General features: G+C 43.9%; 6 protein-coding genes across 13 annotated transcripts in view; 2 read left to right on the top strand and 4 right to left on the bottom strand.

The window, feature by feature from the left end:
• The window catches only part of rbfox2 (RNA binding fox-1 homolog 2), a 34,424-nt gene extending 8,569 nt beyond the window's left edge, over positions 1-25,855 (bottom strand). For 5 of the 6 annotated variants that reach the window (XR_013772374.1, XM_079278728.1, XM_079278729.1 and 2 more), the window contains exons 1-6: positions 24,844-25,855; positions 19,108-19,158; positions 5,169-5,375; positions 4,541-4,711; positions 3,941-3,994; positions 3,696-3,788 (exon numbers count right to left, since the gene is read on the bottom strand). Coding sequence is in view for 5 of the 6 variants with exons in the window: in XM_079278728.1 (XP_079134854.1) it covers positions 3,696-3,788; positions 3,941-3,994; positions 4,541-4,711; positions 5,169-5,375; positions 19,108-19,158; positions 24,844-25,095 (828 nt within the window). In the remaining variant the exon portion in view is untranslated. Of the gene's footprint in view, positions 1-3,695; positions 3,789-3,940; positions 3,995-4,540; positions 4,712-5,168; positions 5,376-16,363; positions 16,574-19,107; positions 19,159-24,843 lie in introns of those variants that run through there. The other variant, XM_079278732.1, reaches the window with a different exon arrangement.
• Positions 25,856-44,249: 18,394 nt separating this feature from the next.
• LOC306784674 (epithelial membrane protein 1) lies at positions 44,250-48,261 on the top strand. The gene is made up of 5 exons (XM_079278747.1): positions 44,250-44,380; positions 45,239-45,329; positions 45,759-45,858; positions 46,082-46,222; positions 46,731-48,261. The coding sequence occupies exons 2-5, from the start codon at positions 45,255-45,257 to the stop codon at positions 46,889-46,891; spliced, it is 477 nt and encodes a 158-aa protein (XP_079134873.1). The 5' UTR covers positions 44,250-44,380; positions 45,239-45,254; the 3' UTR covers positions 46,892-48,261.
• Positions 48,262-48,413: 152 nt separating this feature from the next.
• On the bottom strand, positions 48,414-52,293 carry f8a (coagulation factor VIII associated). Its single transcript, XM_079278735.1, has 12 exons — positions 52,206-52,293; positions 51,870-51,916; positions 51,537-51,609; positions 50,751-50,910; positions 50,477-50,545; positions 50,247-50,367; positions 50,042-50,134; positions 49,868-49,932; positions 49,386-49,467; positions 49,218-49,264; positions 48,810-48,865; positions 48,414-48,693 (listed from the first exon to the last, which is right to left on the bottom strand). Exons 1-12 carry the CDS (start codon positions 52,262-52,264, stop codon positions 48,612-48,614), a joined length of 954 nt encoding a protein of 317 aa, XP_079134861.1. The 5' UTR covers positions 52,265-52,293; the 3' UTR covers positions 48,414-48,611.
• A 923-nt stretch (positions 52,294-53,216) lies between these two features.
• Positions 53,217-56,383, bottom strand: nfam1 (NFAT activating protein with ITAM motif 1). The gene is made up of 6 exons (XM_079278736.1): positions 56,247-56,383; positions 55,565-55,831; positions 54,658-54,809; positions 54,076-54,192; positions 53,822-53,926; positions 53,217-53,724 (listed from the first exon to the last, which is right to left on the bottom strand). Exons 1-6 carry the CDS (start codon positions 56,338-56,340, stop codon positions 53,662-53,664), a joined length of 798 nt encoding a protein of 265 aa, XP_079134862.1. The 5' UTR covers positions 56,341-56,383; the 3' UTR covers positions 53,217-53,661.
• Positions 56,384-59,267: 2,884 nt separating this feature from the next.
• LOC306784671 (uncharacterized protein) lies at positions 59,268-62,513 on the top strand. 3 transcript variants are annotated; one of them, XM_079278742.1, is made up of 5 exons: positions 59,268-59,441; positions 59,866-59,910; positions 60,541-60,667; positions 60,938-61,067; positions 61,996-62,513. In XM_079278742.1, exons 3-5 carry the CDS (start codon positions 60,553-60,555, stop codon positions 62,291-62,293), a joined length of 543 nt encoding a protein of 180 aa, XP_079134868.1. In that variant the 5' UTR covers positions 59,268-59,441; positions 59,866-59,910; positions 60,541-60,552; the 3' UTR covers positions 62,294-62,513. The 3 variants fall into 3 exon arrangements, with proteins under 3 accessions (XP_079134868.1, XP_079134867.1, XP_079134866.1); XM_079278741.1 differs by lacking the exon at positions 59,866-59,910; XM_079278740.1 differs by lacking the exon at positions 59,268-59,441 and having other exon boundaries at positions 59,617-59,910.
• A 7,092-nt stretch (positions 62,514-69,605) lies between these two features.
• Positions 69,606-128,868, bottom strand: grin2bb (glutamate receptor, ionotropic, N-methyl D-aspartate 2B-b; the record flags this gene model as incomplete). The annotated part of the gene is made up of 14 exons (XM_079279215.1): positions 128,182-128,868; positions 102,688-102,831; positions 100,851-101,121; positions 99,590-99,782; positions 89,513-89,627; positions 89,028-89,221; positions 87,281-87,452; positions 85,658-85,811; positions 84,049-84,174; positions 82,559-82,788; positions 81,261-81,421; positions 79,860-80,047; positions 74,531-74,769; positions 69,606-71,987 (listed from the first exon to the last, which is right to left on the bottom strand). Exons 1-14 carry the CDS (start codon positions 128,848-128,850, stop codon positions 69,606-69,608), a joined length of 5,238 nt encoding a protein of 1,745 aa, XP_079135341.1. The 5' UTR covers positions 128,851-128,868.
• Between the last annotated feature and the right edge of the window lie 15,311 nt (positions 128,869-144,179).

Raw genomic sequence — 144,179 nt, 5'->3', positions numbered from 1 at the left:
TCTGTTGATGAGCAGCGATGGTATTTGATGCATGCGCTTCTTTTGTAGGAGAGAGACATTGAAAACCGAGCATCCTGGTGAGTAAGTCAGGCAGTGTCGCACACAAACAACGCAACCATTGGCACACAGAACAAAGAAAACGAAATGTTTCAGAACGAAAGCATTCAAAAAAGAAATCCAAGATCAGTTTATTGCTACCTTTTCCAAAAAAAGAAAAAAAAAAAAAAAAAGAGGGAAAAAGAAGGTGAATTAAGCGGCAGATTCATCAGTTGAACACAATGCAAAAAAACATCAATCAAGGAGTTCATACACAGATTACACGCAGCCAATCAAGAGCGCATCACATCACCAGAGGTGAGCAAAACTAGCCAATCAGCAAGCATCAGATGCAGCAAGAGACCAATCAAAAAAAGGTTGGGCAGCCCTCCCGATCCAAGACACACCATACAGAAAAAAGGGGCGGGAGGGAGAGGGAACGACAGAGAAAAGACAGAAATATAGAGGGATGCAGGAGGAGGAGCCAGTCCACATGAAAAGACACGGAAAAACACATACATGATGTGGAGGAGAGAGAGAGCGAGAGAGTGAACAATCCATTCAAATGTGCAATTCTTCTAATGACCAAACAGAAACGATAAGATGCGATACACACATACAAATATACATCTGACCGTTTGACTACATTGGATCTAACTGTACAGGAGCAACAATGGCGAAATGATGAATGGAGCGAGAACGACTACAGAGAGAGAGAGAGAGAATAAAGTCTAGATAAAGACAGAGAGGATGGGGGATGCAAATATCATTCCTCAAAAAAAAAAAATCAACAAAAAATAAATCAACCATGGTTGTGAAACACTGCCAGGCATTCCAGATCAGTGTCGCACACCAGAGAGACCTCGAAGCACACAAACCACCAACACACACACCATCCAGAACCAAACTGATCAAAAAGTAAAACAAGGACACCTCGTCACGGGAATCAGAACAAAGAAAAAGCTGCCGTTGCTTAATCAGTGGCACGAATTCTTAAGTTTGCTTTGCTGGGGTCTACGGATACATTCGTGGCAGCTTTTTGTTTTTCTTTAAAAGATGCTCAAATGCTAAAAGTGTGTATTGAAGTATGAAGAGTAGCTTTGCTCGAAGTAGAACAAGCTTCCTCTTTTCTATTCATCCACATTTATATCTTAAATTTGAATGTGAAGTCCAAAAACAGCCATACCTCTACAACGGTCTGCAGTCGACAGAGCGGCACAGGAAGTGATCATCAAGTACTGCAGTACACCGCGATACACAGACAACTAGTATCTTCTCTCCGGTAACGCTAACATAGCACTCATGCTTTCGACATGCTGTCCCACTAAAGGTGCAAAAAAGAATGCAGCTATTCAGCCGACACGACACGGCGAGATGACATAGTACTATATGGACGTCATACAGATGACGAGAAGAGAGTAAACCATGCAGGATACAGCTCTGGAATTAAATGCTGAATGCAGTTAGAGGTGATTGGAATGAATGCATAAGAAGTGGTAGTCATAGTTGTCGCACTTGCAGACAGATGCAGTACATTCAGTTATACAGGTGGCCGTTACACCGCCATGCGATCAATGGCTAATCTCGTAATCGTTGCATTCACCACCTCCCCAATCAATCACAGGATTAGCCAATCGGGTTCTGTCAATCACTCAATCAATCAGGCGGGCTCCCTTCAGTAAAGGAGTCCCTGTCATTTGGGTGTTGGGTGCATTTTATTTCACTATTTTGACGGATGGGGTAGGGGTGGGGGGGTGGGGGGGGGGGTCATTCAAAGATGATGCCAGGTGTACACAACTTACCGTTGCCAGGGAAACGGCGTGAGGACACGCGAGCAGTTACCGTGGAGACTGACAACAACAACAACATACAAAAATCATCAGGGAAATAGAGAAAATATATGTAAGAAAGAAATGATGAACCAAATAACTAAACAAAAAAAGAAAAAAGAAAACAAACAAAACGAGGTAATGAAAAGCAAACCCCCCACCATGTGGTCGAGAGGAAGTGACGCAACAGGTCACGCGTCTGTCAGCTACACGTATCAGCCATTTGACAACACTCTCGCCGCTACTGGTTAAAAACAAACCCCGCTACAAACACAGATCATAAAAGTTGAGAAAGGGGCAAACAAATGGAAACAGAGAATGGGAGGAATATAAATCTGCCTCGGGAGGAGAACTACCCGTTATTATTGCCCAAAAATATTCACTCAAAATCAAACTTAACCTCCAATGTTTATGCTACTCGGCTACGTGACGGGACAGGGAAATGGAGAGAGATGGGAGGTTCGGGGTGTGGACAGCAGAAATGCAGGTGCATATGGGGGACACACGAACTGGGAGAGACAGACAGACAGACAGACTGGCCTGGTGAAAAAAGAGTGAAGAGAGATGGAGGAGAACCAATAAATAATAAGAAAGGAAGGAGAGGGAGCGGCAGCTATCGATTGCATACTCTTCTTCACGTGTTCATTCTCTCGCCGCCCTCCATATTTTTAGTCCTGCACACCCACACACAGAGACAGAGAGGAGTGCAAGACATTCGAGACCGTGCATGCAGAAGAGCTTTAGTAGCGAGTAAAAAGAAAGCGTGATTGTTTTTTTAGTTTTTTTTTTTAATCAAGAGACAGAGCAAATGGCGAAAGCATGGTGTATCTGATCTCCAAAGGCCATTTGCAACTGAAAACCGAGCTCATGCTGACAAATAAATAAAAAATAAGAAAAGATGCCACAACAAAATGCACTTCTGTGAGATCTGGTTTTTTTTTTTCTCAGGAGTGGTGGATGCAACTGCGTGTGTGTAAACAAAACGTTTTGTTTCTTTAACCATTCATCTTGCACGCCTGAATTTAAACACTTTCATGAAGCATCAGAAATGACACCACACGTCTCACAGCAGACTCATTTCAAGACTCAAACTGCCCCCTGAAAATGCTCCCCCATCATGCATCAGTCTGTTAACACATCACACCTGCTACCCAGAGTCACCCGTGTAAAATCTCCATGACGATATCTGACCTTATGATCCATCCATGCAACATACAGTAGCCTCTCACAGACACCAGCAAGCACTTTTGGATGTTTTTTTCACAGGAAAAAAGGCTATTAACTGCCCTTCCAGTCATTAACACAACCATTAACCAAAGATGGCCACTCATCATGATCGTGGAAGAAGTGATGATGGTCATGAAAAAAGGTGCAGGAGAACCAAAAATATAATAAATCATAAAAAGAAGAGATAAGATCCTCCATGCTGTGACGGAAGCGGATATCGTCAGCGACCGCGTCGTGTGGCGACGTCTCGCCGGCCATGCCTGTTGCGTAGCCACTCCACACAGCATGCTTTGCAAACCACACAGCTTTAAGATCAAGGTGCAATGGACAGCCCACAACAACGACGACAACAACAGCATAAACATGGACAGGAAGTGCCGTCAGAGGAGACGTCTGTGTGCGTGGCACCGCTGCACCATGCTGTAGTGAAGCCAGAGGGGTTAGAGTCGAACACATACATCCACCCGGAAAACCTTCGCCGGGGCAGAGACGACCAGAACAAACTCATTCTCATTGTCGGACATGGAAGGGGAAACAGAGGAGAAAATGGTCGCCATTTAAAAAAAAAAAAGGGGGTGGGGGGGCCAAGGCGTTGCGAGTTACCTCGATTTTACGTCCTTCCACCAGCGTGCCGTGAAGCTTCTCTCTGGCCCGCTCCGCATCCGCGCTCGTCTCGAATGTTACAAAACCGAAGCCCTGAGAGGAGACGGGGAGAATGGAAAAAAAGAAAAGGGGGGGGGGGGGGGGGGGGAGGCAAGAGAAGGTTGAAAAAGGATGTTGAGCTTTTGCTGAGCTCGTGTTCTGTTAACAATGATCCAAAATGACGGCTTGTTTTCTGTTCTTCATACCTTGGACCCCCTCTCGTTGAAGATGATCTCCACGTCGAGGATTTTGCCATATTGCTGCAAAATAAAATAGATAAATAAATAAAATGAAAAAAACATGCAAGTCTTGTGCTGCATCTTGCCACAGGGTGTCAGCACTGTTCAACCATGAAAAGCTGGCACCGAGCCAGTTCATCATGGGCTTTTCTTCCACCATGTCTTCCTTGCCTCTGCTTTTTTTCTCTGCACCACATTTGAGACGCATTCCTCTCGCAAAAAACAAAAAGAAGCTGATCGTGAAGCCAGAATTTTACACTTGGCTCTAAATCATCTAGTCGTCTTTCTACAAGGTGACATGCCAGGTCAAGGTTTTGTTTTTCAGTCAAATCTCACAGAAGATTCCTTTTAACGAATATGACAGAGCCTTATATTCTGTTATAATCTCACTCGAGGGCAGGAACAGTGAAAAAACATCCGAGGACACAGTGTGGACGTCACCGGAGCGTTCCTTGGATTATTTTAACAACGACATGCTTTTAATCCAAAACTACTTTTCTGGGTTGTTGTTATTTGATGATGCATAGCGGGAAAGGGGGGGGGGGGCTTGTACTGCAGTCTACATACCCCAAACATCTGCCGTAGGTCAGGGTCTCGGAAGCGGAAGGGGATGTTGGACACGTGGAGGCGTTTGGGGGTCCCCTTGGCGTCTGAGTCATCCCCAATGCTCCCTCCACCACCGACTCCTCCTGAGCCAACCACTGACGAACCGTCAATCTGGGAGGACCCATCTGACTGCTGGGACAGACAGACAGACAGACAGACAGACAGACAGACAGACAGACAGACAGACAGACAGACAGACAGACAGACAGACAGACAGACAGACAGACAGACAGACAGACAGGGAGACAGGGAGACAGACAGACAGGGAGACAGGGAGACAGACAGACAGGGAGACAGGGAGACAGGGAGACAGACAGTTTTTTTTATATACAAAATAATTATTTCTATATTTTCTAGATGTAACTATTTTCTAGATTCGTTGATCAAATCAAAAGGATCTGTAATTGGTACTGTTCAGTTCACTGATACTGGGTATCAGATGATGTATCATGAGAAGAAAAGTCAGATTGGTGCATCCCATTGATGAACTGTCATTTCTTAATCTGTAACGTGTATTGCTCCCGGCACTCTCTCGAGCCAAAGACCCGATGTGGGCCACGCACACATAGAGGAAGAGGCCGGCACTCACTTGGACACTGAGGCTGTTGACATTGTTTGCGGCACTGTTCACTGCTACGCCGGCTTCCACGGGGCCCTGGACGGCCCCCGCCGCGTACAGGCTGCCCCCGTAATCCAGGGCCAGGCCGTTCTGGGGGGGCGGCGGCGGAGGCGGCGGGAATGCGGAGAAAGGTGGAGGCACGAGTCCCTCCTGACCGCCAGCACTATCCTGAGAACCCTGTTGGAGGAAAGGGAGAGAGAGGGGTGAGGAAGGAGTGAAAGCTAAAGTAGCCTGCTGGCTAACTTCCACAGTATCCTTTACTGAGAGCATCGCCCGACCACACAGAGACCACTTCTCCAAGAGCTTTGGTCTAAAAAGTCATACAGGCGTGGATATCATATTTCCATTTCCGTGAAAATTTGCGTGCGTTTGTGCGACTAAATGTGTGCAAGTAGCCACACCCCCCCCCCCCCATTAAATATTCACTGCAGCTACATCTATTATTGAGGGTCAGATGCCTCCAAACTCAGTGTTGTACAATGGTGAGTGTCTAACGCCTGCACACACACTCACAAACGCCTCTGTGCACAAAACCACCTTTGACACGCAGACACCCACACACCTAAGCGCTCACACAAAGACCAACTGTTAGTGAGGAAGCATGCCCAAGTATATTGTGAACATTATTATTACCCCCCCCCCAAGAGAATAAAAAAAAAAAAAACAGCAGCACCGAGTGCGTAGGAGAACAATACAGGCACCCACAAACACACGGTGGGACGACACAAACACGACACAAGGCAAGAACCCAACACACATTCCTTGGTGTTGCCAGTGGGGCACGGATACCCTAAATGGTAAGAGCTAGAGAGCGGAGGGAGACAGAAGGGACGGCAGAGAAAAGGAGGGGGATGGGACGATAAAAAGGTGATGAGTGATAGAAGAAGCATGGCCCTGCCTCCCATCCATAGCTGCAGAAGATAAACCAAACAATCGCTGTCTTTCAGATCTTTTTATAACTGCACTGGATGCTCAATCAAATCAAGACTGTAACATCATGATGTATTTATAGCTACGACTACAGTCCACAGTCACGCTGCTCTGGTGCTTTGAGCTAAATGCTCACGTCAGCACGCTAACGTGCAGACAATTGCAATGCTAACATGCTAATGTTTAGCCGGTGTGATGTTAATCGTGTTCTCCATCTGACTTTAGCGCGCTGACATTTAATTTGCAAACTAAGCTAATCACCAAATGCAAAGTGGAGCTGAGGATGGTGAGGAATGTTCCTGAAACAACAGTGTGTTTTGTTACAATTGAGTGTTTGTATGACATTCCATGCTAATAAAAATGCATCAAATCTGACTTCGACAGGGACAGAATGATTAAGTCCTCGACTTGTTTCCATCGTTGTCCCTGGTGTTTGAACAGTTTGATTACTTTTATCAAGACGGAGACAGGCAGCCAATGTCTGTCATTAAGATCTATTTGAAAATAAGAACTTGAACTGAACTGATTGAGGTGAAAGAAGAACCAAACAGAAGATTATAATATAGAAGTTTCTTTCTTTTATTTTTTTAAAGAATATCTACGGTATATCTCTCCCTGATAACTAAATATGTGTTCATCAATAATTAATACACATATACATACATATATATATATGCTGTATACATATATGGCTGAACAATGGCTGCTGCATCTGGCTGCCTCTTGATCTTTTTCCGTATTCTTACTCTCCCTTTTCTTGTTCGTCTTCCTGTTCACCTCCTACTTTTTTATGATTATCATTATAATTTTCATTATTATCATCATAAGCAGTGGTGGTAATAGTCGTAGCAGCAGAGACAGGCAGTCATAAAAATAATAACTAATTAGTAAAAGTAATATTCTGTGTCTTGTTCTTCTGGGTATCAGAATAAATGGATATCACCACTTAAGACACTCCATGCTTGCTGGACATCTGCTTGTCTACATTGACTTATCTCGTGTGTGTGTGTGTGTGTGCGCATGTATGTGTGAGAGAGAGAGAGAGAGAGAGTGACAGGCTGCAGCGCTGCCCATCTGAGTTGCACAATAGATCTGTGTGCCTTTGGGAGTGTTAAAAGTGTGTGTGTGTGTGTGTGTGTGTGTGTGTGTGTGCCATCTGTCTCCCAGCTTTTGACCTTTCTCGGCGGCACACCTGTGACATGGTAGCCGGCCCCTCGCCTCAGTGACAAACCAGGGGATGCACGCGGTCGACACGGATCACATCGATATTGTGACATGAAAGCGGCGAAGACAGAGCGGCACCGAGTCAGCAGTGAGCGGGAAGAGTCCAATTCTAAATAAGTCACCGATTCAGCAGTAAGCTCGTTGCAGGTAAAGAGGTCAGACAAATATTAACATATATTGGGGGAGAGTACATGTGCGATAGACATCAACTTCATTATGTCTTTGATGCAAATGCACATCTACGTATTTATCCTGAATCTCTTGGTCTTCAGGTAAAAATAATGATTTACTAATTGACTTGAAAACAGGAACTACTTTTATAAATAAAGTGAAGTGAAGAAGTTGATAAATTTAGTCCGAAACCAATCGGAAAGCCTACAAAAGCGGCACTTATTTATTTAATTCAAGCTAGCATGGGGCTAAACAGGAAGTTAGCGGCTCTGTGGTGCACATGCCAGCCTCTGGTGTGCAAAGTTAGCGCACAGCAGTGAGATGGCCAACATGTCGTGTAGACGACTGGGTTTTTTAGATGCCGGAAATAAGGCCCGTGGTTAACGCAGGCTTATAGTTAGCTTAGTTTTGTTCGATATGAAATAAATCATTACTAGCTAGAGACTAGTCCGCAAGAAAAACAAAACAGAAAACTATCGTAAGAAAATACACAAAAAAATATATATATATATACACACACACCGGTATATATACGTACTATACATATTTCAATATTAATAGAATGGGTGGTGTCACGTTTGCAGAAACATAGTAAGGGATGACCAGGTGGAATGGTGTTTTGTTGTATATGATGGATGAGGTTAGATTTTCCATTGAAATATATTCTATCATTAAGCTCCTCCAGTGTGCGATGTGTGTGTTATTCCTTGATTTCCAGTTCATGAGGATAGTTTTCTTGCCGATAGTTCGGGCCACAAGGAGTGATTTGCGGTTTGTTTTACTCAGATGTATTGTTGAGATGTCTCCTAGTAAGCACAGTGACGGGGACAAAGGGACGAGGCAGCCCAGGAAGACAGACAGTGACTCACTTATTTCTTCCCAAAAGTGATGAACTGGTGTGCAGTGCCAGGTGGCGTGAACAAAGCTATCCGGGCTGTTTTGAGTGCAATGTGGACAGATATCTGACGTGAATCCCATTTGAAACATTTTTTGCCCGGTGTAATGAATTCTGTGAAGTATTTTATACTGTATTAGTTGTAAATTGGCATTTTTAGTCATGAAGTAGATTTGCAGATTTGGTTCCAGAAATCAGCATCAGGAGTGATGGATAGGTCTGATTCCCATTTTCTTGATGGTATGGATGATGTTTTGTCAGACTGTGATATTACTCTACATATTTTTGAGATTAACTTTTTTGAAGAGGGGATATTAATTAATTCTGAGGTTGAGGGGGGCAGTTCTAGGTTAGTGGCCTTAATGTTAAGTTTGGATTGAACGGATGATTTGAGTTGCAGATATTCCAAAAATGTATTGCTCCTGATGCCGTACTTCTGGACCAAGTGAGGGAATGAAACCATGGTGTTATTATTGAAGATGTGTTTCAGATGAGTGATGCCTTTAGCGGACCATGTGTGGAGATTTAGAGGTGTCTTGTGACTTAGAAAATCAGGATTGTTCCATATGGGAGTCAAATTTAAAGGTGCAAAATTGATGTTAGTGATTTTGTGGAATTTCCACCAGGCTGTCAGAGTTTCTGCTATTGTTAGTATATTGAAACAAGGATGGCGTTTGATAGATTGGCTTAAAAATGGTAAGTCAGAAATCTGAATGTCCTTACAAACTGATAAGTTCTCCATTTGACTTATCAGTTAAAAGAAAACTCCTCGTGCCATCAGAACACTACTTTAGCTTGGGGCTTTTTCCTGCCGAAGTCAGAGCGAAGGAAACCGCATCAAGACGCTTTGAACTCAACCTCTAATGACTAGCGATCCCGGTATCTCACTCCCTCCTCTCCCTGATAACATACAGTAAATATGTGTTCATCAATAATCACACGTCCTCGTTTCGTAACCTAAACTGCCGCTGCTCTCCTGCCAGGTGAAGAGTCTCCACCTCGGCCGGAATAGAAACCACGTTCTTCCATCTTCAGTGCCTCGCACTCGAGCCACAACTCTTTTTAAACTTCATTCACATTTGGAAATAGCAGCTGTGTCCGCTCCTCTAGAGACCCTGCAGCTGTATGAACCTCTTCCACTCTTGTCGACAAGCATCCAAATTAGGATTCTGAGAAGCGATAACATCCTTCACGTTGTTGCCTTCCTGTCCCGCCTCAGTTTCATGTAGCAGCGCGGCGGTCTCACCTTGGTTTTCAGAAAAACATTCACTCATTATTAGCACAGACTGTCATTATGCCCTGTGATCGTTTTGCTCACATTATAGGTATGAAGTAAATATAAATATAAATGTATATGCTACTATAATCTTCATTTAATAGCATTGTATTGGATAGATATGGATTTCAAGGTGTTTCTGTACATTACTCCATCCTTATTAATGTGTTTAATGTTAATAGCAGTTGTAATTTTGTGCTCCATTAATGAACAAAAGCTTAAAAAGAGACCAAGTGAGTTTTCTCTCTGTACCACTGTTACATCACTGATGGTAATAATGTCAACACAAGATGAAATCCTCTGATGAGACATCCTGAAGTCATTATATTTGAAAGAGAAAGGGGGAAAAAAAAAAAGGAGAGCAGAAATGAGAAACATTAGTCAGTTTAGATCTGGCTTTTAACTGCGGGAGACAAAACACATTATGTGCTAAGTGATAAACCGGTTGGCTTCGCCTTGCGTCAGCCCGTCCTAGAGCGACTGCATTTGCGGCGGTAAAGACCACAGCGGGTGGAGCCAGTCATTCCGGGTCACCAGGTAAAAGCTAACCTGGATGACAAACAGAAATAAGGAAACTGAACCAGCTCCTGTGTCGCCGCTAGAAAGGGAAAGTTAATCACCCAGGGTTGGGTCATGTGGTGAAATGGGAAAAGAAGAAAAAGTGGGCGATACATTGAGACTAAACCTACATAGAGAAGTTTTACCTCACTGCGGCAACATGCTGGCGAAGAGCTTATAATGGAAATAAAAACATTTTAGCCACACTAGCAGCATGGATGACAATATTGGTCCGACCACTTTGGTGCAGATTGAATTATCTCAACAACTATTCGACGAATTGTGACTACATTTGAAGACGTTCACGGTGTTTGCACTCGGTTGTTCTCATGTTACAGAAATAGCGGCGTAACAAATGAAAGGTACGATTTGGTGACACCTCAGCGCCATGTTGGCGTGAATGTCAGTTCCAGAGAGTTTGGGACACCGCTCTCCTTAATCCAGCGTCAGAAAGCTTTTTGATCATAATACCGATCAGCAGTTCACTGGCAGCTTCAGTGCAGTCTCACAAAAGCACTAACATGACTCTTAGTCCTCGTTTAAAATCTGCAGCTACTGTGTATTTTGTGTGTTACTTGCTGCAAAAGGGGACAAGAAGTCTGGAACTTGAACAATAAGCAAAAATGGAGGACGAAAAACAACAGAGGAAACTCCTCCCCCCCTGCAATAAAAGATTTTGAGAAACGTGTTTGGAAAACTACCCTCCTACTCTGCATTAAAATGTTCATCACGGCTCCCAGTGTCGCCGTACTCGAGTCCCAACATTGATGACTCACGGCACAACTCACTCTACTGATGAGTCAGGCTTGGACTTGACACGCTGTGATGCAACTCAGATCGAGTGATAGTGACTCGAATTTGAAATACCGCACGCTTAGGACTTGCTTACTTGTTTTGATATCTTGGCTGCAGCGCTATGTATCGTTTCCAAAGTCTACACCTCCGGTCAGATCCTATCCCGATCAATCACAGCATCCCTCTCTGCTGCTGTTGCTCATGCACAGAAACAGACTACAGCCTAGCAGGGGAATGGACAACCCCGGCTGTTGCTGCTCCTGTTCCTTTTTGCCAGACCGAAATAGAAGCGGCAACACGAGCCAAAAACAACCTTGTATTTGTGTTCCGACGACTGGCCTTTTCAGAGGAGATTCATTTTAGCCGCATCTCAACAGGCCCGCTCTCTACCTGATACACCATGTCAACAGCCCGGTATCTACAAGAATAGTGTGTTCCCGCATGCTGCTTGGGTTTTTTTTCTTTTTCTTTGAATTCGCTCTCTTAAAACCGTCAAGTTCTGGGGATTTTTTTTTTTTGCTGACTGCGAGTGGCCTTTGTGCTTCGCATGGGGATAAAAGCTTCCGCTGAATAAATGCACATGGATAGCGGGATGAGAGCTGGAACGAAGACGACAAAGAGGGGGGAGGGGGGGGGGGCATTCCTGGTCAATTTGAAGAAAAGTGCTGCCCTGTGGACAGACAAACTGTAAGCTGAGCATTTGGGCCAGCGCTCGCTTTTTTGTGAACGTTGCGTTTGTGTACATGTCGTGTGCATATCGGCGCGCACACGCGCGTGTGTGTGTGTGTGTGTGTGTGTGTGTGCTTCCGCTCCCCTGGAGTCGGTGCGTTAAGGCATCAAGGGTTGTGTAAGTGTGTGCCAGGCAGAGCCAGTGACTCAGAGCGGTAGCTGTGGCTGGCTTACTTTCGGGTCAGTTAGCATCAGCAAGTGTGTCTGAGGAGACATGTTATAAAATGCGCTCGTCTGCAGCAGTCTCACTACGCTACAGGAGGAGGAGGAAGGGGAGTAGGGAAGAGGAGAGTAGAGGAACATGGCTAAGAGCTAGCTGGGGCAACACCGGGTCATTTCACACAAATAATGACATTTCGGTATCTTACTTTCTCGGGGCCTCCGGCACATTGGTCTGTAGCCTAATTCGGCCAACTTGACGCTGGAAAATGTGATTCATGGAGTTAGCGGCAGCTCACATTTTGGCTCGATAAGCGCATTAAATGGGGAAGTTGTGCTCCGCTCAGATCTTGGCTTCCGACTCCGTGCTGATGCTACCCGAGCTGCGAACAGCTGGGGAAGCGTTTACGGCGTGCCTGTGGCATACCGATGAGCCAGGAGACACCCTCTTGTTAAATTATTCCATCCCACCTCAACACCCCCTCCCCCTCCATCATTTTTCCTCCTCCCCCCTCTTTGCTCTTCTCCTCTTGCTGTTGTTCTCCCTTTCCTCCCACTCTCTCTCTCTGCTATGCGCTTCACTTCTTTACGCTTCATAAAATCCAGACGGGACCCTCGCACACGTCCCGTCCCCGCCCCCGCCCGCCCCATGTCAATCAAGCCCATTTTTCATAGCAACAAGATATCGCCGATGCCATGGGCTCCTCCTCCCACACTCTCCTCCATCTCCTTATAGGGTAACATGTCTGCTTGTCAAACAAACCCCTCCCCATAAACCCCCCCCCCCCATCCCCCCTCCATCCTTTTCCTTCTAGGGCACATGTGTCAAACTCAAGGCCCGCGGGCCGAATCCGGCCCGCCACGTCATTTTACGTGGCCTGCGAATCCGCCAGCAAAAAATAAATAAAAAAATATATTTTATTTTTTGGAAAAATAATTCAAAGTTAGACTTGAAAATAAAAGTATCCCCATGGTCGAAATTATGAGATAGAAAGTTGAAATTATGAGACAGCATGTTGTCTGTGTACCGACATTAAAACTATCACAACAGGTGGACAGGAGAGGCAACAGCCCGAACAGCGGTTTTCCAAAGATTGAAAAAGATCGACAAATAATCCAAAAATGTCCACGAAGAGAAAAATTGATGCAGAGGGAAGAAAATGTAATGAAAGATGGGAAAGCGAATACATGTTTGTGCTTCAAGCAGAGAAACGGGTCTGTCTTCTGTCTTATGAGGCGTGTCGGTGATGAAGGATACAATTCAGGTCGGCATTATGACACCAAACACGGAGCTAAATTTAGCCTCCAAGAAAAACATCCAATTGTCCAAGAATTAAAAGGCAGACTGCAATCACAGCAGAATATATCTACACAAGCTACAGCCCAGTGCATGCTGAAGGTATGTGAGCAGAGCTCCGACCAGATACAGACTTTTACAAACGTCAGTTTGTGAAGAAACACCGTCGCAGACCGAGTTCATGAACTAGCAGCAATCTAACAACACAGCTCGCTAAGAGACGAGCAGGTACTCGTCTTCTTCATTATCTGTTGATGAAAGCACAGACAACACGGATACATCATCTATCCATGTTCATCAGACCTGACTCTCAGTGAGGAGCTCTTGGATGTAGCTGCCATGCACAGGACGACGACAGGGAGGAACATTAGTGATGCAGAGAGGTGACACAAACAGCTTTGAACAAAGTTAATGTCATAACTTGTGTTTGATATTTGTCTTTGTTATTTTCTTTAATAGTTTGATCTTTGATAGAGTCATGTGGGTTTCTTAACCCTCAATTAAAATGATTTATGTTATAATAACAGAAATGTGCTTAAATATATGTTTACTTTTATATAACTGCATGTACAATATTTGTACACTTGAATAAACAATAATCAAATGCAGAGAGAGTTATTTAACAATATGTTAGGGAGAAGTTAGTTACACAGTCTTAGTTACAACCGGCCCTTTGAGGGCGACCGTGATGCTGATGTGGCCCGGAGTGGAAATGAGTTTGACACCCCTGCTCTAGGGTGTCTCGTACGACTCCCCTTCCTCAGAAAGCATTTCTGGGGAGACTCCCCCCTTCAACATACATGTGCGTAGGGATTCGCGCTTTATCACCGGCTGTCCGTGTCATCCCTCCACACGCTGTGTTAGCGACTCCACCGCAGCATTTTTATGAAAGGTAAACACTCAAGAAACAAAAAAAGGATGATGACATTATTCGTCCGCATTTGTTCCCCGTCAAAAAAGAAGCCACACGCCGACCCAAACAAACATGTGCAGGTGAGCACACAAACTCAGGGACGGACGCGTGTTTACCCAACATGGACTGGCCTCTTTCAATACAATAGGTAAGGCCATGAAACGGGTTAGTCTCGTTCTGGAGCTTAAGTAGAACTCTCTGTGACAACAAAGCACTCGTGCGGCTGTCGAGCGCGGTTTTGAGAATGTACACAAGCGAAGTCGTAGAGCGGTGTTGTCACTGTCAACCGCGCCGTCCAAAGAGGCGGCGAGGGCAACCCCGATCCATTTCAAAGCGGCAGGTTCTTTTGAATTCCACGCAGACGCCTCACAGCAAGCGCTTTTTGGAGCGCCATTAGAGCTGCAAATGGCTGCGAAAGAAGGCACGGCTGTTGCAGCAGCTCCAAGGCTTTGGGAAATTTCATAAGCAGCATATATGTATTTTTCAGAAGGGTAGTGCAAAAGGTGTTTACCTCGCATGGCTCTCCCGACTGCATTTTCCTCGCTCCTCGAACCATTTAACAATCCGGTACAAAATGAGTGACTCATGCAAGTTGCCACGGCAACACGGCTCATTGGGATCATTTACCGACCATCATTGTTAAACCCAGTGAAAGAATCAATAACAAGATTTGTGGAGGGTGGGAGGTGGAGGAGGTTGGGCGAAGGGGGGGGGGGGGGGTTGAAGCCTCATGACCCGTTTACAGTTCATGAAGACGTGGCTGTGTGTGGCTGTGTGTGTGTCTGTGTGTAGTTTTGCAGCAGGTAGGCGTCTCTCCCTCGCCTTAGGGCACACACTTAGGTGGGGCTTGAGAAAATATTTCAGTCTTTTGCACTCGGCGTGAAGCTCCAACTCTCTTGCAGCAAGGGCCAAAATATATTAGCATGCAGCATCACTTTAAAAGAGCTAATAAATAACCGCCGTCAGAAGGCAGCACCCACTTAAACACACGCGTAACTGCAAAGTCAGCTCTACAGAAATTGCGTCAGAGCGCAAACTAGCTCTCTCCGGTTGACCTAACATTGTTGCTCTCCATCTCCTCCACCTGCTCTCGTTTGTCCATCTCCGCATAATTCCAGCTTCCTCATCCACAGGCTTCCCCGCCAACCGCCCGAACGGGTCTCCCGTCACCTTAAAAAGGAAAAATCGATTTCTCTATTTTCCCGCTCCCATTCTCTCACTCTTTTCCCGGCCCATCCCCCTCTTCCAGGGGGCTCTTAGAGGGAAAACATTGCGATAACAGCTGCCAGGGCCCCAGGGAGAGCGAGAGGAGGGAGAAAAGAGGTCAAACAGTAAAGGGAGCAGGAATCCAAGGTACAGAAAGAGAGGCGCACGCACGCGGAGGGACTGACTCACGCCGGACGGAACGGAACGATATGAGCGAGACACCAACTTTGCGGCCCACTGTGTGCTTCAGCTTCTGTGTGTGTGTGTGTGTGTGTGTGACACAGAAATTACAGTGGAGGTGGTGTTGCTTGCGGAATAGAAGAGATGCAGAAGGGAGAAAGAAAGAAAAGGACGGAGACAACTGTTCTGGTGGGGGGGGAGGGGACACCTGTCCTTATCGCTCACGGGGCTGGAGCGACATGCAGAGACAGCTGCAGAGGCAATAAAGGAGAAAGCGCGCCCCCCCCCCCCGCCCCTTCACTGCTTCCACTCCGAAAAGAGTTTACCGCAGAAACAGCATACTGCTACATCCAGCTGAGCACACCGACACGCTGTACTGAATGAATCTTCTGAGCATACATAATACATGGCAGAGCGACGTTTCTGGCAGTGGCAGAAGCTCTTGATGTTGCATGCGCTTCGAGCTCTGGGCAGGAGAATAACACATCAGCGCTCGCGCATTCCGCCGCGGCGAATCCTAATTGTATGGCGACACGATCTCCGAGCCTGCGTCTCGCTGTCATCTTACGCATACTACGCTTCTTTTCACTGTTTATCGCCCTCATAGCAACCGGGGGCTGCCGAGTCCCAACGGCGCTCTGTGAAATGCCCCCGACCACTCCGGCAAAGGGGGTCAAGAAGAGTCCTCATCTGTTAGCAGTTAATTAACATTTCATGCTCGGTGACGGGGCTGCCTGCTCTCCGTGTAGAGTGGAGCCCGAGCAAGAGCGACGCAGCGGACGCGCACACGGAGGACATTTAAAAAAAATGAAAGAGAGAGATAAACACTCACCGACAACACGGAAGGATAGTACAGCCCCATCATCGTATTCCGTGCTACAACTCGAGACAGTCGTCGCTCCTCTCTCTCCCTCTCCGATCCTGTGTCACCTCACCAGCTCAGTCTCTCTCGTTTGTCTCACGGATTCAAAATCTCCCTCTCTCTGCCCCCGCTCGCTCTCTTTCTGCCATGCCAATCCCCCCTCTCCTCCTCCTCCTCCTATGCTGGCCTCTGTCCCCGTCACTCTCCCTCGCTTGCTTGCTTACTTGCTTGCTTTCTTTTCCCCTCTCTCTCTCTGTGTCTCTCTCTCTCTCCCACTCACTCTTTTCTTTCCCTCTCCCACTCGCTCCTTCCTTTCCCTCTACCCCCAGCCTTCTGTTTTGCTGCTGTGCCCTTGCCTGCTCATCTCTTCTGTCTCTTCTCCAGTGCGCCTCCTCCTCCTCCTCTCTCACCCAGATAGCCTGACGCCTCCCCCCCCCTCCTACTTCTCTGCCTCTGTCACACCTGCAAACTTTCCCCTCCCCTCTGCTTCTCTCTTATGTCGCAGTCCCTCCCTCCACTCTCTCTCTTCTTCTGTTCTCTTTCTCCATGTAGGTGAGTTAACTGGGGCTGCTGGCACCACTGGGAGAAGAAGTGAATTCTCTCTCTCTCTCTCTCTCTCTCTCTCTCTCTCTCGCACCTTGTTACATAAATGTGTCTTAAAAGTGTCTTAAATATGCATTCTCTCTAATGGCCAGCAGGGGGCGTCATCTCTGGTTGCAAAAACAAGTCAGATTGTATAGAAGTCTATGAGAAAATGACTACTTCTCTCTTGATTTATTACCTCAGTAAACATTGTAAACATGAGGAAATGGTATAAATCTCTAGTTTCAAGTCTTTTTAAATACAGCATGATGTTTGTTTTGTACATTATGATCCATTTAGAGTCAAATAGACCATAAAGTGGAGTACGCTTTGGGGCGGGCTTACTGTGATTGCCAGGTTGCTGCTGCTGCTACCAGAGCCGTACACGGCGTCTCTTAAGTCACTCCTCCACAGTCCTAATTTGGTAACTTCCGTTCACTGGTTGCAAAAAGCAAAGATGGAGACGACTAAATCTCCGAACTAGAGGATTCAAAACCAACGGGTGACGTCACGATGGCTAAGTCCACTTCCTGTACAACAACCAATATTCTTTGTATTCAAAATGGGCTGTTGCCTTTCAGCATCTTTCAGCTCATCGTTTTGGTTTTACAGCCGGCAACTTCACGCTCCTCTCACCACACCTATCAACCGAAAAAACACACACTTCATACCACCTTCCCAGCACCAAGCCGCAGACAGACAGTAAAGCGTGTACGCTGGTGAACATGGTGTAGTGGAGCATTCAGCAGCTGAAGAGCCAGATATGTTTCTCAGACACATTTAATGACACGTGTATCGACCACTGGGGACAGGAAAACATGCCTCGAGCAGCTACTCTATGAGGAAGGCAACAGAGTGGAACACAACGAGAGGATTCATCGCGTCACATTGTTTTTTAAAAACACACAAAAAAAAGAAATAAGGTAATATTGAGCCCATTTGGACATTAAAGTATTCGTCTTCAGCAGATGCCAGCATCGTTTCCTCGGAAACGTTGGAAAATCTACAAGAGAGTAAATCATAGAATGTAAATAATCACATTTAAAAAACAGAAGTTGGCTATATTTGGGTTAGATACGAGGTTAAAAGCATATTATTTTTGCAAGTCACCGTTATATTTATATATCAAGCCCCAAAACATTACTTTAAGATGTATAAAAAGAAAGGTTTCATATCCCGTGTCTGAAAAGGGCTCGTCCCTCTCCTCGTATATTGCTGCTCTCCAGGCTCTTCCCTTTAAACACATCATTCTCACACTGCTGTTGACAGCTTAGCACTTCGGTGCTGGGGGAGCCTCCGCTGCCCAGCATTGTTTTCTTCCCTCTATGCCCTTAAAAAAAAAATAAAAAATCCTGGTCAGAGGCCGGTTTACACTTCTGAGTCCCTCAAGTAGCACTTGGCGGACTCCTTTACACCCAAACAAGAGATCGCTCGCACGAGGTGACACTTCAGCCTTCAGGATTAGTCTACGAACATCACCATTAGCAAGGAAACGGCTCAAAGTTCACCTCGTGGTGAAATAAATAAATAAAAAAACCTCAGACTGAAACAAATAAAGGCGTACAAGCGAAGGGTTAAGACAGATACAGTGCAGATAAGAAGCCAGAGGTTGCTGGCCAGCGCGGAGAGAGTGAGGCATGAGGGGATTATGGGCAGAGCACGAGAGGATGAGTGGATGAGCGGAGGATGATCGAAGGATTAACCACGTAAACTGAACAGTCTAATAACGCCATCAACAGGCTAATACAAACATGGGTAAACAGATTGCGGCCTTGCACAGTCTCTCACACAAAATACAGATGGTTCCTTTAATGTGTATTGGCGTTTGTTTGAGAGATAAATGTGAGAATCTTCATGTTCAACAGACAAAATAAGTTGGATTTAAAAGCTCACAGATGATTTATGCGACTGCTAATTGTCGAAAACAGAAAGAAAAGTGCTGGGAGGGCAAGACGGGAAGAGTGAAGGGTGTGGAGGCACGGCTTCTTCTCCACCACTGATACATTATAATCTACACCCCCACCTTGTGGTTCAGAGAGCCTCAGTGAGCCGTAAATAATGCTTTATGAATCAGAAAGAAATATCAGAGGAAAATGGGCGTTTGATTACTTGATTACCGTTTCAGTCCTTACCTGACTATGAGAGGGGTAGCCATGGTATCCAAGGGTCAAAGGGTCGTTGTTCTGGAAGAGAAGAGAGCAGACTTGTGAATACATGGTCATGTACAGGAATGCCCTTTCATTCACTCAATTGCACTCGTCGCTATTCTTTTCGTTTGACTTTACAGTTGCGTGGTGTTACTGTCTCCGAATCAAATCACCCCCCCCCCCCCGTGACACACTCCCGCGGATCTCCTCGGGAGCTTTTCCACCCAGCGGATCTTTTGTCTGCTCGTGAAGACGTGATAACGGCGGCGAGTCAGATCATGCGAGCGGGAGATGAAAGACAGAAATGTCATCCCCCTGCGCCCGAAAATAGTTTGTAACTCACTTTATTTGTAAATTGGATCATAACACCGCGTTCCCGCTTTTATGCTAATGTGTTCCATTACAAAAAAGGGAGCTTTACGCAGCAATTACAACACGCTTTGAAGGGGGGAAAGAGATTTGCTCGTCTCTGGCTACATACCGCTAGATTATAAAACAACTCGGCTCCTCCCTCCTCTCTCTGTCCCCCCACACACACATGATCTTTCTTTCATCTGGAACCAATGTCCCTCATCTGCTCTGTCCTCAGGGGGAACACTTTGCGCTGCGCGCTTTACGGCTTCAGTTCGCCTGATTAATACTGGAGCCATCTCTAGCTTTGGACCCCATTGGGCATTTCCGCCAAAACTAAGCCCAATGTTTCCAAGTGCAAGAGGCAAAAGAAGCATCCTCGCAATCAAAAAGAAAGAAAAGAAATGCAGTTTGTGCGAGTCTATCTCAGAGCCAAAAATGTACTTAGCGAACTGGCTTTGGGAGGCAGAAGCTCTAAATAATGAATCACCTCTTAGAGGCTTGAATAACATGAATAAAGTATAAATCCTACTTTCTAGCGAGGCCAAGCTCTAAACACAACGCATTGCGGGCATAAAGTCAAGATCAAAACAACCCCCCCCCACTCCAAAAAAGAAAAGGGGAAACAAAAAGAGATGCTACGTCAAAATGAGGGGTGGGGGGTGCATCTGTGAACATCTGGAATCCATATTAGAAGAGGCTGGCGGGGGGGCAGAGCTGGAAATACAACAGGAAATGGACAGCAAAGACGGGAGGATAAAAAAAAAAAAAGAGATGGAGGGAGCAGACAATGACTCATACATAAGCGGAGTCATGTGCTTAATTTCCTTAAGGAGCTGGGAGGAATGAGAGAGGGAGGCCGCCAGAGTCGAGTGTGTCTCACTCTCCCAATGCCACAGAACACGAGAAGCAAGGAGACTGTGTGCGATCGTTAATCATGCTTCAAACTCCTCTTCTTCTTTTGTTTGGTGATGACAAATGAAGCACAGCTGATTCTTGTCTGGGGGCGGCGGTGGCGGTGGTGTTTTGAGGTGGGGGGCAAAAACAAGAGACTGCAGGGGAATACCGAGTGAGCAATCAGGAGAAAGTAACAAAATGACTGGAAGTTAAGATGGCGAGGAGGGGAGGGAGGAAAGGCCTGGAGTAATAACATCTGAAAACATGGGAGGGATGAGAAGCTCAGCTGCCTCCAATGCCCTCCGTCACACGATCCTTTAACAAGGCCCTGCTACTTGCTCTCCAAAAACTACAGGCGGTGGCAAATGCCCGTCCGTCCGCGTGCGATTGTTTTGTGAGCGCGTGCGATGTCTAATTTCGTCACAAAGACCCGTGTCTCTTCCCATCGGAGCCTTTGGGACCGCTGCTGTTCTGATGGGGAGCTACGTCTCACTGCTCCGAGAGAGTCATCCTACCTGGCTGCAAAGCCGGAGCACTCCACGCACGCGGGAGGATGTGAATCCATTTCATCCACAGAGCACTTATGTGCTAAGCCTGCGGGCAGTCGGCCTGGCGATCTGAAGTTTGTTTTCCCCTCCATGTACTTCACGTCCCTCCGACTTTCCACGGTAAACCTACACGTGCTTTTGTCAGGAGGATGTGAGCTGCGGGCAAAGTGGGTTTTGGAAGCCGGCTCGACAGTTCTAGCATTAATAATCATAATAATAATAATAATAATAATAATCATCATCATCGTCTAGCGAATCACACGCAACATTATCAAACTTGTGTCCGCTGATCTGCAACTCAAGATAAAACTGTTATTTTTATCCCCCAATTTATTTCACATCTGATTGGAGAAGATTAGTATTTGCATGCAATTATTGACTGCACAACATAATTGCCCATCATGATTACGCTCCGTGATTATTTCACTGCAGCACCATTGCACTAAAACTAAAGCCTGATGCTGGACTCTTTGGGGCCACGCTGATGCCCATTTTTGGTGGAGAATTTTGCCAGCTGTAAATCTTTGACATCTGAGCGAGGTTTTATTAAATCTGATAAGCACCTGGCTGTGAAAACACCTGGTTAAACTGTGTGATAAATAACACATCTCTTAATAATCGGAAGCACTTTTATGTGAATTATGCGTACGGCTGCCGTTACACATTATTATCCATCTTGTTTTATTCGTCGATACACATACACAGTATACTGATAGTGTTATCCACACCAAATTTATATTGTTCTACATATAACTGGAAGATAAAAGACGAACTATTTCTGAGCCTGACGCATTCTCTTTTACATAAACTGAAATAAGTATACTTTTATAAACACTGTAAGAGTGACAACTCACTTAACGGCAGTTGACGCGTGAGGATAACAACACTTAAACGGACACTAAATCTGCCCCCGGAGCAGATCACCAAAACATGCAGGAGTCTCTCTCAAACGTAATTCAGTCCACAGACCTCCACTGGGAATTCATCACAGGAAAAAAAATTAACGAAATAAATGTTCACCGGCATTAATGTCCAAATCAAGTCATTTGTCCTCGTCGCTGTCACCCGCCGCCGGGGGGGGGGGGGGTGAGGGGGGGGGGGGGGGTGAGCCCTCATTAGGGGGCCCAGACCTCATTAGGTTAGGAGTGAGCCCCCGGTTCCTACGCAGAGTGACAATAAAACACGAGTCGCTGGGCAGCACGCCAGATGGATATTGAAGCAGACAACCACCTCGACATTTCCCCAAGTATGACAAGTATCCCCCCCCCCCCCCCCCCCACCGTCATACCAGGACTTCCCCAGTGCAGAGCTGTAATGCAAAATAGACTGATAAAAATGTTGAGTTATTTTTATTGGGAGCACTCTAGCTGGTGGTCTGTGCTGCGGATGACTTAATATGCATTTAAAATCCATACTATTGGACGAGCACAGTGCCGGCTGCAGGAGGTCAGCGGCTAATGTCTACGAGCAGCAACTCATACCGTTGAATGCATTCAGTTGGATCCATTTGCCCACGCTAGCCGAGTCGTATACATAGTGCAGGCTGCACTGATTTACATGTGCATTGCTGCTCTGCTAAAACTTCGCAGAGGTTCTGACTCGTCGACACGGAGCATTTCCACCCCTGCATCGGGATGACATCATGCACTAATGGGAAAAACAGCAGTGTCAATAGCCAAACGGGAAAGAATCCCATTAGCGAGCTGCAGTGGTACAAATGGATCGCTCTTCGCCACAACCGCACCCCACCGTGTTGGCTTCAGAGGCAGGTTGGAGTTAAACTCCTGCCGCGATCCCTGCAATAAATGCTTCACAAAAAAACAAAAAGGACAGAAGAAGTGAGACGCTGTGCTTCATGAGAGCCAGGACACGGTGTGATTTCATATTTTCCATCCTCTGAAGATCAGCTTTACAGAAGTGCTTGTGTGCCTTTTGAAAGCCAAGTGCTCCGAATTAAAAAGTAGGAAAACTGACCGTCACTGCCCCCAGTTTCTTTTTCGGAATATCGATGGCGTCACCGGGTTATAAAAATATGTCACAGTGTTTTACTGGAAATACACACACTGGTATATTGTATATACTGGTATAGTTTTAAACCCCATGGCTGAGCTATGCATAGGTTTTGGAGATATAAAGATATATATATATTTCATCTCAATTAATCATTTAGTCTATACAATGTCCATCAAAGTTTCTCAATGTCCACGTGGACATGTTCTTGACGAATCATCAATAATACATTATTAACAGTGAAAAAGGCTCGTCACGAATCCCTAAAGCCCACGGTGATGTCATAAAATGTCTTATTCTGTCCGACCAACTGTTCAGAAGTCAAACACATGCCATCTACAATGAAATAACAGAGAAAACAGGAAATCGTTCTATCTGAGAGGCTGTAAGCAGCATATATTTTCACTTGATAAAAAAGTGGTTTAGTTGAATTAGTCGACGATGAAAATAATCTCTGTGTGGATCACGGCAACGTATGTGTGTGCATCTGTGTGTAAACCCCTTTGCCTTAGAGAAGGATCTCAGGATCAGTGTGGTTTTAATGCCCCCTCCAGTATGAGCTGTGATCCCATTAGCTGGAAACAAAGCCTCTTTACTGCCAGTGATAGGGCAAATCTGTTCCTGCACCAACTGAGAGAGGGAGGGGGAGGGAGGGAGGCACCTCTCCCACTCTCATTTCCGGACTGACCAGCTAGCTCACATTCAATATGTTTTAGGGGCTGAAGCTATTGATCTCTCTCTCTCTCTCAGTGCATTACGTTCATAAGCCTGTCTGTCAGCACTCACCGATGGCATAACGATGTGGAGCCAGCCATTTACTTTTCCAAACAAGAACAAACAGGCCACTTCACCTCCATTACTGGCGCTTCCAATGGCGGACAAATTGCTTTTCCTTCCCCCCCCCCATTGGAGTGCCTCCCCCTACATAATACACCATAATGATGACCAGAACATCCTCCTGCCGTCCTGTGCTGCTCTATTAAGAAACATTTGACCATTTTGGGGTCACCAGGGGGGGGGGGGGTTCAAATTGATTTTACTGACATTGAAAGAAAATAGGTTAAGGGAGTCCAGCACATGTGCTGATTCAAGCAGAGAATGCGGGCCAAACTCTGCAGCGGTGGCACTGATAAAAGCAGGGGTCTGAAAATCAAGAGGTAATTGGTGTGATTAAACTGCCCCCTCCCCCAATAAAACCGGAGGCCTTTGTTTACCTCTGCCCCCCCTCCCCTTGAGTCCGCTCCCCTTCCTCAAAGATCACACAAGCAAACACTGACATCAATTTCCATTCTAAACCAAATACTGCCCACGCCATTTTTTTTTGCATAATAAAAAGGTCAGGTTTGTTTACATTCTCCAGCCTCAGTCGAGAACCTGTCTGGGCTTTACTGAACTTCATAAAACAAAAGCTCTTTTTAGAAGTGTTGATAGCTTGTTGCAATGTGACAACCCGGTGGATTGATGGCCACATATTGAACCAATGCAACTCCTCCACAGACCAAATGCCTGAGCTGCCATGTAGCAGCTGCAATGCTACATTGTAGCTGAAGCAGCCCAGTGGACACCGTGAAATGACACGCTTACTATTGCAACCCCCTTGTAAAACGTGAATTAACAGCGCGTAGTCATTAACAGCTGTGAAACGTGGTGGTATGTCCTGCAGTGCTGCTAATGGACTGAGCAGAGTCTATGGTGGAGCATTGGGGGCCTTTCTGCTGCGTCTGCAACTACGACATGTGAACGGATTACAAACGCAACAGAATACGGATTATTTATTAATACAGTCGTTTATTTAATAATGCCACCGTGCAACAAAAACAAAAAAAACACTCAGAGGTCCCTTGCACCACACTTGTTTAGCCCGAGCAGTCGTGCCTGCGTTGCTGTTTTTTGGACAAAAGAGTCGCCTCCTCACCTGGCCAATCTCACCGATCCCTCCTGAGCCGTCGATCCGGGGACGCTTGCACTCCGCCCCGGTCGAGTCCACCAGAACGGCCGCCGCCTGTCCGTCGGGCTCCGGGTCTCCGCGCTTCATGCCCCGGACGACCGCCGGAGCGCCGCTGTTGTTGGGGTGCACCCCGGCCATGGGGTCCAGCTCTCTATCCCGGTCCATGAGACCCCGGGACACAGGCAGCATGATGGATGCAACGTCGGTCGACATTAACATTTAAAAATCTTCTTTTGTCCCCTGTCTTGAGCTAAACTGGAGGAGGATAGACTACCTACTCGTGTGCACCTTTTGTGCTTAAAGCCAGCCTGTGGACGATTTTCCTCCGCAGTTAAAAATGATCTTTTGATGCCGCAAAGAAGCCTTTACTGTATATCCTGCTGGGCCTTTGTAAGAGTTGATCTACCTGGAAATGTGTTGGCTCTCTGGCTTAAGAAATAAACAAAAAACAAGTAGCTAACAGACACTGCTTTTACCTCACTACAAAACACAGTGGCCTTAAAAAAAAGCCCCCTTAAATCACAAGGGTGCTTTCCAGCTAATGTAGCCCCTGTTTGCTGACCGTGGATTTATTCAGCAGGTCTGCCAAAGAGGCCTACGCTATTTCAGATCATAACAAACCAATTAAATAAACACCGATCAAAACAACAGCTCCTGAGCACAACCTACCGCCAAATGTCCATTTGCCCTCGTTTTTTTCCCCTCTCCGCGAAGAACCGTCTGGTTTTGTGCGTTTCTTTATTGTATTTAGGAGCTCAACATCAACATCCTACCGCAACCTCAAGACGAAAAAAAACCCCTCAACATGTCTTCCCTTTCCCCCTCTATTAGCCTTGTGCCACGGAGCAGCGGTTCACTGAAAGTCAATCCGCGTCAGGAGCTCTCTCTTTCCCCCATGTTAGTCCCCGTTAAAAAGAAAACACGACTTCTCCCCCCCCCCCTTTTTTAAAAAACCGACACAACCAAACGCACCGATGGGCTGCGGTGTTTCCTTCTTCTCTCTCTCTCTCGCCTATAATTTTCTTTCCTCTCCCCGTTTTCCCGGTGCGATCTTGTGGCGTGTGCGTTACAGAAAGGAAACTGTCCTCCCTCCTCCTCTTCCTCTTCCTCCTCCTACCCTCTTGGCGTAGTCATTCCCCTCCTATCTTCCGCTCTCCCTTTGAACGCAGAGCCAGACAGCCACGCAGCCTGCAGAATACACGCAGTGTGCCGCAGTGCTCCCATACATTTCACCGAGGGGGGGTGTGTGTGTGTGTGTAGGGGGGGGGGGGGGGGGGGGGGGGGGGTCGTATGGCCCCAGAGAGACCACCTTACAGTACAAATCCAAACATTTAGATCAAGCGTTAGCATTTGATATCGAGGCGGTGCGCTATTTCAGAAAATATATCTTTTTAATAAAGCAGAGTTTCTGCCTGTACATCGATCGTGTTTCGTGGCGCTCACGTTACGCGACAGAGTTAGCAGAGGGTGGGCTTTGTCAAGTCCAGCTCGAGAAGATTTCATTCCTAACTCATTACACAACCGATAACACAGGCCAAGGTCTCCACACTAGCCCAGCTGTGTGAGTCATGCAGCATGTAGGACCTTATGTTCCTTTTGGCATTTTTATTGCTTGGATGACACCCAGTGGTCAAAGGCTAGCACGAGGGGGAAATACTTCAGAGGCTAATTTATGGAGAAACATAAGAGCTTTCAAACAAACGTGTTACTCTTACTTGCTGGAGCCTGAACATTTCTACTTTGATATGATCTTAAAAATTGCTCCTTTTTTTGGGGGGGGGGGGGGGGGGGGGGGTAATTGTTTTCTTGCTCAGTTATTTTAGAAGATCAAAACCACTAGGCCTATATAGTTACATATGAAGCTACAGCCAGGAGATGCTTAGCATAAATACTGGAAATGAGAGAAAGCAGCCTGGTTTTTCCTCCAAAGATGATACAATTACTTACCAGCACCCTTAACTATCTATTTCTTGTCCTGGAGCTGTGAACTTCCTGAAGGTTTCACTGTGAATCACATAAACCACAGCTCGTCATTTTTTACCCTTTGGTTTTTTTACTGACTGAAACAAATGAGATATGCATGTGGAATAGTGAGCTTCAGAGGTGTTGGTAGGCGGGTGTTTCCACCTTCAGACAAAGCCAGGACGACTGTTTATAGTCTTTATGCTAAGCTAACCAGCCTTAAGGGGCCAGTTTACTCCAGCTGTCGCAAACCCTCTCCCCCACCACACCTGTCCTACTTGGGGAGGGGCTGTGTTCGACCATTTTCCAAAACTATCAATCCCAAATAAACATCCACGTCACACTCTGGCCAGTTGTGTGGCGATGAGAAAGATGCCAGGGTTTGAACTAGTTTCTTTCCCCCATTGGCTTAAACAACCAAGAGCCTTCCAGCACAGACTGTGAAAATGAGCACAGTTATTCCCACATTTAAACCTGTACCGCCTCGCCCCTTCTTGAAGGCTGGCTTTTCAACAACCCTCTTCTACTATAAACATTACATTTCCAACAGGGTATGTCTCAAAATTGTTAACTATACCTTTAATTTGGTTGCTGTCGTATTAACATTTGTACCTGCATGTTCGGGTGTCTGCTTGTGTTTAGTCATACACGAGAGTTTCTTATAACTGATATTTGAAACATGCCAAATGTGCGGACACTGTCTGGGTGCACTATAAACAACCTACAGTTGAAGTTACTGTACCCGTGGTTGGATTACCAGCAAAGTGGGCACCAAAAGCCTCAGTTTTACTGCAAGTAGTTTGAGGTCATTTGATTTGGGAAAAATAAATAGTACCAACTGACATAACAGAAGCCTGTGTGGCGGGTCTTGCTTTATTACTTAGTCTTCAAGACGGCCCATCTCATTACATCTGCAAGTTTTCAGTTTGTCTGTTTGTCAGCAGGATTATGTAAAAACTACTACTGGCCTGATTCCATGAAGCTTGAGGAAGGGTGTAGTATGCCACACATTACAGTGGGTTTATAGGGACACAAGAGCTCATTTTTGTCTCAGGGCCCCCAACCAAGTTAATCCGGCAAACATGCGTCGCTGTAAACCTACGGTATGCTCCACATGAAGGGCGACACAGCGAGGCAGTCTGAGTCTCAATCACGCGCCGTCTACAAGCCTTCATGTAAACAATACCGCCTCCCACTTTATGGGCGAGTGCCACGTCCTGCTGTAAAACCAAGTGGCTGCAAGTTTAGGAACAAATAGACGCACTCAGTGTCCTTTAAGAGCTTTTATTGGTGGTTGAACAAGTGATGTCTGAAGGCCTGAGGGGGAGGAGAAGAGACGAGACATGTTCAGTATAGAAGAGCAAGCCGTGTATTTTGACATGAACACATTAGTAGGCTACTGCTTACCAGACCATCACAACCAACTTCTAACGTCTTCTGTGTCGTCAACTGAAAAAACAGGAAGTGGATCAGAGTTGATGAACAATTAAAAACTCATTAATAAATCATCGCCCTGCTGTCATACAGAGCTGCAGCTACTGCTGGCTCTTTGCAGTGAGGAGTGTTGTAACGGGGCTCGTTGGTGGCTGTATATAGTGCTCATTTTCCTCACCGTCACTGGCCGAAGCATCCTTCGACACAAGGCCCGTCATGCGGCGAGCAGATTTCGGTTGAGCACATGAAGTTGTTCTGAGAGGGACAAAAGTAGAGCAGGATTTGATGTAGCGGCCAGTCTCCAGAGTGTGCAGCGTACTATGACAAACAGCTGCTGCCAATTGAGATTTGGCCAGAGTTTGCAGTTTACAAAATGGCCTCGCCACATGTCCTTGTAATAAATGCTGACTTAAGAGATACAACTGCGAATGGTTTCATTTTCCACGGACTATATGCCCATGCTAAATAAAATGTGAAGAAAAAAAACGGACATATGCTTTTAAATTACATTGACTTACAAAAAAAAATGACAGGAAGTCTAACGAAATACGGTCCAATGCCAACAGCCGCTCTAAGATAAGGCTTCATTGATTCCCAGGGGGCAATTTCACAGGCACTCTAAGCAGACAGCTGCACGGTTTACAGCAAGACATTAAAAACTATACAGGAAGCATGCTTAAAGGGAGACGATTTGGGAACTAAGTCTTTCCATTCCCATACAAAACTTAGTTGAGTAGATAGATACCATAGATACATATACACATACATACATACACTATATACATAGATATCTATATCTCTATCTATCGATATATATATGTATCTATATATATGTAGAGAGGTACATAGATAGATATATATATATATTTTTTTGACACTCTTATATTTGTCCATTAAATATGAAGCTAGGGTCTACAGCAGTTCGGTTCCGTCTAAAAGTAAAAAAAGAAAGAAAATTCACCTTACCAGGACTTGATTTTTTTTTACAATTCAATTTTTGCATGGATTAAACAAACAAGATGTAACATAATAATTGATGAGCTTTCGAGGTAGATTTCCTTTTACATTTGGACGAACGGGCGTTTCCCCATTTCCAGTTATTATGCTAAGCTAACAGTCTTCTTGCTGTAGCTTCATATTTTCCTTAAATTACGAGGGTGGCCCCAATCCACTCATCTAACTCTCGGCAAGAAAGTACATTTCCCAAAATTTCCAACTCTTCCTTTAAATATGGCCACACACTATTTTAAATGCCATTTCCTGATAGAACACCTTTACCCGACTTAGAGTTCAGTTTGAACACTTGAAGGAAATGAATACTGTAAGAGGTCTCTAAATTAATCATGAAAACACAATACAGTTAAATGTTTGTGATGATTGCTAGACCTCAAGGGCCTCTTCTTATCCTTACCTCCTCGCTCAGGTCCCTGAACTCTCCATCAGGAAGGAACTGGAAGGTGCTGATGGTGAAGCGGCGGGTCTGAGCCTGAGGAGTGGGTGGCTGAGAATCAGACACCACACCTTGCTGCAGGGCTGGGTCATAGGGGTTGGGACATCTTGGGAGTAACGTTGAATCAGTGAGCCAATTAGATAACAGGACAATTGCAAAAATATACTTTCATCTCCTCTCAGGGAAACTACTACTTCCACAGTAACCCCCCCCCCCCCCCCCCAATATACTTTTTCTTTATAGAGACGTTATGACGTACCCGTTGTACAGCAGCAGCCACACAGCCTTTCCAGAGAGGGGGTAGGCCACACAGAAGTGTACCAGCAGCACCAAGCTGGGATCCGGGGAATTGAGCAGCCGCACTTCCAGGTAGAGGGGTTTCCCCAGCAGCATCTGCAGGGGCGGGTGATTCTGGGGGTAGTAGCTGCTGTACTGGGCATCTGGGGTGAGAGGAGGTGTGTTGGAATAGAAGTGGGAATATTTCTCACTAAATTCCACCCACTCAAAAGCTAGTTCTCCAACAGCTGATCAGGATGTGCTTGAAGCATTCACACGGTTCTAAAACACTGGATATTAAGTGTCATCAGTTTCCATGCCTCTTGATTGGCATTAACCTGCGTCCAACACTAAATCACAAGCGCCTAATGCAGAGCAGTTGTTTGTATTGAAATGAAGACAGTCTACCTTTGGCGATCCGGAGCTGGACCCCAAACACCCCCTGGGCCGGAACTTCAGGTCCCAGGGTGGGAGTTTTCACCAAGTAGCTCACACTCAGAGCAGTACCTGGCAGAAACCTGCACTCCACCAACAACCTGATCATGGAAAGATGCAGAACGCTTTCGTTTTGTTTGATTGAGGGGCATTTGTCTTTTTTTGACAGTTGACAAGGAAACCACCGCTAAACAACCAGAGGTGTCTCTCAGGAGTTGGGCGACTGAAACAAAACTAAGGCCATGTCCACACTACTACATTTCCATTTTAAAATGCATATCTTTTGTTACGTTTACACCAAGCGTCCACACTAGGCTGGACTTCCCTCCTAGTGTGGACAGGCCAAACCGCATAAGTTTGGAAACTATGACTTAGACACCCGTGCTCGCTACTTGATCGGGTCTTCGCAGTCACAAGGTGTCCTTCCCTGATTGGTCACGCACCAATCACATGACCCTTTTCAAGCAACAGCCTTGATTATCGATCGACTACCAGTGGTTACTATAACATGGATAACTTATTACAGGTGTCGCTGACTTTTTGTCTTTACTAGCAGCTGTTGTGCAGTTAAATTCTGCATTTTATAATTCTACTACTGCCGACATGCGGCGAAAGCAAGCAGTTATTGGACCGATTAGCGAGCAGCGTCATCAGCCCTACGGAGCGGATGTTTGAAGTCAGTTTGCGGTGGACACAAGCACACCGTGCAATATGTTCACAACTTCTTTCCACTTCCCAAGAGACCAAAGGAACAATCATTGCAGGTTTAAATAATCTGAAACCCTGAATCTGAACAGGTTTTTACTCTAAGAATAAAACTCAACATGCGCTGACCTGACAGAAGAATCCCTTGTGATGGTGCCGTAGTTGAGGCTGAGTGTCTGAACCATGTTGACGACCTCCACCATGTAGATCACTGCGTTCCCCACTGTCTGTCAGGACAGAAGTGGACATGAAATTTAGAATGTGGACACTAGAAATACTAATCACCAGACAAGGCCTTTCAATCAATAATCCATTTACTGAAACCCGTCCAGACAAGCAGTTATGACTCAAAGCCCTTCTGGCTTTTCAATATCATTCATTGAAGCCTACCACTCTGCGTGTCCCACAGCCGTCCATCGGGATCTTGAACAAGGCATAGTCGGAAGTCACCCTCTGCGGTTTGCAGGTGGAGTTGCCGGCAACGACCAGCAGGGCAGGGGAAAGAGAGGGCTCCGTGAGGGAGGCCGGCACGGAGAAGACAAAGTGGCGGTCAATAGTACACTCTGGAGGACACAAACACACGTCGTCATGTAAAGGTCAGATTAAAAGAAAAAGGTCAGACATCTCAGGAGGCGATTGATAATGAGACCCAAGGTATCTTCTACCCTTTTCTGGTTCTGAGTCACTGCCAGCATGACTCAAGCTACTGTTGGCCCTGAAAATAGCGATTCACACATCCAGCAGCTGGAGCATTTATATTGCCGCACCAGAATCAGCGCAACTGTACTCAGCTAAAGTGACGTGACAATGCCAGTGGGGGACGTAAAGAGCGGCTCACCGTCCATGGGGTAGTAGCAGGCAGGGGGGTGGCTGCCGAAGCAGCAGCCCATGGAGAGGCACTGTGGATGGGACACAGAGCCGTGTCCGCAGGGGAGACGCTGTTCACTGGGAAAGTTGCACTCTGAAGGACAGCGCGACAAATGTCAGCCGCATCAGTTAAAATAACTCTGAATGGCCGGGAGAAAACCACCCTTTGGCAAATTGAATAGCCTTTCTGGAGGCGTAAACATAAAATCCATTTACCTTGTCCAGACCCTGGGATGACAACTGGACAGGAGAACTGAGCCTCCTGTCTCCCATTTACTGCCATGTAGACGACAGTGATGATGAACATTTTACCCTTTTGGAGAAAAATGTTAATGCAACAGTTAATGGGCACAGCAAACAGTCACTGAAACAAAAAGGTCATGCGCTCAGTGTGACATCTGAGTCAATACTCGCCTGCATGCTCATGTGGCAGCGCGAGTGTAACTGGATAGTCAGACTTATTTTGCCATCTTTGCCTCTTCTTGCAGAATACCCACAGTGCTTTGGGGCATCCTGGAGGCTCATCTGGTTCCCTTTGCTGTCTGGAGATGTACATGTGGAAGCATACAAGTTATTTGAGTAGACTTTAAAATGGCAGAATGATAGCTCTCAGCATGGCAAGGGCACGGAGTTTAAGTGCAGCCCCAATCTAAACAAAAAAACAAGCCTCCCTTTTCCCTTCCCCCCATTCAACTGTACACCAGAGTGGCCCCTGTGAACCATGCTAAAATTCAACTCAAGCAGAGCTGATGGCAACCATATGCATCTGGAACAGACACATCGACACACACACACACACCTTTAAAAGCAATTCCAGAGAAAGGACCAGAGGGGAACTCCAGGGTCATCTGATGGGAGGAGCAGAAGACTTTACGCTTTGGAACATCAGGGCCGACCTTGTCCTTGGTGGTGCTGGGTGGGGTGGGAGATACTGGTACAGGAGTTTGAGGGGTAGTTTGATACGGGCACCGCAGGTCCAGACTTCTATACTGCGCCACGGAAAGGTCCCAAAACCTCAGAAGTAAGGAAACGGTCGTGGGAGTCTAAAGAGAAAGCAAAAATCAATAAAGTCAGCATGAACCACCACGCATGGTTTACAGCTACTGTCGTCAAAAATAGAGTCAAGCTCAAAGAAAAAGCATTTTTATCAGTTGGGTTGCATAGAACATAAAAACCGAGAACCGATTCATTCAGAGAAAAGTCTGCATACAGTCCATATGGGATTAATCGTAATTATGAGCTGCTGAAAAACTGCTCGCCTGTTCTATAGACACGCTAGACTGGTGTCATAAATCGCTGTAGCGACAACCCAAGTGATACAAACCACCAGCGTCCGCAATCCAAGATAATTGTTCTTCGTGGTGGCATTATATTGGACTGCATTGAGGCATGTAAAGTATTTCGTCTCCCTCTGTTCCAGTGTGCATATCCACAGCTAAATTACATCTATAATTGTCATTGTCTTTATGATAGTACAGATTAGTCTACAATTAGAGTCTACTGGTTTGGCAATGTGTACAATATTATTACTTGGCGGGAACTTCAGTAGTCAGACCTTCATCAAAAGGCCGTCACATTGTTAATAAAGTGAGTACAAGTGGCGGATAGTGTGTAGGATTTCCTCCCAAGTCAGCAGTTTTGATCACACACAGGTCACTAATGCTGTGTTCACACTAAGAGTGACTAAAGCTACAAAACGACCAAGCGCTCGTTGACGTAGTTATGTTGCTAAACAGCAAATGGTTATCAGCATTGTCTTTTGGACGGAATGGATCAGGTTGACGCTTCGCGGCATCATTGGAACACTGAAAAAAGACACTCAACTTTGATTTGCAGCGTGTCACAACGTGTCGGCTGTCAGTTAGTCGTTTCATGATACAGACTTCCATTGAAAATGATGTGCAGAATGTTGCTGTGTCACTCATAGTGTGAAGGCAGCATGAGACTTTATAGTTGCCAAGAACTTCCATGAAACTATGTTCTTCTCATTTGTCAACGTTTACTTAGCTGTATACCCGATTTAAAAAGGCTCACACAACCCCATTTCATTGAGACTGCAAATTTAAAGCTGTATGAGTTTTCATTCTGTAATCAAATAACTGACACTCTAAAGAAACAATCTTGCTGGGACGAGAATAAAGTAAAGCAATTATATAAAGACGACACATTAGTAGGCGGTGACGAGGCATTACGGAAGAGCTCACCAGTAACCGGCTGTGGCAGGCGGGCAGAGGAGAGTGAAGGATTACCCCATAGCCCTCAGCCGTCTGCAGCATGAACCCACACTGTGGAGACACACCGGCGACGAACAGCCATGTCTTCATTTGGTCTGTTAGAAACAAGGATTGTTTATTTTTTTCCAAGGACAATGCACACTAATCAACAGTTATACTGTAAGTGAGCCAGAGTGGCTAATTTCCATCTGCTGTCCCCGGCCAGATGTTTCAAGGCAAATGTTAGTTCTTTGATTTCTGAAACGGTTATTATACTTTCATTTTAGAAGTAAAAGCTGATCTAGTTACACTTGTCTCTGAGCAAGCTACCAAATTGTAGATACCTGTGTCGGTGCATATCTGACAACATATTGCATTAAGATAAACACACTTTCACGCCAAGTTTGGATGAAATAAAAACATTAGATCACTGTGTCCAGTCTCTATGAGACATAGCAGCGATTGGAGCTAAATGCTAACATCGGCATGCTAACATATTTACAGTGACAATGCAAACATGCAGAAGGCAAGCAGTTTTAATGTTTACCATGTCAACTATAATAGTTTAGTATGCTAGCAAGCTACCATTTCTTAATGCTCATAAAACAAAGACCTGAGGCTGAATGATTATCTAATCACTAACTAAAGCATTGAACAAAATGTCCTGATGGTAGTGCTAGAAGAGAAGCCAGAGAATCAACAAAGTCATAAGGATAAATCACCTACAAACCATGAATGCCTGTACAAAATTTTGGGCAAAATCTATCAAGTAGATGTACAAATAGTTTCCTTGAAAAACTGCTGGTGAGGCTAGAAAAGGCTGCCAGGTAAACATTAAAACCATTAGGATTCATCCTCTAGGGACCATGACCGTCTATAGATTATTTCATCATATTCCAACAGATAGTTCAAATATTTCAGTCTGGAACAAAGGGGAGGACCAACAAGCAGACTAACATTGCCTTTGCTACAGCCATGCAGCTAGCAGGGCTAAAAGATATTTACATGGGGCCTTCAGACAGACATATGGCTCCCTTTGAGAATGTAAAAAAGCCACACTTCTTACCAACACAAAGAGCTCTCATCTTTACACAAACACTGACCTCCGACCTGGATGGTGTCTGGGTGAGCAAAAGGCAGGAAGACAACCATTCTTCCAATCAGACACTGTAGTTGGGGGATATGCTGAGTGGGTCCAGCTGTGGTAGATGGTGTAGAACTTGTGCTGGGCGGCGTTGTAGCGGTGATGATTGGTGGTTGATTCCCTGGATACTGGGGCAAAGGCTGGTAAGGTGGATGGCAGATTGGCGGGGAGAGAGGATGGTAATAGGGATGAGGGTAGTAGCAATTGGGTGTTTGGGCGGGAAACTGGCCAAATGGATAGCTGGGACTGTCGGTTTGTGTGGTAGTGGTTGGAAGAGGGGAAGGTGGCGCGAAAGTAGGATGTGAAGCGGTAGCAGGCTGCACGTCAAGGCCCGGATAGGAAAAATGTCTATAATGATAGTAAGAGCTGGAAGAGGCAGGGGGATGAAATGCACCATGGACTGGGTGCTGTGGACCAACAGGTTTTGGTGGAGAGGGAGGAGGCGGTGGCAGGCTGGGAGTGGAAGAAGCAGGTGCTTGGGTCACTGGTGCTGCAGGATAGTAAGGCATCTGAAGATAATACTGACGGTAATTGGGACTTGCTGGTGGAACAGTAGTAGATGTTTTAGATGCAGCGGTTGGAGCTGGTGTTGCAGCAGGGTAGTAGAACGGCACATACCAACCAGGTGCATAGTCAGAAGAGCCAACAGGTAATTTGGAAAATGGTTGGGAAGCGCTTTCCTGCACCGGGTTAATGTTTGGTGAGGATGTAGCTTGTGCCATTGCAGGTACGTCAGGTTGTGGGCCAGGATGAAAGCCCTGGGACAGCGGAGGGTACTGGAATCCAGGATAGGGGTAGCGGGGGATGTTAGGAATCTGAGCAATTGGCTCCTGGGTTGGAGGAGGAGGCTGAGGAGAGGGGAACTGAGGCTTGACTGGACAGGAGAGGATGTATTTCTGATCATCTACCACGAGATGGAGATCATTCTGGGAAGAAAGCATTACATAAATGGTACAAGCCAGCCACAATAATCCATTCATGTCAACGTTACTAAAAAGGAGTTTTTAACTTGTTATGAAACACAATTTCATACTGATGCCTCTATATGACCAACATAAGCAGATGAGACAATTAACAAGATAGGCATTACAAATAATCAAATATTTGTCTTGTATGATTCCCCACAAAATGATGGGCGAGCTAAAAGCCTCAAAAAATAAAAATAAACTTCTACGTAGTTGCTTTAAATAACTTACTCCACGAGTGATACAAGGAGCTCTGTCAGGGATGAAGAAGGTAAGCTTTCCAGGATGGGCGGGGAAACGGGCCGCGCAGTCTTCTGACACGAACGGACCCAAACGGCCAGTCTCTGTAAAGCAGATTACACGTCACTCATTCCGTCAATAACGGGTCAGATTCAGTGATGCAGATACCACTGAAGTATTGATTATTGTGATAATCTTACAGGTCGAGTATATATAAATTTGACCAATCCTAATTATAGGACAACAAAATAAATGAAATTGATTAGTATATCGCCATTATTTCCTGGGAGTGGAGAGGACTTTAATACAGCATGTTGAAAGATCTTATATAATTAGAGGGAAAGATTTTAGTTAAATGTTCTTGTAAATTATATGATACTAAGCTATATAGTACCATGCACAAAGTGAGTTGCTCTCAAAAACAAATAATCAATCCGTCAAACCACTCTGCATTATTCCCCCCAATAAAAACAAAATACCTATGACCCCCAGTATGTGTATATCCTGCTCATTTATCTGCACTGCCATGCCGTAGGAGGAGCACACGACCGAGAGGGCAGCGTTGGAGACGGTGGGGGCAGGAGTGGACGTCTGCACTGGACAAGAGAGCTTCAGTGGGCTGCCCCACCACAACATGGGCAACACGTAACTGCCATTCTGACGGAGAGAAAGAAAAAACAAGAGGGTGGGGGCTATGAACACAGGACAAGGGAGTAACTGCTGGTGGAGATATGTGCTGGTGCTGCTGGTGGTACCTCCTGTATAATGTAACATGCATCATAAGGCACCATCATCTCAAGGTCACTCCATGACGTCTTCAACGAGTAACGGCAGTACGGCGGTAACTGGAACGGGGAGATGGGAGAGGCTTCCTCTGTGGCGAGAGAACGTTTAACTCATTTTAGTGCCGAAACGGTCACACGTTTAATCCATTAGTCGATCCAGTGTCAGCATCTATCAAGCTCAAATATCTGCAGGTTCCAGCATCTTAAAAGTGATGATTTGACGATTCTTTGTCTATGGTTAGAACTGTGGGCCGCACAAAACTAGCAATTTTAGGACTCTGCAAAATTGTGACAGCAACATCTAATCATTTGACATTTTACAGCATCAATGAATTATCAATTGAAAAAAAAAGCAGATTACTAGAAAATGAAAATAGGAGTTACTGTCAGCTTAAACACTATAGTACAGCATGGTTTTCACCACAAGTTCATCATGTCACGTACATTTAAATGACTTTTATAGAAAACATTCTGTTATAGTATATTTTCACCAGGCTCAAACGGGGGGCAAAACCGGTTGACAATTATTTGTATTTTCACGAGTTACATTCACTCTCTTTGCCATCTGAAATGTTGCCTCTTAGTTTCTGCACTAAAGCTGTGGGCCCCTTGAATACTTTACAAGATGTCCCCCACCCGCCATTAGCATAGTCCACCAACAGCACTGCCCCCTTACTACGTAGCATCATACGTCTCACCTCGGTCCACCAACAGGTGTCTCAGTTCTTTCCCAGAGGCAGTGAAGGTCATGACACTATCGTCACACTGCACCTCAGGCCTCATAGCCAGCCACTCAGAGAAATGGGAACCAGAGTCAAATGAGGGGCCCGAAACTTTCCCTTGGACTCCATGAAAACCTAAAAGGACACAAATCAGCATGTAAACAGAGATGAGACCAGGTCCATGCCAAAGCACCGCTGTGAAAGAAGTATGCAAATCATTATTAAGCAGTAAAAGTAGCAATACCATAGTTTAAAAATAATCCAGTCCAGAACTTAAAATGTTCGAGCACAGACATCGTATTAAGTACAATGTTGTAGTTGGTCAACGTGGAAAAAATTGTAATACTTTACGTTAAATCTGTAACAATGGACCATATTTTATAAAGTGGTGTTTTGTAAGTAATTAAAGCTCTTAAATATATGTAGTGAGGTAAAAAGTACAATAAGTCTCTGAAATGTGAGTAGACGTATAAAGTCGCATAAAATAGAGGGGAAAAAATAAAACTAAAAATGCTATGTTACAATGACACCGACTCAAATTACATCACCTGAGCCTGAGGCCACATTTCCACGCAGCTTTCTCTGGAGCCACGCGAGGCTAAACATATAATACTTATTTTTAAATTGCTGCGGTACGCTACTCAAACCCCCGGTATACGTTGATTTGTTGACTCTGTGGTGAGGCTTTTACCTGTAAAATCTGCTTGATATCCATCTTCAGAGTCGGAAGGCGAGGACCTCGGTTCCGTTCTGATATCACCAACAGTCCAAGACCAGCTGTCACTAAGTGTCGGTACGCTGTAACAAGAGTTTGGCTCCGCGGGGAACACGGCAGATTCAGGCCGAAGCTCCGTGCGACCCGGCTGGGAGGATTTGCGCGGACTCGGGCCCTGATTGATCCGTTCACTCCGGTACCGACCTCCCTGCTGGGCGTCGTTGTCTTGTTCAATCTCTTCCCACCTGGCCGCGGTTGACTTTTGAACTTTGTACGCAGTTGAACCGTCCCCACGCTGTCCTAAACTTACCGAATGACTTACTTGGAACATGTCCCAATAAACGGTTACAACTAATAAAAACGAAGCAAATCTATCTCTCCTCTGTTTGTACGACATCCCCGGATTGTCTAGGCTTTTTCCGCTCTCACGCGCACACACGCCTCAGCTGAATTTAAGGGCGATTAATTAAGACTCATTAACAATGGACCAATGAGAAGGCTGCACACACGGTACGGCGGAATCTGCTGAGTAAGACATATTGATAACTTGGCCCAAACGCTTGAGTACACTTTTTGGTGATCATAGTGACACTATATTCAATACCCATTACCACTCATTGCAGTATGAGCATGTTAACTTAATTGGAGTCATCAAAGTCATCTGATTGTCTGTACTGATGAGTTTTACTACAAAAACCTTTTAAAAAAAACCCTACTCATTTCGAGCATGACAGTAATTTCGGTTCCTAAAATCTCACACATGGTCACAGAAAGTGATAGAAAAGTATCAGTTATTTTCCCCAATGATCCAAATTGAATGCATATGAAAAACAAGATGAAAGTATGCCTAATTTAAAGTACTATTGTTTTTTTGTTTTTTGAAAGAACATGATTTGCCCCAGTTGCATTTGTAATAAAAACAAACTTCTGTATGTCAGTAAATCAGTACATCTGTAGACCACACCATGCTCTTTGTCTACTGCTGGTGGTCTCGTGACCACATTGTATCACATAATCTGATTACCAAGAACCCGAAGAAACAAACACACCAGCGATGTCTACCTATAAGAAAAGAGATACACGAACACTTAGATCTATGCAGTGAACGCTTTATTTGACTGCATCTAAGTGTGCGTGTATCTCTTTCATCAGTTTGGACTTTCTGATACCTGCAGCACCTTAGCTAAGATTAAGACGGACGGAGCGGTGGTCATCCTGCATTATTTAATAACCGTGTGAAATACTAAAGATGTCCTCTTTCATTCACAGACGAGAAGACTCCTGATCCTCGACACCTTGTGGGGTGAGTGGTTTTGTGCATAAGGGGTGGCTGCTTGGATTCAAAGTTTATTTTCAGAACACTTTTTCCAAACCTTTTTAGTGTCTACTTAAGACCCCTCATCACCAGTCACAGATGTTTACCAGTTGGTACCATTTCAACTAAAGAGTGACTCCTTTTTTTGGGTTCCTGATGAAATAAGATTAGTTCACACACACAAAAAAGATTAGAGGAAAATAAATAAATATCCATTTGTGTCGGAATTAGTTTTTTGTGAAGATGTGTGCTGCGTAACGACCTCAGCACATTGTTGCTGCATGTGGCCTCTGCTGGACATATTGTACATGCTAGTAGCTCTGTGAAGCGGTTCTTTGTGCAAAAATGCTATCATTAGCATGCTAACTTTCCTGCAATGGCAACGCTAACGGGACCGATACGAAGAACAGAGCAGGTGTCATGTTTACCGACAACGTTATCAGGATGAATCGTGGAAAAAAAGTACGGTAAATGTCTGCATAAAATGTTCCATCAATCAGGTAGCTGTTGGTAATTTAGTCTGGACAAAAGTCGTGCTCGGCCAAATGGCCAAAGTCTTTGATCCTGATATATGTAATTCCATATCTCAATAAAAATATGTCACAATATAACATGTTTTCTGGCAATTCATTCAGTTAATCGTCAACATAAAATAACCACATGTTTTGTATACTCTTGAGCGAATGAAAATACTTGACAAATGACGAGTATCTTCTCATTTAATTCAGTGCAAAATAATCAGATTTATGATTTCGTCACCATATGATTCCATTGAAAGTCAATAAGTCATGATATTGATTTTTCGTCCAGCCCTAGACCAAAGTGGTGGACCAACCGTCAGACGTAGCCATCCCTGGAGCCAGTCAAAGTTAGACATGAGATTATTGTCAGCATTTATTCCTGAAAGATCCCATCATTTCAGCAGCAGCTACTTCTCTATAATGTCTTTCCCCACTGCACAATGGATGATAGATTGTAGGCTACTTCCAAGCGGCCCACATGTTGTTACGGGAATAGAAAACTCCAGTGACTCAGATCAGGAGAAACCAGCGCTGCTGAGCACCCACTCACCGTTCACTGTGAGGATATGAAGAACCATCAGGGGTCAGATATAACGGTCTGCCTTCTATTCAGAGTTACTACGAGGAGAAAGTACTTCCCCGTGTCTGTTCCTACGCCCCGTGACAATGATACGGCCCTCGATGTGATTTTCATCCCAGCGATTACGTTAATAGAAACGGAGACCATACTCCAATGGCTCTGTCAGTGTTGCACAAAGTTATGTAACACACAACACGTGGGAAATGTGCTCGCTGTAAAAGAGATATTAGGTTTCAATAGGTCTGATCCGACTTCAACAAAACCTCGCCCCAGTTTAGGCCTCCGGTGTATTACAGCACCATTACATTCAAGTCACAAAGAAAAGCATCCAATTTTGTGGGAAATGACTACACGGCAATCTTTGAAACAACATATACTTCTGTCCTGAAGGTGTTTCCAAATTTCTCAAACAAAAATTTAGGTGACAAATATTCCTTTTTAAATAAAGTTGTCCTCAAATGGTGGAAAGTAGTGGATTTATTCAAGTACAGTACTTGAGGTACATGTACCTGACTTGTTATTTCCTTGAGTATTTCCATTCTATGTTATTTGTACAGCACATGAATCCATAATAAAAGTCATCATTAGTCGCAACCCTATAAAGCAGTTAAAACTGGTTCCACCTTGAGCAGCTGCAACAGTAAAATGCTTCTTACACATTGATGCATCTCTGTTAACAATCTAATAATGTCATAATATAATATATCATTCACAAGGGACGTTTTGCATTACAGGCATTAAGTACTTTTACATTGATACTTTAACTACATTTTGCTGTTGATACTTAGAAACGTTTAACAACATTTGACTGCAGGACTTTTACTCGTAGTGGAGTGTTTTCCCTGTAGTATGACTACTTTTACTTAAAGACAAAGTCCATCCTCCTTTCTTTGTTAACAAAGAGTTTAATCCTACGGTTGTTCAGTACATCGGTGCGGTTCAGTTCCTCGATTCATGGACGCCAGTGATGACAGTCGTGCCTCCCCAGCTCTATTTCTTGAATACGTTTCAATGCGTTTGAGGGCTGAAAATGTCTGCTCGACAGAGGCAGCAGATATTGGGATCGTCACCGCCAAACATGCCAAAACGCAAAAAAAATGATGTCTCGTAAAAATGTCTTACATATCTTTAAACTTTACTTTTCTCAACAGTCACGCTAGCCCACTGACCAATCAAGCCGCACGTTAATGCTGACGTACTTGTAGGCCAGCTAGAAGGCTCTGGCACGTCAAAGAATTCTGAAGGCCTCTTTTGAAAAAAAAGAGAAGAGACATTATGTTCTGGCTGCCTGGATTAGATAATACAGTAGAAACTTCAGGAAAAAAAAAGTTCAGGCGAGTCTTTGGGGATTCTGGGAATCCATTCAGAGCAGCAGTTGGTGTTAAAAAAACCTTTTGGGTTTTTTAGACATTGCCTCGAGTCTCTACAGATTGTTTGATCCATTGATGATGCTTAACAAACGACTGTAGCAGAGGGGAGCCTTCAGTGTGGCTCCATGCCAAACCACTGAGAATATGCATCCCACTTCCTGTTTTGCTTCCATCATAGTCTCTGTTGTACTCTCGCTCTGCTTTTCTGCAGCGAGCCGTGTAAACCTTGATTCCTGACTCCGTGTTTTTTCTACCGGCCACAGATGACCCGAGTGGGTTAGCGTCAGTGGGATTCCTAGTCTCCTGATATGTTTCCAGGTCACTGAGTGAATCGGTGCCGTCGACAAATGAGGGAGTGGTCGGTGAAAAGAGCAAAAGGAAGCAATTATGGTATCTATCTTCATCCCACCTCCGGGAGGACAAAGCCGCCATTGTAGCATTGGGATCGGGACTTCCTCAGTCCATGTGGTCTTCACTGAGGGACTGCACGACCTGAGGGGAGAAAAGACAGAGGCAGGCATGATCCGAGGCCTGTTAAGAGACATAAATGCTCTTTTACTTATTTTTTTGACATACTTTGTAGAAATAAGAAGACCCATAACTGCTCAAGCTTTCCCTCATCTGAGACCGGTGATAAAAGGCTTTACCAGATATGCACTGTCTGCCAAGTAATCCCCGAATAACATGTGATTTGGCTACAGCCAATAATAACACCTGACATTTAAAATACGACTGTTTGCAGTTAAAATGAGACCGTTTATCTGAAGAGTGTAGAATGTTAATTTACTTCGTCCTGTTTCTGGTGGCAACTGTTGCTAAAGTGAGTGAATTTTCCTTTTTACTCCGACCCTTTTGTGTTTTAAGTGTCCAGAGGAAAAACCCAAAAAATGTTTTATAGTCAAATGCAGTTTACAAATCCAGGAAAAGGTTGCTACGTGTATTTTATGAATGACATTTCAATGGAAGGTCAGGCCACATGTGTGATTGAACCACTTGAGAATATCCAGGATTTAAATGTCAATACATATATATATATACATATATGTATTTTTATATTTTGCCACAAAGTGTCACATCATTGGATTACTGAGTGCTTATGTGAGGAAAAATCATGTTCCTGCACATTCTTGTCATCTTGCTGCTGTCAACAAACTCAACATGTGTTTAATGTGATAAGAGCAGAATCACTGAATAATCGATTGAAGGCTTTTTTTATTGATTTTTTTATTTCACTCTCGCCAATCGAAACTGCGATCTACATGAGCCAGTGTTTCATTTCACTTTTCACTTGCTTCAAACACGTTGGTGTCAATGAAGGTGTCCCTGCTCACCTCTCAATGTCCCATCTTTGGAGAAGTAATTGTATGTGTTACTGTAAATGAACCGGTAAAGAGCGTGGAAGCACAAACAAAATACACGATTATGTGCTTTCCAAAATTATATTTCATATTCATAGGGGGGGAGGGGGATACAGTATACTGTAGCTGTACAAAGATGAGAAATGTCACTCAAATAAATCATCAAGCTGTGGGGATCTGAGGAATACAAAAGTCTGAATCATTTTTAAATGAGTGATCCTCTTTACGCACAGTTTGGAGCTGAAGGGACAACCTCGTCTGGACATTTCATTGAAAGGGGGAGAGAAAAAAAAAGAAACTTCATGGGTGGGGCTTGGTGAGAGGAAAGAGAGGGAATGGAGAGGGAAAACAGGGTGATGTGTGTGCTGTGAATTCAAAGCTGGGTGGGTCTACGCTGTTTCACATTCCCAAAATCACTCCCGGGGCCGTGCGTCAAAGCACTTTCAGGTAACTTTTAAACCACGTTGTTTACACTTTGTGAAGTTGTGTTTTACGCACCGTGCGCCGTGAAAACGCTCTCGCGCATCATTTGTGAAAGTCTTTGTTCTTTTTTTGTTGCGTAGAGTGCAGAAAAGTTAACTACAGATTTTCCAGCCAGCGCTTTGAAGAATTGTGCGGATGAGCGCAAAAGAAAAAAGAGTATTTTAAAGAACACGCAGCGCAATAACCTCTGCGGACGATCATTGAGTTGAACAGACAACAGTGTTTATAAGCGTGCAGATACGTTAGAGGTGTGTTTATTGTTGTTTTATGTCGTCGTGTTCTCGCGCTCTTTTCAAAGTTGTTGACTCTAGTACAGGCCCTGTGTGTGCGTGTGTAACGGAGCGCAGCCCGTTTGAGGAATGCCCGAACACCGTCTCAACAAGAGCGCCTTTCTTGTCGACGGAAACGGACTAAAGCCGAGAAAAAATAACGAGTCGTTAAGCAAACAGATAAGTGTTTCTGGGGCCTGCTAATGGAAATCAACCTTTTTTTTTTAAAGATGACAAACCGGTTGTGTGAGGTGTGTGTGTGTGTGCGTGTGTGAGAGATAGCAGATGTGCGTGATTAAAAAATGTGTCCGTCTGCGAGACTTCTGGGACGAGTTTGGGCTCGCATGCAACGGCTCTCCTCTCTGTCAGTGTTTCTTGTTTCATTTCGTTCTGTTTCGAGTGTCCCGTAATAATTTGGGACAGCTGTTTGAATTGAATTTCCCTCGTGCCTACACGCCTCCGTGCGCCTACACGCGCACGGACTAAGGTAAATCCGTGCGCTGGATAATAAATAGCCTAACGGCGTGCGTCCTTTTTTCCCACTCGTTATCAGTTTACAAAAGGCCACGATGTTGATGCTGGCTGGAATCGTTGTTCTGCACATCACCACCATCATCCTGCTCCTGGTGGCCGTCATTGATAACGTGAGTGGGTTATTGTTCTCTCTCTCTTCTTCCCCCCCCCCCCCCCCCCCACAGTGCTGAAAGGAAGAACAAAAGGGTTTTAAATTAGGTACTAAATACCGTCCAAAAGGCACTTGCAAGATCCTTCATACTCCTCAAGCAATATGTATTTCTGCATGGAAATACCCAGGCGTCAAATGACAAAATATATGCTTTTTTTCCTGTATTTTGCCACCCACAGTGTTAGACTGTCACCAGCTCTTATGGAATATTTAACCGTCCCATATTGTAAAAAGTGAGATTTTTTGTCTTTTTAAGATTATAAAGCGTCCAAGTGCTAGAAAACAAAGTTAGTAAGAGCTCACATAAGGGGGCACTAAAGGTTAAGCATTTCAACGAACCCTGATATGCTAGATAAGTGTTTATTCCCATCTTCCCGTATGTTTTCAGGCCTGGTGGATCACTGATACAGTGTCAACTGACTTGTGGGGCAGATGGGAGTTGACGAGCAGCGCCTGGCATTACACCAACCTGAAAAACTACCCTGAGGGTAAAGTTCACTTGTTGACGCGATCCGACTGGAGCTTCAATGTGTTGAGATGCTGATTAGGGGATTGGAACACAATGTGCTCAGAGGTTATCAGTGATTATTGTATGGATGCTAATAATAACAGAGCAGTTATAATGCATGACATTTAAACAGGGCTATTGCCTTGTTCCTGTGTTGATGTGGGCCTTTCACGAGTGTCTGTTTTGTCATCCTGCTGCTACAGAATATCTCCAGACGGTGCAGGCCACCACAGTGCTGGCCTGTATTTTCGCCATTCTGGCCTTGTTTGTGTTTGTGGCTCAGCTGTTCACCCTGCCCAAGGGCCAGAGGTTCACCTTCACCGGCATTTTACAGCTAATCGCCTGTAAGTAAACCCGGAAGCAAACGTCAAGAAGTATCGATTTATTTTTCTTGCTTCATGTACTGGAGATTTGTACTTTTCCATGGAGGATGTGTGCTAAACGCTTGACTTCAGAGTTGTTCTAGACATCTGTGTAGCTGTAAATCATTTCATTTGATAGGACCGAGCATAGAACGGCTTTAAAATGTATTCACTTCCTCTCAGAGGAAGCGAGGGAGAGCAGAGCTAAATATCTCATGAAGTTGAGATGGTTTTTTTTATTACGGGTGCAGTTTTGTGTTCCAAGTAGAAGTCCTGCATTCAGAACGTTAACTTAAGTAAAAGTAAGTAACATTTGAACATGTATTGTCGTAACTTTATCTAATTGGTAAATTAGCAAGGTGAGACAGTCATCTTTAGTTGCTACACCGTCCTTGTTCAGGAGCCTCATCTCGCAATATGAAAAATAATGACTTCTTAATTGCCTCGTCTGCGTCCACGTGACAACATTTCCCCCCTTTCTCTCCGGCAGGCCTGTGTATAATGATAGCGGCCTCAGTCTACACGGCCGAGTTGCACGCCAATGAGACGAAGGGAGGCTACGGACACTCCTATGTCCTGGCCTGGATCTCTTTTGTCCTCACCTTCATCTTAGCCATCACCTACCTCATCCTAAGGAAGAAGAGCGAGTGAGAGGATAAAGGGGCCGAGGTCAGGCCTGGGATCATGATCCCGGTTTGAATTTGGGAAATTAAAAGAATGGGATTTGCTTCATAAATTGGAGGGAAAAAAAAAAAAAAAAACTTTAAGATTGATGATCTACATCTGCAGCTAGGAAAACGGGGGAGGATAATGTCCGATTGCTTAAAAGAGCCATTTGTTTATATTTTGAATATTATAAATTGAAATGGAGCTCATGCTTATATTACATGAAGGGCTGAACTTGACAATTTTACTTCATAGATTTCTATTTGATTAAAGGGAGAGGAGGGAAGTGTGGGCTAAAACATGATGGTTGTGCTTATTTCACAGCAGTGTATCCATAAAATAATGAATGAATCAATAGTCTTTTAAAATGTAGTTACATATACAATTGGAGAATAGTCCATATCCATTAGTACTGTAAAGGAGTAGTTTGAAATATACAAGCTTTCTTGCAGAGAGGGTTGATGCCAGTATTATATCCCAGCAGAGGGATAGCTTAGCATAAAAACTGGAAACTGCTAGCTAAAAAGCAAATTGTAAAAATGACAAATTGTGGTTTGCGGGGGCGATGAGCTGCAGTGTTTGTTGGCCACGCGTCGACGGAAACAAACAAGAAAGTGAACTTTAGAAGGGGTGGTTTGCGGAGTTTTGACAGCCATGCTAGCTGTTCACCAGTCATTGTGCTAAGCTAAGCTAGCCTACTGCTGCAGATAGCTTCATGTTTACCAAACAGAAAAGAGAGGTATAATCCTTCTCATCCAACTCTGCAAGAAGGAAAGAGCAAATACTTCCACATGTCCAACTACTCCTTTAAGAATCTCACTAAGTTGGCCATGTGGGAGGAGAAAAGCCCTTTAGCGATTTAGTAGTTGAAAATACTCTGAGATGAAAGTGCTTATCATCCTGTATAATCACGTGGTGAGGCTGACAGCTACTGCAGCAGGTTCCCAGTGGAAGAAAATACTGCATCTGTGAAGGTACAGCATGTTGGCAAAGCTACAAGAGTCCCGTTGTAGTACTTGAACAATAAGGAAAGACCAGCCTCAATATACAGCACAAGTAGTTTTAATCATGTATCCTCGTTTTACAACTGAAGTATAGTGTATCCTTTTTTGAATCTATGTACATTGTAACCATTATATTTTTGTAACATTTTGTATGGAGTGTTTGATATTGTGTGCGTGTAGTTGGCTGCTATCATAAGAAAAGTGCATGCAATGTGTACAGGTGAACTTTAAGTGAACCAGGATGGAGGTCAATGTTTCATCTCACCATAATTCAAAACTATGCAATAGGTTTTGTTTGTAATTACATTGGAGTTGAAGCCATATCATTTAATAAAACAAATCATACCAAAAGCCTTCGTGTTTCATCTATTAAGCTGCTGCGAATGCAAGAAACGTCACTGTTGCACAAGAAATATGGATTCATTGGTCCAGTTCTGTGGCCTTCACTTGAGAACACACAAGATTTCATTGAAATTAATTTATATTTTAATTTAAAACTACAAAAACACAGTACTACAAAATCCCATCGGCTTTTCACGGATTTTGAAATCTGTGGGATTCTCTTTCTGAGGGGAAAGTTTGGTGTTACAACATTGAGGTTTTGAAAACAACACTTCTTCGGGCCTTACAACAGACCCAGTCAGACACAGGAATGTTCCATTATATTAAGTATCGTTCCCAGAGGAAGGCAGGAAAGCGGACTAAATGCCTTGTCCAGACGGCGTGATGCGCTCCTGAACCACCAGGTGGAGAAGATGATTCTGCTCTGCAGTCAGAAACGGCCTGAGGGGAGAGAAGAAACGACACATAATCAATACGGAAAACGCAGACAGAGAAGCAATAGAAACGCTGCTCGATCCCCATCACGTGACGGAAATTAACATTTTTTGAGTGCTCACCAAAGCTCGGTCTGGAGAGATTTGAGGGACTCTGTGTCTTTCTCCTGACACGCCATCTGCAAAACAGATTGGCTGTTAAACGCTGCACGAAATAATCCAGAACTGCAGAGTCAGATGATCTTGACAAGTTCTCAGCATCTTGTCAATGATTCTGCACATTTATAATGTGGATACAGTCTGTTCATCCCAAACAAGTAGCTTTAATCTTTTGATTTAAGTCAATAAACATCAATCAAGAACTTTGAATACTAGTGGCCTGGTATTAAAAGACTACACGCACTGACACCACTGCTAATGGAACAAAAATAATCATTCCATTGGCAAGGGAAGACAGACTCCATTATTTTCCCTGTATGAAGGATCAGGAAATCCTGTGAACTCTACAAGTATGTGGATGATAAAACTCACCACTACTGACTGCAGGAGCAGGAAAACATTCTCGGGCAAGAAGGTCACTGAAGGAGAGGACAAGACCCATGATTACACCACTTCAAGAATATGTGATTCACAGTGAAAAGCGCATATAATTCATGTGTTTTTTGCTTGAATAACAGATGCATATTGAGGTGCTTTTACCTTGGCTGTGAGGGTCAAAAGACTCCCATGCGTATCTCTCCAGGGTCTGGGCATGTTCTGGTAACAACTTCTGAGGTGGGGGCTGTGAGGGAAAACAAGCAACGTCGGACCAATTAAAGCGCTGCTGCACCAGGAAGTCATGTACAGATGTGGGATGGATCAGTACTGGGATACGATATCAATACTTGGTATCAGTCATGCAATATTTTGTGTTGCGTCGTTGTTGATGTGGAAGTGTTTTTTTATGTAACTGGTCTGCACAGTGTTCATGTTGCTGTGTATCAGTGGTAACAGTACTTTAAACAGGGGAACACTGTGCTTCATCACAACTAACTATTAAACAGCTTTGAAGTGAAGAGAACTGTTTGATACATTCTTCAAAAAAGGATTGTCCTTTATTGAGGCCATATTCTCCACTTCCCTGTGATAAAGATAGTTTTCTGGCAATGTCTTGTCTTTCTATATGAAATCAACATGCTTACCTCAAGTAACATCAGCAGTAGAACTCTGGAGATTTCACATTTTGCCACAATGTCCAAAAATGCCCCTTTTCCAGGAAAGTTAAGAAATCAAATCAAATCAAATAAAATGCAACACCGATATTAAATATGATTATTTTAAGCAGTTGGAGCTTGTAGATCAATGCAAAGCCTCACCAACAGGGGTGTTGATGCCCGGTAGCTGCAGTCCTCTCTCCTGGCACATCAGCTGCATCTCTGTGAACACCGACAGAGCACCGTCGTAGTCGCCTGCAAAAACCACAAGAGAAGTGTAAACTCTAGATAATTGAGTCAAATCACATGTGCACGTAAAGCACTCATCAGCTACGTATCCGATGTAAACACACAGCCCCGAACTCACGGGTGAGAATTTTACACGTGGCTATTTCTCCCATTGACAGCAGAGCTTCAATCGGCGTCTGTGTTTGCAGCTCTGCAGCCCTCTGGAAGTGAACGATGGCCTCTCCTGGTCTGTTCATCTCCTGTTGAGACCAGAGGAGGAGTTGAGATTAACTTGTCATTCGAATAGCAGTACATCAAGTCAAGATCAAGTTCATTTATCTTTCAGGACGGCTTGGAGCCGAGTTTTACCTTGAGAGCATTGCCAAGTTCTAGACACAGGCTGGCTGCCATCACAGGCTGGTTCATCTCAATGTGCACCTGTAAGCCATTTGCACATCAGCATTATCTTACGTCTCTTTAGAAATGTGGAAACAATACAGGCATGTACTCCATGATCTACTCTGAAACCCTTAATGAACTACAAAATGTACATAAAATGTACTACAACTTTAATTTCCCAGATATTTTCCGAGAAAAGCTGTTGCTTCAAGCACTTGAAATAAAACGAGGAGTCATCATGTACCTTGATGGCAAAACTGTAGCAGTTGAGAGCAGCTTGAAGGTGCTCATCAAAGCCCGGGGCTTGCAGCGCCCTGTTCTCCTTCTCAGATGAGAGAAAGAGGCGGGCAGCATCGGTCAACGCCAGAGCCTCTCCAGGAGCGTTGAAAAGAGTCTGCTCACACCTGCAGTCAGGATATTCAGGGTGTGCAACACACAATCCAATAGGTCAACAGTAAACATGTGATCGCAATTCGACCAATCAGCGTTTATTGGGCTGAAAACAGAGTAGCAAGAGTTTCAAATGTTTGTAACAAACACGATACGCTGTGCCCGACATGCTAGTGGGGAACTGACAAATTACTAAATGAATGCACAGACATTTTAGTAAATGTTTGATGGTTCCGGTCGAGCCCTTGAGTGGGATCGACGTGTCATAAATGACATTTACATGCTTTTTAAAGAAACAGCAGTTACTTGAGGGATCTTCTGTGATTTGAAGGTAGGCCTTTAAGTACAGTACATGGCTGAAACTATGTGAACACCTGTAAAACTTCAACCATATGTGAGTCTTGAACATCTCATCTAAAGTTGCTACAACAGCCTCCACATTTCTGGGAAAGCTTTCTGCAGAATTGGGAGCAACGCAAGTACACAAACACATGTGGACAAAGGTGGCTGAATGCTTTTGGCCACAGAATGTCTCCTGTATTGTGACTCTGAGATGATTCTAGGTCAATCTGGTGCAAAAGGTATGAGAATACATATATAAGTGTTCATAAGTGATACAAGAACATAGGTGTTCACTCACCGAGCCATGGCCAGGTTACAGAAGGCAGCATACTGAAGGCAGTCCTGCTGCTTCAGCTCCTTAGCTAACTGACCTAAAAACACAAAGTCAAAACAGTAAAATATATATTCTCATTGTCCCAATCTCCACACTCACGGACCTAGCACAGTGCTGTCCAATTCGTATTTGCCTCATTTTAAGCCCTTACGGTCTCTCACACTGAACCATTTACCAGGTGACAACAGTAAGTTTCTGAGGGTTCAGGGTTTAATGCCGTAGGGGGTACGCTGGGATTGGGCCTTTGTCAGTGTAAAGGTAGCGGTAGGGTGTGCAGTGACTGACAGAGACACTTACCAAACTGCTCACTCGCCTCCGCTACATTGGGCTTCCGGAGAAAACGTCTGCCACAAGGAAACACAAGACTTTAACATCTCTAAAACATCACAATTAGCAAGCCAGTAAATACGCTTCAGGTAACTGTATTTCCTTAGAAACTACATTACAAGCACTTAAAGGTAACGTTAAACAGCGTCATGTGATGCAGAGTCATGACAGGGACATGCTAACTATTAGCTTAACTTAGCTTATAAGCGCTAGCTGTGTATATTTGTAGCATTATTGTCAATAGATGTTACGCTAACGCTGATATTCAGTCCTCTTTCTATTTGAAGTGCTGTAATTCAACCTTACTTTTTTAGTTTATTTGAAACAGCACGGTATCTCGCCAGAAAATCGCCCTCTGCAGCCATGATCAATGTAGAAAAGCACAACAAACCAAACCAGGAAGTCCAACTGACAAGAGCGTTGTCATTGGCTCGTAGAATCGATGCCTTGCAATGTCTTCTTCTTCTTCTTTAAATTTGATTGGCGGGCCGCAACCAACTTGTATAGGTGCATACCGCCACCTACTGTACCGGAGTGTGCAGTTTCAGAGTAACCTTTTCTTCACTGTTTTCCAACTAAATCCAACGGTCTAATCCCGTTTCTTGAAGAAATCGCAACAGTGCTCTGCAGCACTCTCGCCATTCTCCGTCCACTGCCAGAACTCCCTCCAAACTCCACTTCCGTCCCAACTGACATATTTTTTGCTTCAAGATGTTCCTGTCTGAATTGTATCTTTGACATTTCAGGATAACATGCTCCACGTCTTCAGTAACATTACAAATAGTGCACTTATCTGAGTCCATTTTTGCCATTAAATACAGCGTTGAGTTAAGTCCTGTATGTCCGACCCTTAACCTTGATATTATGACTTCCTCTCTTCTGTACTTCCCTTTGTATGTCTTCACATTTATGGATTTCTGAATGTTATAATAATGTCTTCCTTTGTTATCGTTGTCCCACTTCTTCTGCCATCCCGTCCTGCCTCTCTTATTAATGCTTTAGCTTCCCCCTTTCCAAAAGGAATTTTCAACATCTCCTCTTATTTTAGTTTTAGTGCTCTCTTTGCAATCATATCTGCTCTCTCATTGCCCTCCACACCTACATGAGCAGGAACCCAGCAAAATTGAACATTAAGTCCCAGTCTTTGAAGTCTCAACATTATCAGAGATGCCTTGCAATGTCATTGGTCAGGGTGGTTCTTATCACACACGGAAATGCCCAAATAAGGTGATATGCTACAAAAACAAACATAATTCAGACTGACTGGTGGCAGATTTATTTATTTCAATTTCTGTAGTAAAACTCTGAGATACTTTACTTATACTATTTTATCTTTTACTATATTTCAGAGGGAAACATTGTGATTCTCATTTTATTGTACATTTTACTCCACTATATTGGTTTGACAGCTCGTTATTAACAATGCAGCATTGTTATGCAGTGGATTTTTATAGTAAAATAGTTATCAGCCTAGCTACACCTCAACCAAACAGAATGTTAATATATCCTTAGTAATAAAATAATACATTGCACAGCTTGCCTGCATAATGGAGTATCATTTGCTGATAATACGTTTGTGTTTTTACTTGACAAATTTACATGTGACATGAGTATTTTTTACATTGTGTTTTTTTCTAACTTTCACTTCAAATAATCTAAATACTTTCTGATAACATGTGACAATAAGTCAGCAAAGAAAACTGAGATCATCTCAGCCACTAATATAAATATCTCAATCTGTTGGAACAAGTTTATCTCTGATTCAGAAATTCTCATAGACAGACTCAAATACGCCTTCATGCTGGTCTTGTGTGGTCTCTGCCACCTGTGGACGAAGCAGAAGACAGGTCACCAACTGCATGTTGAATTACTTTCCGCTGATAACAGAGAAACATGACGAAGCACCTGAAGTCCACACTGACCGTTTCTTTGGGTTCCTTGGGTTTAGCTTGGCTTCGGTCTGGCTCTCTGCTGACAGCTGAGTGGTCCAGCACATCATAAATGGACCTGGGCCGAGTCTGTAGACCCTGTGAGAATTTTCCAAATCAGTTTACAAGAAATATAAAGACAAACATGTGAATGCAGGGAAGACGGTGGACAAAAATGACGTGGCACTGTTGAATTCAAGTGAAATATTGACACAAGTCTTTACACTGATGGGCAGAAAGATGCTTACGGCATAGAAAGACGTAGACGGAGCTGTTATCACATCCACGTTTTCTTCCTCCATCTCTTCTTCTTTCCTTTCTTCTATGTTCTGCTTCTGTTTTCTGCCACGGTTGCCACATTCTGTCTAAACGATGGCAATTTAATGCATTAAAAGAAACATTAATGACAAAAACTGGATAATAACGCACAAACTAGGCTAAAAGTCATTTTGATCTTCTTGTGATATAGCAGGATTCCAGCCCAGTTGTCCAGTGTGTCTATATATTTAATTCTTTATTAATGGATTGGTGAATCCTTTGAGTTTAGGAGGTGACTTAGTTACTGGTACACCAATGACCTTACTCACAAAGGGAAGGTTTGATTTGGGTTTGTGGTTGCTAGTCACAGAGGCTGCTCTATATTAAGAATTTGTTTAAGGACAACCACCAAATAGCTAATTTTGTATTGATTTACTCAATATAAATTGTACATTAAAAACACTCAACCTCATCTAGAGCTTCAGAAACTCATCTGTCATAACAAAGCAATATTGTGACATTCCAACATGCTGTTTCTTAATGTCTGAGGTCCTGAGCAGGACACATCTTACCCCATGTCCTCTGAAGACATACACTGAGCCGACCACACTGAAAACCAGCAGCACACCGGTGAGGACGGCGACTGCGATGAGTTCTGTGTAATTCGACATGTCGAGGTCCCCGCCCCCTGGAAAAACACCCTCCGAAGGGTCCCACCTTAAATCTGAAGGGACAAAAAAGAAATATTTCTGGCACAAAATTCTGTTTATTTTTTATTCGATTTTTTTTCTTGGTGGGCTCTTACTATTCTCCAAATTAAACCATCAGTTGGTTGAACTATTGAAATCCCATGTCCACTCAAACTTTACACCATAGGCCGCATACAAGAGGTGGAAGTCGTCACCGTGACGTCACCCATTGGTTTGTGGACTGACGTCTTGAAGCCGTTCGGCGTTTCGGCCGACGCCATCTTGTTTATTTGCAAACAGAAGTGACACCAGAGGGTGGAGCTAAGTACAAACGCTGAATCAGACATTTTCAGGTGACTAAAATGTTAGTTAATTTTCATGAACTGAAAACTCACTGTGAAAGGGTTAAAGTTGTGCCAACACTGACAACTCCCAGACTAGACAACGCCATGGTAACGACCTGTCAATCACATAGCCCCGCCCTAAAGCATACCCTAGTTAATGATCTATTTGACTCTAAATGGACCAACGTACTAAATGAACATCATGATGTATTGAAGAAGACTTGAAACTAAAGATTGAGATCATTAACTAAATACAAGTTTCAGCCACTTCAGCATTGGCTTCCTGTCCCACCACTACCTCACTTTTTCCTTGCTGGTTTCCCAAGAAATGAACACACATTATGTGTTCATGGATGTCATTCAATCGATCGTTGCCAACGAAACTCAAACAACTGTTCACTTCAACCTCATTTTTTTCATTCACATTCTCTCCTTTTCATACTCACTTCTCACTCGGAGGTACCAGTACACTTTGGCTGTTTTATATTGGCAACTGTATTCTCCTGAACTGGTCACGTTATTCAGCTCCAACATCAGATCGACTTTTTCCGGCTGGACGGTCTCGAGGATGGTACGTGTAAAGATCCGTTCGTCGAGCGGATTGGAGCACGTCAGGTCGTCGCTGCTTTGGTTTGCTGGCATCATCAGCTCACAGCTCAGGTTGAGCTTTTCGCCTGCAAAGGCCACAAAGACTGTGTTTTTCAGGCGAAGTTCTGTGAGGGGACATAGAGGTTCATATTAGAGCTGAAAAGATTTGTCGATTACTCGAGAAGTCTATCAGTTGTTAAGCAAAAACATCAAACGTTCTCAAATGTGTGAATTTGCTGTTTTTCTCCCTTTCACATCATTGTTATGAATCATTTTTGCGGGGTTTTGGTCGGACAAAAGAAGCAATTGGAACACTTTCCTTTTGTTACATTTATAGATAAGGTAGAATATATGATTCCTAAAAAAAAAGTACATTGGTCATGAAAATAATCGTTGATGTGATGCTAAAAAAACATATATCTAAACTTCCTTGACGGCAAACAATCGGAGAGTTACATTAGTGATCCACAAAGTTGTTTTTACCAAGTTTCAACCTTTATCCATAAGTACATTGTCAAAAATATAGTTTCGATGGCTTACTTGGTGACTCCAGTCCTGAGCACACAGCTAGGAAAAAAAAGACAAACATCCAGCTCCACATGAAAGAAAACTGCCAAACTTGTCGAGCCTCCATGTTGTGATCCTTGGGGTTTTTCTGGGGACGCTATGAGTCTACCTCGTTGAGGTTGTATCTATTCAGTGTTTCAGTTTGTCTTGGTACATAAAATGCAGTGCTGGGCTTCCTGTTTCTGGCAAAACCACTTCCTCAAAATGTTCTGTTTATTTTGAGACTTTTAGCAGCACTAATGAAGCTCTAGCGTAAGCCAGGAAGACTATACTCTCGCATGCCTAAACCCGTAGTTTATTTCCCATACATCTGCCGATCACTCCTCACGCATACACACTTATGATTTCATTGCTGTTATTGTTTGGGGCTGTTGATCATGTTGATCAGCTGTCTAGATCATCTGGTCTCTTCTATCCAATAGCACAACGACACAATTACATCGTCGGCCTATCATCTTGCTGCTGTCTCTTTTTAAATATGACTGCCTCTCTACCTTCGGTACGTTCTTGCTGCTGTTACGCAACCCTCCACCTCACCACCTCCGCACAATCTTCGCAGATCCATCAGCTTCATCAACTCATCATTCTATCAGCCTCATCAGCCACCATCACCACCAGTATCTTGACTCCACAGGGGGATTGATGTTGCTGCTGCTCAGGGCAGAGGCCCCTCGATTACAAATCTCCCTGTAGAGTCCTAGCGCCACAGACTCTGAAGACTTTATCGTCACATATCATTTGTTCACAGTAAACAATTATCTTTTCTTTATCTGACTTGTCTCTCCTGATTGAAATGAAAAGAACATTCAAAACTGACATTTAACATTAAAGCCTGAAAGCATTGCACACCACCAGGACACATCCACATCGAAATAAAATTCTACAAACGTTGGCCCCTATCTTGCTTTGTATTGTGTTAAGGGGGATTTTTTTTGTCTGGTTGCATTATTTCTGTTACGTCAGCCTCTGGTTGTGAAGGGAAGTGCAATGTTGGCTTTCCTCCACAGCGGGACAGTGTTGGAGAAACAAAAGTGTGAGCCATGAACGCACACCCCGTCATGTGATTTTTAAAAGACAGGGGAAGCAATGGACTCGAGCAGCGAGAGAGAAAGTATGTGGTGTGTGTGTGTGTGTGTGTGTGTGTGTGTGTGTGTGTGTGTGTGTGTGTGTGTGTGTGTGTGTGTGTGTGTGTGTGTGTGTGTGTTTGAGAGGCTGGAATCCAGCTGAAACTGCCTGGTGGTAATGTGAACCAGCTGTGGCTGACGGTTGTGACTTCTTCACAGCAGTAACTCAGCATGCAGATGTTGAGGTGCGGCGGTTGTGATTATCATTTTAACCTTCGGTTGTTTGTCTGTTTTTCTTCACCCCTCCTTCATCCCTCCTGTCTCCTCTCTCCTGTCTCCTCTCTCCTCTCTCGAGACTTCACTCTTTCACCATTTTCTCTCTTAGTGGCCAACTCTGACCTCACCTCAGCCACAGCATGAAAACAGACGCAGTGAGCTGGAACATCTGGATGCTAGTCAATGAAGAATAATTCATTCCATTTCATATCCCCTCTGCTTATCGGCCCTCTATTCTGGGGAGTACAAATCCTTAAAAACATTGATTCATTAGCACCTCGGATTGCAAGAAGCAACAACATAAAAGAACATATTGGATCTTTAAATTGATCTTTTTAACCATGAATCTGGTGTAGAAAACATGTTATGTGTTTGAAAACATTGTGGATTAAATGTCTAATATCCCCTGAAGTGTCCAGTGGTGAAAAACAATGTACTGTACTACAATTATGAGAAACTTCACTTTACTTGAGTTTTTCCATTTACTGCCACTTTCTACTTCACATTTTCTGAAGGAAATGTTGTACCTTTTGCTACATTTCTTTTACAGCGATGGTTTCTTGTTGCTTTTCAGAAAAAGAATACTTTATATCCATGCATTGATATCGATGAAACTATACCCGAAAGCATGTCATTCAAAGTAGCGTCACCTCGACCTGCTACAAGGGCTACAACTAACAATTACACAATGAGTCTGCTGATTATTATGCTGATTAATCAAACTGAATTTGGCTCATTTACAATGTTGCAAGACAAGATATTAGTCATTTTTGCTTGACTTTCATCAAAACAGTAAATGTCCGTGGCTCAACCAATGGATGGCAGCTTTTGCATTTAAGTTCAGCTTACTCATAATGCATCAATATAAATGATCCACTTAATAATACAATACAACACTGACTGATTACTTGTACTTCTGGCTCTGTGAATACACTGTGTTGTCAGTACTTCTGTACTTTCACGAACGTTTTGAATCCAGGACCTATACTTGAGTATTTTTTTACAAGGTGTTACAGTAAGTAAGAATAAGTAAGTATAGAGTGTAAACTCTATACTCCATAATAGTTTCTGATTCAAGCAGTATTTATTGCAGGTGGAAGTGGAGCCCACTACTTTATACACTGTGAAGTTGTCCAATCTATAGAAACGCATCATACGTCGGACACTGATTCTATGTTTGTGTATGAATCTCAATCAGAATAACGACATCCATCAGATACATGTAGTGGAGCTCATCAACACAGTCATATTTTCGGCTGCTCTTCAACACTTGTCCTTTAAATTTGAATTATTATCTTTCTGCATTCTCTAACCAGGCAGTTTTTCTTCTTCTTTTTAAAAAAAATATGGTGTGTTGAGGCTGAGAGCTGCGGTTGTGAGGGTCGGTGAGAAGCAGAGAAAGATGAAAAAGGTCTATAACTCAAGTATTGAGGAGAAACTGGATCCGGCAGCAGAGTGAAATTACACAGGACACATATACCTGTCTGTTCCGCACAGAAGAGCACACTAAATTATGAAACTGACCTGAAAGGAGAGCATGTGCCACACATCTGGCAGCAGCTGGGTGTCATAGCACGTGTCAGAGAGCGAGAGCAGGAGTTGGGCGTGTGTTGGGGGTCGAAAGATATGACAGACACTAATAAGGAGATTTTAAACTCAGCACTGGTTCTGCCACACTCTCCTCCTAATTATATTACAGCTGCGAGGCGAGGGTGAAGAGAGAGAGAGAGAAATAAGGAGAAAAGACCGGGGCAGTGGAGAGGAGCATCTGGTATTCAATAAGATCGGAGAGGGACTTCCTGCTGAGAGTTATCATCATTTCAAAGTTGTGAGTATTGGCTCATTTGCTCTTTTATTCCAGCCTGCGACGCTTCTTACCAGTGAACTCACAGTCTGCAAAGTTAAGAGATGCAGCTGTGTTTGTCCAGATGTGAATCAAGCTGCATCAGGTTATAGTCGGGCTAATTTGTAATGGCGCCTTTTGATCGGCCTCCAAATTCACATTCCCTGATAACATTTAAAAAATGTCTCAACAGTGAGTCAGTGGCTTTTTATTGACCTGCGTGATTCACAGACTTTGTCATGTGGAGGCAATTCTGCTCTTTCTTTCTTTTTTCGACGCCTCTTTTCTGGGTCGCCGGCTTTCTCCTTCGCTCTTGTTTTTCCTCACACACCTGGAGTCATGGGATTGGAGTCAAAACAAAAGTTGTGTTTGGTCAGATTGGAATGTGGTCATGCTCTTCTCATAACAGACACGCAGGGCGGACTGTCATCGGACAAAAAGTCTTTCAGTTAAAGTAAGTAATTTGTTAAGGATTTTTGTTAAAGATTAGTTGTAATCAGGAGGTATATTTTCTTTTAACTATTAATGGATGGTTTTAAAGTTCAAAGAATTAAAGGCACCTCTCAACCTGTGCAGTTTGTTGAGCAACAGTTCAAACCCTTAATATAAAAATGTAAAATATACATAAAAGAAAGGAAATAGTGTGGGTCGAGTTACAGTCTCAAAAGTAAAACAATCCATTGTGAAGAATTGCCCTTTGCAAAAATCCTAATCTACACATTGTTTTAAATGGTCACATAAATGGAGTAAAAAGAGTAAAAAGTATAAAGTAGCAGAAAATGGAAAAGTAGAAATATATCAAAATTGTATCTCAGCACTGTACTTAATTGTAATGACGTACGTTACTTTCCACCACTGGATACAGATGTATGTGCACATCTGCATGCTGCCGACTCTTTTCTGGCTGGTGCTCATGAAGCCTGTGTGTCATCACGTCTTTTATTTCTTTCTGTTTGTCTCTTCTGCATTTATAAAGGAAAACTAATTTCAAGAAATGTATCTTTTCATTTTCAACTGACAAAACATGAGTTTTGTTTTTGTCTTTTCTTCCTCTTCTCTATTTTGTTCGTCTTAAACGGGGAAGCATCCGCTCGTCATGGCCCCGCCTTCTCTGTTGATGCTACTGATGGTGGTTGCCATGGCAACTGGGGCCCGTTCAGGCGGCGAGGAGAATGAACTGGATTATGGGTTCTGGAACTACAGAGAGGGAGGTGATTCATGAGCCTCCCTTTGATCTCTTGACGTTTTGCAGATTGGAGGCCTGTAAATCATTTTGTGACAAAATGTTTGAAGTTGTGAAATAATTTATATAATTGATTGGTGAACTGAATGAAAAGCAGCAATTTAAGAAACTCTGCAGACATGAGATTAATGTTTGGATCCTAAAGTTATTATGACGCATGTCCCTGTAATGTTCATGATTCATTCAGGCTGTTTTTTTCTTGAAATCAAAGTCTGATGGTGTGATGTTTTGGTTTCAGCGGATAGTGTGAATGTGGCCTCAGTGCGCAGTGTGACCAGAGTTTTAGATGCCTGGGGAAAACGCATCTTCCGTGAGATCAAGTCTTTGCTACACTCTGAGCCCAGCGCACTGCTGCCTGACTACTCCCGGTAACTTTAACACCTCCATCACCTCCGAATACAAGAGTTTATATCTACAACTTGAAAGGTGCACTCGGTAGAGGGGAAATCTCTGTCAGGTGCGTCTGCAAAGACAACTACTTTATTGTGTGATTGAATGAACACAACCCACAATTGGCTAACCCCTTGTCTAGACCCCTGTGGGCTGTAAGGCGTTGTAAAACACACTTCATTCAAACTCAAAAACAAGGGGTGATGTATGCAGGCAATCGGCTGGAAGTCTTGCCGAAACAAAATGTAACTCACCAAGCTGTCTGTTCACATAACAGCGGCTGAGTTACAGCAATGTACTCAGCAGTGTGGTGGTTCCAATAGATGTTAGCGGTTAGCCAAATATACCATCCAAAACAGTAAAAGTGAACCGCACAGCAACTGGTATAATATAATATAATATAATATAAATTATACTGTATTATATTATATTACATTACATTACATTACATTACATTATATTATATTATATTATATTACATTACATAACATTATATTATATTACATTACATTACATTATATTATATTATATTACATTACATAACATTACATAACATTACATTACATTACATTATGTTATATTACATTACATTACATTACATTACATTATATTATATTACATTACATTACATTATATTATATTACATTACATTACATTACATTATATTATATGATATTATATTATATTATATTATATTACATTACATTACATTACATTATATTATAATACATTATATTATATAATATAATATTATATTATATTATATTATATTATATTATATTATATTATATTACATTACATTACATTACATTACATTATATTATATTATTTTATATTATTTTATATTATATTATATTATATTATATTATATTATATTAGAGTGAACATTCTCTCTTCGTCCTGTAGGGTGCGCCCTCTGTCCGAGTCCGTCAACGACCTGTTCAGGGAAGTCTCCCTGCTGCGCAAGCGCATCAACGAGCTCTCTCATCGCCTAGCAACCCTGGAACCGTTCCTCCGTCACCACGGCTACCGGGAGGTGGAGGCGGGAGGCGGCCGGGCTCTGACACCTCAAAGCCTGAGAGGAGAGGCAGCGAGCCTGGCCCGGTACGCCCCGAGGGCTCCGGGGGGGAGCCTGGTGGTGAGGAGGAGACGGGTGAGAGTCCTGAAGAAAGGGGGAGTGACGCTGGTTCAGAGAGAGAGATAGACACAGTGATGGAGCTGAAGAGAAAGTTGACAAAGATAGATCTTCTACAAATATGATGTAATGTAAGAAATACTTTTTAAAACTGTATAGATGTTCATTTGTTGTAAAAAATAACATATTCTAGACATACTAGACACTGCTTGTCCCGTGGGATCAGAGACAATACGGTTGTATTCGTCAACAAATAACTCATATCTTCAATAAAATCTTTTTTATGATTGTCAAGCTCATTGTCCAGCTCTAAATGTCAGATTTAGTTTAAAGTCAGGAAACATACGGAAACACAAACCTCCTTCTTTAACACACACACAAAGCGGGAGATAGTTTAGCTTGTCACATGATCTACCTTTTTTGCTTTTCATTTATTGGCACATAAACAAAAAGTGTTCAGCAATAATTGAATAAATATTTAGCTCTTTGACAGCCAGTCACATGGCTCTATACTTGTCATTATTGACAGTCTGGGAGTTGCTGATGAAAAGTGGCTGCATGAAATGAAATGGTCACATTAAATAAAGACAAATGGTGCAATGAAGCAGGAAAATAATGGGCTGATTAAAAAACGAGAAAACAATTAGACCTCTTGTATTATTTCACATTTCCATGGTTATATAAAATATGTCCCCTGTATTTATTATAATTGATTTAATTATGTTTCGTTTAGTATTGCACTGACGGTCTATGCAAACAACAATAAAAGCAGAACAAAAAAATATGAGAGATGTGAAGAAGCTAAAGGCAGGACTCCCCCTTAAAGGGACACTCCACCTGATATCTCCCCCCTAAGTTCAGTTCACTCGGAAGGTGCACCTGTGAGAAAAAAATAAAAATAAAAATATATTATTTCATCAGGGTTGTCACAGATTGGGTTAAATTTAACCTTAACTTAACTGTCTACAATTTTGTTTTGTTAAGCCTGCATTATAAACTGGAGCTGTGGAGTTTGAAAGACAGAGAGCCTCCAATAAAAGACTCCATCAAGTTGTATTGTGGGAAATGTAGGATCCGGTGTCTTAACTAAGTCAAGACATCTCGGCATCTACTGCCTCAAACCTTAAAAAAAAAAAATCTTGCCAAAAACGTCAGATTGTTGTCAGAACCCAAACTTAAAAAAATTGACAGTTTCTCTTCAAAACACGGTATAAAAACATCTGTTGAGAACAACGACGACCACAGAAACACCGAATGCATCCTAATAACCTACAGACGGACGGTACTCAGTGCGCATTTGGTTTTCCAGCAGCGTCTCTCCCCGCTGCGCTCTGTTACTTAAACTCCAGTGAATGAGATGTGCACCGTGGCCTAAATATCACCGGAGGATGGCATTGTTGCCACAAGGTGTCAGTGCTCTCCTGCTGCCGTAACCAGACGTGACATTACAACTGATTCATGCAGGCTTGATCTTCTTGCTCAGCTTAAGTCAGCAGAAAAGAGGGGGGGGGGCTATATCTGCTAACACACTTATACTGTTTGTTTGCGTATGGTGATCTCGTGTGTGTGTCTTTTGTGGGCACTGGCATTAAACTTTATGCCTTCATTAAAACTTTGCCAAGTGTTTCTACAGCAACCAGTTTCTCTCCTCTTCCTCTCCACAACTCCACTTGTCAAACCGCGCCGCACACACACACACACACACACACACACACACACACACACACACACACACACACACACACACACACACACACACACGCACACCCCCCCCACACACACACGCACACCCCCCACACACACACATATGCACACTCCTCACTTGTCTGCTCCTCGTTTGTTTCCCCCTTTTGCATGCGTGTTCATCCCTCCTTTTCTCTTTTCTTTTCTCCAAACAGTAATCTGTACATCAACCACCTCCCTCCTCCTCCTCCTCCTGCTCTCCCCCTCCTCCTCCTCCTCCTCCTCCTCCTCCTGCTCTCCCTCCTCCTCCTCCTCCTCCTTCTCCTCCTCCTTCTCCTCCTCCTCCTCCTCCTCCTCCTCCTCCTCCTCCTCCTCCTCCTCCTCCTGCTCTCCCCCTCCTCCTCCTCCTCCTCCTCCTGCTCTCCCTCCTCCTCCTCCTCCTTCTCCTCCTCCTCCTCCTTCCCCTCCTCCTCCTCCTCCTCCTCCTCCTCCTTCCCCTCCTCCTCCTGCTCTCCCTCCTCCTCCTGCTCTCCCTCCTCCTCCTCCTCCTCCTGCTCTCCCTCCTCCTCCTCCTCCTCCTGCTCTTCCTCCTCCTCCTCCTCCTGCTCTCCCTCCTCCTCCTCCTCCTTCTCCTCCTCCTCCTCCTCCTCCTCCTCCTCCTCCTCCTCCTCCTCCTCCTCCTCCTCCTCTCCTCTCCTCTCTACGCTGCTATGTGTGGGCGTCGGGCTCAGGCTGTACTTTCCATTTTGGTATTGTATTGTCAATGCATTGTTGCATCCGATCCAGTTAAGATGCTGTGGAAATACTGTATACATCTCTCTCTCTCTCCCTCTCTGTCTACGCCCCCCTCCTCTACCCCCCTCCCGATCTCTGAAAAAAAGAGCCAGTTGCTAGGTAACAGTTAATTGTCAAGAAGTAGTTACATGTGTTGCAATGCATCCTGAGCTTGTTGGGTTGGTGCAAGGAGCGAAACAAGTGAGCAAGAATAGAGAGAAAATAGTAACGATTTTTTTTTTTTTTGAGAAGCAGGAGATGAAAACTGATTTGAGGATTATTTCTACCGCCTCACATCCCTCCCTGTCGGCATCCGGGACTTCAGATGTTAAAATTCTCCCACCAAATCCGTACCCGCGAGGCATCGGTATACATTTCCAAATCTGCAGGTTTCTTTAAATAACTCCTGTTGCTGGACAAGGCTTTAGGAGTAAAGAGAGTCTGAGGAGTGAGGGGGAGTCAGGTTTTTTATTAGTTTTTTTTGGGGGGGGGGGGCTTTGATCTTTGATGCTCGTTCAGTTTACATCACTTCTTCCTTCCCTCAGTCTCTCTCTCTCTCTCTCTCTCTCTCTCTCTCTCTCGCTCTCTCGCGCCACCTTTTTTTTTCATTCTCAAGCATCTATATTTATTTTCTCTTTGGTCCGCAAGAACACTTATCCAACATAATCAATCTCGCACGATGAGAGCCTTGTTTATGAGAGCTGAAAGAGCAGCAGACGACACTCAGCCATTATCTCAGTCAGATCGCCCAGCACGAGACATAATGACACGGTCCGTTACAGCGTGAACACGCACATATCAACAGGACACGCGGGAGAGACGCCCTGTTGCTCGCGGACAGCTGAGGACACGACAGACGATAATAAATAAATAAAAGAACAAGACCAGCGAGCTTGAGATTTCTTATTTTTTTATTAATACGCAACACTTTTATTCCAAAGAGACAGAAGAATAATATTTCTCAGCACTTATTTTCACATTGACTGTGTTTAATCTCATTTTCAATATGACTAAATATTAAATCAAATTTCGAAATACTCTCTTCACACAAGTAATTTCTCTCCATACAAAAAAATGCAAGGGCGAACTAGATTTTTTTTAATGTTATATGTACATTTTTCACAATCTGTACAGCTCAGGGGGTGGAGTTGTTCGAGTGTTCTGCGGCAAAAAAAAATAAAAAATAAAAGAAGTTTAGTCGAAGAGGAGCGAAAAGAGACTTCCGGTGTAAAAAAGAAAATGAAACAGATAATCTATTGTGCTTTCAGTGTACCAATTAATGGTGGTGCTTTGAGAAAACGACCTTCTTTGATGGTCTTTGACCAAATAAATAAAAAAACAAGAAGGAACCATGACTCATTGAATGTGCACACTATCTGTGTAATAACAAACGATTGCACATATCCTGGCCTGAAATCGTTACAAAAGCAATTTCGCAAGGGGGCAACCTACGAATGAAAGATTTATCCCAAATAGATCTATTCTCTGCTATTTTTGTACAGTTTTTATTTTGTATTTTATCAAAAGTCCATGAGCGTGAGGTAAAGTATTTACATACAGTTGTAAAATACATGTACAAGAAAACAGTTATCTCTCACACATACACTCTGTCTCTCTCCCATATGAGCACACAGAGGTAATCAAGCGTATGTATTCAGACACGTACAATAAAAGAAATAAGGAAACGAGATGTTCAAAAGGGAAACAACAGGAAAGTAGTTGAAATGAAAAAAAGGCTTCTTTAGTGACGATGAATGTATTAATCAAGACCTCAACCTTGTTTAAAAGCATTAACACAAACTTATCAAGGAAACTTTTGTAGAAGATTAATAATAACAAAAAAACTGTTTTCTACCCTAGTGGAATTTTCAATCAATTTAGCCATATTCATGAAAGTATAACCAAAATTTAGATGTTAAGATTGGTGTTTTTTCCTGCACAAACGAGCACACGCACACACGCACGCACCCACAGTACTACATGGATCATCAGTACCAATGAAATTGATAAATATTCCAAATATTGTTCTGAAAAAACGGCCTTTTTTCTGGGCTAAACGTTAATATTAAAAAAGAGAAAGAAAGAAAAGTGTATACATGCAGGCCCTTACAAACACCAGAGACCCCCTAGTATCATACATACTGACTTGTCAACCAAGAAGAGGAAAGTCCTCCAAAGTTTAGACTGGGATGTACAATAAACTAAATATATTCGATCCATTCAGTCAGATTGTGCTTAAGTATTCAAATTTAGCTTGGACTAAAAGTCAGGTGACAGCATATAACTGGAAATGTGGAATAGATATTGTGACCAATATTTATTTTTTTGTGATTGAAACCAAACACAAGTTGTGTTTGTTGTCTCTGTGTGTTAAGAGCAGAGATGACCCGTGTGTCTGATGTAGTAACAAAGGCGATGCTTTCACTAAATGTACCACCTACTTGCTCCTGCCTTCCTCTTCCTTCTGTTTTCTCCTCAAACGTCTGCCGCTGACACAATCCACACAGGACCTTCGGAGGACTTGAGGGCATCATCAAAATCTCAGCATGTGAAACAGATTATGGTCCAGTGGGGGGTTAGAAATCATCTTGTTGAGATACCACTGTCAGATCTTAAATGGACCAGAGGCCAGTTAGCTTAGCTTAGCACAAAGACCGGAAACGGAGGGATAGCAGCTCGCCCGGCTGTGTCCAAAGATAAGAAACTCTGCCAACCAGCACTCTACAGCTCACTAATTAACAAGTTGTAGCTTGTTTTTTCTTTAATCTGTAAAAAGAAGTGACACATTGTGTGGACTATTTCTTGGCTGAACATCATGGCAACTACAAGACCAGCAGACAAGTCCAGCAGCTATCCCTCCTACATGTCATTTTCACACTTCTTGCATGGACTGAACAAACAATGCATACCGTGTTCATTTGTGAGCTTCAGAGATGCTGTTAGATGGTTTTGTTGGCGTTTGGACAGAGCCAGGCTTATTGTTTCCCAGATTTCAGTCTTTATGCTAAGCTAAGCTAACTCTTTCTCATATTTACCGCTGAGACGTGAGAGTGGTCTCAATCTCCTCATCTAATGCTCAACAAGGAAGCAAATATTTTCCCAAAAATGTAAAACTATTGCTGAGGAACACTGGTCGGTAGCTGTATAGTGAGCACAAACTGTTTGTAGTATTTCCCCCATTTTTTTAAAATAGAAACACACAAAGATGTAACTTTATCTAAAAGAAGAGATTATTTGGAACTCTGTACTTGAGCTCACTGTGGTCCTCTAAACCAGCAGAATGAATGTGTTCGACACTTTGTTCTCCTCCCCGCATCATTCAAATGTGACCACCAAGCGCAGCCGGCTGGGCTTATAGCCGTACTCGTGAAATACTCATCCCAGGAACGGATGCCTCAGTCTGTGAGTCCATTATGTGCCCTGTCCTGAATAGCACAACTGGCCAATTGAGCCGGACCCAGTGGAAACGCGATGAGGGCAACAGGCGGACATTAAATGTGATTTCCATGTATTTAATGGGTAGTTGGTTCCCGGGTCATCTCTCATGAACAGTGACGTTTGAGGAGGCGAGGAGGCTTGTTGAGCTTCTTCCTAAATTATTTCAAGGAGGTGCGGTTAGGATTAATTGTGGAGTTAAAAGTGGAAGGAGATCCTATAGTTTATGTCACGCTCGAATGTCAGCAGCATGGCTCTCCTGAGCTGACTTATCTTTTAGGGGGAGGGGGGGGGGACAGGAATGTGTGTTTATCATGGCACTGCGGTTTTAACCCTTGTAAACCTGCTATTGGTCGTTGGGGATCTACTTAAGAATTTCAGCTTCCTCTATGGCAAGCTTGTATTACAACGTCTGTCAAATGCCTAAAAGTCTGTCATGCTCATGAAACTCTGCCCTCGTCAGACTTCTTCAGTTGTGTTTTCACACTCTGATCAATTTGACTAGTTGTTTGCAGGTGGATCTGCCTGCCAACAGAGCAGATCCCGTGTGTAGACAATCTGTAACAATCCTTTAAGGCACATCCAGCTCAAAATGTGAGACCCATTTGGTACTGCCGAGCAGAGAAAAATGGAGGGGAAACGGCAAATCAGTATGATGATGTTGCTTCAGTAGCTGAAAAAAAGAGACCTTCTTTGCAAATGTATAAGTACATAGAATGTACTCAGCGTCATGCCTTTCACATACACTTCACAGCACTCAAGAGTAAGAAAAGTAAAAAAAAAAAAAAAAATCAAACCTGAAGAATTAATAGCAAAGAAGAGTCCAAAGTACAGGAACCCCCAAAAATAGATCGAACGACATGGTCTCCTGTTATATTGGTAAGCTAAGAAAGAATTAACATCATACAAATATGTAACATGAACTATTTAAATCAATAACATTAACATTGAAAGAAAGAAAAAAAACGAAACAATCCAAAACCGATCATCGTTAAACACTGGAATAATATTCAATAATATTATTAACATTATCAATACAATTATTATTAGTTTACCCTGTTACTTCAACAGAAGCGTTGATTTCTCATTCATGATTGTATTTCCGTTGTTAAACAAAATATTTGTTTTGGTGTTAAGGAACTGCAGGAGGGAGGGAAAGACGATGAGTGTGTGCAGAGAGCAGAGACTGGAGATTTGATTTCACTTCCCCCCCTCCTTCCTTCCCTCCCTCCCTATCTTTCTCTGAGCGTCGGAGCAGCACCAGAATCCTCTCTTCTCATTTAGAACTTGTCTCCCGCCAGACTTCACAGCTTAGCCTGCAGTGGCCTCTGTGCATCGTCCAAATTCGTCGAGAACGACACACACAGCATTGTGTCTCCTCGTTCTCGTCGCACTGAGAGGTCATCAACATCTGTATGTTTCTCTCGCCCATTTTCTTCGCCCACTTCATCTTCTCACTCTCTCTCTCTCTCTTCCTCCGTCTTCACCCTCAGACGTCTGACTCAATGCTGGAGAGCTTTTCATAAACGTGTCCATTGCTGGCACCGTTGAAGGATCTCTGTCCCGGCCCCAGACCTAACGTGTCCCTGCCCACCGGTAGTAGCTTGCTGGCCCCGTGGTGGTTCCCCATGGGCCCCCCAACCCCGCTCAGACACAGATCATTGGGGAACCTAGGGGCCACATTGGACATCACCCCAGCTGTGGCGGACACGGGCAAATAGGAAGTCGTTCCCATGGAGCCGTGGAAGTCCCCTCCTCCTCGGCTGTTGTTGAGAAGCTGCTGCTGCTGCTGCGTCTGTGGCTTTTTGACGTAGTACGGTTGGGCACCGTGTAATAGACACTGGTCATCGCCGAAGGTTGGGATGAAGGGGTTCTGGTTCACCTTATCTGGGTAGAGAGATTTAGACAAGGAGTAAGTCCCAGCCCCTCTGCTGCTACCACCACCGCCACCATCACCACCACCACCTCCCATCATAGCTCTATTTCTGTCTCTCTCCCCTACGGACCGCTGATGCAACCCACCTTCGCCTCCGCGGAACAAACTGAAGGAGGAGCCTCCCTTTGCCCTATCGCCGCCAACTCCGCCAAACATGGAAGACTCTCTTTCCCCTGCGTACCTCTCAAACATGTGAGCGTAAGGGCTGGGGCCCTCCATGAAGCGGTCTTTGTCTTTCAAGCTCACACTCCGCAACTTCCCCCCGCTGCCACCGCCGCCCCCTCCCACGCGGCCCGCCCCCTCCCGCTGCAGGTCCACAAACGTGTCATACGAGTGCTGCCTCCTTAACACCCTCCCGCCCGGCCCTAGTTTCCTGCGCTGCGCCTGTGCCTGAGTTTGTGCTTGGCTGGGTCCTACGCTACTCTTCACTCCGGCGAACACCATGTTATCCTCGCTGATGTTGTAAAGGTTGCTCGGCGGGATCTTACACGAGTCACAGCGCTTGCAGCTAGCGGAGCTGGGGCGACTGCTGCTACCGCCAACCCCGCTAGCCTGGGAAGCGCTGCCTCCTCCCACGCCTCCACCGTGGTGACACACATTGTGGGAGTTACGACACTCCCAGTCGCCCCCTGCTATGCCCCCACCTCCCAGCCCAGAAACTCCCTTCTCCCAGCAGGTGTGGGCCTGCTGCCCTGCCGACACTGAGCCGAGCCCACCTTTACACTCTGGCTTCTTGCCTTTACCTTTGAGGAAGTCTTCCACAGGTACTAAGCTTTTACAGATACCACCACCACTACCACCGCCCACGCCGCTTCCTCCACTTCCACCCTCTTGCTCCCACTTGGCCTTGCCCTCCTTGGAGCGGAACTGGTCCGCATAGAAATCCCTCAGGTTCTCTTTGTCTTTGCGGAACAAGTATGGTGAAGATTTACCCCCTCCGCCTCCCCTCTTCCGCTCCAGGGGAGGTGAGACCGTGCGGTGTGCCAGGGGCCCGTGGGGGAAGTGGTGGTGGACGGTGTGGTGGTGGGCTCTCCTCCTGAGGCCGCTCAGCTCTATCTCGTCCTGCTCCCGTCGGCACTTGGCCGAAGCTGGCCTCTTTTTCAGGCTGTCCCTGTACTGCTTACGCCGCTTGTTGTTGCCCTCCAGGTTGCCATACGTGACAGTGTGTGTGGAGATATCCGAGACATCCGAGCGAATGTTCCCATCGTCCCCCCCTGAGCCTCCCCCGCGCCCACCACAGTACCTGTCATGACCCCCGATGAGCCCCGTGCTGGATGCACCTCCTTTGAAAGAAAACCTGCCGTATACATTGTTTCCCTTGAACCCACCCTGGCTGGAATCCGCAGGGGTGTGGCCAGCAATCAGGTCAAACTTATTGGTATTCCTGTGAGTCATGGAGGGGCGGGGCTGGGTGGTGAAGATGGGCGCTACCCCTCCCCCTAAGCTGTCACAATCGAACATGCCCCCCTCCAACGAGCTAGTGCTGCCTAAGCTACGCGGCCTGTTAGGCGGGGGCCCGGACATACCCAGAGCCGAGGCCGGGCGGTGGTGCAGGTAATGGTCCTGGTACAGGTTGCTGTCCTTCAGGGGCAAGTTACCAAAAGTCCTCTCCACCTCGCTGATGTAGTCACTGAACATGTTGTCCTCTGGCAGGTAGGGAGGAGCTGACTTGCAGTCGACGGGGTGGCCCACCAAGCTGCGCCGGTGCTCCTGGATATCGTAGATGGCCGAGTCACGGCCGCTGTGGCTGTACTCCAGGGCGGCGTGCGGCGAGCCGTTAATGCCCGGGACGGCGGTCATGTCCTTGGCAGTGCGGAGCAAGCGCAGGATGTTGGAGTGGGTGTTGTTCATGTTCTTCTTCATGGTGGCCGAGGGCGAGTCTATGGTGGACTTGTTTTCCTCAATTTGTACCCCGTGGATGCAGCTCCAGATACCCTGGAGTGTGAAGATTAGAAGAAAAAAAAGGGAGGTGGAGAGAGGAAGAGAGGGTGAGACAGGCCATGGGAAGGAGAAAGAATAAGAGTGAGAGTGGTGAGGTACGATGCCCAAGGGAAAAGCAAAGACCAGTAAAATGTGAGGCGGTAGTAAGGAGTCGAGAACCAAAGGGGGTTTATGGTTAGAGAGAGGAAGTCAAACGGCAGACACATGAACAGAAAGAGAGAGAGAGAGAGAGAGAGAGAAAGAGAGAGAGGCAAACAGGGGCGGAGAGAGGTTAATGTATTGCCATGTTTTCTCTGACCACCCTTTTGTTTACACACTATTAAACAGTAATAGGGGCTGAGTTCATAAGTGACTTTTCTCGGGGGAACAGCGCGGACGTTCACAGCTGCTGCTCAGCCCTCCACCTCAGATTGAAGGGAACCGAGGGAGCAGATCAAAGCCCTGATTGATAACACAAGGGTTGCTGTAAGCTCATGGTTCTGACCACCGATCAATAGCTTTAATTCAGCTGACCCTGGTGCCAATGGCTTTTGGCGAGCGAAGTCAAACAAGCGTGTTTAAATGGGGGCCGAGGGGATCTGTGGTCGAGGCGACAGCCAAATCCGAAAGGTCGAGGACACACTACCCACCAGCCAGCACGCGGGCCAACATTCCTCAAAGGCGTCAACTTGTCAGAAACAGTTTCTGCCTGTCTCTTCGTCACTTTCCCCGTCGCCGAGCCACATTCATGAATGTGAATCGTCGTCCCTGCTCTTCTTTTCTGCCTCCGTTCTCTCTTTGTGTCTGTTTTATCTCCGTTTCCGGATGCTCCGGTGAGCGGCAGCCAATCCAATGGGATTGTCTGTCTTTATCTCTCTACATCTTTAGCTACTACAGCTGCCGTGAAAAGGTAATAGAGGTTCCTTGCACACCACTGTGTCTATCCTTTTCTACTCCGCCTTTGTCCCGCGACCCATTTTATTCTTTATCAGGACTCTGGCTGACTGATCTCTTTTTCCTCCTCTGTATTTTATTAGCCCTTTGTGCTCTCATCACTTGTCCGTCCTTACACTATCTATATACTGTATTAGAAAACAGTTTTCTTCAATGCCGCACTATCTTTCATGTTTTTTCTTCCTCGCACCCAACTCGAGTGTTAAACCAGGCGTGGGAATGCATAAAAGATATCAGGCTGTAGAAGCACCTCTTGAAACGGTGTATGCACTCAAAATGGATGTTGTAAAATCCGTTTCAAACATCTCGGAGCTGAGGGTGAATCGTAAAGCCACCATGCACAAAACAGTGCTTATGTTTTGCATTACCAAAGACAGTGGGAGATTCCTGCCAATTTAACAAAAAAGAAAAGGAAACGGCATGTTCCTGAAGTGCTCAAGGCCAGATCTATTTTTGAAGTGCTTTCAGGTTAGTCTGAGTAGGTGTTAACCAGACGACATTACAATTAGAAAACACCAAACACATAAACACTGGTGTCCTTTTCTCAGAAAAATAATAACTGAGACAATTTGCATGCAACAACAACACCCCCCTCCCCCCCCTCCTTAAAAGGCAACATTATGCAAATGAATTACACCTCAAGTGATTATTTATATGAACCCCAAGCAGCCTGCTTCAATAACTCTGTGAGGCACCTTATTAAGTGACTCATCTGAGCAGAGTCGTAACCGTGCTTGTTAACCCGATAAATAGTGGACTTTTCGCAAAGATTGCAGGCTTTGTTAACCCTTTCAGGGCCTGAGGATTCAGTGATGGAGGCTTGCTGATGCCGGTTGTCATCAGCTGTCTCGCTGTCATTCAGCAAATCAAAAGCCTTGGTCTTCATAACGCTGGTGGTAACCGCTTCGTGTGTGCTGTTGGCGATCTAGGCGACACATTTGTATTCCACTGTCCTTAATAAGTGAAGAGGCTAAATAGTTGCCTGTCATTTGTTAGTTTGGTAAATTATTCACAGGCTAAGTGTTCTCTCTTGAACTGAGTAGAAGTTGCCCATATGCTTGAACTGGATTCTTGTTGGACTTTCCGAAATCAACAAACCTGACAATCACGGCCGCTTCATGCAGCGATTGGCCAGGTGTGAGGAAAGTTACGACATCAAGGTTGGGTTCTCTTTTGTTTTTCATTTTGAGCCTAATTACCTTTCCTGTGTTAAAAAAACGATGCATTTGATGAGATTGAAAATGTGCGCTTATCATATCTCGTCCCCCTCTTTATCACGGCAGCCTTATCATCCCGCCTTATTTTAATAAAAGTGAACTGCGACTGAATGTATTGCTGTAATGTTGTGCTCCCTTTGGCTTGCAGTGGTTTATACAAATTGAAAATGTTCAATTTCTGTAGAATTTAGACAAGCGAAGATATCTTTTTAGCGTACAGCACAGGATGCTGTCGACTTGTGTTTTGCTGTTTAACTACTGCCTGGGCTAAAAAAAGTCACAGATTAAGTCAGCTGAGTCATCGCATCCTGACTGACTCGATACACCTCAACCGAAAGCCAGCGGTTTGAAAACAACCCCTCTCTTGATCTTTCTGTGCACACTCACCCTGCTAATGGAGAAGGTGGCCCCGGGTTGCCCCGTGCACGTGCCCATGAAGCAGAAGCGCAGCTGCCAGTAGAACCAATGTTCACAGATGAAGGTGATCAGTGACAGGATCATGGCGGCGGCGAGCATGTAGAAGACCCCCGCCATGTTGTCCACATCCAGCTGGCTGCTCATCACCTCGTTCTTCTCGTTGTGGCAAATGCCCGTCAGCCACAGGGCCTCAAACTCCTCCATATCACCTGGAGGAAGGAGAGAGAGAGAGAGACACACACACACACACACACACACACACACACACACACGTTACTGTATCGAGATGTCGGTGTTCATGTTTGCACTTCAGTGAGTTCGCCCATGGGTGTCTGAACATTTAAGTGTGAGTACAAAAAGAGAGGGCACATTTCTTTGGGGGGGATGGGAAGTCGATGCCAAAAACAGCTCAGGTCTCATGTACGTGCAACAAATGTCAAGTTGCATTATTTTGACTGAACGTCCCCCTGAGGATCATCCTCATTAAGGATTGCTTATGGAAGGCTATCCCTTCCTTGTTGTGGGGAGAAAAAAACAAAAAAACACAACCGCCTGCTGGGACTCGACAGTCCTCGGGGAGGAAGTGCGTGTGGTCATGTGACGAGCGCAAATATGTCTTCCCCTCACTTCCACATACCTGGGGGGACTGCTGAGGGGAGAGGACACGTCCAGAGAGATTTCTTTGATCTGCACCAATGGACTGTTGTGTGTGTCTGTTGGAGATCAAGGGGGGTATGTATTTTCCCACCGCTTGCCAAACACTGTTTTGTGTATGGATGTGTGATCGTCTCAGACAGCTGTTCACTAGTTTTCAGTCAGACTTTCTTACCAGATTGAACCTCACTGAGAGAAAAGAAAGTGCAGTGATAAGTGGCAGATTAGTTCTCATGCTATTTACACTCTTTCACTTTCTTTCTCTGAGTTGGATGAGAAGATCGACACCCCTGTCATGTCTGTGTATACAAAGCAGGAGCCAGGAGGCTATTAGCTTAGCTTAGCATAAAGGCTGGGACCAGGGGGTAAACTACTAGCCTAGCTATGTCCAAAGCTGAAACAAAAAATAAAGCTCAGCAATCAACATTTTACATCTTATTAATTTAAACCAAAAGCGTGAGATATACAACCAACAACTTTGTTTTTTAGGGGAAGTTACATGCTGGAACTATTTCTTGACAAACAGTTTTTCCATCCAAAGGGCTCTTCTGTGAAGCGTCTCGGGCTGTAGCGCAGGTTGCCAGACGCAGTTGTAGAGCACAGCTTTTAGTATAGGTCTCTGGACAATGGCAGCAAACCTGGCAACCTCACTGTGGCAACGAGAGGAAGTCACTGCCCCTGGTGTTTTTTTGCCAAGCAAATAATTCCCCACATCACCACACAGTTAAATTTTTACATTTCTGTATGTGTACAGATTAAAGAAATGGAATACGTGTTAATAAATTAGCTTTAGAGGTGCTGGTACTGGTCCCCCCTGGCTTCCAGTCCGCTAAGCTAAGCTAATTGCCTGCTACCTCCGGCTCCGTATAATGCACTCATGATAGTGCTAAATCTTGTCATCGGACACCCATGCGACTAAGCCGATTTACTAAAATGTCTATTTTGATCATTTGACCATTGATTCTTCATATCAGCCCGCATGTTTTCAATGACAATGCCATACGGACAGGATGAACACCTCCTGGATGCACACTCCACACTCTGTGTGAACCAAAATTCAATCACTACAGCAATTGATTAAGAACCGGATAAATGAGCAGAATCTATAAAGCAATTGAAATCTTTATTTTCATAATGATTCCCTGTTTTCTTGTCCTCCCTCCATCCGTATTCATCATCTTTGCCATCCTCCTCCTCCTCCCTCCTCCTCCTCCTCCGGCGTCAACATTTCTCCCACCGCCCTCCTGATCCTGCTCAGATGAAGAGGCACTCGGTTTCCTGTGAGAAGGCCATCGCTGATCCTTCTCCCTCTGTGCAAAAGACTTACATCATGGACTCTAACAGGACGTGACAGACGGGAGCAAACATCGTTGAGTCTGATCTCTTAACCTGGAGCGTCGCATGAGTGCTGACAGCTGAACAGTCTGCATAAAGTGATGAGAGTTAATGTCTGACGCTGTTGGCCTCGTGTCGACAGTACAATAAGACTTTACTTTCATTTGGAAAATTTGCGCGGACAAGTTTGTCTGATATTTAAGCGTGCAAACATGTCACATGCATACATGTTCAGACTGCCATTTGAGCGTACATCACTCAGCAGCATATGTCGAGGTCTGGGTCGGTTTGCTTCCGAAAGATCTGATCCGAGGTGAATGTTCCCTCTGCACTGACCCCGTCATCCATAACACACCCAGATGGGAGGTGATAGCACACTGGAGACAAACATGTGTATGTGTGTGTGTGTGCGTGTGTGTGTGTGTCAACGTGCTGTACAATATATGATCTGGCAGGTGGTGGAGCACATACTGTCTCTGGAGGTGGAGTGCTTCTGTAGGTGGACTCTCCAAAGGCAACGATTCACATGAGGAACAATCTTTTCTTTTTCATGAAGCTTATTTCTATTTATTCATTATTTGTTTCAGCATGTTATACTGTCAGTTGTGATTTTGTTGTTGCACTATAGAGCTATGCATCTTATAAAGCAGGATTATGATACTCCAATCATATTTCAACTGAAACATTATCGTCTATGGTTGTGTGTTTGTATATTCACCTACAGTGATAATTCTTCAAGTGTTGTGTTTGTAGCTCATTGTACTGCTCTATCAGTGGTGGGCCGTCAGGGCCAGCAAGGCCTTCTCTGCTGGCCTAGACAGAATCACAAAGTTATAGCTATTTTATCATTTAATCATTTTTCATAACTACACATGTATTATAATATTTTTCCCATCTTATTTTCTCATTGCACAGCTACTGTCTTCCTCAGTTGCTCTGCTTCCAGTGCAGCTTGTTTTAAGTCGAGCTTTTATCCAATCAGATTTCACCTCTGTGTCTCTAGGTCAGAAGAGAGGCCCGAGGCCTGCAGACTCACAAGTGAACCGCTTTGCAGTTTAAGTGAATGGGGACGATATTGTTGATTGCCATAGTCTTCAACCAATCAGGTCTTTAGTTTGACATGTTGGGCGTATTCTTTGACGTGCCAGAGCCTTCTAGCTGGCCTACAAGTACGTGATTGGTCAGTGGGCTAGCGTGACATGTTGGGCGGTGACAATCCCAATATCTGCTGCCTCTGTCGAGCGGACATTTTCAGCCTCAAACGCATTAAAACCTTTTCAAGAAATACAACTAGGGAGGCTCGACTGTCTTCACTGGCGTCCATGAATTGAGAAGGACTTCTTACTGGAACTAAAACACACTCTTTCAATACGTTTCACAGCAGAATAACTGGCTCTGAGAAACTAAAACGTGCATCACAGATTGATGGTTTCCTGTGATGTCCCATTGTAGCGAGAACACGATGTGGACCAGGAGCTTCAGAACGTGTTTAAACAGGCTCACTTCATCAAGTTCAGTTGCAGTGTTCAATTTACAACCAACATGTAGGTGTTGTTATAGGCAGGAGGGGTATATCTGTACCTGAAGGTCTATTGTCTCAATATCCGTCCATACTGATGGGAAATGGCCCTGCAGTGCATCCTGCATCAGCCCCGACCTCCGGAACCAGTTCAAACAGAGGAGCCGAATAAGGCATCCTAACCAATTCACACAAACCACCCCAACTGGCTCAATCCTCTCATCATGACAGAGCAGCAGCTTGATACAGAGGTCCTCGTGGATCACTGCGCTCCTCATTCTCTCCCCGACACCCTGACGACTTTTTTTCGGTCACTACACAAAACACACAACAACAGCTGGGGCTCAAAAACAAAACGCCAACCTACAAACTGAGAGCATTGCTCTGCGGCACACGCGGTGTCATAGGGGCTGCTTTCTCCTTGAAGTCCAGCGATGGGACATGGACTCTTCATTCAAATCACTGAATTAATCAGCTGGAGAAACGGTGCTTCACTAATAATTTCTACCTAGACACGTGTGCTTGTTATGAACACTCAGGGCAGCCTACTGAGCTCCCTGCACATCACTAAACAGCCACTGGAGTTGGTAAAGGGTTTAAATTATTTACGCACTTTTCAAAATCGTAAACTGAGCTTTGCGGCCTTTATGTCTGATCCTTCTAATGTAGCTTACAAGCTATCAGAGAGAACATCTTAGAAACCTATAAGTTAGTCTAAATCAGAGAGGGATTTTACTTTGAACATGTCAAGCTGGTAGACAAAAGGGTAGACAGTCCATGTGACACTGAAAAGAAATAAAACAATTACAACAGCCCAACAGCATTTACAGAGCTCCTTCTACCTACCTTCAGTTAAAGGGACAGTGCACCCCAAGATTAAAAACACGTATTCATCCTCTTACCTGTAGTGCTATTTATCAGTCTAGATTGTTTTGGTGTGAGTTTCCTGGTGTTGGAGATAGTAGCTGTTGAGATGTCGGCCTTCTCTCAAATATAATGGGACTATATGGCACCCGCTATATTTTGGGGTGAACTGTCCCTTTAAGGTCAACATTTCTTGTCCCTGGCAAAACAGCCTTTGTAGTATGTGCTGCCAGAACCTCCTAAATTACCAAACAAAGTTCCACACTCAAGCTTTCACTTCTCCAGTTGCAGCAGCTGCAGCAGCTGCAGCCTCTCAGGCCTGCCGGTACATCACTGTTGATTGAGGACTGAACTGTGCCAGTCTGGCTCAGGAGGTCTCATCGAATGCCGGGATCCACCAGCAGGTTCTTGTTACCATGACAAACGCCGACCACCTTCTGAGTCACAGCCTCCTCACAGCTGCTTCCACGACTTCCCGTCTCCAACTTTAATACACTGATGAGAGCGTAACTTCATTTTGAGATTCTCCATCTTGTTTCTTGAAATCTGTAGCAGTGATTCAACTCTGAAGGGAAGTTCATTTGGTTGTCCTGTAATATTGTTGCTAAAACGTTACACCTCTGAGAAGGTGTCACGAAGTTTAGGCCATTTGTCTGTGGGATATTCACTGTGAGGATATTACAATACAAACAGTACACCATTTGAAACATTATCCCCAAAACGATATGCGTGTGAGTGATTGTGTGTGTATTTCTACATTAAAGTGGCAATCGACAACAGCAGCTATAAGACCTGATTGTCTGTTGTTGTTTCATCAAAAGCAACAGATAAAAAGCCAAGTAGAAATGCCACCATTATTGCTTCATTATGATGATATTTACAAGGCCTCTTCATTCAAATAAAGAAATGTTATTCCAAGTCCCTTACCATCTCCAAACAGCATGAGGATGGCCAGATCCACGGCTCGTTTCCAGCCTGAGCCCTTCTGGATGGCGATGCCGTAGCCGGTGGTGGCGAACACCTTGCCGCTCCCGATGGTGACCAGCTTACAGCCCTCGTCTCTGCCCGCCATGTAGTTCAGCACCGCCGCGTCGTAGATGAAGGCGTCCAGTTTGCTGCAGAGCGCCACGGAAGCAAAGTGGGTTAGAAGAACATTTTGACATTGTAAAAGTGTTTTGTTGTTTCCTTAACATTTCTGGAAAGCGTCCCGAAGCGCTTCGTAATTTGGCACTAATTACAGAGTATATTTAGACTGTCGTATCAGTTAGTTAGGTATGTTAAGTTTAAAAACAGTTGTTGATTTCAGGAGTAATTTCCATGTAATGTAGGAACCGCTCCATGTCAACCCAAGTAAATATGTATTGGAGACTGCACTCTCCATTAATGTTGAATTGCATGTGCACATTTCTGCCTGTTCAGGCGACCTGCTGTGCTCTGATTAAAACACTCTAGGAAATGCTGGCTTAGCGTTTAATTGGAATTAATTAATGAAAACTGTGAACTCTCTCTATTTCAGCTATAATTAATGACAAATAGCATAGTTATTTCAAGGAAACTTACAAGGAAATTATTAGAAATTCATGGGTCCATAAAATAAATTGTAATCAGTCAAAACATTGCTTGGGAAAATGTTTAGGAAAAGGCATTGTGCATGTTATGAGATACTTCCCTTTGAATTCAAACTCACATAATATACCGGAAAGTCAATATAGGGCCTAATAACTAAATTGACCATTTCACAAATACTATACTGTCTGCGCTGAAACCTTTTCCTTGTATTCTACTTGATTCAGATCTATCCAGATCAACCCTGACTGAAGTCATGGGTAAATTGACAAAATAACCTCCAGCTTGGCGATAAACTACCATCAAATGATGCCTCGGTGCGCTTACAGGCCTCTGTGGTCATTCAGCTCAAACTCTCACCAAACACCACATACATCAACACTTTGCATTCTTAATCCTTTAAGCGGCGGCTGATGAACATATTGGAGGACAGGGAGAGAGAAAGAGTGAAAAGGAAAGGAAGAGAGAGGGCTTTCACTGCAACCACAGGCTACGCTGCTATTCTGGGTGCCGGTGGCTGATACACAGCTCCGCTGGCTGCCCACGAACATCACCCAGAATGCTCCCTCTTCCTTCTGTCTCCCTCTCCTCACTCCTTCATCATCTTTTCTCTGTATTGCATCAGCACAGGACCTCACAGCTCCATCGCGCTCGTCTCTTTTCTCCCTGCTGGGATCCTTTCAACTCCCTCCCTCCTCACATCAACCCCCATCATCTGTCTCTCCATCCTCCCCTCTGTCCTCCCCCCCCCTCCATCCTCACCCGGACTTTAGACTGTGCAGCGCCTCGTCTACATTCTTCTGGTGGAAGCTGGTCATGTATTGATGCATGTCCCGGTAGTTGTTGCGGATGTTGCGCTCGGTACTCCCGTTGGGCACAGTGCCAAACCGGAACGGGGGCGAGAATTCATCAGGGTTCTGGAACTGTTTCGTCAAACAGAAACAGGAAACTTATTCATGAAATGCTTTGAGTTGAGCCCAATAGACAGACACACATGTACAATACACCAGATCAAGATAAAAATAAAGGTCCTCCATTCAGATGATTAGTGTAGGGCTGCAACTGATGAATATCTACATTACTGATTACTGAATTTCTGGATTAATCATTTGGTCTATAAAATGTTGGAAGAACTGACAAATATCATTATTTCTACGGCCTGACAAGCGTGTCTGAACAGTCCTACACCCATAACAAATTCAGTTTCCGATCACGTAAGACAAAGACAAGACAGAAAGAGAAGAAAAGCAGCAGATCCTCACAATAAGTAATTCACATTTTGACGTTTTTGCTTGAAAGTGCTTTTAAATTGATACAACTTTTGTAAAAGAATTTGCTGATTCGATTTCTGTTGTTCGACTAATTGATTGGTCAACAAATTGTTTCAGCTCTAATTTAGTTTATAAATAAGATTTAAGGCCCAATTCATAGAAAATCAATTCAAGACGCTCAGTCAATCAACAGCAATGTTGATAATCGTTTAATCATTGAAGCAATCTATTAAGCAAACAGCTTTTAAAATTGGAGGATTCGCTGCTTTTCTCTGTTTTATATCTTTGTAAATTGAGGGTTACGGTGCAAATTTTTCACGCAAGTAGATTACAAACGTGACGCTGTGTCGCCAAAGCCTATCAGCGTGGAGATTGTCCTCCTGTCATCACTGATGTCCTGGCGTTGACCAAATTAAACTGTGTATGAACCATATGGTACAAACAATGAAAACAACGCTGCCGTATTTATGCCTATATGACCTTTTTGAGTGTTGATGGAGATGCTACAATGTTAGCATAGCCTAGCACCAATTGACCCTAGCTCCATTGAGAAAACAAGTACTTTAAAAGTTATTTGCTTGTAGTCTTGTAAATAAAAAGGTAAAATAAAATACATAATAAAAAGCGAAAATAAATATTAGTGGCAGCCCTAATTCGTGATCCCGCTAACAGACTGTCATCTACTCACACAAACTCCAAAAAGCCGTCCACACTCAGTCTCACAACACCCTACGTTACGTACTTTCACACACCCGCAACACGGCCCCACACATTGCCTTAGATTCACACCTTTTTATCCGACAGGCCCGACACCTGGTCGACGTACTCCTCCTGGATCATGAAGGCAGCCAGGTTGGCAGTGTAGGAGGCAAGGAAGATGACAGCGAAGAAGGCCCACACCGACACCATGATCTTACTGGTGGTCCCTTTGGGATTCTGCACGGGGACGGAGTTGTTGAAAACCAGACCCCAAAGCAGCCAGACGGCCTTACCGATGGTGAAAGAGGGGCCGCCGGGTTCTGGGAGAGACATGGAAAGAGGAGGGAGGGGTGCAAAGAAAGATGACAGAGCAGTTTGACAGATCCCAGGTGCTACTTCACTTTATCTGCATTTGCCCGTGACCGCCGTAGTGGGATGCACTTGATGGATGGCGGCGACAAAGACTGGATTTATTCTCATCCTTTAGTTTGTCAGTGATCGCAGGATCCACATGGGCTCTTCCAGCCTCTGCCGTGACAACCCACTGATACCTCTGATCCACCTACCGCGATGGCAGCATGACAAGGTAACAGGGTAGAAGCACTACCTACTGTAGCTCTGTGGCATCACAGACAGGGAGGCAGAGAGAGAAAAGGGGGAGGGGGGTAGATGGGCACGCAGCAGGCTACAATTATGCTACAGCTGGAGCAGCCGTAAAGGAGAACAGCCTTACATAACCTGGCGATTAAACCACACACACTATACACTGTTGACAGAAGATAGTCAGAAAACACGAACATAACTCCAAACCAAACACCATTACTCTTCTCCCCTCTGGTCCTTGATTTAAAAAAAGAAAAAGGCTGTGAGCAGCCATAAAACACATCTCTGATTTCATCTTGAGTGGCTGCCGTTGTAGCAGCCTAATGCAATCCTGGGAGTCAAACAGAGCTGGGTGTATAAAACCTGGAGAAAAAATAGATTGAATCTGAACCATCGATTGTGAGGGGCAAATTGATTTGAATGGCCTGCTGGAACCGAATTTGATTCAACAGCGCAGTGTTATTCCGTACTGTCAGACACCATTGAACCCGACACATATTTTCAATGTATGGTAATAGATCTATGTCCTCACCGGTTTTACAACCCTCGATGTGTGTAACAATGGTGTGTCATATTTGAGAACGGCACAATCAACAAACAAAAAGACGCATTGCAAGAACAGAGGAGTCTTTGTTCACACTGTGACGCTAAGAATACTTTCGGATCACCTGTCGGGCTCTTGTCAATGATCCTTGTCATTCGTGAAAGAGCTCAAGTGACTGTAGATGGAGATAAGTACTCCATCGAGTAGAAAGCACTCCAATCACGTTCATTCAGAGGGGATTGTCAAGTAATTTAGCACACAAGGGGCTTTGTTTGAATACTACATTCAAGGTAACGAAACATGCCAACGAAGTCTTCATTTGTGAGGTCGCCTGATAATTAACCTCATTGTCACTTTTTTGGAGCATGCGTTGACTGGGTCTGATGGTGTGTGTGTGTGTCTGAGCATGTGTGTGTGTGCGCAATCCTCTCACCTCGTCCATCTGCCAGGCAGCGATTGTAACCCACAGGGCTGAAGTACTCAAACACAAACACAGACACGGCCGACACCATCAGCAACATCACAAACATCATCACCCAGACATCAGCACTGAAGGGCTCTGAAACACAGAGAGGGAGCGAGAGAGAGGGGGGGGTGAGGGGGAAGCAGAGGAAGTGGAAAGGGGCATGAGGGAGGGTTGTGGAAAAACAGAGAGAGGAAGTTGATTAAACCAAATTAAAGAAAATGATAAAAAAATCCCCCCCTGGTATCAACATGATTACTTGTATTCAGACGTGATGTACTGTGTGCTCATTGTTGCACAGTGATGGATTATGCCTGCGTTTGTGTGAACAGTAACAAGCACTTCTCAAGAGACAAACTGAGAGGGAGCTCGGTATGTGTGAATGGACAGATGTACTCCTTGAAGTGGGCACATTTCCCACCACTCGCACCCTGCTTTGCAATTTCCACACACAGACCAATCAGTGACAATCACCATAGTACTGCAGTTAACAATGCAATCTCACTACAAGGTCCATTTAGTAGCTGCTCTGGAGCTTTCAGTTGTAGCGCACAATCTTCATCCGCGGATGGAATAGTAAATGTTCCAATTTGAAAAAAATGTTGTGCACTTTTTCTCGTTAAATTGGTAACAGCCTCACTGTTTTACTGTCCACTCTACGGCCCTAACAGAGCTCTAGTAATATACTCCTGCTGCTGGTTCACATTAAAATTGTATATCAAAGGGCTGACAGCGACAGTTCATCATAAATATGTCTACGAAACACTTTTAGGGTCTATTTTATATCTTACTGGGAGTAATGGAAAAAGCAGGTGAAGGGGCAGTGAGCTGTGACACCTCCATCTCCTCAGGTAACCAGCGCTTCTGTGCCCTGCTGCTGTGTGCAAAACATGACGTCACCTTTCTCGTGACATATTGGAAAACGTACAATAACTGACTGACCTCCTTTGACTGCTTTGTAAACAAACAGCTGCTCTTCTTTTGCTTTTCTGAAGAAAAAAACAATAGCCGCTCAACGAGAATTGTGGGAGCTGTAGTATCATACCACGCTTGCTGTTCCCACGGCAACAACAAGTGTCGCCATATCAACCAGGACTGAAATCTTAAGGATGACAACGCTAGGACACTACTAATGCACGGAGGCGCCTTTAAAGTGGTCAGAACAATGGGGATTTTGAACGTCGATTATTCCATGACGACTTGTGCGATACAGTTGAAAGCTCCAGAACAGCCACTGAACGCACCTTGTGGTGAGATTAGTTTTCAAAGGTCAAGAATCGCTCAACCGTAGCGCTTTCACAAGATAATGTTGACGTACGAGTATGTGCATTTCAGTATTTAGTGATGTTCACAGAAAAATACACTTTCATCTGCATTTTATGTCACCAATGTAACTTGTTAGGTTTCGTGCTGCTGGAACAAACCAATCAACACAATTGAACAGCGTCCTTGCTTTGTGAAAAAACACTTGTACTCGTGCGTGATTGTGCATTTATTATTCGATATCCGAGTATGTGTGTGTGCGTGTAAGTGTTCTCGACTGTGTTGTACATCTGCCAAAAGCACCAGGTGCCCTCACCAAGGAAGGCGGAGGGGGACACGGTGCCGTTGCTACGGGAGACCATGACACTGATCCCCGTCTCAATGAAAGGCACAGAGAAGTCAATGACCTCGGACCTCTCCTCGTTGATGGTGAGCGAACCCACTGCCATGTGGGCATTCTTCAACACCACCTGAGGGTCAGCCACAGACAGACAGAGACAGACGGGAGAGGGGAAACGGGGAGGGTCAGTGCTGAATATTCCCAGGACTGCGGGGGAAACAGAGAGGCGAAAGAAACATGTTGGGCAAGTCAGTCAGTGCTGCAGTTCGTACACAAGAGACCATCTTTGCCAAGTAGGTGAAGGGGATCATTACAACCCTGGGTCAGTATTCGACTCCCCACCGACCCCAGAATCCCTCCCGAGTGTATTTCAATTTCTGGAGCCTCGGGCCGTGAATAAAAATGGAGCACAAAAGACTGTTTTAATAAGAGATCTGTATGCCAGAGTGAGCAGGAATCCTACGCTCCGTTTAGTTTTTTTTCTGTTTGTTTGCTTCATAGCCTTGCTTTATTTTTTTTCTCTCTCTCATCCTGTTTTCTGCTTCTGTTGTCCTGTGCCCCCCCCCCCCCTCACATTCAAATGAAATCATTAGCTGCTTGCTTCGGCATTTTAGGACATGGACTACCGCTTCCATGCATGCATGAACTGCACATTTGTCTTATCCAATGCCTTTATGCTGATGTATGTTACATGAACAATAAAATAAGATCGACAGTAGGTTGACATTGGATGTTGGAATTTTTACACTACCCTGCACATCTTAACTCAACTACATTCTTAAGACAGTAATAAAGTGGCTGGTTTATGCCATAATCAATTAAGTTGCACATCACATTGATTTGTAAAGGTTTGCGCTGAATGTCTAATGTGTGCAGTAGGGAAGTGCGTCTTTCCCTGGGGCTCTCTCTCTCTCTCTTTCTCTCTCTCTCTCTCTCTCTCTCTCTTTCTCTCGCTCTCTCCCCCCTCCAATCGCTTTCTCCTTCCCCATGTCTTTTCTTTTTCTCCATCTCCGATTAGGAGCCTCACTGTCCTCACAGGTCCCCCTCAGGCCGGGTTGTGGGGAACCAGTGCAGCTCGATGGCTGACAAAGACAGTGAGAAAGAGACACTCAAACAATATAATTAGCCCTATCATAAAAATAAATTCCCATGGGCACCAAAGCACTCTTGCCAGTTGTAGTAGTGTTAACATTAGATTACGTACTTCCTTGCTATATAAATTGTTTCACAATCTTACACATTTTAAAACCACCTCCATCAGGCTCCATTAAACAAATGCAAAGAGAGAGAGAAGCCTGGTAACCAAAATCTCATCTGCAATAGCAACTTTTTCTCACTTTCCAAAACAGCAGAAGGTAAATTTGACTCGGCGATTATTTTTGACAATCTTTCCACACATCCTTCCCTGTGTCATACTAAATAGTGTTGCATGTCTTCATGGAGGCATGCTGAGTGCAGTACGCTTTTAAGAAAATAGTTAAATGAAAAAAAACACATCTGTCCATCAGCGAAACAGAATCAGAGCAGTAATTCATCAAGGACACGTGGAATCAACGGTGTCATTTTGTTGATGTGTAAAATACAGAGACGTGTCCTCACCTCACCAACCAAGCCGTTCCATGTCCCGTTAACCTTCTTGCCATGTTTGCCGTTGGTGACCAGATAGAGGTCGTAAGTGAACTTGACCGCCTTGGCAATCTTCTTCAGGATGTCAATACAGAAACCTTTGCAGCAGCGCTTGATGTAAATCCCTGAATCGCCAGTCTGATTGCTGGTACAGAGAGGACGATAAGTAAAGAAAGGGGAACAGGAGGAAACGTGGATTTGGGATTCAGGTCCATTAAACGAGCAGATTCAAAAGAGAGGAGACAGCAGCAGGGATGAGATGAAATGGAAGTTTAAAAAACCAGGGGACCAGTGCTGAGAGACTATGCAGGTTTTCATTCCATCCACAAACTCCAGCAGGTTGTTTCATTGATTGGCACACATTAAAACAAGAAACCACCTCATGTGAGTATGCATGTTGATGGACAGAACATTAAATGGCAACATTTTCTGTTAATCCATCAATTTAGTCATTTTTCATTTCCGCAAGAAGCTCATGAGATCGGTTATGTGTGTGCATGAGTGAGTGTGTGCATCTCTGTATCTGTCCACAGCTAATCTTGCATGCCATGCATAATATTTTGGTTGCTCATTTATGGCTGCATGCTCAAGGACCTCTTGTGGTTGCAGTGACTCACGCTTTCTCAAAACACCTTTTGTTGGCAATTTGATGCCGCCGTTGATTCACTATATTGCCTCATACAACAACTTTGCTAGCTGGTAAGCGTGCTCATTTCAGTCGATCTCTCTGCAACAAAATACATCGACGTCTTTGATTTACCGATAACTGTTTTTTCTTCAAATCAAGTAGGTTAATTTTTTTGAAAGCTTTCAACAAAAATTCTGTCCAGATCTTACACATTGCACCTTTACAGTAAAGCTGAGTCCACGTATTTCTGCTTTTGAGTATCCAAAGAAAAATCTACACAGCTCGGGGCATCTGGCTCATGGAGTATATTTGGCTGGCGAGAAATCCTGCATAATGCTCTGTGGCACATTGCTATCTATCCCTGGAAAGCTAGATGAGAGGTGTCTTTGAAGGAAGAGACAGACAGACGGACAGAGAGGAGAAAAGGGGAATAGGAGAGAGAACAGGGTCGAAGAGCAGTCAATAAAAAAAAGCACTGAGCCAGAAGATGTAAGATGCCCTCAGGAGAGTTCAGGTATAGGCCAGTGATAGAAAACGAGGCCATTGAAGAATATTCATGATCACACACACTCAGGTGAAGTGGACGGCGAGAGTGTGAAGAGGCAGGGGAGGGAGGACAACAGTAACATAAACCAAGACAATGATCTCGTTAGCAGCGGTGAAGTAAGCAGTTAATCAAAAAGATATTGAGAGATTTTGCGAGGATGAAAATGATTGCTTTTGACCTCCAGTAGAGAAAAAAAGGAGAATCAATGCAGCAAAAATAATAAACAAAGGAGCCAAAGACGGGAAAAAGGGGAAATTCAAGGAAAATGTAAATAAATGCAGCTGTTATGGTTTTACGGTTTTATTATACTGGTGATTTGTTTGATTTTGAATACATGCAGAAGGTTACATAGTATACCAGAATGATTTTAAATGATTTATTTTGCAGCCATATTGACGCCTAAATCTATATGTCTCACACTAAGTTTCACAAAAAAAAACAGTTCTGACGCTACAGGGTTCATCCTGGAGTCACACAGCAAAAACAAATCAGATTTTTCATTCACGTGAGACAAAAATGTCACTTTTTAATGTTTAAATGATCACCTGAGTTTGAGCTGTTTGCGGCATGGCACAGTGTTCCTCATGCAGGTGCCACTGAGCGGATCCACGTCCTCCACGATGACAAACGGCGCTTCCTCCAGAGTCACGATGGACAGGTGGTCCTCCCGCTCCTCCGCCTCAAAGCGAGGCCACACATGGTATCTCATCGTCAGAGAGCCTCTCTCCCACTTGCCAACCTGCAGGAGTGAGTGGGAGGGAGGGCTGTGTGATATACAGGCCACTCTCACAGGTACTTCAAGTGGTAGGGCGAACACGCCAAATGAAGACGTGACAGACGCATCACAGAGGGTGAAAGACACTAAGCCGAAAATAAAGGCAGAAGATAGACTCGGGGAAGAGCGAATGGCAGAACAGGACTCAGAGATAGGTTGATGTTAGAAGAGCAAAAGAAGAATAACGAGACGATCAAATCAAATAGGAGAGAGAGAAGGGAAGAAGAAAATAATAAGAGATGTGGAGATACTCACCCTGTCCCACTGTCTGTCCTTGTCTAGAAGAATGATGACCAGTTTGGGGAACATCTGGTGACCCTCTTCGCTAAATGACAGGTTACGGCCTTCAAATGTCACATTCATGAGGTACCTGAAAACGACAATTCAAGTCGGGAGTCAGAAATACAAATATTTGTCTTTTGGTCTGAAAGCAAAATGTACAGAATTAAGACCCAGACCTTTAAAAAATACATTACGGGTGCATGGGATTAAAACCTTTCTCAACAAACAAGATTGTGATGAAATTGATGAATGTTTCGCTACACTGACATCAAGATGGACTAAATGTTTTCTTGAAATGTTTTAATGGATTCTTTTTTCTTGTTGCACAACAATCTGTAAACACAACAATGACATATTATAACCAAAGGTGTTGTGGCTACGTGTTGGCAAACAGCTGCTTATTTACGCATCCAGCAGAAACACTTTAACATTCATACAGTCATCTTCCTGGCCACCTGCTGAGCGTAAGTCCAATATTTACTCCTCTGTTAGCTCTGCTTTGCTCCCCACCGACTCCTGAGGGAAATATGGGGCAGTTCAGTACAGTGTGTTCACCAGCTCGTCGCTAACTGTGTCGGTCTGCTGTTTGGTGCTGGGCAGGTAGCGCAACAGTGCAGCTGTTTCTAGGGTTTCTCTCTGCTGCTGCTGGAAAACGATGTTAATGAAAGCTGCACAACACTACAACACACCTGCTATCACAGTATAAGACGCTGGTTACTTCTCTGGTCATAAGGCGTACGTGTTTAAAGCAGTGGGAGAAAGAGCGCACGTAAAATCAATGACCCTATAATTTATAAATATTCTCAAATGTCTTGAACATTGAAGTATTGGGACAAAACATTTCCATCAAAAACATGTACACGGCTGGTATTTGTAGTGACTCATTCAGGCTGTCTAATAGTCAGCAGTGAAATACTCGTAATGTTCTTTTGTTAAACGTGTTGTGTGATGGAAGAAATATCTGGAGATGACTCTGCATAATATCTGACAGCCACTGGTTTTACAGTATGCTTTTGTACACATACGAAATGCAAATTACTGTCTTTGCATTTTGGATTTTTTTTAATGTATTTTATAATATGTCTGTGTTATTCCTTTTAAATTGAGATACTTCTTTTGCAAGTTTAAGGTCTTAAGGTTGAGGACCCTGCCTGTTGTTGCCATAGTTAGATTAAGGACAAAGCCTCTGCTGTGAAAACACCCACTGTGGAATGATCTGCCAGAGGAACTCAGTATTATTTTAAAACCTGATTCAATCAAATGGCTTTCTTATCATTTAAATATAAGAGTGTATATTTATATTTTTTTCTTAATGTTTTTTGTATTAAATACTAACCTTTATGTTTTATGCACACGTTGGTATCTTGACCAGGAAATGTCCAAGGTGATTCTGTTAAAGTTATATAATATATGACCCTACGTGCAGCTTAGTACAGCGTATTGCAACAGGGAGCCTGAGAACACACAAGGAAGCAGCAGAAGGAGGCTGTGAGAGTCAGCGAGAGCAGGGAGGGCGGAGAGAAAGCAACAAGACACCAGGAGTGAAAAGTGGAAGAGAGAGTGAGGAATGGACTGTATTAACCGCCTGTATGAATACACATCAGCATACATGTGTGTCAACAAGTGTACAGCAGTGGCAGATAAACTGGAATCATCTCTCGCTCTCTCTGCCGCCTCCTTCTCTTACTCGTCCTGATCTGTGCTGCCATCGCCATGGAGACGCTCTGCCTCTGAAACTATCCACTGGAGAAATAAATATCTTGTCTGAATGCAAGGAGTGAGGGGCTGCGTCTGTGTGTGTGTGTGTGTGTGTGTGTGTGTATACGTGTGTCCAGACTTTTAAAGGAGGTGCCATGCACATTTTACTCACCATCATCTCCAACCAACAGTGTGAAAAAAAGACAATAAATCTATTCAGCAGTAAATAAAAAAAACAACAGATGAACAACGGGGCCTGAAACTTACCCAAGATTGTATCGCAAGTACCTCCTACTCGAACATTCAGTACCTCTATCTGTAACATCTTTGACTATATCCCACCTCACACACACACACACACACACACACACACACACACACACACACACGGACCTAAGTAGGCTGCATGCTTTGAGAAAGCCAATACTATGACTCAAGCCTCCATGAAATGCCTATTGCTGCATACTGGCTAGCTAGCACACTGCAAGTGCTGTAATGCGCCTGTAACATGGGATTAGTCTCCTAAACATAATCTCAGTTTGAATAGGGAACCAAAAAGATCAAGGCGTGTGTTCGTGGCGCCTGAGGAGGTCCAACTTGTTGCCGCGCTGACGCCATGTGACCAGTAGCCCTCTGTGTGTGTGTGTCATCATGACGGCGGTGACATGTGTGTGTGTGTGTGTGTAAACGCAAACACTGCACCATATGGACGCATGCAGGGAGGCTCTCAACACTAGTACAATGTAATGTGTTGCCATGGCACCCACAACCACAGAAATGTCCACGCAATCAGCTGCGTTGCCATGGGAACAGTAATCTCGCCCGAGAGAGGCTGGTTGAAAGAGAGAGAAAAGGGAGTATTTTTCTGTCTAAACCCAGTGTTTACCCACTTCCCCCTCATGCTGTCTTTCACTTTGAGATCAATCTCTCCGTCTCACCTCTGGGTAGCGTGTTGACTCACACATCAATAGGACTCATTTGCCCGTACATTAACCTGTGCCTTCACAAGAACTGATGCCTGCTGTGAATTTACAGCAGAGGAGGCTCGCTCTGGTTATCGTGTTGTATCCCTGCACCATTGATGTAGCTTTTATGTACCCTTCTCATGTCAGGAATCCCCTCTGACTTTGCTGGAAGAAGAAGAAAAAAATAAAAACCACTAGGGTGAGCTACCAGCAGAGCCTCATGTGGCTTCATCACAGCCATATGCAGCGCTTGTGTGCGCCTTGCTCACCAACTGTTCCCCAACTAATCACTGGCTGTGAGGGGAATTCAGTTTTTAGTTACAGAGACACTGAATCATCAATCGCATGGACACAATCCTTCTTTTCCCTCTAAAAGCTCTTCAAACCTATTTCGGAGCCATTTGATACGACTTTCTTTTATCTCAGAGTGAAGCCGCACAGGGTCACAAGTTATCTGTCGCTGCAATGCAGAGATGCAAAAATATGTATCCCCGCTGTGCATGCGTGTAAGTAAGTGTGCGGTGCAGATGCACACACACACACATGTACATACTGTATCAGGTTTGGTTGGATGACTCATAATCTGGGATGACTCACACAAGGTCCCCTCTCTACTGGACTCGAAGGGAAATACTCTCCTCCAATCACAAGCAGGCATTCAAAGTCGCCTCTTTAAGAACCTGGTCAGTGCCCGTCATGTCCCGGCCTCATCGCCGAAAAGGATCTTCACAACGCCAGCTTTGAGTGTCTCAGACCACGCAGAGAGCGGTGTTTAGCAGCCATCAGCCTGTCCGGCCCACCAAGTGCTGCCCAAGATACAAAGTCACCGGCGATGGGATCATTTCTGACGCTTTACTGGGATGCTGTACTGGGATGCTTTGGATGCTTTGCTGGGATGATTTGCTGGGATGCTGTACTGGGATGCTTTGGATGCTTTGCTGGGATGCTTTACTGGGATGCTTTGGATGCTTTGCTGGGATGCTTTGCTGGGATGCTTTACTGGGATGCTTTGGATGCTTTGCTGGGATGCTTTACTGGGATGCTTTACTGGGATGCTTTACTGGGATGCTTTACTGGGATGCTTTGCTGGGATGCTTTGCTGGGATGCTTTACTGGGATGCTTTGCTGGGATACTTTGCTGGGATGCTTTACTGAGATGCTTTACTGGGATGCTTTGCTGGGATGCTTTGCTGGGATGCTTTACTGGGATGCTTTGCTGGGATGCTTTACTGGGATGCTTTACTGGGATGCTTTGCTGGGATGCTTTGCTGGGATGCTTTGCTGGGATGCTTTACTGGGATGCTTTGCTGGGATACTTTGCTGGGATGCTTTACTGGGATGCTTTACTGGGATGCTTTACTGGGATGCTTTACTGGGATGCTTTGCTGGGATGCTTTGCTGGGATGCTTTGCTGGGATGCTTTACTGGGATGCTTTACTGGGATGCTTTGCTGGGATACTTTACTGGGATGAGGGCAAGTCGAAGCAGGAAGCCTCTAACGGCGCGGCTGCAGGACAGGGAAACTCTGGTTCTTGTACAGAACTTATATTCGATACCTTGGCGTCTGAGGCCAGAAGCAAACACAGACCCTCCTAATATCCCACCGGACAAAAATTCACTGCAGGTCTCGATTTATTTTTTGCTTTTGATCTGGTTTGATCTGGTTTGTTTTTGCATCTTTGCAACTGAACGTAATACTTCAAATCTAAATATTGGTGAATTAATTTATATTTTCGAATATGAAGTTCATGTTTTTATAAAATCTGAATTTGTAAAATGACTGTCATCATGCGTGAGTGCCGATATTATCAAACTGCAAATGAGCCAATCACGAAACGGTATTTAAAGAAGAATATGAAGCATAATTTGCGTAAGAAGTCTAGTTGTACCTAATTTAACCTATAATAACTCATTTGAATAACTTACATGACCAGCATGATATTGTTTGTGTCTCCAGCATGTGTAATAATTAAACATTTACTTTGTTAAGTATCTGCTCCTCTCCCTGCCAGTTTGATTAAATCAGCAGTCAACTGTTGTTCCCAAGTGCCTCGAAGTAGCCACAAACTAAACTCTATTCAAGATAACGTTTCTGTCTATTACTTGAATGCCCCCTCAAATAAAACAATAACTTTGGAAATAGTCTTTATTGGGACTGAAACAGAATTTTTATAAACGCGTAAAAAAAAAAAGAAATTGTTTATTTGTTGACTCAGTTATTGCTGGTGGCACCACTCTGATGGCATAAATACAGAGTGATGTGGCTACACATCGAAAAGATGTGAGGCTCTGAGTCTCTTTGAGCTGCAGCCTTTAATAAGTGAGTCCACGGGAGCTCCATGTGATCTGGGCCCATGAGGACCTCCGTTGAGCATGAGACATCAGACAGCTATCTGTGGAGTCTGGAGGAGGGGAGCACTGTATCAGAGAGAGCCCTCTCTCATTTGAAATGTGAACAAGGGCTTAACAGGTGAGGACACTGACCTTCCATAGTCTGCAAACCTCAAATACTGATGTTTTCCTCGTGGTTGTCTCTGAGCTCGGAAAGAAAACATCAGATTTTTGTTTTCAAAGTAAAGCAAATGGCATGACTGTGTCCTTACCGGAGCACTTTACTGAAATATATTTACAGAGAGAAGCGGGTAGACAAAAGAGAAAGACTAAAGAGAATAAAGATTTCTGAAAATGTATCCGATGATCATATCTTACTTGTCTCAACTTGCATACTTCACAGGGAAACTCGAATTACCTTTCTTCTGATTGGCCATTGTGGTTTAAGTAGCTACAATATTTTTGTCAGTGTGTGAACATTATTTCCTCTAATACGACTCGTTTATCTTGGCTACACACACCTGACACCACCCCTTGAAAAACCTGGTTTGAAGAGGGCAAACCCTTGCCCATATGTTTGTCTAAACTACTGACAGTTTCAAACTACTGTATGTGCCTTATGCTTCCACATAAGAAAGAACAAATACAGTGAATGGTTGGACCTAAAACATGTTAACTTGGCAAAAAACAGTTGAGTCAAAGTGCCTTAAAATGCTTAAATTAAATGAAAGTTATTGGAAATTCACGACATCCTAGTGTAACATAGAAATGCTATTCTTTAAAAAAGAAAAAGTGACAGTTGACATGTAATAATTCTCACACACTGGATATGTAACATATTTGCGATGGCGTTCACAGATCGGATAAGAACACATTCCAAAAGTAAAAGGCCATATGAAATATCGATTGGTTATATTTATGGCATTTAAACGTCCCTCACAGGAATAAGGGAGAGGACACAGTTGAAATGAGTGAAACTGAACTCTTGCTCAATGTAAGATATCCTGTCTTTAAAAACATTCATACTCCCTCCTTACAAAGCATTTAAATATAGGAAATTATGATCAACAGTTTTTTGACAGAGGAAGAAAGCGAGAGCAGTGGCGCGAGGGTGGCGGAGCCATCGTTGCTCTCTGATTCTGCATTTTAGCTGCATTTAATTGAAAGTGCTTTTTAGTGACAATGGACTGCTGTAGGAGCATCGCAGGGCGAGAAAACAAAGAGGAACAACAAGTGAAAAGCAGAGAACACTCGGGATCAAAAAGTCAAGTCTCTCCACAGTTCAGACGAGAGAGACCTTCGGTGGAAAAGAGGTGAACAAAAGAAAACGGGACACGACAAAGAAAAGTGACACGGCGTGCAGGAGACACGGATGTGGACTGTTCTGATCCATTACCATGGAAAGGGTCGATGAAATGAGAGGGTCATTTGTGCTCGAGATGCACAATGAAGTGGCCCGTTTGCCTTCCAATAAACAGAGCCAGGATTCATCAGACAGCCGCTTTCATCGAAGCCATTAAGAAATGCAATAATAATGCTGCTCTACTTTAAAGGTGAAGCAGGATGAGAGTACAACTCGCTGCATGCGCGAGCGGCAGCATCACGAGTCAAACGGCCTGCAGAAAAGGTTCTCCACTGAGCTCTACTGGATGGCTCGGATGCGGACGCGTGCAGCCGGCCCACAGACGTCCCGTCAGACCACAAGAAAGAAAAACTCACTCCGAAATATGAATCATCTCTTACGTCACACCTACCAGCTCGGCATTTCAATCAGCACAGGGATTTGAGTGGGGATTTGAACACAAGCGCACAGATGCAGTCAAACGAAATAAAATAAGTTGGGGGTTGTTGTCTTTCCCGACAACAACCCACACAAATAAGCCCCCTTGGCACATCATCCGAAACCACTTGGAGCACATTTTCTCATTATCCATTATCTGAGCGTTCCTGTCGTCTCTGCCTGGCAGGAGACAATGGATGGCCTCTAGAGCTCTGCGTGTGTGTGGGTTTCCATATTTGTGTTGGAGCGTGCGAGAGCGTATGCATGTGTTTGTATATATGCATGTTTGTGCGCCCCATAAGGTCACGCAGCCCCTAAACACATCTGAAAGCGTGACTCACTGGGGCCTCCCATCTCCGTCCATCAGCGCTGACAGGATGGCATGCATGCAGCCCACTGTGGCCTGTAGCTATACGGGACCACGCAGAGACATATGGCCTTATTATTGTTTTTTGTCTCTCGGGGTGAAGGGATGGAATCGGTGGAATTATGATGTGTGTGTGTTAAGCTGTTTCTAGCCTCTGGGCTCACCATCAACATCCACCCATCCAAAGTCTCTACTTGTGCTCAGTCAAATGGAGAAAAATGGAATGGCTGGAAAACACACACACGTACACACACACACACACACACACACACAAACACACACATCACAGTAGCGTCCCAGGTGTGTGCCTGAAGGATGATTGAGAGCTAACCCTGTGTCTGATAGCACCCTTTGGGACTGAAATATTCATGGCTGCGGTGTTATTGTTATCTCAGTCGTGTTTGGCGGCGGAACGCTTCACGGCACGCCTAAGTGCCCCTGATATTAAAAACAGAAACACGAGTAATGACGAGACAGACTTGTACAGCAATACATCAACCTCAACCTGGAGATTAATGCAGCAGTGGCAGGGGAGGTTGCAGAATGTTTCCCTAGTTCTTCACGTTTCTCAAATTCAGACTGAAACATAGACAGTGAAACAAACAAACAAAAACAGAGAAAATGTAAAATATTAGGAAGAAAACGAGGTATGGAAGGCAGGCAGGCGCATCATGAAATACATCTAATAAGGAAGGACTTTGGTAATACTAAGCTTCTATTAGATTAAGCCCTACAGAGCAGTTGAATGTCATGCTATAATAACACACGTGTGTGTGCGTGTTTCTGTGTGCTGGCGATAACCCCACTCTTGTTCTATGGCTCTTTTTTTCATTAATCCGGTTGTCCCCGAGCATTCAATTAACTGTGGAGTCTCTGATCAATGTGAACTGTAAAAGCATGTCCTATGAAGATAAATGGGGATTAATTGTTGAATACCAATGCTACTGCTTGTTCTGTAATGTGCCAAAAAGCAAAAAACAAGGAGGTTCAGAGGAAGCGGAGGAGAAAGATGTTTTCCGTTAAAAGATGGCTGTGGGTTAAGCTAAAGATAACACACGATGTTGTTACAAGTCGGAGAGCGAATGCCCCGGTTCGTCTTGTGTTTCACGTTTTTACTGGCTAATTAAACAAATTCTGGTTCTCCTCGGGGAACGTGTCTTCGTTTCTGTGTGTATTTCTAGTCCACGTTGTACTGCATGTGTGTGGTCGCACATTTGCCGGATTTATCGTCATATTTCCGACTGCGCATCAGCATCTTTTTCCCCGTAATTTTACCAGCCGGTGCATTTTGGCTCTAACTCATCTGCTTTTGTTCAGCCCATCTTTTTGCATTGTGCGTGGCGCCCAGCTCCTTTTCGAGGTGACCATGGCTCCAACTCAAAACAACGTTTAGTTCAAGTGCAGAAGAAGTGCAGATTGACTCCCAAAGACAAAGGACCCCTCCTCTGTGACACCTGCATGTCTGGTGTGAGGGTGTTTTTGTTGCTTTTCAGCCTTATTAGTATAGAGTGTGTGTGCCTGGGTTTGTCCGTCCTGATGTCCCCCTTTCTCCCCGTCTCTCTCTGCACACCTGGCAATAATCAGGGATCAGCACGCCACAAGAACCTGCATCAACAGCCCGTTCCCCCCGGATCATATTTTTATTTGCCAGCCCGTCTTACCGAGCTGATAGTTTGTTTGTCCGTCTCCTTTTTGTCTTACACCTGTTCTCCTTGTCTCCAGGATTACCCGCCTGCTTGCCCGCCTCGCCAGTCTGCCAAGCTCGCCAGCCAGCTCACTACATCGGGTCTCTCTCTGCCAAGCTAAAATCTCCCGCCAGCCAACGACTCCCCATCTCTGCCTGCTTCTCTCAATTAAAGACTTGTTTGCACCTCACCTGCCTGTCAGGTGTCTGCATTTGGGTTCAACCTCGAAAGCTGACACAAAAACTCTAAACAGTCCATGACATAAGGAATGGTAGCCTCTCATCGTTCATTATGCATCAACATGAACTATAATGAGTTATTCTCAGACGAATAGCTCTGCTTGTTGCGTATACTAGGGCGTTATTGGCGCTGTCCAGGGTACTGAAACGCAGGGGAGGACACCGATAGACAGACAGTCTCAACAAAGCCAGGTATTTCATATTAAATCGCTGCATCGGCTACAGTATATTCATTTATTCATTTGTTTATAGGCCAAGATACGAGCATATTTATTTGTATGGGCCATCGCTGTAATATCTTTGATGTGATTATTGCCCATTTTATGCCCATTTTATCGTCATTTTTGTTGAAATAAAAAGGAAAATCCTTGAAGTCCAGATTTTTTTCCTCATCTCTCATTAGACAGTATAATAGCAAAGTAAAGCTCAAAATAAGTAAATAATGACTGCAAGATTAAGGAAAGTATGACAGCTTGTGTTGTCATCATCGCTCCCCCCCCCCCCCCCCCCCCCCCACACCGCTGTCTAAATAGGGCAACCGGGGCCTTGACTTTGTGTGGCACATTTGCCAAGCTTTCCCTTCTTACAAGCTAACACCACATGTCCAAGGCAAAAATCAACACTGTCGCCAGCTCATAAAAAAGGAGCAGCACTCTTCATGTGTTGCAGGTCAGAGCCATCTGTCAATCAAACGAAGGAGGGGCTGTATTTTTGTTCTTGCAGGGCTGCCTATCTGAATATGGAATATGAATATGAGTATTATAGTGCAGTATTACAAATATTAAAACATTTTAACAGAAACATATGGGGTGGTTTGGATATATGAAAAAAAACATACTTGGAGAAGCAACAGAGTGTTATATTGTCATGGCTAGTTATAGTTGGTAAACTGTGATTGGGCAAGCGTGATGTTGCTTACACATTTTCAGTCCACATTACTAATATTTGTATTTGTCTATCCCATCCCCCCCGAGCATTCACTCACTTCAGTATTTCCCTGGAGTGGCCGGTGTTGGAGCTTTTCTTGTCAAGTGTCCCGAGGCAGCTGGACTTCAGCAGTGTGTGTGGCCCCCGGTCCAGCATCATGGTGGAGGTCGCCGTGGCAATGATAGCCACTGCATCACGCACCCTGGCCTCGATGTTGTAGTCCCATTCGTCATACGACACTGAGATAAGCCCTGGGAAAGAGAGCGAGGGACGGATGTGAGGTGAGAGGAAGGGATGCGTGGAAAGTGTAGAAGGAAATATGGAGAAGGATGAAAAGGAGGGCGAGGGAGGCAGAAAGGTGTGAGACAGAGGGAGGAAGAGAGAGAGTGTGCAATGTAAAATGAAAGCATTTTAGAAGAGGCTGAAGAGTCAAAACTCAGAGTCGTGAGCACGGTGATCCCTCTTCATCTCATTTTGTTATGCTTGGCTTTCCAAGCATGAGGAACTGCTGGCGATCAAATGTCAGCATCCATTTCTCATCCATGTTTTTTTGTTGTCGTGGCTGGTTTGGATTTCATGTTCACATTTGAAACCTGCACCGTAAATCTGCTGGAAAAATAGACAAACCTGATTTTCAGGCAGCTTCTGTGTTGTTGCTGAACGCATGTTGAACGCTTTCAAATAAAATGCTTCGAACATGTTTGGTGAGGGGGAAGGATGCAAAGGGAGAGCCAGTGTAAAATCACAAAAGGGTGTCTTCCCTGCAGAGATATTTTTCAGAACAACATCACTGGGAATTCTCTTAATGAGATGATGACCAATAAAAGAAATCAATAAAAAAAGTCAAGTTTGTCAGTCTGTATTTATCTCATATCTGTGTGAGATATTGCACGGTAAGTCGACGTAAAAAAAAGAACAGATACGACCAAATAAACTCCCAAAGATTATAGACTGACTTACCTGAGGTTAACAGGAATCAGTATGCGGCCCACCACTGACTGGCACAAGGTAGAGCAAACAGACAAGGGGAACATTTGCATATATGCAAACAAGCCCATCTGCCACTTGTGCTCACATTTCAATAACAAAGCTTTTTGAAAACTGGTCACATAATAATGTAATACAGATTTCAGTGTTTTTACTCTAAAACACGAAGGAAACTTAAATGAGTTCGAACCTGGCCCCTCTGGTTCAATAGAGAAGACCTAGACTGCTTTGTGCAACGGATGAGTTTAAACGTCAATCGGAAGTCTGACAAGCAGTTAAGCCAAAAGTCAAAGTCTGTCTTTGTGAGACCGGCCCCTGGTGTTCGGGTGTACCTGTAGGGAAGACAGCGGGAACGTGGTCTGCATCTCCGGCCACCAGCGACGGCACGATCCAGGTGAAGCCGTAACCCGTGAGGCCCACAGAATGGGCCACCTCGAAGATGGTGCTGGCCTCCTCCTTCGTGCAGTAGAGCAGGATGACAGGACTCTGCAGTTTCTTCAGCTGGTTCTGGATCTTGGAGTCTCCGTCGTCCACGGACATGTCCAGCAGGAAGACTTCTTCCAGCTCCCAGCCCACGAAGCTGTTGTCGATGGTACTTCGGACCTGGACAGGCGACGGAGATGGGATTTTTTTTTTCTTTTTAAGTGTAGGCTACACACATAACAGAGGAGTTGTTAAGAGGAGATACTGGAACGAAATCGACTGAGATGTCTCCTCCTCCATCTTCCAGATTGCTAAACTGTTCTGTCTTTACACGTGTCTTGGGAGTGGGAGACATTAAATAAATAAATAATAATGTAACAAGAGCGAGATTGGGTAATCTCCTTTCCCAAATCTCAAGGCGTCATCAACACAGAGGAAACTCTCATTGAGATGGAGGCTATTTTATTTTTCTGTGGCCACAGGGTTACAGTAATACAGGATGTGCAGCAGAAGTGATTTTTAGGATTGCGGATCCTTTTGCTTAAATGTGGCATTTAGACGATAGATTTGTGTTTTCCTTGAGGGAATCTATTCATGTTGAGTAACAGGCAGAACAAAGCATTTTGTGTGCAGTACCGGTATATTCCATTACATCACCATTTTCTTCTGCATGTTCTTCTGTGCATGTGTGCTTGATCTTTGCTTGAGGGAAGATAGAATGAGATGCATGGTGTTGGTAATAACTGGTTGAAGCTTTTCTCGTTGGAGCTTTGACTTGTTTGTTTTCAAAATATTTAGCCGATATACATTATGGACAGCAAACTATAGCAGTTGCTATGAGACTCTATACATTACGCATTCAACATGAAGCTGATGGACAAAATATCCTCATTCAAAACCTCTGTTTAGATAATTAATACGTGATTCTTCTTCTTTTAAAGCGGATCGTTACTCTAACTTTGTTCAAAGGAAAGACCCTGCCACTGCTGCAATTTTACAAAGAAATATGATGAGATGACTTTCAAGAACTTTTCATTCTTCTCAGATGAGTGTCTGATGTTCAAAGTTATTCAGGATCTCATACCAGCCCCTTTAAAGAGTCTGTTCTAAGCCCTGGAGATAAGGAGGCTGAGGGCTCACTGAGTGGTTGCATTTAAAACAGACATGCTGGCCAATCTGCCTTTTTTTCCATGAAAGCAATCAGAAAATGGAACTCGCTACCCACTTACATCAAACTCATGCCAAACCGTATCATTTTTGAAGGCAATGATATTATGGCTCTGAACCAGACAATTGTGTCCTCAGAAATGGTTTCATCAATAGTTTCATTTCATTAATTGTACATAGTCCTAGCAAAATAAACATAAACACTTTCTTTAAAAAAATAGATCGGACACACATCGTTTCAAATGTTAAGAAAACAGTATGAAAGATACAGTATTTGTCTGGCCTCTTATAATGGGTCCCTAAAAGACAAAAGTAGTAACACAAAGGTGCCTGGGACCCAGAGCGAAAGTGAATCTCTCATTTGAATCCGTAGTTGAAAAAGTTTTCGGCTATTATCTGTTAAAGTATCCTGCTGCTTGTGAGCAAAGGAATACATTTATCTTAACAGATAATATTCTTTGTAATTTTCGGTCTCAACTTATTGATTAGTGGTATATCATGTGTAATGTGTACTGCTATGTCCCCTGAAGTATACTGTATACTGTATACTACACGTATGTCTGTAATGTGTTGCTTTACCTTGTTGACGAAGTCCTGGTAGCCAGGGTAGTACGAGGTGACAATGGAGAAGATGTACCAGTCATACTCCTCCATGATGTTCAACATGACGGAGGCCTGCTGCTCGATGGACGGACCAAACTGGAAAAACATGGAGTGGTCGTCCTGGAAACCAGAGGCAAGGAGCCAATCAGCAAACAAGGTCATGAGTCATGCAGAGCACGAGAGCGAACAGGAAGGTATAGGGCACCGATGATAGTGGAGCGTGTCCAGCTACTGCAAGCCTCAGGGACAAATAGAGTTCTGTGTAAAGCTGTGCTTTATTCATCAGTGTGTGCTCTGTACCTGCACTCCAGAATATCCAACAATAACACAACATATCATTCATTTCATCCATTGTATTAATGATGTTTCATCTTATCATAATGAACCTGCAATGAAGAAATACTCTTACGCTATTGCAGCACCTGCGCTAACCTACAGTGAGTAGCCGCGAGTCGCTCCTCACAGGACACTGATTGGTCCGGACACAAACGCGTTACTTGAATCTGACAGGATGGATTTCCCAGCTGCCGTGCGAGTTGAAGAAATACACCTGATAACACCTATAAAGCCTTTTTAAACTAATTTAAATGCGTGCATCTGCCAAGCACTTCTGTGCAACTTTTCAGACTCCAGCTCTGTCTGATGGATCAGGTCAGTAAGCAGGCCAGGCCTGATATTGGTATTGGGTTGTGACATCACAAATTGTCAAGGTTAGAGTTCTGTTCATGTACAGGTCAAACAAACAAGAAACAACATGTTTTAGAGATTTAGATGTAATGGTAGGCGTCATTTTTTAACTTTTGTTTCCCCCCTGATTCCAGTCTTAATGCTAAGCTAGGCTATCAGCTGATGATTTAACGCACACACAGCGTTAAAAATAATCGTATCTAACTCGTCGTCTTTGCCGCTTACTCGCTCTGAAGTTTCGATAAAGAATGTGATTAAAATGTAGGTGAAATCAAGGAACTTCGGCACGTCACAGCATTACGAGGACCACAGTAAATGCGTTCTGATCAATTATCTCACTTCACTTGTCTGGAACTTTAATTTAAAATGAAAAGCTAAAGTTCAAACATTCTCCCTTCAGTGATTGTTTACATGTGGCCCCCAGAACAACACTTAGGTAAACTGTTTCGCTCCGCTTCACGCTCCTGTGCATTCATAAGAACGCTCCTCGAGTTAGGTGCGCTAACTCCACTCCGCATCAAAGCCCATCTCTCCCTCCCTCTACTTATCCGGGACAAACATTATGTCTTACCTACTTTTCACTGTAATGAGGTAATAACAATGCAGTGTCAAGTGATGGTGGAGAGATTGGCAGTTGTGAAATGAGGGTGGGGGGGGGGGTATATGTATGGGTGCACGGGCTGAAATCTGACGTTTTACCAACGCTGACAGTAAATACACTTAGCTCTGTTCAGGGAGGTAATAATGGTGTTCCCACGCGTGAACGACAGCTCATGCAACGTTCACCTCTCACCTCACACTTCCATCAATTGTCAAGAAGAGTGCTACATGTAATTTACCCTGACATTATTATTCCATCTGTGGATGCAGTCTTTATCTACAACTCACTGTCAGACAACTCTTCCTGTTTTTACAGGATGAAGCTGGTGGTATTCTTTAAATTTGTATTTTTGCCAACAAATCCCCCAAAAGACCAACACCAACGAACAAGTGTTGTGCAGCCTGATGTAACTTATTTCTCTGTGCCACAGACGATGAAAAATACATCAACGAGCCACACTGTTCAACTGGGTGACAACCTTCGTCGTGATGAACATGGCCACTGTGGCTGATTTTAAGACAACCGACGTACACCATAATGTTGCTGTGAGCCCCGTGTGTATTAATCCGCAGGTGAAAATAGTCCCCAGCAAATGTGCTATTTACTCGTGTTAGACTAAAAACTACAGTGCCCAGAGGTTTTGGGAAATTACTGAGCCTACTGAACTAAAGAAAATATGAAAAATCCAAGTAATTTCACTGAAGTTGAGACTCTCTCTGTGGTTTCTTCTCATTATTATCTGAGGGAGGTTTGGTGGGTGACCTCACTATTTCTAAAATGTTGGCTGCTTCTGTCAAAAGCAGTTCCGATGAAAACCACTCCGTTGTGTGTATTATCCAGGGCAACCGGGACATTGCTTTTGGAAAGACACGTTAATGATGAATTATTGAAATGTGATTTTCCAATGCTTTCAACCTCCCCAGCAGAAATCTCAGAGAGAAATATTTGAAAACTTGGACAAATCAAACCAAAACAATCTGCATGGCCAGATACCAAAAAGCAACTGGGTCATTTTAATTCTTCTTTTTTATTTGGGTGAACTGCCTCTCCTCAGCTCGACTTCAGACACCAACTATCTTTTCCATCATTGCTGTTCTGGATCGTACTTTTTTTTCCCACTTACCACACAGTATCCCTTTCTCCTTCAACCTCCTAAACTCCCTTTTTGTCTTGTTATCGTTCTAATCGTGGGCTCAGAGAGGTGTAATCAGTCGTGAGACCAAACCTGCCATTCAGAGGGATCGTGAGGGCACTACTTCATTCTCTCCTTCTTAGATTACAGCGAATCATCATCTCATTCTACTTGCTCTTTCCTAATCACCACTCTTTCATGTCTGTCCTTTATTCACACGGCATTAGTGTCGGGGTTTCCTTCTCCCTTCCTCTTTCTCTCGACCCCTACCTTGTCTTTTGTCTCTCTGCCCTGTTTTTACATCATGTCCTGCAGCTCCATCAGTTCGCATCAGAGAGGTGTGAAGTGTCATGCAGGGTGAAAATCTGTGTGTGTCATTACCGGAGCCGCCCGCTGGCTTTCTTGCCTGTCGTTTCACATCATCCTTCTCCTCAACCGTGAGCCCAAGAAAGAGGTTTGTCACCTCATTTCCGAGCTTTTATTGTGTGTGTCTCCTCTCTCTAAATTGTAAGTTACTGTCTGTGAGGTGAGTTACATTTGTGATTTGTGCTGTCAGGTTTGGTTAACAAGGGACTGCAGAATGGACGGGTATGAACGAGGTGTTGAGACGCGTTGAAGGGGCATTTTATCAATCAATCTTTTGGCGTAAATTATTTAAGATTAAGTCTGACACTTCTTCCATCCATCTTTGTTAACTGACTGTTCGCTAAGCCCCGCTACCCTGTCAAACTTTACAGTCCAGCACGTGTGCAGTTTGCAATAATGGCTGCCAATTTCACACTCAAAATAAATAATGAACAATTATTTTTACAACAGTGGGTCCTCGATGAGAGACGGTGGTGGACCAAAGCAGCTTTTACCAGCTGCGACAGCGTTTGGATGGTTTTGTTTTCCCCTTGCGAGTCCTGGAGACACCTACTGGAGCAGGAACTACCAAAGCAGGTGGTTGGAGTATTTTGCCGAGAGTTTAATGCGTTACATTTGAATTTCGAAGTTCGAATTGCTGAGTTCCCAGTCGCAAATTCTACACCAGAAGTCAGACAAACCCGACCAAGCCCGACCTCAAAATCCAAGATGGCTGCTACGCGCATAAACAGTAAAAGAAAGAGCTGTTTGTTAGCACTTCTGTTTTTCTTGTGTCTCATTAAATCATTCATACATATACCGTCCAACTTCTATCTGTGAACATGTTGCTACGGTGTTTGTATGAATCACATAGTTTTACAGGTGTGTGGCTGAGATCAAAATGAAGGCCGAGTTCGATGATGGGTGTGAATGTGTCGCTCCGAGGACGGAAGGAAGGGAGTACAGACACAAATCGGAACAGATGTGCAAAGTGTGTGTGTGTGTGTGTGTGTGTGTGTGTATGTTTCGGAACTGCCTCTTACACTTTTGTGACGCTATGGTGTTGACAAAATCTGTCCACGGACAGACAGAAATATAAACACCTGACAATGTACTGAAAACCTCTCCTGTAGTAGTTCCAGTGTCTTCAGGACACATTCTGCTATGATGACTCACACACAGACTCACAAGGTGAAAACAAAACCAGCGTCGCTGTCATGGCCGGTAAACATCAATGAGGTGCAAATCCAAAACATACACACGGCCAAAAGATGCAAACAACACTGTAAGAATCATAACAACATAAACTAACAAGCCACATAGAAGTTGTTCTTGTGCTGCAGGATAGAACTAGTTTGTCCCCGAAAAAGTTGAAGGTCTAATGTAAGATCACACTGTTGTGTTGTTCTAACTTCCACTGCTCTGCTGCTTAGCTTATATTACATATTGTCTGTGTGTTTTCACTGTTAAAGTAAGGTAAAGTAGCATTATCAGAAATAATGTTGGCTGTAGGCGCTTTGTATCACTGATCAAACCTCCCATATTGTTTCTAGTATCTGAGTCACATCAAACACCACTTTCACTTTGAGCCTCAGCACAGGAATCTCAAAATAGTCGAGGTGTAGTGGCACTGAATCTGCAACAGCTACTTGTGTGAATTAGTTAATGCGCACGCTCATCTGTGTAGATGACACCACAAAGTTTTTCTATTTTTTCCCACAGACTGATCCCCACAGTGCTGACGTGTCATATTTAAATGAAACATGTCTGCCAGCGACGCGTTAGGGGGGTTTTCTCCATGATATGAACCCATTAAGACAGCAAGTAATGGGTGCGTTTGATTTCGCTCCGATTGCCACGGACGCTTTGGAATGCGTCGCCGGTGCGTCAGCGCGTCGTACTGTACAAGCGCCGAGGGGAGCGAGCCTCGAGCAGGAAGGACTAAAAGGATTTGGAAACTCATCTCCATTTCGTGCCAATGAAAGCATGTCTCCAATTAGATTTGCAGAGGGAGAGCGACATGTCGGCCCACTGCTCAACAAGCCCTGGGAGAGGATTGGAGTGCAGAGAGAGAGAGAGAGAGAGAGAGAGAGAGAGAGAGAGAGAGAGAGAGAGAGAGAGAGAGAGAGAGAGAGAGAGAGAGAGAGAGAGAGAGAGAGAGAGAGAGAGAGAGAGAGAGAGAGGGGCTGTTCAGGCTGAGAGATAGCGAGAAGTCTCGCTTGAGAAAACAGGGTGAACCCTGAGAACTCAGAGACAGGGGCTCACAAAGACACGCACACCAAAGTGGCATGTGTACACATCGTTCCCTCCAACACTCAGCTTTTTCCACTTCATCACACTCGTCTCTCTCCACCTTTCATCTTCTTCCCTCCATCTATCTCTCCCCGCTCTGAGCGACGCCAACCGCCACCGTCAATCCTCCTCGGTTTGAGCCCAACGTGCTTCATCATCGTGTTTCTAATCACACACACACACACACACACACACACACACACATACAGCGCGTTAATTAATCACATATTCGGCTGTTCAATTATCAATGACCCCACTTTCGACGCCTCTCTCCCCCGGCTACACTCGGCGCACTTCGTTTTAAACATCCCATAATGTTCTGATTGAATTACTCTTGCTATTTTTGTCGAGGAAATGATTTCAGGAGCGCCTGAAATATGATTCACTCCCACAGCAGCCAGTGGAGCGACAATGATGGCAGCGCTTTCTACACGAGGCGATGTCGTGGATACAAGGCGGCTTTTGAGAACATAAAACATGCTGAGCAACAACAAAACACGGGATAGAAAGAACATGTATTAAACCACATCGTTTGTTTTTTATTTATAGAATAAAGATTCAAAGAACAATAGTTGGAATGCTTAACAGCATTCCAACAATTATCAGGACCTTTGGCCTGCAAATTCACATACTTTTAAATGTCTGTGCTGGTCATGATAACAGACCAACTGGCCTCTGTGTCCATGACTTTCTCCTGACTTCGAGTGGATGTCAGCATTTATTTAGCATGCATTTTGGTTTTTTTCAAACTGTAAATCAAAAACACGGACCATTGAATCAGAGAAAATCTGAAAATGTAGGCTGTGCATTATTAAGGATATAACATCTTCAGAGTCTAAAGCTTTCCGGAATGTGTTAATGTATTTCATCATAATGTTCACTTTCACTTTGTTTTGAGTTACTTTTACCTTTAGTCCCATTGTTTGTGTTCAGATTTTTTTAATCGCAGGCAACTAATGTCTCCATTTAAGGCATTTTATTTTCACCTCTAATTGCTCTTACCCTCTGCTCATCACCACCTCATCAAATAATACAAGCTTGAAGGCTATTTTTATCAGCAGTGCTGAGAACCTTTTGACAATGTTCCATGTTCAAGTATTGAGCTCTTGACATAAGGACAGAGAAATTAAACACAAGCGTTAATGCTGATGTATACAATATTTTCATGTGAACATTGGCTTACATGAGTCATTTTATGTGAAAGGGCTGGTACTGACTTTAGCATATTTTAGCAAATTGTTAAGGTTTTCTGGCCAGTAGCTTAACTGTTTTGGTTTAGTGTCAATTATCTTGTCAACATTATTGTGAGATGCAGCATTCAAATGATATCATGGAGGGGGAAAGCACTAAAAAGCCAGTGTGTGCTAACAACACGGTTCAAAATGAGCATCTGCTGTGCAAAATGTAACATGAACTCTACCTGTGCTTAATGGGATGAAATGCATGTGCAACAACTTTTTGATGAAGCTGATTTCCATTGGTGCCCAGAGTGACTGCACCTTTAAGACTTTGTTACAGGGCTCAGCCCCTGGCGCCAAGTAAAGCATATTGTAATAAGGCTTAACATGCTGATTGAAGATAAAGCTGAGAAAAAGGAAATGTAGAGTGTAAGAAAATTTGAGCGTAGAACTGTGTGTTTAGTAGACATAATAAAAGTGTTTCATAATTCATAATTAAGAATTCATAATTAGTCATAATCATAAGTGTTTTGGAAATGCAGAATTAAGATAAGCATGAAGTGTTTTAGGATTAGTAGCTAGAAGTAGAATTTGAGACATGTAGCTTTTGCCAAAAGTTGCAAAGTCTTATCTATTGTATGGAATGTTTATCATAGAGGGATTAAACAATAACTGACAGTAATTGAATGTGTTAGAGCAGGGATTCCCAAAGTGGGGTGCGCGAGCTGCCTCTAGGGGGTGCGCGAGAGGAAAAGTGTAATGGCGGTCTGATGGTGTAATAATATTAAATATAAAAAAAAAATGTAATTTTAATTTAAAAACTGTCAGGTGGGACATCTGAAGCTATCAGTCGTAAAAGAGGCGAGGGACAGAGAGAGAGAGAGGAATCGGAGGCGAGGGGAACGGAGAGGTGCGTTGGGGAGAGACCGGAGAAGAAATCGAGCCAGAGTCAGAGGAAGATGAGACGGAGGAGACCGAAAAGGTGGAAGGGATAGCACAGACAAATCGGGATCACATCGGCCCATCGCGGAGTCAAGGTGAAAAAAGAGGAAACGAGAGAGAGCATCAGACTGGGAAAAAAAGAGGAAATATGATGAAAAGTATGTGTGTCTGGGCTTCACTTGGATTGGCAACGCAGATTGCCCAAAGCCACAGTGCGTGGTGTGCAGTGAGGTTCTGGCTAACAGTCTGAAGCTCTTATTTACGTCGCCACCTGAACACCAAGCATGCCAGTGCAGGTCAAAAGCCCCTTACATTGTTTATATCGAAATTGGAGGAGTTACAAAACAGCCAAAAACAACTGGAGTCTCATTCATGTGTTGGGTCTATAAATGACGCACTACGGGCTTCATATCTGGTTACAGAATAGCGAGAAAGGGGCTACCGCACACAATCGCCGAAGACGTGAGCTTGCCAGCTGCCAGAGAGATGGTGGAATGTATGATTGGGGAGAAAGAAGCAAAAAAGTTGGACATGATCCCGGTGTCCAACAACACTGTGTCGCGCCGCATCGATGCTTTGTCCGAAGACATCCTGGCTACATTAGTCAGTCATTAGTCACAATACTACAGCATGTTGTTCTTCTCAATGAGAAGGGGGGGTGGGTCCTCTAAAAGTCTCTAAGACCTGAATGACTGTATGAGAGAGAGAGAGAGAGAGAGAGAGAGAGAGAGAGAGAGAGAAGAAAGAATTTGTGTGAGAGAGAGAAGAAAGAATTAGTGAGAGAGAGAGAGAGAAGAAAGAATTAGTGAGAGAGAGAGAGAGGAAAGAATTAGTGAGAGAGAGAGAGAGAGAGAGTGAGAGAGGAGAAAGAATTAGTGAGAGAGAGCGAGAGAGAAGAAAGACTTAGTGAGAGAGAGAGAGACAAGAAAGAATTTGTGTGAGAGAGAGAGAGAAGAAAGAATGAGTTGTACACTTAACAGCATTCCAACAATAAGAGTAGTAGTATCGATAAAACCCTATTGATACCCATCATAGCTGTACCTTCGTTTGATCAGATTAATAAAGTTGAGTGAGAGACAAACAGCTCTGGTAGGATTCGTCAACACTAACAGGAGCAGACACAAAGCATCCAGCAACCAAAGATTTTCAATGACATGATTAAAACGAAACATTTAAGATAGTCAGTACCTCGCAGCTCATCATTTTATTATCCATGAATGCATATTGAGCTGCTTCTGTGCTCAGTATCAGTTCATCAGTTGATGTTTTTCCCAGTCAATCATTTGTTCAATAAACTGTCAGAAGATACAATGTTCCCGAAGCCCGATGTGACATCTCCATATGTCCTGTTTTGTCAGACCAACAGTCAAAGACACACTGGCATTTTCAATTTACTTTCATGGTAGACATGTAAAAGCAGAAAATATTCACATTTTAGAAGTTACGGCATTTTTGCTTAAAAAATACTGTCAAAATTGACAGTTTTTTCTTTTTCTTTTGATCTATTAGTGGATTAACTAATTGCCTAACAGCTAAAGCTTTATAGACATCAAGAGATATTGCACATTAGCATTACATTGTTTTGTTTTTTTCAGCATGATCTCTTACTGTAAGCCAGAAGTGGTCAGGCCAGCACCCTCACATCAGAATCCATGAAAACACCAGAGAGCTTCTTAAAATCCTCTCTCAAAGACTCCATCGTGTCTTCAATTCTGCACCACAACTGAAACGTAATCGTCAACTGAATGTCTAATCAGGACAAATTAATCTCCTTGTCTCACAAACACATTAACTCTCATAAAATCACACACACACACACACACACACACACACATATATATATATATATATATATATATATATATATATATATATATATATATATATATATATATATATATATATATAAAGGCTCCCCTGAAAGCACAAGAATCTAGTGTTTGCCTCAAGGTTTCTCCGCCGCTCCATCGCTATCGCCGCTGTGTGCACCACGAGCAGGATACAATTAATTGTCTGATTCAATCTCCCACTGTTACATCTGACGCTCCGGCAGCACTCACATCATGGCAGTCAAGCCCAAAGCCTTGTCCTGACACGGAGAGGCAGAGATGAAGATGGAGAACAGCGGAGGAAACCAAGAAACCAAGCTCGCAGAGCGGCCGGCAAGTAACAGACTGTTCAGTGTAATGAAATGAGAAGACAAGAGGCACAAATGCAAACCTATTAAAACAATCAACTGGAAGAAACACTTGTCAGAAACAGCAAGCCCAGTAAGACGATGGGAGGGAAGTGGGGAGGGGGGGGAGGAGTCGAGGGGAAGAGGAGTCGAGGGGGAGTCCATTTAGCTCAACCTTTGGCCTGGCAAGTTCATGGAAAGCTCCTTTGCGAGGAGTTGATTAAGCTCGTTAGCGCTGAAGAAATCGCAGGTAATTAATCATGTTACGACACATGGGAGCTTTGCATGCTGATTTGCCCAAAAACCACCAATAGAAAAGGAGCCAGAGACTCGATTAGACCTCACCCCGGATAACACATGACCTGGCTAATCAACTGGTGTGCTGGCATCTGTATGTGTGTGTGTGTGTGTGTGTGTGTGTCTGTGTGTGTGTGTGTGTGTGTGTGAGAGTAAGAGAGGGAGGGGGGAGTATAACCAAGCCTGGATATAGACAATTAGATTGAATATTGATAAAAAATGTTGCCTTCAGATAAATCCTTAAAGTAAACAGAGTTGCATTTTCTGTTGACTTTACACTTGGTTCAATTGCTTCCATCTCATAGGCTTTCTATGAGAGCAGGAGCAGCAGAGATCCCAAGCACCTGAGTCCTACATTTCCCATAGTACAACAAATACCAATTATTTTGACCCTCCATGTCTGCTTAAATCTTTCAAACTCAACGGCACAGTTAATTGCAAAATGTAGTCTCCGAGCCTGAGACGGGAAAACTCTGATGATGTAGTTCACTGAGAGTTTAGAGAGCTCCTCTCGTGTTTACTGGAAAGGCTAACAGGGACATGGAATGTAACTGAGACATTGTCAATATTATAAGTTGCACCTGTGCTTTTCCGGCTGCAATGAAAGATGGCTGCAATGAAAAAGAAAAAGGTGTATCGTCAGAAAAGTGTCCTCTTTTTTTGCTTTCAACGTACACACAATCGCACATTGAAGGTGAGGCTGTCACAGTCACAGTGACCGGCCTCCAGTCAGATGTGTTTGCTTCTCTTCAACTGATGTTGATCAAATCAAACACATCTAAACGACTACATATAACAGTTACTCCCACAAGGAGTTAGCTAGCCTGCATGAAGCACACACACACACACACACACACACTTTTCCTGTAGCTGTAGGTACTTTGTAAAAAACATGGATCTGTTGAGCTCTGTGGCCAACGAATCCTTTATTCACGATCTCTCTTAGATAGTCTCTTTTGCCTCGTTCTGACACTAAAGACGTGTGCAAAGAGAAAACAAATACATAGAGGGAGCAAATATAACTTTAAGAGACACCTTAAGCTTTTTGCCGCTGACACGGATTGCCAATCATTGATGGGCCGATTTTTGTCATCGTTTTCATTTGCTATAGCACCAGCGTCCCAAAATATCATCTCAACTCCCCTGAAAGTCAATGTCAACTGCCAAAAATGATAAATCTTAAAAATCATTTTCCTTTGTTTGAGCCGTCTATCGTGGTTGCATAAAATACACAATTCAAATGACCGGAAAATAAATGATTGTATTTTTATTAATAAAGAATCTTGGCATAACTAGTTTTAATTATGTATTATATGCTATTTAATGCTCGTGTTAGGAACGTGTTAAACAAGTCATAATTCCCTCTCTAATATCTATTTTACAGATATTATACTCCACTGCGACACAACTGACTAAACATGAAGGATTGCCGTCAGTTAAGCGTTTTGAGAAGGTACTCGTCACAAAGTGGATAGCCAACATGTTCTTTTCTTAAATATCTATCTGCTGTTAAAATAAGAACTTGTGGTATTTGATCATTGCAGAAGGATGAGAGCTCTGCCTCCGCATGGCGCCAGTGTTACACTGTATTCTGTGACCCATCAGATTCAGTGACCTGTAGCGGTGCAACAATGATTTCGCCTTCAGGTAACCTTACCATCACGCATGCAGTAAACTCAGCGACTTATTTGGTGGATATTTGCTGAATGATAAAGTAAAATTCATATAATTTCCATTGTGTTTGTTTTAACTTAAGCATCACCGCTTCTGCAAAAAATGTTCCAATCAGTTTTACTTTGCATTGCTCTTAAACTACAGTAAATGAAACTGACACTTCCTCAAGATGCTTCACATTAAAAGCCCACCAGGAAAGCTGTCTGCATTCCAGATGAATAAAGGCCTCTATTTGAGAATTTACGGTAAATGCTGTTCACTGTGTACTGCAGTGCACATGGTCCTCGGCCGCTCTACAGGTGTATTTCTTTCCATACAGGAGCTTTACGTCAGCCCTTAACCGTGTCAAAACACACGTTTGCCCTCCGTCCTCGCTCTGCCTCTCCCTCCCACTTGCCTACATCCATACGCCATACAATTCCCCTTCCGTCGCTAACAAGTGCACGAGGTGAGAGTGCAGGCTGGAGTCAAGCGCAGCGTGGATTGAGAGACATGCGGTTCAAAAACCTTGTCATGATGCACTTGTCATGATGCACGCCTCGACTCTGTCTCCTTTTTTCTGTTTCTCCTCTCGCCCTCCACTTCCCTTGCAAGCATTACTCTCATTCGCCCTCTTTTAGACATCCATCAGCACCGGAGGAATGACTTTCTCCACATTTTCATTTCATACACCCGGCCCAATAACTCCCATCTGTTTGCACTTGTTCTACCCTCTTTCTCTGAAACTCTCCATCTCTGTATGCATGTATCTCTCTCTCGCTCTCTCTCTCTCTCTCTCTCTCGCTCTCTCTCTTCCCTTCATCACGCTTGCCGTTAAATCAGATAGGCTGGATAAGTGTGGCAGCATGGTTACACAGATACCAGAGGCATCAGAGAGAGCAAAAATCAATCACTTCTCCCCTTCCCTTTCATCAGCTAGCGCTCTCTCTCTCTGTGTCTTTGGAGACCTCCCTTTCCTCCTTCAGTGCTCCCGCTCTTCTCTTCCCCACATCCTCCTCATCATCATTATCTTTTGAATGCCATTCGACATTTCCTTCCTATTTCAATGTGTTGCTTTTGATTCAAAACCAGCGCCCCCACCTTGTAAAAAAGATTCCCTCCCTCCTCGTCCTCTTCCTTTTTTTTCTTGGAGAGCACAGATGCCAACCCTCCGTTTCCTCCATTTGTGGTGCGCGTCTCCTTCATCGGCAGGGGTGCTTGACTGACAGCAGCTGGACTGTCAAAGTCGGGGGAAGTCAGGAAGAAGAGGACCGGGAAGTGATGGAGAGACACGCGGAGAGGGGAGGAGTGAGGGCATCGAGAAAGACATTTCTAATTCAAAGAGACATGCAGTGTTTCCGTGGCAACTCGGTTTCCATAGAAACCGTCCTGCTAAAGATGCCATAAGTATGAAAAAATACCTACTTACACTCTGCTGCACTGTATGAACACAAATATAGAAGCATTCTTACGCATAGAGGCTGCGTTGGTGGCGATGTGAGAGGAGACGCACATGATCGCATTCCTCCGGCTCTATGACGCCGACACACCTGAGGTCAATTATAATCGCTCAATTACAGGCCACTGATGTTGGTAGCTCAATTATAGGTTTGGCCCCTTTGGGTGGAGGAAGCGACAAATTGTCTTGCTAATATTATTTATATATTTATTTATATATAATAATAACTTATATTAACTGAGTTTTGTTTTGACTTCACTCCTCAAATGACTTCCTTCAGGTTAGGCTGCAGGGCCCAAAATTCTCCATATATTGTCTCATTGACCGTGACAGTCTGCAGGCTGGCACCACCCACTCATCGACACACACACATGAACTACAACTAACACAAGCTAACCCGGGCTGACAGAAGTGGACTGTATGTTTAGTCTTGCTAGCTGTGTGTGCTGGGGGTGGGGGAGGGTCATGCCTATAGTGAGCTGCATGTGCGAGTCGGATGGCCCTCTACCGTCTCCGCTTTTCTGTGGTACGTGACTGATGATTCAATATAATGAGGTCTCATCACAACAGAAACGGATATATGTCGCCGCTTCATCGGAAACAAAACGTCCCTGAACACCACCGCTCCCTCCCCTTGGGAACAATAACAGGCTTTGTCCATCGTCTTGATTAATCGTGGAATGTTTTTTTGTCTCAAAAATGACAGAAAATTGTAAAAAGCGTCTGTTACTGTTTCTTACAGTCCAAGCAATTGACCAACTGTTGCGGCTATAAAATAAATATGTCAACTTAAAGGTACAGTTCACCCCAACGTAATAAAAATGATAAAAATACACAGTGTTCCTCTCACCTGTAGTGCTATTTATCAATATATCTATGTGGATTATCTTAAATAACCGGGTCATGATTTCTGGAAAGAGATATTTCTTTGAGCACCATACAGTCCCATTTTAATGGAGAGAGGGCAGACAACTCTTTGGCAGATAGCTCCAAAAATAGGCAGCTCACACCAAAACAATCTAGACTGATAAATAGAAATGCAGATAAGAAGAAACATTTGGATTTTGGGGTGAACTGTCCCTTTAAGAGCTGCTATTTCTGTCAGTCAACTTACAACAGTGTGTGCCTCTGTGACGGTTTTCACCAGTTTTGTAGCCATTGGTCTGTTTCTTAGGAAGATGACGTCCCCATTCTTTATCAAACAATAAAGCTCTGATTGGTCGATTGTTTCTCAAAGTGGGGGACAGAACTGTGAACGACCACGACGCCACACCTGAACAAAGTGATGATGTAGGTTGTGATCTGCAACAAGGCTGTCTGATTTGCTGTCTGAAGGCTGTCTGATTTGCAACATTTGTGTTCATTTCATGCAAAAAAAAACGTTTTCTTCTTGACTTTGTTGCTACATCTGGCTGCTAACTCTTCAGGGACAGGAGCACATGCCATTCTGGCTTTTTAAATGCAAAAATACTGCTGAAAAACAATAAATCAGCTTTTAGTCAAGACAGGAAATAAGACGAAACAAGAGTCTTATCTGTATGAAACTGTAGCAGGACACCCATCTTCTATATCAGTGAACAACACATTTAGGTTTGTAGTCTCCCTGTGATGTGCATCACCAACTGTGCTGTTCAAATATGCAGCAGACATGAGCTGCCTCCCTTTGAATTTGCTAACCGACTGCACAGATCTACTTTCTATTTCCCAGTACTCCATGTAAAGGTCTGGCTTTGCAGAGCTACAGATCAACTCTGTATTGTGCGTAAGAAGAGAGAAAATGAATGCATCAACAGCTGTATAAAAGCAAACACTATTTTCAGGTATTGTGTCCAGTCAGTTATTGCTGGAGGATGAATCCCATTCATATTATTCCCCTGTTTACAAACATCAGCAAACATTATCTCTCAGCATGTCAAAAAGAAAAAAAAGCCTTCAAATTTATTTTCATTTTATTCTTCACTTGCACACAAGCAGTGGCTTTGAAGGCTTGAGAATGTGAGCTTTGAGCCGGCGCTTGCCGGAGAGCGTCGGCTTACTTTGATGCAGAACAGAAGCGGGAAAATAAGGGAAAAGAGCGAGAGAGAGATTAGAGAGAGAAAAGCCGAGAGAGAAAGATGTGGCGTAAAGATAGAGAAGCCAGAGAGGGAGAGACGGTGAAGAATCCGCAGAAACAGTAAAAGCAGAGAAAGACAGCTCAAAATGAAAAGACGGGCAGCCCATATACAGCACTGAAAAGCTGAACATTGTGAGTCTGGCACTCCCCACCACCGTGTGTTGAATATACAGGACTGTGTGTGATAACACTCTGCAGGGGCCAACAGCTGCAGTGTCACATCCCCTCATGGCTTCGCCCTGTTATTATCAGCCTCAGCTAGTGCACACTCGTACACCACAAGCTAGCATTCACAACTACAGCTCTGTGGAACGGTGCTGTGCGACCGTATATCAATTAGAATTGAAAATAACCAGCAGGTTTCTGCATCATGTCCACACAGGTCTCTCATAACACTCACTGTGTGTGAGCGTACCTCTGCAGTAGCTGACACGAACTCTATTTCAGGCTTTCCTTGCACTTGCGTTTAAATGCGCGCTGCAGCGTGATAATAAATGACATCAAACCATCAAAAAGTACAAATAAAAAGCACCAGTAACGTCGGGCCTTATCACTATGATCTTTAATTATGCAGCACAGGGGCCCGTTTAATACCGGGTTTTGATACACATCACTACCTTCAGATATTGAAAATGCGAAAGGCTTTCGCTGAAGCCCGTTTCCATTGCATTTGCACAATATCTCCATATGGACCTTTAGTCATTTGACGAGAAAGCTAAGTATATTTGAAAATCATCAGCATAACTATAATAATAGGGATGTTGTTCTGAAGGATGTGGCCAAGTGCGAGCGTAAACAGATTAAATAGGAGCGGGCTGAGAATTGACCCTTGAGGGACACCACAGGTCAAGGGCATGCTCTTGGAATTATGGTTCTCAATAGCAATACTTGCGCTCCAAGTGTAATTTCTAATATCTGAACTAATATCAAGTCTGATACCATCAATTTGTTTTTACAAAAGGACGTAAATTCATTACAATTATCAGCTGAGAGAAATCCAGGAGCTATTTGAAGGGGGTGGGATTTGTCTTTCTGGTAGCAAATAAGGTGCGGGCCTTGTTTTTATTTTGTTGGATCGACTTGCTTTGCAAATTGTATTATTGTAGGAGAGGAGCATGGCTTTGTAGATTACGTGTTTAGTGTTTGAAGTTTGGTTTTATGTTTCGTTAGATACATTTGGTTCATGTCTCCAGGGTGCCTTCTGTTGATGAGTGATTAACTTGTATTTTGCCGATTTAGATTACGATATACAATGTTTTGGAATTTAAGTTGTTCAGCAGAAAATCAACAGTCTGATGTTTCATTTGAAGTTGTGGATTTTGTTTGTGTAAAAGGAGCAGCAGTATGGTCATTTAAGAACCTCTTTTTAACAACCATAGCTCGAGTTTGAGGACAGACAAATAAAGAAATATTCAGAAATGATCGATTAGAGCCAAATCCCTAACCAGTGTTGAAATACAGAGACATTGAGTGATGATCAAGTCCAGAGTATGTCTGGAGAATGGGTTGGGTCCTTCACACGCTGAGACAGGCCGAAAGTGTCAAATAGTGCATTAAGTTCATTCGTATCACTATTCTTTGGGTCGTCGATGTTGAAGTCACAAGCTATTTCATAGTCATCATCAGCAGTCTGCAAGACTCAACTCAAGAAACTGCAGTGCTGAGAGCCTTGGAGGTCTATCAACAATTACAAGTGGAATGTGAGGTGAACATTTAAGGATATGTATTCAAATGACAAAAAAACACCAAATGACTCTAGCATTGGAGGGACTCTTTAAAATAGGGTTGGTGGACTGGTGCTCAGGATGGGATGGGGTGGAATTCGTTGGGGCTTTGAGCTTCGCCTCTGGATAAGACAGATGCAGCCCATGCAGTCAGTCCCTGCTACTGGAGAGAGACTCACCAGCCGTCACGAATAGATATTACTTCCCGCTCTTCGTCGCTAACACACACACACACACACACACACACGCAATCCATGTTATGTGTAAATGTGACATTGGCTAATATATCAACCCGTTAAACAAATCCAGTATTGAAAAGTATTGATGTAACAACAAAACTTCCCTTCTGCACCAAAATGTGTCTTTCCCCTTCTTTGGTCCATCGCGCCTCTCTCTCTCTCATTCTTTATCTCAGTGAAAACTAATGGCGGCTCACTGATGAATAAATGACTGCCCTCCCCAGCTCCATGCAATTAGAAGAAACTCAACCTTTCTGCCTGTTTGGGATTAAATACCCACAAGTCAGCCGGCTCTCTCCGTATTTAAGAGCCCTTCCTCAGTCTGACGTAAAACCATGAAAACCACCACATTATGTGACACTTTTTCTTTCTTTCTGCGCCGGCTCTTATCTCTGTATCTTTTCATCTCTAGCGGACTGTTTGTTTCTCTCTGTATTCCCTAAACATAAAAAAGCACGACATGATGAAGTTCAAAGTCATGTGAGATGGCACCAGAGTTCCCTCTAATATGTACAGCTTCAAAAAAAAAAAAAAAAAGAAGCTGAATTTAATACAGTGAGAGAGCACTGTGCTTCAAAATTGAAACCCTAATGACACTGAATGCCGAAAATTGTAGGAAGGTCATCTTGAACTTTTTAAGGCAACAGCACTGTGTTGAGGTTGAGGCTTTGAAAGCTGTGACAAATGAATTATGAATGCCGTGCTCTACTATGTATTATTTATGGCATTTAGTATACTGCTGCTTGGTAATAATACAATATTCTGACTTGCTGTACTGTACACCAGCTTTAATATTGAGCACCTCGGCTTCACCAGATAAATGCGCGATGATATCACAACTGAGACATCTGTCGGCTTCAATGTGTTCAATCCCACTGGCAAACGCTTGATGTTCTGATTTGAAACCAACACAGACAGCTGCTGTGATTGGCACGTACGCAGAACAACACAGACCACGATTCCATCACTCAATCACATCAATGCTTGTTTTTCAGAGATCGTGGGAACAATTTCTTTGTCAGTCAGCGATCACAACAAACCCTCTCAACTGTACAACCAAAATATGCTGTTTGTCAGACTGCCATCCAGAACAACACATTTGAGCGTTCGCTTATCTGACATCCTTATTGGCATCCTTTGAGCGTGCCTTTTTTAAATTACAAGTGACAAAAAATATTTATATGACCGCTCTCTGAAGCTGCTATAATCAATATTTTTAAAATGACAATATGTCAAATGACAGCGTATAATATGCCATTAGACACCGGGGACGTATATTCTTTTCAATCTGTTCATCTCATGAATATTTATATCATCCACAACACCAATATTGTAATTCTTTTTCTGATACTAGGTTGATTTCACTGACCTTTCGCACAGAGAATAAAGGCATCAACCAATTAGGTTGTTTGGAACTGACATATTCAAAAGGTACACTGTAGTGGAGCCCACACTGCCACTAACTGCACTCCCTGCAGAAATAATATCTACCTTTTTTGGAGAAAAAAAAAACTATCGAGAGAAGTTGACATAGGGTCTACGATATGCGTTTGAAGGATGTTTCCAGGATGTCACACTAATTCAGCAGATAAAACAGGTTAGAAAAAGATAAAGGTAGAAGCTAAAGCTACAGATCACAGTGTAACAGTGAACCAGCACATCACCTGGTGATCGAGACAGAAAACAATGAAATTAAGGAACAACACTGTGAAGTCGGGTAGGTCTTTGATAACTGTTACAAATCATTACAAAACAAAAGGAGCATATGCATTCAGCATACCTTCAGTGGTTAGCGTAGCATAGAAGTGCTAACGCTGGTTGATGTATTGCTAATAATGTACTCTGCTAATGTTAGCTCCACAAGTTTTTAGGTCGAAACGTAACGTTTTAAAAACGTATATTTCCTCCCAACCTCTCCGGGTAACAAGTATCACGATTACACAACGTTTAACCACGACGAGCTCCAAATCCACAAAACCTGAAAAGTGAAGTGAATCTGAAACGATTGCATGAGAGTCTCAGGAGCTGTCAGTCAGAGCTGGCCGAAGTTACACTGTGATTGGCATTCTGTGTCACAAAAGTTTAATCTCAATTCATTTGAAAATGATGCCAACTTTATCTTACATAATAAGATTAGCTGGGTAATTAGGTCCCATAAGCTGCAATGTTAAAAGCCCAGATAGTTACTGCTGGCCGGGAGAAGGCCAGGGAGGCTCCCAAAGCCTTCTGAGAACCTGTTGTAACCCAGTGCAATGCTGAGAAGCTTCCTGTGATCTCCAAAATTACTCATCCTGTCCACGCACAGCACAGCCGCTGATAAAACGAGCTCATTATATGAAGAGAAAGACGAGGGAGAGGAGGAGAAAACAGATAGGAAGAGGAGAGGATTTCTTTTTTTGCAGCGCATTTGAAGGGCACAATTAAAATCGAGAAAGTTATCAGGAAAAGTTGGATTGCGGAAAAAGCTCATTGGGCGAGCGTGGACCGAATTCATGGGACAGCGAGCGTGGGACCACATTGATCACCAGATTAGGGGGGCATTTCAGAGATCAATGCAATAACGAAGCGAGAAGGAGGGCTGAGGTGAGGAAAGGAGGAAAACAATGGCATGATGAGGATGGAGAGGGACAAATTTCAGTGTCCGTGTGTGAGTGAGTGAGTGAGTGTGAGAGAAAGAGAGAGAGAGAGAGAGAGAAAGGGGTGTCGGACAGTATGATGAGCAAATCTGTCTCATCCTGGGAGCAGCCTGGAAACAATCTGACTGCCCGCTCTCAGGATGCAGCACTGACACGAACCATCACGGCTCCACAAAAAATGCAACATCCACCTGCTGTACAGCGCTCTCTGCTGCTTGCTGCTGTATACATACTGTACGATTGAAGAACTGTATCGGCAATAAGACGGTGTGGCTGAGATTTCAACACACGATGAGAGGAAGTTGGATGTGAAAAATATAACCCCGTCTCATCGAAATCAATTACTTATTTTCCAAAATAGGCTATGTTTTTTGGAGGTGTACTTTTGTACTGTAGTGCTGCATATGGTTTGGTTTTGGCAACAAAAGTTTTTTGGAAGTTTTTCAGGCTCCATCAGTTGGACTTTTAAAGGGGTTAAATGTTCGGCAGGAAAATAGAGGTGAGAGAGCGGGTTAGTTTTACAGGGAGAAGATGAGGTAATGAAGTGTTCATTACATGGAGCATGTCTGTTGTTTTAGTCATTTTATTCACTGTTCATATCTACAAAGTAATCTCAACACGGCAATTCAAATGATTTAAAAGTAGTCTTACAGCTGCTGGACCGCCAGCTCAAACTGACAGCTTGTTCAGACTTTTCTTTGCTCTTGCTATATTGTTGTTGTTCGAGTGCATCAGCATCAGTAGTGGAAGTTACATTTGACATGTGGAGCAGAAATGAAGCGGACTCTCCCGCTTTTTTAAACGAGTCAAGAAAAATAATAGGACTAAAGAACGGGAGTGACAGAATAATATCAGGTAATAGCTGCATGAGGAGCAATATTTTGTCCACTGGGCAAATGACTAGTGCATGTTTAAAATGAAGCAGCCACTCAACACATTACCCTTGTCTGTTTGGCTGGTGAGTGAAGCAAATCAACCAGCCACTGGCAAGAGGACGGTGTTGATTCTGTACCCTCTGCACATGTGCAGCGTATTATTGGAGACTGTACCTTAATTCTCTTGTCTTTTGGGATTGGTCCTAATTGCGAAAGGCGACATTACAGAGGTAGGAAGAGGAAACAAGAGTGCTCAAACAATCCTGTCAGCTGCTGCAGATTAGCAAGGAGCTGCGCAGCACTGTTGGTCAGCTACTAACTGGTCTGGCTGATGTCAAATAATGTCGGCAAAATAATTTACGACCATGGTCTATCTTGCAAGAAGGCCTCACACACTTTTGCGCAGATGATGCCTATTTAAAGATAGAGAGGGTGTATAATTGCAGTAATCAATCAAGGGGTGGTGAATCCCTGAATTTTAACTAACAAATGTTTGAAAAAAGAAAGAAGCCTTTTCCAAAGCATTGCATTGGCAGTTTGTTATTCTTATGTCCAGTATTTTGACTCTCTTTCGATGAGAGAAATCACACCAGAGAGCCACGGCACATCGGCCCATTCATACATGAGTTTAGAACCACCTGGCAGAGTTTTTTCAACCCCAGAGAGAGTCATTTTAAACAAGCTAGAACTTTAAGCCTGCTGCATGGTTATGGACTAGGCAGTGTTGATTGGAAAGACACAGAAAAAATCTACCAGGATGGTTTATTAGAAATGGATTCAGGATGCTGTGCACTTGTTTGCAGTGAAAACAACAGCTTTAATCTCCCCAAAAACAGGCAAAGAGGCCATTATCATCGAACCAGCATACAGTATATGTGTCCGCTCACGTGTACAAAAAGCTCGCACACGCACAGCTTAAGTCCCAACAAAAGATCTGGAAGACCTCATTACTCGAGCTGGAGTCGAGTGTTGGCCGGGGCCAACTCTGTCGTCCTATTATGCCAATACCAACAAATGGCACGGCGTGAATGAATGGCTCAATGGAAGCGTGCAAATTGTTTGGTTCATAATGGGCCTACCTGCATCTGTCAATGATTCGTTAGAATAATGGGAAGGAAAACTGCAGCCGGGCGGTTTATTTGGTCTCTCCATCGCCGCCTGAGACTGTAAAGTGTGTTGAACAATGCGGTTTAAAGATCAAATGCCATAAAAAGGGGAAAACACGTTCGTTCAATGTTCTAAATGGAAATCAAATGACTCGGTGACAAGATATGGATAAATCAAGTGGTTTGCCACCCATAGAAGGACTTCAGCACACAGCGCAGTAGATTGGACATAACTGTGGACTGATAAGGGATGGACATGGCAACCTGAAGGGAATTGGGTTATTGGTGCTGGAAAATCACTCGCGCTAGTGCACACACAACATGCATCTGCCTGCCATGACTCGATAGGTTATTTTCTTGATGAGTCAATTAATAGTTTGGAAAGAAAGAAGTTAAATTAGAATATAATAGAGCTCAAGGTGAAGTCTTAAAAATGCTTAATTTGTTGAAAGTGTCCAAAATTATTCAATCAACTAATGTAGAAGACTTTCAAAAAAAGAGCAAATAGCATTTAAAAGGCTTGAATTTGGGACATTTTAAGTACAAAGTACAAAGTAAGTAAGTTGTCTGACAACTAACTAATTAATCAAATAACCAGCTCTAGTGTTGTATCATCATTTTAAACTTGAATAGGTGTGAATATAGATACCACGTGAAGGGTTTTGATGTTTTTCTTGGTTGGCGTGATTGAAAATCTATAAATAAAACATTAAAGAAGGCATAGAGACAGCGACAGTGGCACTAAAAGTCCCTACTTCACCACAGTGAAAGACAATTCCCCTCTTCATCGCTCCCTCTCAGCCTCACCAACCTGTTTTTGATCCTCTTCCCCTGTGTTTCCACCTCTGTTTTTACGCTTTAATCTATTCATTCATCTATTGAACACCTCCCCCCTCCCCCCATCCTTCCATGACTATGGGCTTTAAACCCTTTTCTCACACTGCTTTTGTCAGACTACGAAATAATCATTTCTCGTCTCTCTCCCTCTGTCACCGCTTTTTTTATACAGTATGTAGACATATAAGCAAGTGCTTGCCATGCCGACCGTGTCCACACACATTTCCTCAAGAACTGTTTTAACCATCAAATGATGACTAATGCAGCCTCCCACTCCACACACACATCTCTTTTGGCTTATGTGCTGCTGTGCCTCAGCCGGGGGTCGGCGATCATCTCTGTTTTTATGTCGTCCAATCGTGGGGACTTGAGGTCGACGGTTGCCGGGAGCGGCGACGAGGCTCAGAGTCTGACAGACATGCCGCACCACCAGAAACATTTCTAAATGAACCAGTATGCAGATTCTAGAGATTATTTTTACAACATCTTCTGTTCTGAGAGTAAATTTGTTGAAATTGCTCAGATTGATGAGTTAAACTCTCATCTACACTTTGCTTCTTGTCACTCTCAGTTTGTGCCCTCTGTCTCTCTGGCAGCTGTAAAATGTGGTAATTAAATGTTGAGCAAATGCCTCTTCCTCCTTCACACCCACACAAGTTATTTCATAACCTCCCCCCCCCCCCCCTCTCCTCTTTTATTCTCGTGTTCCTTTCTATTTTTTACCTCAACAGTAAAATCACTCCGTTATTCTTAGCCAGTCATATCTCCTCCAACAAGTCCACAATTGGATTTTCCTATGCAACGGTATTTTATGGAAGATGAAGACACGCTGTACAGCAGTCATTAAGAGTGTTTCTGACCACTGGAGGTGTTGCCTTGCTGTGGGGACATTAACGTAATTCTCTTTGAATTGGAGCTTTTATTAGATTATTTCTCGATTCAAGTTGAGAGATATAAAAGCCGTGATATGAATCTTCAATGGAGCAACAAGTAAAGCTGGTTGTCTCCAGATTAAAACTGTCTGTCTGTTGCTTGTGATCCACCATAATTGCTGCAATTTACCAAACAACCCGTTTTCTTAATTAGGGCATTCAGTGTGCTGATAATGACATTGCTAAATATGTTTGTTGTGGAACGTGTCTTCACGTTGCACACAAATGGCATTAATGTGAAGCCTTTAACAGCGGTAATTTCAAGAAATCACTTTGTCTGATTGTCATGCAGATTTATGAAGCAAGGTTGTCCACAATCTAATCATATCAGATTCTCCACAGGAGGAAACTGCGGTGTGAGAATTAAGTTTCGACCATTTTTTAGTTTGTGCTGGAGCTAGTATGCCTTCAAACAATCATAAACTTCTCATGATAACACAAAGTCCTCTATAGCACATGAACCATGGTCACTAGACAAACACCTAAAGTGTTTTAATCATACACAGTGTAGTGGGGAACGCTCCCCAGGGACGGAAGTGTAGGGTTGTGAACGCAGCCCTCAGGCTGGCTCCTCCCCCAATCAGTGCCAGCATACATAAAGCACCTGTGGTCCTGGCCTCGCTCCTTTTTTGGCCCCTGTCCTGGCCCTGAGCTGGCTCGTGGTTGTTTTCAGACATTCTTTTTCATTGTCCTGCCGTCTACTTACCCCATATGTAATATGGTTAGCAGTCACAATCTTAATTTGTATTATTTCGCAGCATGGCATCTGATACTCGTTTTTGAATCAGTGCTTCTGCCACTCAGCAGCCCACTGCTCCCAATAAGCTAGCGCAGTGGCGGCTGGTCAATAGAGGCCCATGGGGCCTGGCCCCACCATGAGCCACACAAAAAAAAATTATAATAATCATAAATTATACAAATTGTTAATATTTGTGTGTTACTAATAATATCAACCATCCCGCAGTCAGTGTAAACCGTCAATGAATTCTTAATTCATTTTGTTATTGTAATCTATAACAATTATTTGATGAGCAACAAAAACAATTTTTTTCGACCTAGTGTTAATAAATGAAACACGTCGTGTTACTCTCTCTAATATAGATTTTATATTGCTGTGAAAACATCTCCTTCAAACAACTGTATCTATTCAACTTTCTCGCAAAAAAACAAAATTTTGCCACATTACATTTAAACACAACATGATAGCAGTATAAGCAGGCTTATTTTGGACCGGTTTTGGATGACTTGTGAAAAACTGCAGGCTCGTTGACTCACGCCAACGAATCATACTACTTTATCCAAAATTTCAACCACTTGGAGGTTTAACAAATTCCATATGCATATAAAGACCATGAGTTGGGGCTGAAAGCTCTGGAAAAAGCTAATCAGATAATAATAAGATTTAATTTGCCAAACCATTATTCCATAATGTCAATAAAACAATGTCAAACTCAAATATCTTGGACCTACGCAACCAATATCAATCAAACAGCACTTAATACATTACCGATGGTATTACTCATAACATAACAACTGCAGAGAATCTCTGTTGCATGTCCCATTTTCTATGGTAGCCGGCATCGACAAGCTAATAAAAACCCAACCTCAGCGTCGTATGGATTCTGTCATTCTTCTGTGGGACTTAAACGTTGCTAAGCCTATTAACGACATTATTTAAGGATACATTTCAACGCTATTGTTCCATTTCTGGATCATGGATTCTCCTCGTGCAGCTTGGTTTGTGCCAAATCTCTTTTATCCCCGTTCCCACAGAGAGGTGTTTTTTTGACTTGTTATGCGCTCTTTTGTCTCACGCTGGCAGTCCTTTCAGAGTTGAGTCGACTCGCTGTCAGGAGCTTCAATATGACGTCAGGCTCACATAGGAGGTCAATTAACAGCCAAATCAATCAGCAGAGAGGCTGGAATAGACTGGGAGGCAGCACAGAGTGGTGGGAGGCTGATGCATCCTAACAAAGAAAGTGTTTCACTCGTTTTCCTTATTATCTTAAATGAACCAAAAAGCTCCTACTAAAAAAAACTAAATAAAACTTTTGTGATGACTCGTATTTGCTGGTTCTTGAAGGTGGACATTGAATTTAATCCATTGGTGCCATTTTAGAATAATCAAATCACATTGCTGGATGAAGAAGCAACAATTTATCGATTCCCACTTCACTATTCACCGCCAATAATTTGGTCAAATCGTGAATGAACAGTTCACAGTTCATTAGTATTTTTTTTCCTACCTTGGCAGCCATGACCATGGAGGAGCCTCCCCTGATGCCCAGGATGGGAATGTGTGTCTGGGCAGATATGAAGTCCAGGATCTGAGCGATGGCCTCCTGGTCCGTGTCATCTCCGAACACTACGCCTTGCAGAGAGTTCCTTGTCATTTGTGCGCATATCCGATTGATGATGCTCTTTGGGTCGGTCTCATTCATGGTGACCAACTCGACTTTGGGAGGGTAAGGGATGTGGAGGAAGTCCTCTTTCTCAAGTCCAGCCCCCAGGGCTACGTCACTAGAGTTGCCCACCAGGATGACAGCTATACTGAGGGAGTTGATCAGTTTGGGATTGATTGGGGGAAGAACCGGTAAGGCGGGAGAGTATTGAGGAGGGATGACGACGCCCCTCTGGGTGCCGCCTCCCCTCTGGCCACCTTGTCCCCCTGGGGCACCTCCAGGCCCCGTACCTGGACCTCCGCCCCTGCGAGACTCGCAGACGGGCAGGAGGAGCATGGAGAGGAGGAGCAGAGAGAAGGACAAGGAGAGGAAGGGCGGAGTCAGCCGAGGCCGAGAATAAGGAAGGTGAGAGGACGGGTCTGGGAGAGGAGGAGGATGATGGGGGGAGGAGGAGGGGGAGACGAAGCGCTTGTCCTGAAGACGGGAGGGAGGAAGGTGGAGGCTGACAAGCATTGTGGAGGAGTGTGAATGCCGTCCCTGGAGGGAGAGAGGGAAATAGAGTCATGAGAGATTATAAACAAGGGTAAAGTGTAAAAATACGAGTCTCTATATCTGCCAACATTAGCACATTTTATTAGCATAAAAATGTGGTTTGATATTGGAGCCAACCACCGTCCCGGGTTGGTATACACAAATTTACCCAGTACACCCAAAAAGAGATGTCTGTAAATCAGTGGATATTTTCTTGAGGTTAATCAACTTCCCCGTACAAAGCCTTTTAAAGTTATTTGTTCCTGAAAGTTGTTAAATGCACTAACAGCCAAATCTTTCTTAACAAGCGGAAGGCTGTGTCATCACCGCCAAGATGGCGACCGCTAGAGCCGACAAATTTCACCTTCACAACAGCTCTTCAGAAGAGTATGGGTGACGTCACAGAAACTATGTCCATCATTTATACAGTCTATGGCAGAGGCCGAGGATGGACTAGAGGCGGCGGTTAAAGGAAACGTTAGTGCGCTTGCTCTCTGGGACCAAAAATGGTCGCATATGCCACAGTCTGTTCTATCCCTGCCTTCAAAGTCTCAAAAGACGCAAGCGGGACGGCCATTCAAAACATACGTCCGGTAGTTTTTCTATACGTCCAGAATTGTGGAACATTAACTGCCATATCAAAAACAAATTCAAATATTGGTATTCAAAAAAATACAGATGACTCAACTCCTTATTGCCAAACCAAGTGACCCACATAGCTGGGTATCAATCATCACACTGAGAGAGGTATGTGTAAGCTCTCATGCAGCAGTGTCAACGGCACATCCATTACACTGGGCTGTGACTTCCTTGCAGGAACCCTGTGGCACACATCAAAGACAGAGCGGGAAAGAGATAGTGTGTGTGTGTGTGTGTGTGTGTGTGTGTGTGTGTGTGTGTGTGTGTGTGTGTTTTGAGAGAGTCAGGACAGCACTGGGTGCATTTGGACAGATTGACAGCCTCACAGCTTCATGGACTATAGCCGCCAGGCTAAGTGACCATTACACACTCAGACCGGGCTCGACTGAGTCTCTCTCTGTCTCTCCTTTTTGTCTCTCCCCCCTTTCTCCCTCCCACACTCCTTTCATTGATTTTCTCCTCTTTAACCTCCAAACTTGTTTTCGTTCCGTTGCCCCCTCCAACGCTCTGAGATCCCTTTCGCTGCTCTTTGAAGAAGAAAAAAGGGAGTGAAACATGTAATCAGAGGGAGGTGACAGGCAGGGGAAACACAATTAGTCATAGGCCTGATGTGAAAATGCGTACAAATGCGTACAAATTTGGGCATATTTTCTGAATAGATAAAGACGTGGAATCTTAATTTAGTATATGTTCATGCTCATATCAATGAAGCACGGAGGAGCACTTTAGGAGAGGGATAAACGAAGGGCAGAGCGAAAAGCTAGCTCCCCTTCTCCGCTCACACAACAACACCTTCGCTTATCTTTTATTCATCAAGCAGCGAGGAGCTGATCGAGTCGGCACCGAAAAACAAAAGTCCAAAGAAAACAAAGAAGAGAGAAGTTGTGAGAACTGAAATCTGACAGAGGTAGAAAAAAAAACGGCGGCAGAGAGCGATGAGTAATGTGTGCAACAGGGCGAGCGGAGGGAGAAGAGGCCCGAGCAGTGAGGTTGATCTCCACACACACAAAAAACGTTTTTCTGAAAGGTCTAATTACCAGAGGTTTGTCAGGCTCAATTGCGGGTGCACGAAATTGTAAACTAGCTGAATTTTCCATGGGGGCACGAGAGAGAGAGAGAGAGAGAGAGAGAGAGAGAGAGAGAGAGAGAGAGAGAGAGAGAGAGAGAGAGAGAGAGAGAGAGAGAGAGAGAGAGAGAGAGAGAGAGAGAGATATGAGGAGGAAACAAGTGGGAGGAAGGCAGCAGAGAGAAGTGGGGCGAGGGAGAGAATAAATAGAGACATACACAAAAGAGATGGAGGTGGAGGAAGGAACAGCAATAAGAAACCCAGAGGAGGGAGGGAGGGAGGTGTGGAAGAGCAGCATGGATGAAGACAGAAAGATGAAGAGAGGACATGATTAGCACAGGATGCTAAAAGAAGAGCCACGGCTGGAGAGGAGGTTAAGGGAATCTCAAGGAGGGAGCAGGAAAACTAAGCAATGAAGAAGGAAATGATCTCAATACACAGTGTGTTGAGGGAAGAAACAAAAAGGAAGGATATTCTGCTAAATGGCTGGTGAATCTACAGAGAGGAGACACCGGGGGGGAACTGTTAAAGAAGAATCTTTTTAAAATAATGCAAGAAGTGTGACAGTGAACGAGGGAGGAGGGTGAGACAGAGGCCCATTTGGATATGTGTTTCTGTACAACGGCACTGCTCGGTTTCCATAGTAACAATTCAAATATGCCTCCAACACCCTTGATGGACAGGAAGATACACACACAACGCGCAGTAATTCTTGCAGCACACGACATGCAGTGCATGCCCTCTCCTAATAATACACAATTTACTTTCATCACTCCATAAAATAAAACGCAAGTAAACACGAAATGAATAGCACAGATGCACGCACACACACACACACACACACACACACACACACTGGGTAAGTTAATGCACTCCTGCAGATAGAGATGATCCGCTGCTCCGCCTTTTAGTGTACCTCGCATTAAAAATGAACCCCCGAGAAGGGCTACAGGCAAATAAACAAAAATAACAGGATGGAGGGAGCATCCGAGGCTGCAAACTGTCTGATCGGGAGCGGCTATCGCATCCACATCTCCGCCGTCATTAGCAGCCCCCAATTACTAACGTTCAAATGGAGGGTGTCAAGAGTGGCTCGTATACTCGCCGCACAATAGAACAAAAGTAAACCGTTTAACACTGCGCCAGCGGATCAACAGTTGACACATGAATTTATATGCTCTCCGGTGTGCCTATTACAGCACTCACACAGCAATTACAATGACGTGTGCGGCACCGGAGAAAACATGGATGAGTGGCCCTGAACGGCCACACAAAACACCCACATGTGTGCATTGCTTGTATCCCAGTAATTTACCGTGAACGTGACCAACCGCCGGTGAAATGACACACATGCGTGAACACCGAGCTGGCCGTGCAGATGGTTTTTAGTGTAAGGTTAAGCACCGTTTGGGTCAGACATCTGAGGCCTCCTGATGCGCATATATGGCTCCTGTTTTCCCAGTAGGCTATGAGAGGGCCCTTACATGCGCAAACACACACACACACACACACACACAATCAGGTTATTGTGCATACATCTGGCTCTGAGTTGAGCCCGATCATGTCAGTCATATCCCACTTAACATTTACAAAGAGCATTGATCACTGAAGGCTGCCAAATGGCACGAGCCACCAATAGAATCATTTAATTTAAAGGTCTAGATATCCCCTGAAGAGACGCCACCACAGCAGGTGATAATATTATGAGATTTTTGTTTTAACTCAAATATATCATCAATTATTCAAAAACGTACTTTATTTCACTAACTAGAGACTGCTTTTCCAACACATCCATCTAACGTGTTTCTTATGCCAAACGCTTGGTGGGTATAAGACTCCAACTACTTCTGTTCTTCATTGAAAAGGGCAGTGTGCAGGATTTGGAGACATCTAGCGGTGAGGGTTGCAGAGTGCAACCAACTGAAATTTCTCCCGTGTATCAGGCGCGTAAGAGAACTACGGTGGCCCTAACTAGAGCCAGTGTTTGGTTTGTCCATTCTGGGCTACTGTAGAAACATGGTGGCCGGATTTCTGGAGAGGACCCGCTCCGTATGTTGATATAAACGACTCATTTTGAGGTAACAAAAACACGATTCCTATTTTCAGGTGATTATACACCAAAGAAAACATACTCAACTAAATCGTATTCCATTTCTGGCAATAGATCCCCATAAATGCTCCACACTGTTCCTTAAAAAGAGTAAACAAGTGACAAAATAAGGGCATTATCTGGCGTTAGCATTGGATTTAGAATAATCCTCGTGTGTAACAGAATCCTGCAGAAACGAGTCAAAAAAATCAGGAAATGAGTCAGCGTTTTTACACTTACGGTGCCCTTTAAAACAATGTTTTTTTAAATAAGCTCTGTGGTTAATAACACAAGCTCAACAGATTTCAACATTCTGTTCTAGATTAAAAGATATCTCAGTAAATGTCTTTAAAAAGGTGGTTGCTAACAAGCGGCTGGTCATCCTAATATGAGCTTTTTACTTCTGCTGATTGCAATCAAGCTTTTAAAAATCACAAAAGTAATGGTCATTTTTCTAAGATTATCTTGCTGAAGAGAAGTTGTAAGTATCATAAACTTGTGTTTGCCACAGAGTTTATTTTCTGCAATAATCCAACATTTCAACAGGGAGATCTCATTGGCTTTTTGTCGCTCTGTGGTATGTGGTCTTTATATTCAACATCTGTCCAGCTAAAGAGCCCTTTTTAAAAACAACACACCTAAACTAACACAGCAGCAAATCAGCAACTGTCTCACACACATCTCAGTGTCCAGAGAGGCCTTGAAAACACAGTAAGTAACTCTTGTTCAAATTGTGATGCAGGGGACCTTATCCTTAACATTTTGTTCATTTTTCCAAAGACAGCATCGTCTGGGTTCATGCAAAACATTCTGTTCTATCTGTAGCTTTGACGAAAAGAGAGTTAAGCCCTCACTGCTTTTTGTTCAATGGAAAAACTGCCTGAGAGTGCACATCCAACCGCCCTAATTGTGAAATAACCTGCTGTGAAATAAGACTGCTGCTGATGTTTTTGATGAATGACGTTCAGCCTGTCGGAGCTGTGTGACATTGTGCTCAGGTAATCAGACATCATGCAGCTATAATGACTCCCCTGCAGGGGTGGTGGAAGTTATATTTACATCCTCTGTAATTATTCAATTCACTCTCACAGCGTCTACTGTCACTGTGAGTTCCTGTCTACTCTGCTGTCAAAGTCAGAAGTGAATAAAAATGTACTATGTTGCCGTTGAACACGCGATCGCGTTTGAGTGATGCAAGTGGTGTTATTCTATATTCGAATACACATTATTCTTAATATCAACAAATCCAATGAAAAGAAAAAGCGTTTCGTCCAAAAACAGCTCTGAAACATGATCCAGACGGACAGAGTTGAGTAACACATCTTTGACTTTCAAAGGCTTGTCAGGGCCGAAACACTACGCAGTGATTCGTAATACTCCTGAGAATTTTACAACTCAAGAAAGTTATCATGGCTGCAATTATTTTATCTTCCATGAGATGATGTTGCGTTGCAGTCCGGCACAACTTGCGCTAAACGGTCACCAAGTCCATTTGTTCCAACTGAGGGAATAAATCTCGAAAAAAAAGGCAAGCTCATGAGTATTTAGTTTTATTCCCAAAAATAATTTAAAAGTAGTGAATTCCCCCAAAACACATCGGCTCCTTTTTAGCAAACGTTACTCAACCAGTAGAGCATTTGTTGGGGACTATTTTCAGCTGTGGATTAACACACATTTGGTGGCCTTGTTAGTATTAACGGCAGCAGGACGGTTATTTTGAGATGGACGAGAAATAAACTCCCATTCTCATCATAGCGAGGGGCCGCGTCACCAACTGCAACAGTGTGGCTCAATACGGCTTTAATCGTTTTTTTTGTAACTAAAACAGAAGTCGATGGAACAGAGGAATACATTTCACCAGGCTTTTACTTTTGTTTTGGTCTTGTGGTCAAGCTGATTCTATCGGACGCTTAAATATTTTGAATTTAGTTACACGGTGGGATGAGAGAGGCTGAGGAAAAAAAAGAGATGAAGATGGAGATAGTGTTATGGCATTAGCAGCAAAGCAAAGCAGGCAAAATAAAAGATAGTCAGGGTAATATAAGATCGAAGAAATACCCAACAGTGTGTACCGTGAGAGTATTATTGGAGTCTTTGAGTAATCTTCTAATACAGTCTTCTCTATTGAATAATCCGTCACCTCGCTGCCATCTTGAAGGGCCAGAATGGCAGAGGAGAACAAAATCACTCGTTTATTGAAGAGAGTCTTGGGTGTATTAAGTGCACTTTAGTGTGGTCAAGAATCCTCTCTCTGCTAATTGCACTTATAATGAGATGCACTATGGATCTCTGCTGTCCTACTGAGGCGGCCTCAGCTCTCTAAATAACATGATATGGTCTCTTCATCAGAGGCAAATAAACAAACTGACCGAGACAGAGGGCGCACGCACACACAAAACCGCCAGCGCACACGCAAACACGCCAGTAAAATACATGCACACGCAAATACACACAACTGAACGCGTACACTCAGAGGGACTGGGATGAAGAAAACGCCTGATTGAGGCTCGAGCCATTCGTCCTCAGGGGTCTTCATTACCTCATTGAAGCCATTTATTCCACTGAGGTTACGTCTCTCCTGCTCTGGACTTAATTTAGCAGTAAAGTGATGTGCCCCCCCCCCCCCCCCCCTCAACTGCAGCAATAGAGGGGTCTTTTACATAAGCCTGATGCATTATGTTACCCCGTTATATCTGAAGCAGAGCGGTCTATGAAGAGTCGGCCCCACGCTCTCCTCCTATCAGCCCTATCAGTGTATTCTCACTGGGAACATGATGCTGGAGTTTTCTATCCTCATTCTAAGACAATTTGGTGTCTTCTGCTTTACCGGTGGCAGAATCTGAGCAGCTCCAGCTCTCTTGAGGTTTTTCGATAGCACGCCCACGGCGCCTTAGACTCGTGGGAGTAGTTGTATTGAAAGACCTGCTAATCACTTTGTTTTATTCCAGTAATCACCCGAGGCCTCACACCGGCCCGAGACCTCTGTAGTCCCCCGCAAAACGTCCTATCAGCTCTGCACCTGTAGCTGCCTGCAAGCGGGTCCTCTGTGCCAGGCCGCGTGTCGTTTTGTTGAATGAATATGATTTATTTTATTTATTTGATCCTATGACATGACAAAGCCTTTTTTTCTGCTGGTCACCAACCAAACGACATCCAGAAAATATCTGCTCAGGCTTGGAGCCCAGGTCTCAGGGGTGAATAAAGACATTATCACATGTAGGGTGACATTATGATGCTATTTTCCAATGTCTTATGTATCATTATGTTTGAAGACATGGTGACCAACATAACCTGGCTTTCAGGCCATATCTGCGGTGTTATGTATTCCGATCGTTGAACTCTGAATCTGACAGGCAGCTACACGATTTTCCTTGCAGGAACTGGTTGTGCACTCTCCTCTCCACACTAGTATACTTTATATGTCAACCACTTCCTTTTTACATAAGTACTTTATTGATTTATTACTTGTTTAATTCACGTAGAATTCATTGCTCATTTCACATTCAATAAACCAAACGCAATCAAACACACTAAATTGAGCATTCATGGAGTTCATCAACTTGACAGGACCAACGTGTCTGAAGAGCATCTGGTTCTCTACTCTTCATCAAGTCTCTACTCGTCATCAAATCGCTGAGCATCTCGTTCATTATCTTCACAACCTCACTCGATTATACGCAGAGTGAATCAGGCTCTGATTTTCATTCACATCTGAGTGGCTCTACTGATATACGCTACAAACCGCCTCCTCTAAAGGAGCTTGTAAAACCTGAAGATTTGTTGCTGATAACCGGAGATGAATAACTGATTACATCCTCGACTTGCTACTTTTAGCAACAATCTCATTCAATTCTGTCAAGAGTTTGCTGTGATGATGCAACAACAAGGAGCTCACCTAATGTGAATCAGTTGTGTATAAATGTGCAAAAGAAACAGTCCAGCTCAACACCACTGCAAATATAGCCCACTATATATAGTGAGTTTGCCAACCGCCGGTCACTAACCGAGCACTATTATGGACCATCATGCATTGCGCTGACGGGAAAATGGCAGACGGATGAGAGGAGAGAGAGCAGCGTGATTGAGACAAATCCATGAGTTGAGGCGCGAAAATGATCGGAGCGTAACAACACAAACGGCCACAAAGTACTTTGTGTTTAATAATTTGGAAAAACACACTTATCGCCCCCATATTGGCAACAGCAGAGCCTTCCATTTCTCTCTCCTTCTGTTCTTACTTTTCACAATAAAAGCCCTAGAGATATACACTGTATAAATACCAGGAACTCAAATTCACTAAGATATTAGTTAAGAGGAAACTCAACAAAAAAAGATGACTGTATGTATTGATTACAAAAATTCATGTCGGTAGCATTATGGATGGTCCAGCAGTCGACGTTGATCTGGCATGTTTTCATTGTGCGACAGAGATTACGTAATTCACGGCACAGAATAAACAATCCGAGTCGTGTCTGGATGTGTTTTCTTCTTCTTATGAGCTCAATACATCGTCTGCTACAGGGAGTAGTGAATGAGTGAATGATTTCAGACAGCCATTGTCACTGTAAGGGTAGAATTCATGAGCTGTTGTATTTGGGTTGCATTGGATTTTGCAGGTCAGGGTAAAATTACATTGCAGCCTAATATGCATATAATCTTCACATAAACTTTACACTACACTGACAACTAAATTAAAATCAGACAAAAGCTCCAACAAATATTTTCATTATTGATTGATCTGGTGGGGTTTTTTCTCGATTTCGGACATTGCAGTCTAAAAGTCAGAAAATAGTTTTCAATGTGGCATATTCAATATTTGGTTAAACGTCGGTCTGACAAACAGTCCAGAAACTCAAAGATATTCCATATACAAGGATCTCAAAACAGAGAAGCATGAACTAGGTGTTACCGGACACTTACGCTTGAAAAATGACTTAAATTATGAATTTTCTGATCATCTCAGCTCTACATCCAACAGAAAGCTGCAACATTTATTTCAAGATCCAAACACACCGAATCCGGCACAAATAAATCTCAGTAATATAAGCCTGCACACTGCCCTTCACTTAGGCCTAAATGTGGCAGCAGAGCCCCAGACGGATGGTTACACGTCCTCTTTTTCTCTTTCCTCACCTTACAATTTACCCCCCTGAGAGCTTTGCTCGAGCTCTCAGCCGCTGTCTCACTGATCACCTGGTCCTCTGCTTCATTAGAAAGAACAGCAGTTCTTCCCCACTGAGCGTGTGTTGTTCCTTCTTGTTGGAGACTATACCTGGAGGGGCTCCGAAGCTCGGCAGACGTCTGCTTTCCAAACCCACCCAAAAGTCTCAAGTCACTGCTGATTAATTGACAAGTTGCCCCCACTGAGGTTCAAATGGAGACAGATGCATGGACAGCTGGAACGGGTCAGCTGCAAAAAGCTGGTTCCTTTGGTTCCTTTACAAAAGATGGAAATAAAACAGTAACTTTACTCTTATTTCCAACAGGTAGTATCACTGTGTTGCTGTTTACAAAAATGAATTACTTTGCCTACAAAATCTGAACCTGTCAAGATGTCCTCTTTAAAGCTCTTTAAAGCCTCTGTTGATCAGTAGCACTACACACCCATTACTTCTTCGAAATATGTTTTGGTCTCCTTTCTTTCAACAGTTCCCTCTCGCTCTTTGAAAACATAATCATCATCTCATCATCCGCTCGAATCAAAGATTTCTTTAGAGTGCTGATGTGAGAACAGTGTCATCAAATATCTCATTCAGCTATCAAACCCCTCCATCAGTTCGTCTAGCCTCCGCCCCTCGACCCTTTTCCCAGCAGGTAGATCTTGTCTTTTTGTTCTATCGGTTTCTACCCTCCGTCTGAAGTATTATCGGAAAAAAACAAACGTCTTTCTTCCCTGTCTGTCAGTGGAAGAGCTTCAAAAGGTCTCCTTTTGGCATGACATGAAAAAGTGTGACGGTTTCTGATCACATGTCTGCATGGGCCAGACCCAGACATTCTGATCGTGCCATTAGCGAACATTAACAGGGTGAATGGCAGATCGCCATTCGATAGCTTCGTTTCTGCATTAGTGACTTATGTGGCAGTCGGAGGCCGCACAAACAAGATATCAACGCAGACCGGTTGAACGCCTGCTGACTTCGGCAACAGAACGGCACACGGAGAAGCTGAGGAACGTGGGTAGAGGCGGCATCACAGCGGCGGGCCCCCTTTTCTCTATTCTTAGCTCTTCCTCCTTCTCTCACAGTCACATGACTATGGAAGAGGAGAGGTCGAACAGACATCTTGAGCTTCTGTCTCCAACAGAAAAATGGAATGGCAGCTGTACTCGGTTTGCAGGTGATTAAACTCAGTCTGGACTGTTTTGGGTTATTTTTTTAACTACCATTTATACTTCGATGGAAATTCACATTACATCTGGAACCATCTGTTGGGGTTACAGGGGTACAATGTAAAGTATGAGTGCAACAGGCCGTGTCTTGTATTCTAGATGTGGGCGCGTTTGCAAAATGAACTGTCCATGTGACCTCTTGCATGCCCATGTTGCACTCAATAAACTAGGGCAATCGTTTTTCACACATCTGCATGTCAAGCAAGCTGATTGGTTGATCAAACACCTGAGAGCAGGTGTTCTTAACCTCTTGTAACTTAAGGTCCACATCGCATTGATAAAGAAATTCTGAGTACCACCTAAACTGGGCTGTTAATATGACAATGTCAGCTTTAGTTGAAATCATGCTTAGTTTGAATTACCATTTAATAGTTTTGGGGTTTTTTCGGACCATCTGGCAGTGACTCTGCGGCCCACTAGATGGCGCTCTGCCAACCACCAGTGGGTAGTCGAGAATAGCTACTTTCGATTCCATAGTTTTAGCTACAGCTGAGTTCATGTAACATTCCCTTTTTTCAGATCGTGCTGTGTGAATCATTTGCTCAAAAAATCTGAAAATGCATGTACGATTGAGGCTTTTCTGAGACATTGTGTAACTATGTACTTCTCTCCCCCCCCTCTCTCTCTCTCCCCCCTCTCTCTCTCTCCCCCCTCTCTCTCTCTCTTTCTCTCCCCCCCTCTCTCTCTCTCTTTCTCTCCCCCCCTCTCTCTCTCTCTTTCTCTCCCCCCTCTCTCTCTCTCTCTCTCCCCCCTCTCTCTCTCTCTTTCTCTCCCCCCTCTCTCTCTCTCCCCTCTCTCTCTCTCTCTCTCTCCCCCCTCTCTCTCTCTCTCTCTCTCTCCCCCCTCTCTCTCTCTCTTTCTCTCCCCCCCTCTCTCTCTCTCTTTCTCTCCCCCCTCTCTCTCTCTCCCCTCTCTCTCTCTCCCCCCTCTCTCTCTCTCTTTCTCTGCCCCCCTCTCTCTCTCTCCCCTCTCTCTCTCTCTCTCTCTCTCTCTCTCTCTCTCTCCCCCCTCTCTCTCTCTCTTTCTCTCCCCCTCTCTCTCTCTCTCCCCTCTCTCTCTCTCTCTCTCTTTCTCTCCCCCCCTCTCTCTCTCTCTTTCTCTCCCCCCCTCTCTGTCTCTCTTTCTCTCCCCCCTCTCTCTCTCTTTCTCTCCCCCCCTCTCTCTCTCTTTCTCTCCCCCCTCTCTCTCTCTCCCCTCTCTCTCTCTCTCTCTCTCTCTTTCTCTCCCCCCTCTCTCTCTCTCTTTCTCTCTCTCTCTCTTTCTCTCCCCCCTCTCGCTCTCTCCCCTCTCTCTCTCTCTCTCTCTCTCTCTCTCTCTTTCTCTCCCCCCCTCTCTCTCTCTCTCTTTCTCTCCCCCTCTCTCTCTCTCCCCTCTCTCTCTCTCTCCCCTCTCTCTCTCCCCTCTCTCTCTCTCTTTCTCTCCCCTCTCTCTCTCTCTCTCTGGCTCTGAGTAAACAATAAACAGCACCAGGCTGCTCAGCACCTGTAGGAGGGACATCGCCAGCTGTGACACAGAGGCGCGTCATGACTAGACAGCCACATCTGATCCTGGTGAGTCGGTGAGCGCCGCTTTAGATTCGCGAGCATCGACTCAATCCAGCCAGGAATCGAATTAGCGATGCCCCCGAGAGACGGATCCTGGACCTGCTCCATCGGCGGCCAGCAGGACGCGGTGACAGATTTTGAGGCATTTTCTGTTGCAACAAATGTTCACGCTCAACCTCACACAATGAAAATGACTGTTCACTCTGACAGTTCATTCTCACACGTGAATGTCGCCTTTTGAGCTGATGTTACTTTACATCTCCTCTCTTTGTACTCTTTTGTCACGTTGGACAAGTCTTTCCATTATCTTTACCCGCCCGGGCAACTTCTACAGTAAATGTGCCTTTTTTATGCTGCTGAAAGGAGCAGAAGCTCAGCAATAAAGATGGGCTCCAGCTTTGCCATTCTTTACACGGTTACTATTGTCTAGGCCTGTTCCCCCTTGTGAACTGTGACGTCACAACGCGTCGTTGTGACGGGCGTTTTGAAGCCGGTGCCTTGTTATCCGTTATCTCAACGCTGGGCTACCTCGCAAAGCGCAGCAGGGAGGAAAAAAAGGCCTTTTGTCCTTTCTTCTTCTGCAGTATGAATGTTCTTCATCCTTCTCTATCCTGTCCTCTGATTGTCTTGCTCAAAATCAAGAGTTCCCAAAAGCTTCTACACTTACACTGAAAGAGACCAATTTGTGCACTTTACTGTGGCTTTAATTGTCAAACTTAATAACTGAAAAACCATTCCCCTACAGATCCTGATTGAGAGCCAATTTCTAGACGACTATGAAGTAATGTGCAGGACCACTGTGACGAAATTGTGTAGCCCAGTGAACTCCTTCTAACTTTAACCTGATGAAAAGGCCTGTTTTCTTTAAACAATCGGCAATACATGTGTATCATAGCCAGAAGCTGTGAAAACCGCCATTACCGTCACATTATCATCTTTCAGACGGTCCTGAACACATCATGAACGCTTCAGTCAGAAAAAGCCAAACAAACTAAGCTTACAATTGTGATATTTCAGCAGCAATATTTTATTCTAACTAACCAGATCCTGGTAAAAATATTAAATTCTGCATTTCTAAGCGCAACTAGCGAGCACAGTGCATTAAGGAGAGGCTGTAAGTAGAGGATGTAAAAATGTGAATAGCTCAAAATATACTATCAATAAATTATCAAAGAAATTCAACTTGCGTCTTTTTATGGTTGATGGTATTGTAACTGTGTTTTCTCTACTTCTAGCCATGGTTGTGCTGTTTCCATAGAGGTGCAGGACCTATATATTGTGAAAATCAAGGCCACAGAGATGAAACGTGACAGGAGCAAAAAACGTCCCCTGGTGTTCAGAGGGTAATATCTATATTGTCTTTCTTTATATAAAGCCCAGTCATTGCCTAAACTTTACCAAAACAAACCATGAGGCAGATCCTTGAGGCTATTATCTCAAGAGGCGCCAGGTGTCTTCACAAATGACTAAATAGTGACCTGATATCCAACGTGAAACATCTGGAGATGTGTTTCAATTATTTCCAGCTCCTGTGATGTTTAATTTGACCAGTAATGATCTCGAGTGACATCAATTTCTGCGGTTTACTTTGGGTCGAATTAACGGACACAACTGTTGGATACTTTGAATATTTTATATTGCAGGGTATAGTTAGGACTCGAGCTGAAATGCTGAATCAATTCATCAATTTTTATAAAAATAATTTACAGTTTTAATAATCTATTATCAAGCAGAAATGCCGCCGATTCCCCAACAAGCAATTTGAAGACGTTGCCTTGGAGTCTCCCACTGCAACAGGCATTTTTCACAATTTATTATGTTTTAAAGACTAAATTGGGTGAATAATCAAAAAAACTTGTCTGTATTAGCCCAAGTTAGGGAATTTTTTTAAATACGAAGTTTGACGCAAACGTTTTGCTGAAATTGACCTCGGCAAACAAAGCGGTGAGTGGATTTTCGGAGGGGAAAAAGTTTCAGGAAAATGCTCACAGCCAAACAAATGCAATCCAAGAGCTGGAGTCACTGGCCTACCTTGAACATTGCCAGCCCGGATCTCCTCTCTGCTCTTCAGAACTGGCATGATGGAGTGATCTGGGATTCGACTCCTCCTCTCATAGCCTCGGATGAAGGGATGGTAGACAGATGAAGTCACGCACGGAAGACTGAGGTGGGGGGGTCTTGCAGGACGAGAGGTTCTTGGGTTGAGTGAGGGTGGAGGTGGGCGATGTCGGGGCTTTATCAGGGTGAAGGTGACTGTTTTTGGAGTGTAATCGGACACTTAATTGCTTAGAAACAATGATTTTTACACATAAAGAGGCCAAAGAAGAGGAATCTGCTGTTGTAATATGCTTTTGACTCAGCTCTTAGAAGACTTTAAAAGTTGACCATCAACTAAAAATGTCAGTGTGAACTCAATAAAAGAAACTAAAAAGATGACAGATGGGGAGTGATGAAGGGACGCTCCTTCATTCGTCCCTTTCCATCCGATTCTCTTTCCCCCGATGCAGCACGCCAAGGTCTCCTCCCAGAAGTCTGCGAGCGTGCGAACACAGTTGCCGTGGAGATGAGGAGATGAGCAGCAGTGGGTGTGCACGTACTCCTCTTCTTTTTCCCTCCCTTCCTTCCTTCTTCTTCTTCTTCTTCTTCTTCTTTTGGCTTTGCTTGCCTTCGCTTTGCTTTAGCCGCTCATGGTGATCAGTTTTCCGGCCCGCTCTGCGCTCTCCTCTCTCTCAGTCTGAAGGGGAGAAGACGAGAAGGACAGAGTCAGGCAGAGAACCACAGTGGATGGGTGTGTGGTTGGTGAAGGCCGAATGCCACTTGGTACACAAGTCAATTGGCTCTGAGGTCAAGGCTTAACTCAGTCAGGCTGCTGTGTTGAACATTGTTGTCTGGTAATATTATGGTGCTATTTTATCCACAGAAGATGCTATGGGGCCTTATACAAAGTGAGATTTTTTACTGTTCATATCATGAATCCCTTTATTATCTCTGGTTTTATTGGGGGCACTTGTTGCAATTCACCTGCTTTATGGCTTATTGGCTGTTTATTTGATCCCTGCATCAACGTGATGGATCACCTTGATTTGTAAGGTATTTTACCTCTCCCCAAAAATGGACATTCCTGTCTGGTTATTTTGTTTCTCAAATAAAACCGAAACTTTGCAGATTTTCAACGGGCTTTGTGTTGTTGTGGGGAGCTCCGTGCTCACCTGCCAGCTGAAAAAAAGTCTGAATGATGAAGCGAACACGGTTACTGAATCACAATCAATATATATATATATCCATATCACCATATACAACCACATGCACTGTGATGGATTGTATCCATATTATTTTTTAGATTTTATTTATTCATTCACAGATTTTAAAATCAGACCCTCTCTTGCACCGGTTCCATTATTTGTTACTGGGACACTTATTCCCCAAAAGTGTTTTGGAGTTAATCATCTCACAAGGTTTGACATGCGAGGTGTTTAAATGTGTACTAAACTCAATATCTGTGCCTTTATGGATAGTAGGCTAATGCAGAGGGTGGTAATTAGGGTCATTCTGTGTCTCACAAACTATTTCGGGACCCTGGGATAA

This window comes from Melanostigma gelatinosum (genome assembly GCF_949748355.1).
Source record: "Melanostigma gelatinosum genome assembly, chromosome: 11".
Lineage (NCBI taxonomy): Eukaryota > Metazoa > Chordata > Actinopteri > Perciformes > Zoarcidae > Melanostigma > Melanostigma gelatinosum.
The sequence above is the reverse complement of the archived record's forward strand: the minus strand, read 5'-3'. Positions and strand labels throughout refer to the sequence as shown.

Excerpts from the sequence above, each read along its gene's own strand:
- LOC306784674 (XM_079278747.1), top strand. The coding sequence starts at position 45,255 with ATGTTGATGCTGGCTGGAATCGTTGTTCTGCACATCACCACCATCATC. Across the intron at positions 45,330-45,758 it reads TGGTGGCCGTCATTGATAAC|GCCTGGTGGATCACTGATAC; the intron begins GTGAGTGGGTTA and ends GTATGTTTTCAG. Across the intron at positions 45,859-46,081 it reads CCTGAAAAACTACCCTGAGG|AATATCTCCAGACGGTGCAG; the intron begins GTAAAGTTCACT and ends CTGCTGCTACAG.
- LOC306784671 (XM_079278741.1), top strand. The coding sequence starts at position 60,553 with ATGGCCCCGCCTTCTCTGTTGATGCTACTGATGGTGGTTGCCATGGCA. Across the intron at positions 60,668-60,937 it reads CTGGAACTACAGAGAGGGAG|CGGATAGTGTGAATGTGGCC; the intron begins GTGATTCATGAG and ends TTTTGGTTTCAG. Across the intron at positions 61,068-61,995 it reads CTGCTGCCTGACTACTCCCG|GGTGCGCCCTCTGTCCGAGT; the intron begins GTAACTTTAACA and ends TTCGTCCTGTAG.
- f8a (XM_079278735.1), bottom strand. The coding sequence starts at position 52,264 with ATGGCTGCAGAGGGCGATTTTCTGGCGAGATACCGTGCTGTTTCAAAT. Across the intron at positions 51,610-51,869 it reads GGAGGCGAGTGAGCAGTTTG|GTCAGTTAGCTAAGGAGCTG; the intron begins GTAAGTGTCTCT and ends TTGTGTTTTTAG. Across the intron at positions 50,546-50,750 it reads GCTACAGTTTTGCCATCAAG|GTGCACATTGAGATGAACCA; the intron begins GTACATGATGAC and ends AATGGCTTACAG.
- nfam1 (XM_079278736.1), bottom strand. The coding sequence starts at position 56,340 with ATGGAGGCTCGACAAGTTTGGCAGTTTTCTTTCATGTGGAGCTGGATG. Across the intron at positions 55,832-56,246 it reads CTCAGGACTGGAGTCACCAA|AACTTCGCCTGAAAAACACA; the intron begins GTAAGCCATCGA and ends GTCCCCTCACAG. Across the intron at positions 54,193-54,657 it reads ATGTCTTCAGAGGACATGGG|ACAGAATGTGGCAACCGTGG; the intron begins GTAAGATGTGTC and ends GCCATCGTTTAG.